This window comes from Mugil cephalus, chromosome 12 (assembly GCF_022458985.1).
Source record: "Mugil cephalus isolate CIBA_MC_2020 chromosome 12, CIBA_Mcephalus_1.1, whole genome shotgun sequence".
Classification (NCBI taxonomy): domain Eukaryota; kingdom Metazoa; phylum Chordata; class Actinopteri; order Mugiliformes; family Mugilidae; genus Mugil; species Mugil cephalus.
The window spans coordinates 5,592,065-5,736,243 of NC_061781.1; the positions used below are offsets into that span (position 1 = coordinate 5,592,065).

The window sequence follows — 144,179 nt, forward strand, 5'->3', positions numbered from 1 at the left end:
TACGCTGTCCTGAATTCCTCCAGTGTTCCCGATGGCCTGGTGCATGTTCCACATTTTCCCAGTGACATGTCACTTTCCACTGCCTATTTTGTAACAACACTATCTATTTAGTTAAGGGCCCCCCTCTTTTTTTTGCTGTTAACTTTCCTACAGTTTCATAAAATACACAGCACAGACAATTTATCAGCTGCTGTAGAGAAGTGCTTGAAAGGCCACATGGTGGATGGTCTTGTTTTTTTGAAGTCAGCTGTAAGATACAGATGTATTTGCCCTCTGGTGGCTATGAAATGCAAATGCATTAACCCTATGCTGATAGTTAAATGTCCTGTATTTTTTCTTTTCACTGAAAGGCTTCAGTTTGTTATTTTCTCCACCTACTAAATAAAGCCTCATTAAATATTCAACTGTAAAAATAAAACAAAACAAAACAAAAAAAAACAGGTTGCGGTTGAAACTGCAGCAGTATGCACAAACAACAGCCCTCATATTCCATCATTTCAACAAACATGCCTCTGCAAGTTGCATCGGATGAATGAGCCCGGTCTTCTGGGTTCCCACCTGGGGTTACTTCAGAACCTTCAGCGGGGGGGGTGTGGCATCGCTGTAACCGTTGGCTGTTGGCGCAGTCTCTGGGTACATGAGTCATTTTCCAAAAGAAGTGGATTAACAGGTTTGTTGAAGATGAAATGCAATCTTATCCATCGTAGGGTTGTTTTGAAGTCATTTTTACCTAGAACTGAATTATTTTGGTTGTCTATTCTGTGTCCAAAGGCAGCCAAAGCTATTCAACTGCATTGTAGATGTAGTGTTAGTCACCAGTCACTACTGCATTTCCTGGTTAGTATTTATTGCATCCATTGGCTAGCTTGAAAACTTGGTGAAATGGGTGCCACGCCCCTCTATGTTGATCCTCTCCGTGTGCCTGTCCAAGTGTGTGCTAGATGAGGATACAAGAATGCATATGAAGCACCCGGGGGCAGTCTCCACGGTGACTTTAATGATGGTTTGTCACACGGGCGGAGACATCAGGCTCTAATGTCAAGAGGAAACACTTGTGGAAAACTCACGTCGGCAATTTCTCTTACAATTCCTTTTCTGAAGCCCCTGTTTCATTGTACTCTGTGTTAGAGGTTGGTTAATTCACAGAAACATTCAGTCACATTTCAAGCTGAATGAATGGATTTGTTGTTGTTGTTTTTGGGAACTTTGGCATCTGATCAAGCACAAAACAAAACACTAAGCCCTGTTCAGACTGGGTGTTAACATGCATCCTGAGTGACGATCAGACCACAAGTATCCAGCTTTTACTACGTGTGTTCACACCTGGAGGTAAAAATGTGAATCCACGTTTTGAACTAACACTTGAGATCGCAGTTTGACGCTCTGTATGCAAATAAACACCGACGGCATGTGGAGTGCTATACAGCTGCTAAATCTAATGGATCATAACCACAGACAGCCCTGCTTGTTGTTTGCACTTCCTGACAAGGAGACCTGATACAAATTGTTGAACAATCGTGGTTATTTATTTATTTTTCTCCGGCCTGAAGCTCCAGACACTAGCACAAAACTCAGATAATAACTTTGAAAGCATCCATATAGCGAGTGGCTGCCTACTGCTCCACGTGTGCATTTGTGTGCACAACTAGACGAGTTTAATGTCACTTCAGTCTCTAGCAATAAATAAAGACATGAGTCATCACTCATTATTAATAAAATATGTATCTGGAGCTCCACACGGATACTTTGCATTAGGGCTAGGCGTATCTATCTAAATACCGACAGCATTGATACCAAGATCAGTATCGGCATCGGGTCGATACTAGTGTTTCTAAATCAACTGAGTGTAGTAAAAGGAGAATTGTTTAAATATTATACTGTTCATTTGTTTTATATTGTAATTAGTTAAGAAAAATAGATTTATTTGCCTAAATATTTGTCCTGTATTTTATCATAATCGTAATCAACTAACTAAAGGGAAAACTAGCCCTGCATTCGATTGGTATCGGATTGATACCAAAATTCCCAGTATCGCCCACCCCTACTTTGCATACATCAGCATGATCACATGACAGAAATACATATAGCCTAACCTGTTCAGCACCAACTTATAAATGTGTTAACGGCAGCGCTTTAGAAAAAACCTGGAGCAAAGTAAAAGAGGCTGAAAACAAACATTAAACATAAAAATTTCCATGTTCTACAAATTAAAAGCCAATTAATTACGGGTGTTTATTATTATCATTATTATTATTTTTTTGACAGCACAAGAGAGCGATAACAAACCAAACCCAGAACCTCCGAGGTAGTATTTCTGAACTAATCACCCACCTGCTTCCTCACGCCTCACAGTTTAATAGTGTCATCTGTTAATGTGATGTCTGCAAGAGACGCCACAGACAGGCTCCCTGATCAGTGTTTAAATGGGATCCCTGAGGTCTGTGATTACCAACAACAGCCCCACACAGGTGGTCGTATGTATGATGATACAATAGGTGCCCGGCGGCGTTTGATTTGTATAACCAGCTCAGACCGGATGTCTGGTCGCACAGTACGAAGGAAGGAAGCAGTGGCGCCATTTCGTTGGTGAATCAAAGGCCCCCACAGAGGAGAAAATGGCATGCTGAGACCAAAACAGATGGCGATGGATCTTTAAATGACCCTTTTTCACAGCCCAGCGTGCGTTAGACACACGCTCACTTAAAGGTGGCCTTGTACTTTATTGCAGTGTGTGCGCGCGGTTTCTGTGGTGTGTCATTTCTGTGACGCTATCAATTCTGGAGCTAATGGACCAATTTTCGAGGTGTTGAGCTTTGCCACACATGCGCTCAGAATGGGAGGAAATGCCTAGTGTGTGTGCGTGTGTGTGTGTGTGTGTGTACTTGTTTGTCGATTGGGAGTGTGTATGTTTTGATGTGTACCACACCATCAATTTTCCAACCAAAGGGCCATTTCTTCCCTGCGAAAAGAGTGGAGGTGCAGTTTGCTGATTGTAAAATCAATGCCGGGGCTCTCCTGGCCAGTCATTCAGCTTGATGGTTCCCAAAGTGAAGATTCCTGAAAGACAGCCACGTGCCTCCCAGCAAAATCGTTTCATTTTTTGCCACTATCCATCCCTTTTGCTGTTCTGCACGCCATCAGTAGTTTCCACAGGTGACTGATTAAGCGCTGGAAGTTTTTATTATGCGATGGAATGTACCTTAATTACACCTGAATGCCTTGGAAAACAAGGCCGCACATTCAAACATCGCCGGTGGAAAACAGCAAGGAGTTACATAATGTGACCTACCCACTTCTGAGATGTCAGATTCAGCTCAGAACCGATCAGCATAGTGGGACAGCTAACGGCCCATTGTCTAGTTGGCCAGACTCTCTCTAATATACGGCTCTGAGTTCAGTCCTCTTAGTCTTCAATGTGAAAATGAACGTTAATAAGGTTATTACCCATTCAAGACAACTGTAAGAGGGGTTCATTTTAATTTAAAGTATAGTTTTATAGTGGGGCGTGGCATCTGCATAGGGTATGATAGGTATAGATAGAGAACCTTTCATTTTTGCTGAACAAAGCCACAAGTGTAATATTTCTGTTTTATTTGTTTTGCTTTGTCTACTTTTAGGATGGAAGTTTGGATAAATAGGGCTGGGGTTAGGTTTAGGGTTAGGGTTAGGATTAGGTGAACTTTATAAGCGGCACTGTACTGTTTTGCCTTAGGCCTACAGAAACCAGGATCGCTAGCTGTCTACCAAGGTACCACGCCTCAGCTCCACTCACGTTCCACTTCTTGGCAAATGTTTGGAGTTAAGCAGTCAGGTTTGGCAAAGATGGCTACAGCCCCGCTGAGCTTTAAACCACTCTCCACGAATCCTGTGTGTGACGTCACAGAGGGTTTGTCTGCCTTCATAAACAGCTCAAGCTTGTTAATAGGTACTTTGATCTTAGGGATGCAGCAGAGCTATTCTTCTGTTACTGAATGTTTGTGACTTGGATCCAGCACCAGGTTCGTTACATAATCTCAGAGGTTTGCTGACAGTCAAAGGGGATGTGTGGGGACTGCTCAGCTAGCAAAATTTATACAGGTAGCCTGCCAAAAGGAATCGTTTCAAGTCACGCTTGGTTGACGGTGCAGTAAGATTCAGGACAGTGCTCACTCAAGCTTTGCCTGACTCTGTTTAAACATGATCCTCCCAGTAAATGTTACAGCCACCTATGGCAGACATAAGAACACCACACGCTTACTGAAATCTTTCATTTCTGCAAAAGAAGGCAGCACTTCCCGTTTTGTCAGCCTCATTGACAATACGTGGCATGTCTCACATACGTGGCATGTCTCAGCTTTACGTGACGTATCTGTACGTGACTGAACATAAAACACACAGTAAAAGTGTGAACTTGTCTTGGAACAAGTAAGAGCAAAACAAAGTTTAATCATTGGGAGGTGACCTTGTTGTTATCAGTGATTGGATTCACAGCATTCCGAGGTCTCGGATGGGAGCAGATACTCAGACATTCAGAGAAATTTCCTTCCTGCTCCTCCCTGGCCTTGAGCTCGCTGGATTTGAACTGAAACCAGCAGGAGAAGACAGGAAACTGATAGGATTACCCTGAGTGGGTCGGCTGGGTGCTGTGCAGACACACAAATACGTATACAAATATGGGTGTGCCCAGTGGTTAAGCTGCAGGGGGCTGGGGAACCTTCATATTTTTAATTTTGGGGGAGGAATGAAGGTTAAAGTATGCACCGCTGGACTAGACATTCTCCAGGGGAGATGTCAGTTCAAACAACCTCACAAGCTCTTCCTTGCTGGTGTAAGGAGGGCAGGTACAAGGCTGCTGTGTCAAGTGAGAATATGAAGGAAAAGAAAAATGTGTTGTGCATTTCTGATTCAGCATGCACTGAGTTGACTTACATCGCCATTTACATTTCATGTTTACATCCTCCACAGAAAGTTTTGAATTACGATTAATATGTCTATGGCATAGCTTTTTCTTTTTGTATTGTTCTATTTTTGTAGTTCTTGTACTTGCACATCATGCTGCTCACTTAATTTGCCCAAGTCACCAGCTGCCCACCAGGGCCAAACAAAGCTTTCTGAATCTGAATTAATATGAATGAACACTTTATATTCATTTTCCTCAAGGGAAATGAGGTACAGTAGTTACTGAATGTCCACTGTTTCCTAAAGTTTCTTAGTTCACCATTGTAAAGTCTCATTAGAGCGAATAAACATCGTGCCCTTCAGACACATACCTGTGCATTATACGTCGGTCCTTTAAAGAGGCTGGGAACATTTTTAAGTCTGCCAGATTGACCCATGCATGAACCTGAGCACAATTCCAGGAACATGAACTTTTCCTTTACTATGCAAGTCTTGTGTTATTTCCCATAGTAATGAATCTTTGACGTTGTGGCAGTGGGTGGCTGGGACCCACAAGGACCTCTTTTACATTTTTATGTAAATGTATTCTTATTTTACTACTGACAAATGCATCTGTAGTCAGTTGAACCTACAAGTACAACCAGCTACTATCCACCCATCTATTATCTAAAACCACTTATCCTGAGTGGGTCGTGGATACACTCTGGTCAGGTGTTTCACAGAGATAACACCCCTTTTAAAAATATCAGCATTGCAGTAATTGAAAGTAACAGTAATTTAATATATATATATATATATATATATTATCATATTAAAAATACTTTAAAGTGCCTTCAAATTATTCTCATACATTAGAATATTACTGGATTACTGGTGGTTGCATCCAGTACTTCTGTGGGGTGGAGGAGAGCGGCTTGTTATCCACTGGATAAATTGATCACACTGTCTGAAATCTTTAAAATATGTAGTATAGTAAAAATTATAATGTGAATATTTCTCAAATTGCACTAACTCACTCTATGTAGTGACTACCAAATAAACACTGATTCTAAAATGTATACTCTTCTTAGCTTACAATATTTATAAGAGAAAAAATGAGTTTAATCTCTTAAAGTGTCCACGAGTTACCTTCGTTTGTAGATCAGTGTGTGAAAAAGACGTTGTCGGCAGGATTCGAACCTGCGCGGGGAGACCCCAATGGATTTCTAGTCCATCGCCTTAACCACTCGGCCACGACAACTGAAAACCCATACCGGAAACATACCGGAAATACGTGTGTACAATACCTTAAAGCGAACACAGCACCCCCTCGTGGTGATCGACACCTGTTGCTGTGATCGACATATTGTAGCTCTGTGCTTGAACTTGAACTAGTGTGCTGCATACCTTTATCTGCAGAGTGTAAATCTAGTAAAAACCACGGTTGCATCAGGACAAAACAGAGTATCAAAACACCCCCTAGATTTGATTTTTATTTGACTGTAGTTTTGAGACACGATGAGTCATTTCATTCCACACAGACAATTCAGTCACTGGCCTGAATCTTGGATTAATCAGTAGCTCTAAACATGATTCTTTTCCATCATTCACTGTCACTCGTGTATGACTTTGCTCACGTCAAGCGTTTGGCCTTGTTTCACCTCCCAACTAAAGAGACATTTCTCAGAGACACTGCTGGACAGTCTCTTTGAATCTTTTTATTATTATTTTTAAATCCTAGTCTGTATGAGCGATGCACGTTGTGTCAGTCAGTGAACAGAATTTGATGTACTGATCCCTTGACAGCGCGGCCGCTCCAGCTTGGCATACAACTGATGCCGTGCCCTGCTCCCCTAGGGTACGGTGGAAGGAAACCTGACCTTTCATACGTGGCCAGTGACTCATATTTTCATGAGTTTGATGGCAACATCTCAAATACTTCCTCGCTCTGCACGTCAGACACGCTTGCGTTGTCTTTCTAAATTAATTATAAGGTATGAACTAAGATAAGAGAATCACTTCATTTATCCCACAGTGGGGAAGATGTGAAAAAGGGAACACTAATAAAAAATAGCTTGGACGCTGGGCGAACTCATCTGCCCACGACTTTTTCTTTGGCAGAAACTGGGGGACTGATTATGGTCCAGCAGAGATCTGCCAGGCTAGTCAAGTCATGTGGGCACCCTTAATGCAGTGACCTTTTCACAAGCACACTTTGTCCTCAAGGAAAAATCACTACTAATGGCCAGAAAACACACCACAAGTGTTGCCATTAGTAGGGAGAACCTTTTAAGTTATTTTGTCCTTATACCCATTATCTAACTTAACTAATAAATAGAGCAGAAGGCCAGGAAGTTTGCTAACAAAGATGCACAAATAAAGGCACTTCGTCCTCAGTTAAAAACGTATAAAGCACACACCTAAACATCACAGCTTTCCTCGAGGATGCAGACTGCGTCCTGCGTGCCGGCAGCTTCCACCCTCCTCACCTTATTAAAAACATCCTGTTTGGACAATTCCAACGTCTCCGACCAGGAGGAAGACTCAGTAAGGGGTGGTGACAGACTGAAGAAACACCTTCACAGAGAAACATTCTGGATCATCAGCCCTGGTCTGAACGATGAGGTTGACTTTTTGCCGTTTCTCTGATTCTTTGGTAGATATCAAAACATACTGTAACCTGTGTAATGAAAATCCTTGTGTTTTGTACAGCAGTCTACATTTACGTATATTAGGTTTAATAAAAAACATACATTTTTTCCTTTGTACAATCGCATTTGGCAAAACATTATCTATCTAAAATATATGACAGTCTATACATTATCATCAATATAACTAGACATGATCCATCGACGCGGGGGAACTTTAAAGCATCCACATTTAGTCCACTTTAGCGCCCTCTGTTGTTTAGATATTTGTGGTGGACCCACTGATTCATTTCCATATTTCCTGTGGCACAGTTGGTCTGGAACCACTCTGTTGGGAACCGACTACGCTCCGTCAAAGATGTGTTGGACCAATCGGATCGTCAAGGCGGCAGAAGCATGACAGTGATGCACCAGGTTTTTTTTCTTTGTTTTAGCTGAAACTCAACCCCTAACGAAATCCAAATACACTATAAAAAAAAACAACAACAACAAACATTTAAGTTGTGTGACACAGAACAATGTGACTGCGACATTACTGAGCGTTACCCGTCGTCGTGGCAGCACGATTAAAAGTCAGACGCAGCATGTTACACTTGGTGATATAAATTATTTATTTACATTTACAGAAAAATGACCCCATCAAGACAACGTAGTAATAACTATTGGAAATAGAACCCAAGATACAGTAGCTGACGTTATCGTCGTAACCGAACAGAGAGCTCTATAGTAACATTGTGCCCTCTGTCAAAAGGTCTCCTATAACACAAGGTGCAAGGCATCACGTGTAGCCCCAAAACCCCGCCCCACCCCCCTCCCAGACTGAACACACACCTCATTTAAAGCCCGTTACCCTGCTTTGCACTACCCCGATTTCGTACCCCTCATCTACAAACGACAGACACCGGCTAGCCCGCCTCTACCATGTAAGCGCACACATCTAATACACATTCACGCACGCACACATTCAGTGTCCTCAACGTCTCTCCCCCCCATCACCCCCCCTCCCCCCCTCCTCCCAAGACCTCATGGTTCAGTTTGTCAGAAAAAGGTGCGAGGAGACACGTCGGCAGCTGGAAGTCGTGTGGGGGGGGGGGCTGGTGGCTGTGGTGACCGACGACGACGACGTTACCCCGAGTCCCGCCACTGACTGGCGCGCCGGCTCTCGCCTCTGCCGTGCCACCGTCCTCCGCGGGCTTTCTTCAAGTTCGTACTGGGAGAGAGGGCGAGGAGTGAGGGGAAGCAGATGCTATTTTCTCAGGGTTGGCCTACTAAGGGGGAGGAGAACATCTAACGCCACAGCGCTCCGTAACGAGGACGAGGACGACGGGGAAGGGGACGGGGGGGGGGGGGGGGAGGGGGCTCCGTCCAGTGTGTCTGGGCTCAGATAAGTCGAGTGGAGGCGCGCATCGTGTTTTCCGTACTGAAGTGGACATTGTTCTGCTTCTGCCGGTTGATCCTGTTGGTCCGCGGGCACTTCCTGCACACGGAGACAAAGATGAGGGAGAGACACAAGGAGTCACTTGATGGTCTCGCTCACGTAATAACAGAGACCTTCAGATCCTTCAGATGTTTCTCCTGATTCCATGAAACGACCAAAGCAAACGAGGATATGATCACTCACAGTAAAAATGGCCGCTGGGTTGACACCAATCAGGCATAACATTGTGACCACCTCCCTAATGTTGCGTAAGGTCTCCTTTGTGCCTCTGAAACAGTCCATCAGAGAATGGACATGGGACTTCTGAGTGGTGGGAACAGTTTGAGATACTCGTGCTCGACTCGAGTATTCCCATTTATATTTTATACCCCATTTCAGAGGGAAATATCACACTCTCTGCTCCACTATATTTATCTGACAGCTTTGGTTAGTTTTAAGCTGGAGATTGCAACCGATGAATAATAAAACAAGCTTTGAAAATACACGTTGTTAAAGTTTAAACTAACGGTTTCTGGGTTTCTGGCAGTGATTTTTTTTTTTTTTTTCTTTTTTACCCCTTCTAAAATTTTCACATGGTTTCATTTCAGCTGAAGTTCAAATGACCCCGTATCTCTGCAAAAAGGAAAAAAAATATCAAAGATTAGAGTAAAAGTCGCAAAACTGAAAGCAGATTTCTTCTTTCTGCTCTCATTAATCATCTCGCAACGCGTCCGATTTATCTGCTGTCCCCGTGTATAAAGCGATGTTCAGTAGCTTAGATTTTCTCCCCTTGCAGCAGGCAAACCAGTAACATGCTGCGTGTACACTGACTCCTCAGCATTAATGATCTAAAGATGCCATATATCAGTATAAATCAGTCAGACGGAGCAAACCAGAACTTTACTTTCATACTTCAGTTCCATTTTAACTGCTGATGCTTATTTACTTATACTTAAGTGAGATTTTTCCTTATAATTAAGTATTTGTACATTGCTGTTTGCTTTCACTTAAGTACAAGACCTAAATACTTCTTCCACTGTTGTATGTTAGTCTAATTTGTGATCTTAAACCAATCACAATGTGAAAAGATGTTTTCATAACTTGTATTTTAATACAACGTCTCTTGTAGGAACCAGTGGGTTTGGATTAATACAGAGTATGTTTTCAGATACAAGACGTGCAGATCGATACCGAAACATCGATACTTCTGATACCACGTCTTTATGGTCAAAAATCGATACTTGAATTCAATACTTTCAGTACTTCGGTCATAACACAGTGGAAAGTAACCAAATTAACACAACAAACCTTGTAAAACACCTCAGGTTAAACCACAACACAAAGCACGAGACATTTATGATGAGGTGGATTTTCACATATTTTGTTTGACTGTGTCCTCTGTTTGTGTTAGCACAGCTGTATAGCAAATAACGTAATAATTGTATTCTTTATGAAGCTATGATTTGAAATACACTACTTTCTTTAGGTTTACCACACACATTAGTGTGTATTAACACAAAGTATCAGTATCGGATCGGTATCGCCGATACCAGCCTGAATTTTACTCAGTATCGGATCAGGAAACAAATCTGTGGTATCGAACAGTTTGTTCGACTCCTTGTAAACCGAATATTTTGTTAACGACGTACTACGACACAGGCCAGACATGTCAAATGGTCCGTTTCTTAGATGTGACAGGACGACACAGACTCAAAGCGTAATATAAGCACAAATCTCCAGCTGCCATTAGAAGATGTGTTACATCAGCATCAGTGTTCAATGGAGATCTGTGCACAAAGATGAGTCACTCACTCGTAGTTGAAACGATGCGTGTGTAGATTTATTCTAATGCAAGCGTCTTCAAATACAAGATCAGGGACGGGGACAACACAAAGCATCAAGGACATCAAAAACATCTCCACACTAAAGGAAGGGGGTTGTAGGTGGTGTTTATAAGTGAATGCCGAGTCTGAAAGAAAGCTTACAAAAGAGTGAGACGGAGACTGAAAAAATAAAAACAGGAATGTTTATTTTGCGATGTTAATGCTCATAATACTAATCAGGTAAACCTGCGTAATACGAAAGCAGTTAGTGAGATAATTTGGTGTAATATTACGGCGACGCAGCCCAACTTCACGTGTCCACAGGGAGTCTGGAACAGCTCTGTTGGGAACTGATTATGCTCTGGCAAATATCTCTCGGGTCACTCACCATGCAGACATATATATATATATTTTTTTCTTTGTTACCAGGCTCGTATTCTGATAAGAACTAGGTCAGGCTAAGAATGACAGCCCTTGTTAAAATAATAATACCAGCAGGTCATAATGGCGTATGTGGTGTGTGACTGCACGAACACTCATTCAACACACCTCTGAGCTGAGCCCCATGTCTTGTGCAACCAACATCTACAAAGTCGTGTAGACGTTGACCCCACCCCCCACCCCCCACCCCGTATTTTCAGTGTTAAATGGATATCGCTGAGCTGCAGGATACATTAGTGCTACTGTGGCTGTTATAAATTCACCATGCTTCTTTATCTTCTCTCCTTACCCTCTCACTCTGCCCCTTTATAACCGCTCGCTCTCTCATTTCGTCCCTCCTCCTCCTCCCCCTCCTCCCGTCCTTTGCTCCGAGGAGCAGTTTTGTCTCGGCCAAAACTCTTTTAAAATCTTTTATTAAATGTCATAAATTGCTTAGGTCAGCCAGAGGCAGACAAGCTGCAGGCTAGATATGTCTGTGTGTGTGTGTGTTCTGGGGTTTGTGTGTGGGTGGCGTTTTACCGTGAATGCGAAATGCCTGTTAAAACACAAGAGTGTTCGCTTGCCTACACAGATATCTCTGTCTATCTGCGCTCGTGCTGGCGAGCCGCGTGTTTCCAGACGCGCGTGTGCGTGCCCTCTGGGAAAGTGACAGCGCTTTCTCTCCGTGGTGGAAAGCTCGGTGACCTTTCAGCTGTTTCCTCAGGGCTCAGGAGACTGTGACTCCCAGATACACGCAACATGGAAAATACAGCCCCGGGATCATTAGTAGGCTGTGTGTGTGTGTGTGTGTGTGTGTGTGTGTGCGCGCGTGTGTGTGTTAGGGCATGACTCACCGCGTAATGCAGAGCACCACCACACAGATGATGACCACCTGGAGTGCTCCAATGATAGAGGCGATGAGGACATAGTGCAGTTTGCCAGAGCCAGGCACCACGTAGAGCACGTTGTACTCTTTGATGTCACACTGGGGACCCCTAAAACCCGAGTGACAACTGAGATCACACACACACAGAGGAGAAAGAGAGAGGGGGAGAGAGAGAGAGAGAGAGAGAGAAGGCGAGTCATTTCTTCGCACTGAGCGACAGGTTCATTAATTCTCGCGTTTCTAATTCAAACATCGGTACCTGTTTCATAAAGACATAGCGGCGGAGCGCTGCGTTCGCGTGACAGTGTGGTGACACCGCTTTCTCTTTGCTGTGACTGTTCGGATGAACGTGACCGATAGGGCTCGCGGCGGGAAAAGAGACGGAGGGAGAGCGCGTTTGCCCGAAGTGGTTAGAAACGCGCGGTTTTCCCTCCGTTCTGGGCCTCCGGCCACGCTAACGCTGCAATTATAGATGAGTGTTAAGTCTCTACAGTGGACCTGTGTGTGTGTGTTGCCGCCACGAACACACTGCAGGCCACCACTGTGATTGTTCCGCTTGACCCGCAAGGAAACAGGAGACAGTTAACAGTGATGGGGATAAGGAAATAAAGGCATGTAATGAGAGTTACTGAGGGGCCTATAATTAGAGCGCAGTGCAATCTTATCATGCATGATGCATCCATCTTGTGTTGCAGCGGTGCTATCAAAGGCTGAAATCCTACACCCAACTATAAATCAAACCGTATTGGCAGGGGGAGCTGGAGCTGTCCCATCATCAGTATGAATCCAGTATTTTTGGCGTCCAAACCCAGAGCTCTGGGATCAGTCAGAAATGTATTTAGAAGTAGCCTGTTAATGATGCATTCAGCTCTTTCGTGATATCCTCCTCTACCAAACATGGTATTAAATGAGCCGTTTCCAATATTAAGTATTTGTATCCGGCGTGTTCATATTTGGCCGGCTTAGAGCGGATGTACTCGGAGTAGGCACACACGCGCGCACACACACACACACACACACACATGCACGGACACAGAAAGAGAGACTAATGGAGATGATCTTTGTCCTCAGAGACGAGCTAAAATGGTCTCCCTTTTAATCTCCCTCTCTTCGCCTCTCTTTCTTTCCCTGCTTTTCTCCTCTCTGGGGAGGTTGTTACCCACCAACACCTGCACATCCTTGTTTGGTACAAACACGCACACACACACACGGCCTCCTTCACGTGCTCCATTCCTCCGACCTGACAGTGTGGGAGATGAACGCCTCAACCTTGCTCTGTTTGGGGGTTTGTGCTCTGTTTCCACACACACACACGACAAGAGACATACACCTCTCCCACTGAGACCACTGAGCTTCCCCCTGCTCATTAGTACGCCGCTAATGATTCCCACAGCCAGCAGGGGGCAGCAGAGACCCTCCGCACGCCCTCCCCGTCTGATAAGCGCTGCTCTGTATGCAAGGAGAACGCCTGACTGGGCGAGCTGGGACGATCGAGGTGAGAGAAAGGGGAGCGACAGAGGGAGGGAGAGACACCCAGACCCCCTGGCTGCTACACTATCAGGCTGTCAAAGACAGCAGACCTGAGCAGCACAAGTGCATATTCACTGTGTATGTGGGCGGTGGGTTTTAATATCATCCCTCACTGCGCCTTTATGCAAATGTGTGTCGGCGCTGCCTGTGTTCAAGTGTATTCTGTGTGCCTATGTGCGTACATATGGGCACTGTATGAGTTGCACCTGCTTGACTGCCCCTCAGTAAGTATAGCTTTGTGCATATATGTGTGGCATTGTAAGCTACCGGGCCACAGAGGGCTGTTTGTTACCAGGCCACACAGATAGAATAATAATTTCTTATCTGTTATTTTTTTTTCAACTGTATTAGTCTGCAGAATGTTTTATTTTGAAAAATGACCAGGTCGTCACTTCCGCCTGTGCCTCTTTACAGGGCTTGACCCTTCTGTGGTTTTCATTCCCATTAGATTAAGCTGTCAAGCTAACCTCAGCCCAAACGAACAGAAAACAAACATCCCCAGAGAGCCTCTTGGAAAACAGCAACAGAACCGATGATGAGACAGCAGAAGACTGCAGGAAACGCGATTAGGATTTGTTATGTGCACGATGACCGTGGAAAATGGTTTTGCTTCAAATGCACGGTACATGGTGCAACAAACGGTTGGAGACTGCTGCCTTATAGGATTATCATCTTCTAAAGCTGATACGGCGAATGTGTTAGCGGTTACATGGTGTACACAGCTCTAGCAGGTACAAAGCATCTTTCTTTGAAGTCTGTGAAGGTTCTCAGTCTGTGAAAGTTCTCAGTCATCTAGGTCAGGTGTGAAGACTTGTGGATATCTCAAGTGGGCCTTTGTCAAAGAAGGCTCCAAAGAAGAACATGGTCATCCCCTAAATAGCTGATGTATTGGTTCAGAAAGTCAGGAGAATTGTCAGGGAACACCGCATTCCAGTTTATTTCAAATATTTCATACACTTTGGCAAAAACTGGTCCACCCCAAAGAAAAAACACCCAGGCAGAAATGTTAGCTAGAGAACACAGATGGTTTGAGAGAGCATCGATGTCAGATTGGAAAAAACCTTCTCTAAACAGAGGAGGTGGCCTGAGGTATAATCTGAACACAAGTCAAGCAAGTTTCTGATGCCATTTACCCACCATGTTTCCTATTTAAATCCATTTAAACCAACTCCCCATCGGAACTGAAGAAGCTACTCGGCTGAGTGGTGAAACGTCTTCTCAAAAAACTCTACAAGTCCAGTTGCCTTTTCGGATATCTTTCTTTTAGCATTGGGTCCAGTACTTTGTGGAGTTTTTCATACCTGAAAACCAGGCTAATGAGAGCAGATGAGCCATTAGAACGAAGCAATTTGTAAAAAACCAAAACAATGAGCTGAAAGATGCTAAAATGCTAAAAACCACAGAGCTGAGAGAATCTCCAGCTCAACTGATGACCCTGTTCGGTTTCGACACTAACGTCCAACTCGCTGATATAAAAATGGCAATTACCGTAGGCAGGTGGGTTTTTCAAATCAGGCAGCACAAAGTGACTCGTCGGTATTTCGCACCGACGTCTCTGACACATGCCTGTTCCCTGCTGCTTTGGAGATTTTATCAACCAGAGAAAAACTAAATACTGGGAGCGAAGATGCACTTAAGTCAGCAACAGAAATAGACATTTGATGTAAACGTCGGGACAGGAAAGTCCGCAAATCAGTCTGCATTTATCTATAATTAAATATGAGTGATTCTTACAGTATCTGCTTTAAGTTTCTGCTTCACTTCATCAAAACCCTGCAGCCATTTGAAGGCAGCAGGACAGATAACTTGATAAATCTGTAGTCTCTGATTTGAGAGGAGGAACACCAGACTTGTCCAGCCATCACACCCGTTGGTCTGCAGCGATGCCTGTGTTACATCGCATGCAAATGACATCGAATCCGCACACATGGGACTGTTCAGAGACGATGGATTAACTGGAAGGTTATTGAAGAGAGGCTGGGTTACAACACAGCCGCCTTTCCCACTTTCCTTTGAGCAAGGGTGCTGTTATTTTCTTGAAACATATCATGAAGCAAATGCTGCTGTGTTCACTCATCATGATATAATACAGCAAACATAGTTACAGTACAATTAAAGTGGAAACATTCATTAATTCATTATCTTTAAGCACTTATCATCTAGAGCAGAGGTGTCAAACATACACCCCTGCTCAATAATTAACACACTTCATGAATGTGAACATTTCCAAAACGTACTCGTTCTTCTTTGCACTAAAACAAAGGGACAAATCTGGAGCTGTTGTTATTTATAGGTTATTATGCCATTATGTTACTGGTCCGGTGCTGGTACTGGTCAGATTGGGTTGAATGTAGCCCCTGAACTAAAATGAATTGGACACCCCCGCTGTAGATGGTTGTGTGGGAGCTGGAGGCAATTATAGCTATCAATGGGCAAGAGACGGGGTACGCTGGATCCTGGACAGTCCACCAGTGTAATACAGACATCTCACAGCTAAAAGGGTTTGACCTATAGAAAAATAGACAACGTGTCTCCACTTCTTCCCATTGGCAACATTGCCGCTAGAATTCCAGGGATACGGTGGCGCCTTCTTGCATTTGGAGTTTGCGTTATCGATGACCCGCCCATACCCCCTCTAGACTCGCAGTTGTTGATTAAAACTGCTCTACCTCTGCCAGTTACAAAGAAAATGGTAGGGGTTTATTTCGGTCCTTGTCTCATCCACTAACATGGAGGAGGTGAAACATGACCTATACCACTAGGGGGAGCTGCACACACCTTTGCTTCACTCATGGCATCCACTTTTTTGCTTTTTCAGTCTGTGATTCAAAGCTGCTGGCCAGCTGTGGCCCTGTCCCAGCATGGGTTTACTTCAGTCTGAATACATGCATGTTTGATGGTTCTAAAGTTTTTTTGTTTTTTTAAAAATATTTTTAGTTTCTGTCATTATTGTACTGTCTTACCAAAAATCCACGCCATCTGCAGATGAGAGCTGTCGTGCGTTCACAGCCGCTCTGCACCAGCCACTCAACAATAAAAGAAGTGTCTCGTTCTATTTGTTGAGCTGTTGTCAGGGCTCCCAGTGACTGGCACAGTTGTTTTGGAGGAATGAAACAATGGCTGAGGCTATTCATTCATCACTGCTCTGATGTGAATGTATATTACACCTCACACAAGCCCTCTTTCTATTTGAGGCGCTGCACATGCAGTACAAAAACTACAGCAGGACCTGTGACTGGAGATGCTCACACAGTCAGTGTGACATAGGCCTGGGATCATAATGCGTTGGGGGGATGCTCCAGCACATTAAGCACAGAGAAGTGGGATTAATTTGAGGCAGCACAGGATATTTTTCCATTACAAGAGGGATCCCCTCGCTTAGCACACTGACTTACGTTAACTCAAGATAAACAGGTCTGATGAACCCTCTATGGGGCAGGGAACCATATATGGTCCCCTCTGCACACATTTTAAACTGTATCCATGTCTCTCTCAGTGAGATTTAGACGTGTGTGGTTTTCATTCAGCCGATCAGAGAAGATCAAGGAAACATTTTGTGGTCTTCAAGGTCCACCTCTGCATGAACACTGAGCATATTAACTCCTTTATTAGGTACCAGGAAGAAGTGGCCTGACGTTGTATAATGTGATAATGTTGCCAAGTGCCTGAATCAGCACTTGTGTTTTAATGGTCTAAATACATGTTTACTTTTGTTTACAATTTAAGAGTATGGAAACACATATGGTAAATTGATTAATCTTGATTTTCTCTTAAAATATTAAACAAAATAATAAAAATAAATATTCTTATGCCCTATAATAGCACCCTGACGTTGAAATTCAGAATTTCCAATGAGTGCCCTATAAAGGGTTCAGAAATAAATGGGACCCAGCATTTTTCTAGGTAAATTTTACAGTTGATTAGAGCCTTACACATTTTCATTCAGTGTGAGATCAGAGAAAGAGAGAGAGAGAGAGAGAGAGAGAGAGAGAGACCTGCACATTCTGTGGTCTTGCTTTATTAGTTAAGGGTTGTTTACTTTAATTCTACAGTGTGTTACGCTGTAAAAACACTGTAACCTAATCTTTAAAACAATTAGTTTAGAATGTAGTTTCACTGCCTATAATAGCTAACATTAGCCATTAGTTATTGCTTATTGGTAGTTATTTAAAATCCATAAACCGCTTCAGATCCTGCATCCGCTGGAAAGGACGTGGCAGGTTTTTGCCAGTTGCTTTATTCACCATCAGTATCACAGATGTCCCAAACGGCTGAGACATCTGTGGATATATTTTATAGCTAAAATGTGATCTGACCACATGTTTATTGCTATACATTTCCAATGCATTAAATAATAATAATAATACCAGAAATGGTGAATTATCCAATAACACCGCCTGTATTCAGGAGGTGATGCAGACTAAGAGACAAGGAGAGAGATATGTGGTCCGTTTAGAAGTTAAAACTGAAATTGCCAAGGGTGTTGATGTATTCAGAAGTTAGAACGGATACCAGCATTTCTGACCTTTTACTAAAGTGACAAACTCTAACCACGGGGAATATTCTAGCTGTGTGGGAAACGTGGGACACCCGATGACTTCCTGATCTGCCGAGGTGGTATCAATGGGCTGTCAGAATGTTACAAGGAGCGACTGGGACTTGAAACGTCAGTCATGTGCCACCTCAGCTGCTGCATCGCTGACACAAAGAACAGGCCACATACAGTACGATGCAAAAGAGTTACTAGACTGCTGTTCCACAAAGCCCCTACAATGATGGAATGGTTTGGTGTTAGGTCAGTCCTCACGGCCTCTCCCTTTGCTTGGTGCTAGCCAAGCGAACGAGGCGCAACCCTGGGACAAAAAGTAGAGCACGTATGTGAATGTCACCCTGTGAGAGCTGGTAAAGCTCTACAGAGAAGCAGTGGAGGGTGTCAACCTCCTGGATCAACTCCTCAGTCTGTACAGGACTGTAATTTAGTCCAACAGGTGGGCACTGAGAATGACAAAGCTGCAGTATGCAGCTGGTTTGAGCGGGATGGATGTTGTAGGAGCTCCTCCATTTGGCCAGTGACTGGTGAGAGAGCAAAAAAAAAAAAAAAATGGCAGTAGCGAGACACGTTGGACCCAGCAAGTCTACCGAGCCAGTCTGTCCTCACACAGCTCATGGATGGAGGCTGCTATCTGAACTATGGGCTGACATGGTTGACCACATGCTGAACTATACTGTAGATTATACCAAACTGGCTGCAGATTATTGCAACATTCACTAGTGTACCACACCAAAAGAAAACTGACATTGTGGTGTAAGGAAAATCTTTAGCTTTAGTGTTTTTTTTATTTTTTACCCAGTAAAAAAAACTGAAATAAAATGGCTTGTTATGAATTAAGGAACACAATAGACTGTGTTGACTACCATGATAAAAACAGTGTTGGTTATTTAGCTTTTTTTTTTAACTTTACATAGTGTGTGAAAATAGGATCCTTGGACAACTATAATAATATCAGAGCACAATATCTGTGTCATTTTCTGATTGGACATTCCGTCCGAACTGTTACACTGCCAGTCCTCAGTCATGTGTGTGTACATGGTGTGTGTGTGTGTGTATTTGCGTGTTCACCTGCAGGAAGGCTGAGCCAGGATGCTTGGGAACTGACACTCTCCATGGACGCAGTAGTTTTTGTAGTTGTCTGGACACGGGATGTACAAGCCGCGGGCCAGTCCGTTCCTCGGATCCTCTGTTTCCCCTGCACATAAAACAAGTAGTAACTGCGCATATGCCTGTGGCCTCCTTTGCACGGTCATCGCTGCAGAACGAATGATAAAAAGTGAAAAGAACTGAGGAAAAACTGACAGGGAGAAAAGCCCGTCTAGGTCTCGAATCAGCCGCGAGTGGCAGCACAGGTTATTTGCTAATCCGCCACTATCACAGAAAGCACTCACCTGTGAGTTCGGTCCGTGCGAAGTGTCCATCTCCGCCTCTGTTCCCAGTGATGTCGCCTGGAAAGGCCAAAGACACATTAAAGCTCCCACGGCCTCAGCCTCCCTCCAATTCAGGTCACACGTCCGCACAGACGGCCGGCGCGGGTAACGAAGGGTCGGATGTGAATCATGACTTCAACAAAGGTTTCGTGCGGCGCGTGCACCTGCGTGTTTAATGCGTATAAACGTGAACCCGTCTCCCCTCATATATTATACCGCACGGGGAGCAGAACGGAGCACCACAGGCGGGCGGGAGAGATCAGAGGGAATAATGTGTTTGCGCTCACCTTATTGACGCCGCATCGAATTCCTCTTTTCACAATGGCTAGACAAAATCTCCTTCAAATCATTACCATTTTATTGCAATGGATTTTTCAGTGGATTTATCCCCCCTGACTGCGGAGGCATTTACTAGATTTATGATGCAAGAATTGTGTCAAGCAACGTGCCAGAATGCGCACCTTCCAGTTTATTATTAAATATTTTCCCTTTCTTTATTTAATGGCTTGCACAACACCTGAGGCACGATGGCAAAAGGGAACAAAGGACCTTTTCAGTGTGTGAAGCTCGTGCGCATGACAGCCACTTAAAACCGAATGAATTTTTTAAAACTGGCCAGAGGTGAGAGGCTCCAAACTTAATTGCATAAGCAAAAAAAAAAAAGTGGGACTATTTCATAATTGTGTAAAACAAATGGCAAAGAAAAAAAGTCTGAGGTGTCCCTCTGAGTCCTGATTTTAATAAGGTTTGCTTTTCCCACAAACCCCTCATTTCAGTGACATTCGTCTCTCCCCCCACTTTCCATGATTGAAACAGAGCGCACAGAAGAGTGATCAAATTGATCAAGGTGGTCTCACCCGCCGCCCGGAACACGGGGGAATACAGATTTCTTTTTGTTCCAGAGCTAGTTAGGCCTGATTGCTCTACTCCCCGCTGCTTCTTTAAAGACCCATTTGTCCCGTGCAGGTGCGGAGCCCGGCCAAAAGCTTTCAAATGTGGCATTACACAAGAAAGGCCGCGAACAATTGAGATCCGAACGTGTCCCTGGACTGAACGTCTGCTCCCCTCTCCACCAGATGAGCTTCGCTCAGGCCATAAAGCAGAGTGAATAAAAACGAGGAGAAATTAAATTGCACGTGGAACTAAATAAAATACAATAAAGTAAAATTAAAATGGAGAAATCTTCTGTGCTTTTTTTTTTTTCTCTCTCCTCCCACATGGATTAGCAATATGACTCAGTTTGGGGGATTTAAGTGCAGAGATTAATAAATCAACTTGGAAATATGGCGCCGCAATAAAAGACGCCGCACTAAAAAAGAGAGGGATTACCATTCAGTGAAATTATCAATACACACAGCAGTGACGGCCAGTTTTGAGGATTATCTGCGCGCGCTGGTCTAAAATGTGACTGAGCGCAAAACTTTCTGCAGCTACGTGACGTGGCTGTAAGAGCAGCTGGAGGGAGACGCAGAACCCTGGGATCACGCTGTCTGCGTTTAGCTCCACGAGACGCCTCATTTGCCTCCGTGTCTTCACCTCACAGCGAAGCGAGCACCTGCTCAGACAGACAGACGGATTGACGGCTTCCGCTGCGCCCGTGAAAGGTGTTGATGTGCCTTTTGGAGGCCAGCGCGTGCTCGCGTGCTCGCGTGCGTGCGTTTGCCGGAGAGTCTGACCTTGGCAGTGGCCCAGGTATTTGACCTCGATGCGCTCCTGCTTCTGACAGGACGCCTCCTTCACCTGGCACGGGTTGTCGTAGGAGCGGCCGTCCGAGGCGCACACCGGGTTGAAGCTTATGTGGGAGCAGTCGATGTTGCAGACACACCTGAAGCGGAGGAAAAAAGAAGAAAGTGCATCAGAGTGGATCGCGGAAGCGGAGATGGAAATGAGCACCAAAACTCATTCAGGGATTAAAATGCGACGCAGATTGAGAATGCTGGGCTATGCGCGGTAATCCTGTTCAAACTGGGGTTTGGCTCATTCAGTTTGACACAATTGCCAATGGATTTAACTCTGCGAAAGGAGACAGGCTGCACCAAGGGCTTGATTGACAAATGATGTGCTTTTACAATGGCAGGAAGCAATTAATAATGAAAGAACCACAGATAACAATGCATTTTTTGTGCTACAGGGGAAATAGCGCACGCACGCACACACGCACACACACACAATAAAAACGGCATTCAAGCTGTCAGATGTGAAATGTATTTTTGATAAGATTGAAAATAGCCTGAATGGAAAATAATAACTTTCAAGCTAATACCATTATAGCGAACACTGATATATGAGCTTATTTCTGGTATTACACCATGCATTTATAATGTCTAAAAAAAACACACCACATGGCTGAGAAATTATTATGCACAACTGAAGAAGCGGTCCCGTCTGCATCCACTGAGCCCGATAAGCTTCAAGTGTACACATTTCAGCAGATGCTTTCCTTAAGTGCGAGTTGTTACATTAGAAAAATAAGCGCCAGTCAAATTAAAATCCTGATGCCGCGTCTTGCTCGCCGCCTCCATGTGAGGGACTTTAAATTAGTCAGGTTCAGTCTCCTCTGTATAATGAATCTGCTTCTTTGTCTTTACTGCATTCATTTCTGAGCGATTCGGGGGCTTGATGGCTTGATGCTCTCAGTTCCTGCAAATTAACCGGGCAATTTGCTGTCGCGCCACAAATTTACGATGGAATTTCGGAGCGAGGCGTGCTGCGTTTGCGCGGCTGGGTGGGTTCCTGCACGCGCGACATCTGCATAAACGACAGTGCCGGTAAAAGACCACGCGCGCTCGTGTGCGCGTGAATATTTGTGTGTGTGTGTGTGTTTTGCCATACGTGTGGTTTGACCCCATGGCAGGCCTGATCAGCAGAAATTACACCCAGATTGCCTTCCCCAGACAGTTGCTGCTGAGTAGCAGCGAACGCAAGATTCTGTAATTATAAATCTGTCATTATTCTCCCGGTCTTTTCATTTTTCCCCTGGTGCCAGGCTCTCGGTAAAGCACGGGCATTCAGCTGTCTCACAGCTGCATTTGCATTCACGCCCACGTGGGCGCCCGCCAACGCACAAACGCGGGGCCCCACACACACACACACACACACACACACACACACACACCTCAACAATCAGCCACGATGATTCGTACTGCTGACATTGATGTTGATTGAAATGCCGCGCAGCAAAGCGTGGCGGGCCTCAGCTACTGTTGTAATGATGGATCAGCAAAGTAAAAATGATGTGAAGAAAGGCTTCGCTATGCATCAGAGCGGATGCGGCCGCGTAAAGGCTTGCGATGTGCAAACTCCCACGTGGCACTGAAGGCGAGCCGCCGGAGTCGCGAATGACCCGCCGCTGCAGAAGGTCACGCAGTGACACTTAGAATGTTATTTCACTCAAACAGGTAAACTTTGTTCTCCCCTTTCCAATTAGAGACGTAAAAAATAACACATTCCACAGTGATGCGTAACCGCAGACCCGACGCAGTCTTTTGACAGCAATTAATAAAGCTGTCAAAGAACTTTTTCATTTGCACTCTCAGTTTGGGCATGCCGTTCCTGCGTGTGTGTCAGTGGGCACCATCTAGCCCTCTCTAGCAAGTAGTTTTTTTAGTTTTTTCATATGCAAATTTTGCGCTATAAATAAACTGAAAGAAATGTCAGACTGCGCCATTTAAAATAATGCCCCTCATACTGAATTGACTGTCAAAAATACACCAACTTTTAGGACTTTCACAGTCAACAAAACTAGTTATCAGCATTCATATTTGAATATAGATGCTAACGCAGATAGACAGGCAGCCATTCACACTTACACCTACGGCCAATTTAGAATTACCAGTGACCAACTGATGATCGCCATTATGTCACATCCTGTTTCTATAGCGAAACTCATCCAGGAAATTGACACGTGCACATGTATCAACGTTATATTAACTACATAAAATGACTGAAACCATCCTTGAAAAAATATATTTTCAATACTGAAGCCAGACACCAGGGTGAGCTCTACTCGCTCTGGCTTCACTTTCGAGGAGCTGTTCTCCTGTCCATAATTATAGAGTCTATGATAAAATAAATAAATAAAATGTGAAAATTTATCTGCGGAGTCGGTTAAAATAGAAGCGCCTCGTTTTTAAATCGTGATCTATGCCAGTGACAGTATTGCAAGTGAAATCATTTCATTTGGTTTTAGTTGCGTTCTGTGACATTGTATGTCAAACACCATGGCATCTTAATATGATCCACTACGTTTTTTATGTAAATGGAAAAAGCCATATTAAGTAAGAGTGCAATGTTTTATTTAATTTCTTTTTTCATGTTCTTGCTTGTGCTTAAATTGAAGCTTCATCTGGCTAGACCCAAGCAGAGCTAACATCATCTTTATGTCACGTATGTGTTTATTTGTATTTTTTGTCTGGACCTGATATTCCATGTAATATTGTTAATATATGAGGATGCATTTCTCCATGGTTGAAGGATACCTGAAGGTTACTTATGAATCATTTGTTAATTAACCTGTTACACACAGCCCCCTGCTTGTCATTTCTGATATCTGTGTGGTGCTGATGGACAGCTCCTTGAAACCTGTAATACTGAAGGTGTTGTAACATGTTACAGATGCTGTGTTGGTGACTGTCGAGCTTCCAACAGGTTTCTCCTGTATTCAGTTCAGTCCTTCATGTTCAATCTTCAATAAAGAGAAGTGCTCTGAGTATGGTCTCCGTATTCATGAGGTTGGAGGTGGCCCTTGAAATTTATTTAGACGTAAGACTTGGAAAAGGTTGGTAATCACTGGTCTAAGCTATGTAGTGTAAAACATTTTTACCTGTGTGTCTGGTATCAAATCCTCAAAAAAGAATACACAAACCACGACTCTTAATGTCGAAAGAGTCATGGTGATGGCTTTTGAAAGCCCATCAGTATTATCAGCATAGCGTAGACACCACTTGAGGCAAGTGAGAAGTTTTTTTTTTTTTTTTTTGTAATTTGCGTTAACCTTTAAAGACTACACAACACACACACTTTAATTTTGCAAAAGCCACCCCGAAGACAAGATTAGGCGTACAATTTAAGTGTGTGCGTTATCATGAAAAGGATCTAAATGAGAACAGTTTTTAGCATGAAAGGAGAAGAACTGAGGAACCGCGAATCAAAGCAAACGCTTCGGAAACCAAGACCGCGCGCTCTAAAAGGAAAATAATATGAGCCTTAACATAACGTGTGTTCATGCATACGAGGTGCTGCCACTCTCCCACCGTAGGAGAGCTTCGAGAGTCTTGTCCATCCCGAGAGGCCATTCATTTTTAATGAGGCCTCTCACTTTCTCCACAATAGGCACTATAGCACCAGGCTGCAGTGCGTCAACACGTCCCGGTGCTGCCCGCAGACACTCGTGCGCAAACACCCGTGCTGCCCCATGATAATCCTTGTTCCCCGCCCTCTCTTCTCACACATGCACCAAGTCGTTCATTCACACGTTCTGCTGAGACGTACAGAGGGGCAGGGAAGTGCTAAACAAAATTTAGCGGCATGTGTGCGAGCGCGAACGTGCGCGCGCGAGAATACTTTCTTAGCAGGATGTGTCGTATTGATTAGTTCCCCGCGATTTCCCTCCCATCAAAACCTCCCCGGCTCAAGACTGTGTGCGAGCTCCCAACTGAAAAGGCCACTTTACACACGTTTCAACACTCACACGCTCGCACACGTCGCAGCCGAGGCCGACATATCCACTGACTGCCTCGCGTTGTGTACAAATCCTCAGCAGCAAACCTCATTGCGAGTGAACATAGCATTGATTTTCATAATCCTTAGCCTCAAATTTCACTGTAATCCTTTGAAAAACGGAGTGAGTGAGAGGGAAACAGACAAACAGGGGGTGGGGAGGGGGGGGAGTAGAGGCACGGTTGACGCGGAACACAAAACAGCAGGAAGAGACGGGAGAAATGCGAAATATAAACACACAAATACCGGTACACACCATTCAATGATACTGTGGGGCTTTGTGACGAAAAAAATAAAAATAAATGTTAGCATATAAGGCACAAGCAATTCAGAAAAAAGTCAGAAACCTTGCACACCAAGTCTGTCACGTTTTATTTTTCTATTCACTGTGAAAATGGGTTCGTCGAGCAGTGAGGATGATTGTGCGATTCACTTCTCGAAAAATGAATACGCTCGAACCTGAGACAACATGAACAGCGCGGAGAGTATTAGCTCCTGATGAAGGAGCTGTGGATTATTCTGGTTGGTTTCCAGGATGATAGTAGTTCAGATCATTAGGAACAATACCACCAATTTCAGTAATTCTGACCCTGGACAGTGACTGACTCCATGTGCAGTTTATCACAAGTCATTGTGGATGGCGTCTACAGCGACTAATGCAAACATAACTGGCACAATGTAACGTTGTGTTTATTCTTAAACGTGCCTCGGTTCCTAATGATTAATATTCTATGAAAACTACTTTAGACTTTTGTCTTACTGAGCAGGATAACACAGCCTGATGCTCCAGAGGACAAAGCATGGATATATACCAAACAGAAAAACTACAGATCAATAAATGCAAACATTGCCTTGTGACAGTGTATTTTTGTCAGAGCTCAGTACAGAGCAGAGCTGCTTTCTGACCTTTACATAATAGGACACAGGACCAAGTTCAAGAGGCCTTTGGGCGAGAGGCTGTTTGACCTTCTCGAAATGGGCGCAAAACAACCACGAGGAGAAAAAATACTACAAATGAAAAACACCCGGTTATATTTACCCATGGAACCAAATGAAATTAATCAGCTGGATAAACTCCAAGCGTGACTTAAAGGCGTAAAAGGCCATTACTACAACCACTACTACAAGCGTAGCTCAATACTACTCATCTGTGGTCCTGGTCTCATCAACCTTCCCAGCCTGCAGTGATCCACTCCTACCTGAATGAAAGAAAAATTCTCCAACCTCTCAATTCGATCACTATAGCAGCTAACTCATTAGTGATAGAACACGAACACCTTTATTTATATCCTCTACCAAACTGTCATGTTACATCATCAGCTGTATCTTATATATATTTTGTTTATCACGATAAGACTGTACATGTACGCTTTAGTCATTAGGGTTAGGGTTATTTTTCATTTCATTCCTCCTGCTGGGTTCTGCTCAAGGTTTCTTGCTCGCTCTGGAGGTTTCAGGCCGGCTTCAGTAAAGCGTCTCGAGACATACGCAACTGTGTTGTTATCGACGCTATATAAATCAAAATTAATTGAACTGAACTGAAAGACTCTTCTCAAAACTGCCACAAAGAAGAGCAGTCTCCCACTTCATCTTTTGCGAAACAGCCGTGAAGTGAAAAAGAAACACACTACAAACTGACTCAAAATGGCAGTGAGATGGCTACAAAGAGGGATGTGAACTGAAAAGATAAGATGTAAAACCACTCCACTGATGCAAAACAACGGCCAAAGCTGAAAAAAACCACAAAAAACAAAGTGATAGCAAACAAATAAAAAAACAAACACAAAGCTAACTATTCCCCTACTTTCCCCATGTGAAATAGCCACAAAAAAGACAAATCAGCTACAAAGAGACACAAAACAACCTCAAACACTCAACAGACACAACGACAACAACAGCTACAAAAGAAGTCGACACCATCATCGGCAGAGCAGCAGTAAAGAAGAGCAGATGTACAGGTTAATAATAATAATAATAATAGTGTGTTCTGTTCCCATGCTGAAGGAGTGTCGTGGCTTTGTCCAGCGGCTCATAAGCTGGTGTGGAAGGTTGTATGTTGTGTGTGTATATACAGTATGTGTGTGTATGCATGGACCCAGTTTAAGGACATAAAGGCCATCTCCGACCTTGGTTGTCGGCCTTTGCCTTTGCCATTTGTCTGGCTTTGCCTTTCACTCTTCACAGACTTGGCCTCAATAAGGACACCAGCGCTGGCTCTCACAGCTTTCTCTGGAGGTCTAACCCCAGCAAACACACAGCAAGTGTCTCAGCTCCTCCTCCCCCCTAATTCTATCAACACCGATGGTGCTGTTGATGGGTCTGAAAGCATGGACTTTTGTGGGTAATTACAGTTTTACACCACAAATGGATCTAAATGGGTTTTTTGTGACACCGCATTGATCCATCAGGACCAAATTGGTCTTTTCTGCTTGCTGCCAGCCTCCAGAGTACGGAGAGCTCCAGAAGAGTGGAGGAGGCACACCGGAGATATTCGCTATAGTAGGGTCAATAGCAGTACAGTTCAACCAAAACAGGTTTGCACAGCGTGTCAGCATACATTATTTTAATGGCACGGAGCTCCTCGTGTGAACCGAGAAGAAGAGGGAAGTGATTTATTCACGGTCAGCTGTAAATGATGACAAATAGAATCGATGGGACTTTGTCTGGGGACAAAATGAGCTGAAACAGCAACTTTCTCCTGACCACGGTGTTCTGGAAAAGACTGCAATATTATGAAAAGAACCCGGGATGCATCCTTTGTGTCGCTACATAATGACAAAATAAAATAAAAGAAGTTTGAAAAACAATTGCATCAAAATTTAAAGAGCGTACAGATGATTTTTTTATTTTTTTTTCAGTAAGGCAACATTGAATATTATTTTCCCTGTCAGCAGTTACAGGCTGTGTGTTTTTTGAAGAACTTTTATTTAGATTCCTTTAGTCTAACCTGATTCCAGACCCCATATCTCAGATGGAGTTCAGTGATTGACGTAGCTTTAGTTTGGTATGTGATAGCTCTCAGTGTCATTTGTAGTTACATCCACAGGTTGGAAAAAACAATCATAGCTTTTTAGGTGAAGTCATATAAATTGTTTAAAAAATGGCTGATGAGACCTCATATTTCCCATTAATGACCAAACCCAACAGATTGCAATTTAGTTAATTCAGAAATGTAACGACACGTTGCAGCAACGCAAACTGCAAGAGCTGTGATTGGTCCGCTCGGTAGTACCGTGGTTTCTGCTTTAGTATTTCCAACTGCTTCTCCAGCTCTGCAATTTTCAAACTGATTGATTGTTTTGGATCGATAATGATGGAAAACATAGAGGAAAGGTTAACTCAGGAGGTTCGGAGTACACTCATGTTTCTACTCACTCATGTACTAACACTCATGTATAACAAAGGAAACACTTCCAAGTTAACTGTAGAGTCCTAACACTCAATCTACATGTTACTGGGCCACAATAAGTGAAGATGAGGTACATCGTGAGGACCAGAACCGACGCTATAAAAAGTGAAGCAGCAGCTTAAGAGAGATTTCAGTACAGGCCTGCTTAGATAAGCTTTCCAAATTGGCACATATGTGGACCATCTGTACGAGCAGCTGCCCTCAGCGCCAAGGCGCTAGAGTTCTACGGGTCAACTTCAACTGGAAGAAGAAATTAAACATGGCAGTTTACTTCATACGATGTTAGTGAAGTGTAAAAACGATGTTCATGAGAAACAGCGACTTCTATGTCGGTTGACGCCTTCCATCGTGTTGACCTGCGCGAGTACACTCTGGTCTTCAGTCCACAACAACGGCCTCCATAATGATAATGAAATATGCAATCTAAAGCTCACTAATTTACACTTATTTTTTTTTGTACGCTTAATTTACGCTTATTTTGTTGTGTAAAAAAAATTGTTGGATTTCACCAAATGCTGAACTACCTGACAAACAGTCTCTGATCACTCCACAGCAGCTCGTATGTTGGTTGAAAATAACAGGCAGGGACACGTTAGCACAGCTACACGTCATGTAGTGGCTAACAATTTACAGAAGAGCAGCATATATTAATGCGCATTGTTTGTGTGGCAATAAGAATGATGTTTAATTACAAACACACCACTTTGCGGTCACCTGGTCTTTGATTACAGTCAGCCCTCCACTCATTGTTTGATTAACTGACAGTTTGTTTGATTAAAAGTCAGCTGCCGCCTGATTGGAATAACCTGTCATTTTAATCAAAGTGATCCTAATGCTTCGCCAGTTGTTGGCTGCTGTTTGATGAAAATTACCTGCTGTTGCTTCGCAATTACCTCTCTGATTATTCGCCAGAACATTCTTATCAAAACACCTTGGGGCTTGTGGAAGATTAAAGGGTGCTTGTGGGTTCCGTTTTACAAGAAGGGACACTGAAATATTCATGTCTGTGTTTATGTCAACGACTATTTAAACGGGATGCATTATTGACTCTGTCTGCCTCTCTCGTGCGTCGCCCCAGCTACGCACGGTGCGACCGCATTTATTTAAAGCTAAATATGCTTCAGGCTCAATTTTCTGACCTGTCTTGTGTACAAAACATTAACAGTAGTAGTTTGCGGTGACCTTATGAATTCTCCCTTTGGTATTCCGAAACGGCCAATAAATCCATTTCTGTGTTTTAGTGGAACGTAAAGGCGCATTTGTGAAAGTCAGTGGCACCGGGAGAAGAGGACTCCAGCTGTTTAGTATTTGCAACAAGGCTCAGAATGCATCATGAAGCCGTTCCTTGGCATTACGGTTATTGCACACCGGGGTACATTATCTTTCCATTACATCAAGCAGTTTGATAGAGTCATACTCTCAGGGCACTTCTAATTTCCAGCGGTGCGTCTGGGATCTCTTAGAAGCGCTGCCTTGCTTTTGCTGATGCCGGCCGTTGGTGTTCCTCACCGAGTAAGCAGCGCCGGTTCATTTACGCGTCGTTCATGCTGTTCAAAGCAAACACACCAATATTGGTGCTGGTTCACCAGTTGAGCCACCATCTAATTGGGTTCTGTGCACGCACATGTTTTTATGCACCCCCTCCCCCGAGGATGTTTTTACCGCTGCTTCCTTTGCTAATGCACGTGGGCGAGCCGAAAACCCATTACCAGCATCTGTCTCATCTGTAATAAATGGTTAAATCTATGACAAACGTTATTTCATCACTGAACTAGTTTTTCTTGTGTGAGTCAAAGTCATTTTTGGCCTGACATTGCAGAGTCCTGTAAGGATAGTAATTGGATTTCCAGAATGAGTGAAAATCTCCTTTCTCTCCTGGCCCTGCTCTAGTAATTGAGGTTAAATGAAATGGTCAGCCATGCACTAAACCTCAGTGGGTGTTCGGCAGTGGGTGGGCGCAGGATAAAGAAGAGCTGTAATTTGAATTCTTTGTGTTCAAACAAACTTACAAAATAACACATATGGGAGGATTTTTTTTTGCATGTTTTTTTTTTTTTTTTTAAATGTGTTAGAAGAAGGTGAGATTTGGTCGGACGAATAATGGCATGTCGGAGCATTCGGTGGGTGCGTTTAAAGTGCGGAGACTAACCAAACATCCTCTGCGTCCACGTCGCACTCTGCCCCGAACTGGCAGATGTCACAGGTGGACGTCTCCTTCTGCCCGGTCTCGGCCGAGCCCTCTCCACCTGAAAGTGACAGAAAGAGACAGAAGGAAAAACGCATGAGGCCCGTTTCACCCATGGCTGGTTTGTAAATGGTTGCGTAAAATCCAGCAGGTTCATAAGAAAAGCCCGCCTCCAGAACCCCGCGTCTCACGAAGCAATGTGACCGTGAGAACTCGGACAACTTAAGTGCATTTACATTCTGCCGTATCCCGCCATAATCCCACCCGAGCTATCTCCTGCATCCATCCACTCTCACCCCCTTTCTCCACCTCCTTCTACTCCCTCGCCCGACTCTCATCTATCACTCTCAAATCCCCGCTGATCTTTTCCGAGTCCCTCTTTTATTTCGCCGCGCTGATTTTCTCACACTGTGAGTGCGACGGCTCCTTGGCGGCGGTGTGGGCACCGGCGTCAGGCTTATTGCGGCTTAGGGACCCCACCGGTGCATATCACGCCTCATGAGCGGCCGAGGGGGAGAAGGAAGGGAGGGAAAAAAAAAAAAAGAAGAAAAAAGAAAAAGAAGAAGCAATCTGGCCAATCTCAAATTGCATTCTCCTGCCACAGAGGACTCCTCCAGGCTCTGCACGCTTTCTCTCTTCTTCTCCTTCCCCCCTCGGCCCGCCTCTCCATTAGACAAGCTCTATTTTTAAACTTACCAGGGCTCATGAGGACAACTTTAGAAAAGAAGACAAAGAGGTGGAACTTGGCATGATTTCCCCATGTCATATCTTTAATCTCCTCTCCACACACATGCATAGTCACCCACATTGCCTCCACCGCCCATCGCTCCCCTGTGTCGCGTCTTTCATTTCCCTCCTGAAACTTTTGTTATTTCTTGTGATCCCTTGCGACACGCTGGATTGAACTGGAGGGGGCTCTGCTAGAGAGGTTTAACCTGATTTTCCACACAAGGTCTTAAGTTGGATTTTACTCTCGTCGTAAGGTCAAAGTCAGTGGAGTTTACCGCTCTTTCCTCGCGACTGTTTCGGTTAGCACGAGGCGCGCCTCGTCCATAACTCTCGGCTCAGATCTTCTTTGCTGCTGGGTCAGATTATCTCAACAGATTCATTTGTCCCTTTTTGCTCGTGTCTGAAACTACAACGCAGCCCACAGGAGTTGAAAAGGTCCTTAGCAGAGAATGTTAAGATCCTCTCCTGAGTTTTTTTTTTTTTTTTTTTTCCCAGATAAGTCTGAGGCTGCAGGTGTTAGACGGCAGCCGTGATTTGGAGGCAGGCCGTCCTCTGAATGCTGAACATTTGCAAAGATGTACATTCTGTATTCACAGTTTTACCTTCAGGGCACAGGACCGGCAGGACTACGACGTGTGAAGCTGCTTTGGCGCGCGGCCAGGCGGTGGAGGGCGAATGCTAAATCACATCAGCGCGCGTTTAAAAAATCTTTACAGCAATATTCCTGAATAGATTAGAATCTAATCTATTTTAAAGGGTCGCTGGAGCCAAGTTCGGCCCCAAAATGGGTAAAAATGTAATGTCATTACTGAAAGTCATATGAGGAATTTAGTACACAAGTCTTTTTTTTTGTTCGTAACACAATGCATGACATAAGTTTTGTTATTCTCTAGTTAAACTCGACTTATAATGTCTAATTTCTATTATTAGACGTCTTACGTGAGACTTCTTATGGATGAAGTTTACCCAATATAAGAAAGAAACTAAACCAGCAAGGCTGCATTGTTAGGGACTCTCTTTCTTTACTTTTCATTTCATAATAATGAAAACTACTCTAAACACTATGAAGTCTGGAGAATTTAGCCCCCCACACCCACTGAGGCGATTCTAGAGTCTGTTGGGACCTACTGGAATCATCTAGCAGCTTTCAGTTTACTATTTAGTATCATTATGAATTGTAATTATCTGCTTCACTTATCACTACCTTTGCTTTCTTATCTCCTCTTCCTCGTTCGTTTTCACTCCTTTTTTCTGTCCCAAAGGATTATTTCATACTTGTCATACTTAAGTAATTTAAAGAGTGATGCGCATGGCACAGAACGGGAAAGAGTGTGCAGAGCTGCATCACCTGAGGGCACTGTTTGAAAACTTAGCGCATGCCACTGCTGTAGTTTGAAGTTTGTCGGCCCTCGGGGGCCCCTTGCTGGCCCAAAGAGGGAGAAAACAAGCTAAGTGATCTCACTGTCACTGGGGGCTGACTCACAGGTTGTCTTTGTGCTGTTCTATAGTTCTTTAAACTAAGATTTCTGGACTTGTTTTTTTGACTTCAGGCAGTAGGACAGCTTAAGTTGTAAGTTGAATAAACTAAAACAAATATTTGCAGCCATGTTGTACAAGAACTAATAATAAATATACAGAACAACCACATAGACATCAAGACTATAAGGCAATTCTGTCTCATAATCTAGATTCTTCAAAGTGGTCACTGTTTGATCCACGATGAGAACTTTTTGGAGGTCGTTCCCTGGATATTGTTCTCAGTTAACAGCCTTGTCAAACCAGATGGATAAATGCTCAGGCCCAGAAATAGAAGCACAGCAGATCAGCTGAAATCGGGATGAGTTTTGGGTTTGTCAGTCGTATCTTTGTGAGACGCGGGGAAGGTGAATTTGAATATCGGGATGTGGCGGCTTTACACTCCACAGAATTCCACCGTGCCACCCCACGCCACTAAGCTTAGTGGGGACAGACACACCGAACATAAACTCAGATGAGAAGCCTGGCATGAATCAGATTACAGCATGAACACCGATCAGTCGTAACATTATAACCACTGACAGGAGAAGTAAATATCATTGACCATCTTGTGACAATTCAATGTTCTGCAAACAAGGGAAACTTTTGAACCTGTCTTTCATGTGGATGTTACTTAGACATGTACCACCCACCTAGACCAGACGAGGCACCCCCACCCCATAACAAAGACACTGACACAGCCTGACACAGAAACCTGATTGGTGCATGGAGTTGTCGGATTGTGAATTGTTGTCATCAAAATAACAGGCTGATACTTAAAGCTGATTTTTCTTGCTACATCAATTCAAATGTGTCATTTAATAGTGTCGATGTCGTAGACTAGGAGGAATAATGAAACCTCTTGCCTCTTGTAGGAGTGTACACTGGCTGAAACAGAGCCCTGAAATAAGCCACTGAGGTGTTCAGCTGTAGTTGATACTGTTTTAGAGAGGTGTCGATTCAGCCTTGTGATCTCTCTGGATGCTGCTGTCTGTGCTCCTGTTCAGCCGTGCTGCCTCAGATAGAGGGAACTTTCTGTGATTTAGTCTATCATCAATATAAACAGGGCGGTTGCTTTCAACTATTACACTTTCTTACAACAAAACTTTTATCCTCTGTCATTCGTCAAGGTCCAAACGCTACTGCAGCTCAATGGTATGTTTCATGTGACCATCCTTTCCTTTTTAAATGCCTTCTAACCTCTATACCATCCAGCTTTGTAAGCAGGCTGCACATGTGTAAGGTTCACACTTTCCTCCTCCAGAGGAATTCATGCAACATACTAGCTGAACACACAGAGACTGTAAAAACCTGCAACGTTTCCCCTCAAAACTCATTAACGCGGGAAATTCTTGCAAATCCATGTCAAGTCTATCTCATAGTTCCACGGGCCGTCATCTGTGTTGTTGTCAAGTGTTCACCGGCGCATGACAGTTCAATTATGTGGACACGTCCCCGATCAGAGTTTAGAGTACTGTCTGAGCTTGGACTGCGGCGTATGAAATTAGCCACTCGTGACTTTTTGACCACTGACGTAAATGTCATTTTTTTTTTTTTCTTACTTCCACCTGTCGTGTGTGTGTTGCGGTGTGTGAAATCCTCCCTCACACACATGCACCACCACCAACTCTCAGTTCTCTCAGGCATCGGGGCCAGCCAGCTCCTCGGGCCTCTCAGCACTCTGTCAAATGATCGGCTCCGCATAAAGGCTTGTGGGCAGGCAAGCATGTAAGCTCTCCCACGACTCTACTCTCCCACAGTTGTACACAGGAAGGGGGAAAGGGAGACGGGGAGGGCCGTGCACGTTCCTCAATTTCTTTCCCATGTGCGCGTGCATGCCAAATGCCAGCATCGTCTCCGCACTGCAGCCAGTGCATCGCGCCCATTCACAGGTAAACTGTGTGCTAAACACGACAAAGCGGTGTGCCCCCCCCCCCCCCCCCCCCCCCTCAAATCCCTGATAGAGTCTCCCGTGGCACACTAACACACCATCTCCCCTGTTTCTATGTCTGCTAATCCCTGGAATCAGGAGACACGGCTGGGTAATGACTGAAATGATTAGCCCCTCTACTGCTCCCACAATCACCCCCCGCCAGCTCCTACATCACCCGGTATCGATCCGCGCCTGGACCAAAGCGGTCGACCGGTCTCCTTCACAAGCACGGCCCTGGCCTCACCTTTATCTCTGACAAATCCCGTCTTCCCTCTGTTTTTTTTGCTTCGCTCGGTAGCAGCGTAAGTTTGGGGAGTTTAGGGGAGTGAAGAAGAAGAAGAAGAAGAAAAGAGCGAGAGAGCATGTGAAATTCGGGATTAAGTTACTTGGCAGAAAAGAAGAGATTATAGTGGAATGGTGAGTTAAAGGGGAGATAAGCAGGATAAGAGCTCAAATGACGGAGGAGTGGAGAAGGGCTATGGACCTTCATCTGGGGTTAAAGACCACCTTTAATCCCCGCGCTGGTGTCTGCAGCCTGCTCACGCACTCGCACAAATTCACACAGAGCGCGACGGCATTCGAACCAGTGGCTCCGCCGTTCAGAGGGCTGAACGCGAGAGAGCTCGCCCGACTGCAGCAGCTGACTGAGGCGCTAACCGAGAGCAGGAGCTGGACGTTTGACTCGGCCAACTCGCGAGACGGAACCTGTGCGCGGCAAACAAACTGGAAAAACAGTTTTGTGAGGATTTTGCAAATAACTACAGGGAAGTGATTCAACGTTGTGCACCTCTAAGGTTTGGCAAAAATGCAACTTAATGGGCGTATGGTGATAGGAGATGTGTTATAAACAGATCTGATGGTGAACGCAATTAAGCAGATTTCCACTATTTGCTCATTCACCCCCAACAGCAAATGAATCGACGGTACAGATGCCAGATCCAGCTGTCAGCTAGCCACCAACTGAGCAGAGAGCTTGGTTGTGTGTGTGTGTGTTTCACTGACTGCACCGACACCGATTGATCTCCAATAACTTTTCCTTCAGTCCACTCTCATTTTTTATTTTTTTTTGCAGGCATCAGCGAAATTGGGGTCATAAAGCATGGGCAAAAACACGACACAAACACATTCGCAGTTCAATTCTATTCAAACCATTTCACCGCAAAATGGAAATATGTTTAAATCTGTTTGGGTTTGTCGTGCAAGAGTACCCCCTCCAGAATTAACTTTGCATGCTGCCTGAACACACTAGTCATTTTGTTTCTCATCAGTTCTCTGATGCGTGCGTAACGGGAGGAAGGCTGGAATGGAGCTACCCGATGGACAGCCTTTTAGGGCACGATAAGATAAGATGAGATAATCCTTTATTTATCCCGCAGTGGGGAAATTTGCAGCGTTGCAGTGGAGCACGGTTTAAAGGACGGCGCGCATAAGAGATGAAAAGGTAAACGTGAAATAAATCCACCCAGCGTGGGTGAAGGAGTCGGCCGCTGAAGGCGCTGCCCGTGAAGGGGGTGGGACTGGTTTTCCATCGGGGATGACAGGTTTGCCACCATCCTCCAATCGCCCACCACCTCCACAGGCTCGAGACGGCGGCCAGGAACGACAACGCTGCTTTGGAATGGAGAAAATTAAAAAAAGAAAAAGAAACGCGGACAAAGAACGGGCCTGAAAACTGTCAGTGCAAGAAGGGCACTGGTGAAGGGGCCGTAACGAGTCCTCTGAGTGATTGAGTGAGCTGCAAGGCTCCGAGGCTGGGGTGGGGGATGCTGATGGCGCCGCTGGGGAGGGAAAAAAAAAAAAAAAAAAAACTCCCTTGACATCTAGGCCAGTATTTGGCAGAGGGCTGAGCTGGAGAGGGTCCTTTCGTCTGAATATACTGATCTCAGCAGGCCGGATAACGGTGGTCACCGCGTGACTGTAATGGATTAGAACAACCACCTCAGTCTCAATCTGATTCAGACTCCATGCGACCTGACGAGGCTCGAGTCCTTTTCCAGAAAGGAATGGAGGACAAACTGCAGTGACCAGATGTGGCAAGCAGATAAAGAACTATTGATGCTGCCCAAAGGCGATAGCTGCTGTCAAACGTGCATGTACTAACTATTGACTCGAGTGGAGTGAATGAATCTATCTGGCTGTGGACACCAGTGAGTAACCGTGATGATGTTTGTCTTTTCTACGTGAGCGTACAATGCGTTGTACTGTTTGTGCGAGGACACAACCGCTTCCCTGTTCTTTACATAGATCCATCAGCGAAACAAAAAGCAGTTTAAGAAAGAATAGAGACACAGGATCATTCTTTTGAGAAACAAGAGACCATTTTCGTTTGGGCGAACACACACACACCGACACGCACGCACAAGGACACGCACCCAAACAAAGAAGGGAGATTTAGGGCACTCCGGTGCGCGGCTATCGTGCGGATGATGAATGGAGCCCACACACCCCTGGAAAACAGAGCAGGACCACTCCGACCTTGCTCGCAAACACACTGGGGAGAGGCGCGAAGGAGCGGAGAGGGATGAGACGGGGCGCGGGGCTGATATATCCTACATACGGCTGCGTGCGGTTTCGCTGAAACAGATACGGCGTCAAAAGCCCCACACGGTTCACCACCGCTACTGAATCACCTTTCAGAGGGTTTCCACTTGGGGTCCTCTTAAAGATTTATTCAAACTCCCCGGGGCGTTAGGCTAATTTGTCTGGCTAATATGGAAAAGTGTGCTGGTCTCGTGCTGCATTGCATAATTCAACGTGTGCACGCCGTACACTGATAAGGATGTTACACTCAATCAAAAGGAGTTAATTATTTGAAAAAAGGGCTAATTGATTGCAGATTAATGCATATAGAAAGTTTTTATATAGTACAACATGGCGGTGACTCATTACTCCCTCAGGATGAACATTATAATGTTCATACGGAGGCATGGTTGTGGTTATGTTGCTCCACATAAATATATTCGGCTTAGTCAGAGTCACAAAAGCCTCCGCAAAAAGCAAAACATTCAGTCTTTCCAATTAAAACAATCTCATTTCGCTTCCATTCAAGCCCTTCAATGCAAATGGAAATCTGTTCACATCTGTCTGTATTCGTGTTTTTTTTTTTTTTTTTGTGTAAGGCGAACCCCTCCAGAATTAACTCTGCACACGGGCATGTTTTCAGAAAGAAGGCTGAAATGGAGCCGCTCAACAGACAACCTTTTGCTGTGGAGCCCTGCTTCGGAATAAAATAACTACAAACATGCTGAAGAATCTCAGGTAACACACTACAAGAAAATAAAAATAAAAGAAACGCACGAATGAATTTGCCTGAAAATGTGGCGCTGAGAGAAAAGGCGCTAGTGAAGGGGCTGTAAGTTGAATCAGCACTCTGTCAGGCTGAACATTACAGCATTCATGAGGGTGCGGGGTTGTTACGTTAGGCTGCATTAGTTTTAGCTGTGTGTATCTGATAAACTACTCTCATATAAATATACTATGCTGGGTTGCGTCGAGTCTCGTAAACAGAACGGAAAATAAACGCACCAACGCCAGCAAAGCAAAAATTATTCCTATTGGCAGGTGTGATGAATCTTACCGACGGCTGCTTTCTTCCCGTAAACGGACATGTGATCCATGAAAGGTGATACAGGAAGCAATGAACATGAGCCAAGCAGCTGATAATGGCCTGGGATGATGATACAGAATCTATCCTACAGTCACACTGTATCAGCATCACGGCGTGGCCGTCGCACACAGTTTGAACTCCGACTCATCTAAGATATAATCTCTCAGTTGTGTGGGGAGCTCCATTAAAATAAGGCCGCGCTGACAATTAAACCATGAGAGCCATCAATCAAAATGACATTATCAACAGGCCGCTGCCCCGAGTGGCCGATCCGACAGGGTGAGCAGGGCCAGGGAACAGAAGACGGCCAAATAATCCATAAACATAATGGACATCAATATTGAAAAGATGACAGATGAGACTGCCGACAGAGGCCAGGATTCAATTTCTATTCTTTCTTTCTCTCTCTTCTTTTGCTGCAGGAGACCATATCGCTTTTCACAAAGTCATTTGTCAGCCATAAGACCAACGAGGAGAACCAAGCTCCTCCAACATGTAAGCCAAGGGCGGTTGTTCCAGTGACGCAAATGACAAAATCAGTCAGGCCCGGGACAATAACGTCTACGAATAAATAACGACGTTATCCAAATGCTTGGGGAACGCAAGTCGCACATGGCATGTAACATATTTACTTCTGATTCTATTTCTTGTAGATTTGTAAATATGCAAATCTTTTTTTCTCTTGCATTTCATTAATTTTATTATTTGATTGTATACATTATTTATTTATTTATTTACTTTTAAACTAACAAATTACCCATATTTTTTGTGTGTTTCCAAGAGTATTATTTTTTTTTCCTTTTTCTTTTTTTTTTTTATGTGCAACTGAGCAACTGTGACCAAGCAATTTCCCTTGTGGATCAATAAAGTTTATCTAAGTCTAAGTCTATCAAGTCATGTTTTCAGAGGTGGAAAATGAAGACATAAGAGTTTAAATTCTTTTACTCTCTAATGGAAATAAAAGGTATGCAATAAACTTCACTGAAGGTGTGGTCTGGCAACAATTAGCTTTCATATCATTTAAATAACATATTTACTTTCAGTCACCTATTAATCCATAGTACAAGCTTCTTCATACTTTAGCATCAAATAACTTACTAAAACAAAGCTGCCACCTGAACGTGCATCAACTTTATATTAACGACTTAAAGTGACTGACGTTATCCTATACTGCAGCCAGCCACCAGGGGGAGCTCTACTTGCTTTGGCTTTACTTTTGAGGAGCTGTTCCATGTCCATCTTTGTACAGACTATGGAACAAACTGACCTCTCATTCAGTAAAGACCGATCGTTAACATTCCTGTTTATCCTCAACAGGCAAAAAACACACGCAGCAACGAAGGCGCGACATGTGTTTTATCACAAAAAAAAAAAAAAAAAAAAACGCTGCTTTGTCTCAGAAAGACTCGGATAGGGTGGATTTCATGCTGGCTGGCTCCTGTGTCTTTACACGATCCAATTAGAAATGACAGCCATCATTTGTAACTGAAGAGATGATTGACACTCATGGACGTGATCCCAGACGTTTGTGAGGAGATGGAAAATGACTTGTGATATAACATTACTGTGAGGACTCGACGGGCTCGGCGAAGGACCAAAGCTCTAAGTGTTTGGCACTCAAGACCTGCTTCCGGAGTTCTGACTCTTTGCGTCTGCAAACCACTTCGTTTCTGATGCAATAAACCCAAATATTTCAGCAAACAGCCATCTGTCAATAAGCGACAAAGTGGTCAGCCAACAGCCTGGATCCTTTGGGGATGACTGATTGCGTTGTTTGTTGTTGTGGTTGTATTGATTGTCACTCAAAAAGTTTTTAATTCTCTCATCTTTTTACTCAAGCTGAGACTCGGTGTGAGGCCGGACTAATTTGAAAGTAATTCAGCGGAACTTTCACGGAGTAAATTCAGCAGAAAAATTGAACGTCTCCAAGGGACCGAATGAGCGCCTGACAGCAGCTAATGCGTTCTTTCGCACAGTAGCCCAACCAACTTTGAAGAAGTTGGTGAAAATGTAGTGATTTAATTTCAAAGGTATCAGCTGCCTAGGCAGGTAAACCACGCAGCCACGTTTGTTCCTTAGCGTTGAGAGGACGGGAGCAGGCAATTAAAACAACAGGGGATGTGCGAAGATAGATGACTACCGTGGCAAATGTTTGTCGCCTCAATAAATGCGGGTATAAATTCCCCCGTGGCGTGCGCCCAAATCAAGCCATGAGGTGCTATTCCAATTCAAACCTGACACGCAGTGACCTCTGCTTCAAATCCAACAAGAGCAGGGGGCAACTTCAGCCAGGTACAACTATCATCATCGGTGACTGTGCAGCTGTAACGTAATCCACAAACAAGGTCCCCAACTGGGTCAGAGCCTTTCTGAATGGATTAAAAGGAGGAATTATGGCTCTAAAACTTCATCTTTTCCCGCTTTGAGAGGATTAGACTTGGCATTCTGTTCTCCCCTCGCCCCGCGCTCCACTGACTGTCACTTGCAGTGTCTGCAGTCAACCGCATCTCAGTGCTTTCGGTTTGCTCCAAACAAAATAAATAGATAAATAAATAAATAAATAAAATAAAACTTCAGGAAAAGTGATCTACAAAGAGCGCCGGTTATTTCTTCTATAACCTGTGTTTATTTCTTTTTAGCATATGAAACAGATTTAATTTTAACTCCAAAATGTGGATATGAATATTTAAAAAAAAAAAGACACCTTTGATACTCTGGTTGTGGCTTTGCTGAAAAAAAATAATGCCGACACAAAACGCAGCAGACGTTTAGTTTTTAAAGAGAACAAAACGAAGGCAGATGTCCTGTGCTGACTGGACTACAGAAGGACACACACACACAGAAAAGGGCAGACTGAGGCGTACACCAGTAAACGTCCATCGACGGTCACTTGACTGAGCCATGCCACCCTCCTGATTTCTACCATATTCCGTTCATCAGTGCGACCTCTGGGTTTGCTTCTTCATATAGCCCCTGGATTAGTCACGAGGCTTTACATGTGGAGCATACCATAAAGATTAGAATTCATGAAGTAATGGAACTCGGGATAAAAAGCTTTTCACAGGGACAGTGGAATTGGCTTTTATGTCTTTTCCCTCTATATCTGCAATGGTTTCAACAGAGCTCTATTACTATTATTATTATTATTATTATTTTCATTTGTGCAGCCCCTTCCTGTGTCGTGTCCCAGGCGAGGTTCTCGTTTTAATCCGGAAATACACTGAATTAGCCTAAAGCAAGTCACATTGGACACAGGGAGGAGACAGTACAGGCTATTCCTCTCTAAAGAGGACACCAATCTATTTTAAGTCTGATTTTACTAATGCATCATGACAAAGCCACAGCTCTGGCCCACAGCACTCACTGTCTAATAAGCTGTAAAAAGATTTCATTTTCATTTTTTATTTTTTAAATCAACCACACTAAATCACTCTGGCCGTTCTTTCTGCTTAATTTCAAGTTCATCGCATTTCGTACAAATGTGGCGTCCAAACACCACCAAGACAAAAGTGAAAGTGATCTGCGTTATTAGGCCAACGTTTTATTGTTTTTTTTCTCTTTGTCTTTGCCTATCTTTCCTTTACTCCATTACTTTATCATTTGTCCTCGTAGACACGGCGCGCAAGGATTTTAAATTTCCTATCCATATCTCGCATCAGCATGTTCGTTTCAGAATTCAATTAAGTTCCCTCTCTGCTCGCACCAGCAGCTGGGCCTCTCTAACCTTGGCATATTTACTCTCCGAGCCCCGGCACAAAGTGGAGAATATACAGGAATGAGCTGGCAGCGAGGAACGAACGCCGTCCCTCTCGCTGTCTCTCTATCTTTTTCTAGCCGCTCTTGTGGAAAATTGCGATACACTGTTGTTTGCGGAGTGGTCCTTGTGTTCTTATGGAAAAAAATGTGGCGTCCACGGGCCACAATGAGCCCACTTGGACCTACGCTACAGTGTGGAACCTCAGAGACAATCTGTAGCACTGTGAATTCACAGGAGCAACTATTTTCCAACATAGAGGTAAAATGAATAAGTTACTGTAAAAGTGTTACAGGAACGCCTGCAGGGGCAAATTTAGCGACGACACTAAAATACATGTGAGCTCTCTTGGCTTGGCAGGAAAAAAATAGAAAATCTAACACGACAACTCAGGGAGATGTTGATCAAGCGCAGTCGGTGCACCGAGAGGTGGTCAGCTCAGGCGTGTTGTTAGGTAAAAACACCTGTGGCTTGCGTGCATTAATAACAGCAAATGGGATGACAGATGTTTTCTCGACACGTCAACTCACATGCAGGCAGCCTTCGCATGACAACCCATGACACTGGCGTGAGAATTCATACTCACGGAACGCTTCGTACGTCAGGTGTAACTCATTAGAGAGCGCCACTGCTAGGCAACCGCAGCTTCCTACAAGTCACCGAGGCTAACAGTTCACACAGGTAATGAGCGCATAACTCGATATACGAGAAACGCTTATAAAGAAAACATACGGCCCTCTGCGATGTCATCAGTTTCTCCGCACACATTCTAAAATAAGGAAAACAACTCCATATAACTCAATAACCATATCACATCCACCTCGCTCCTCTAACGCGTCAGTGAACCCTGCCCTCTATTCAGCCACGAGTGGCTGTTCAAATGCTGCTTTTAAAACAGAACTGGAGAACTCGTGGTTGTGACACGGGGAGGTAGCGCTCATAAAAAGGTTGGCGCTCAAACGGTAACATCAGCTCTAATGGTGTGTTCAAACAGAGCACCATTTGAAAGATCGGATAGATATGCATTAAAAAAATCCTCAGGGTTTTTTTTTATTTTAAATAATGGCACTTCCTACATTCTCTCGTTAGAATTCTCGTTGACGCGAGACAGGTTTTGTGAATTTCGCGAGATCGCACGACGAAATTATTCCACGTATGGGGCAGGCAGATCTAAAGCACGACAGGAGCTGAGAGAACACTGAGAGCACCGTCAGGCCCAAAAACTCTTCTATGGACCGACACCAGAGAAGAACTGTAAAATATTGTGGACCAATGACAACCATATTCATAAATGTTAAAGAAAGGCAACTGCACTTATCGTAAAATTCCCTGAAGATGTTTCACCACTCATCCAAGCAGCTTCTTCAATTCTAAAGGACAGTGGAGACATCTGTGGGTGTAGCCCACCAGAAACTTGCTTGATTCAGATGATTTACAGTTCTACTCCTCAAAAGTGAAGCCAAAGCCAGTAGAGCTCCCCCTGGTGACTGGCTGCAGAATAGGTCATAAGCTCCACCTCCTTCAAGTTAGTGGATGGGACTTGGGCTAAAATAAAACACTAAAATATGAGTCAAATAATTATTTTCAAGGACGGTTTCTGTCATTTTAGGTAATTATATAATAATATAATGTGTTAAAGTGTCAAATGTTTGGATATGTTTTGTTTTGGTTAGTTATTTGATGCTATAGAAACAGGATGTGACATAATGGTGACTACCAAAGAGTTTCTGTATCTCTGGGTACATAGCATCATTTTGGCCAATGCAAGGAAATGTGGAAACATTGTCCATAATTATATACAGTTTATGGTTCACACTGTGTTGTCACGTCAACATCTTTTGGAAGAATGCAAATACAATTTTGTTTTACTTATATTCAAATGACAGAGATTTTTGTCATCAGGTAGCGCTGCTGCTGTCATTTTCACAAGCTGGAGCCTCCGACTTCCTGGCTAAGTGACAGCGGAAAGGTAAATGTGACGCCCTTATCTGAAACTTGAGTCGGACCCATATCCGTGTCCTGGCACTCAGCTGGCAACACACCAGGCTGCTCTCCTTGCAAGACATGAGCCCACATGGCAAAGCAACAAGACACCAGCTGAATAACGACACATTGTGTAAGCTAATGCTGGTTTGATCACCATAGTAATTACATGCTGTGTCACTTGTACTTATTTCTGAAAGCTAGCCTTGGTGCAGCAACACAAGCGGCCATTTTCGGTTGTTGATTAGCTAACAGTAGCAACGGTACATGATAAACAGTCAGCTTTGTATATAGTGGCTTTTAACTATGATCTTGCGGCAGAGATGACTGCTTTTAGACGTCTTTCCGGCACTCAGTGCAGTTTTCTGGATGTTTTATGCCTTTCATGAAATACTTGCCATAGACTCCAAAAATAATTATATGACTCATGTTAAAAAAGCAGTAAAATGGCTCTGTAAACTGCCTACGTATATCCCTCAGGCGGGAAGAAAAGAATATGAGAGAAACCACACAAAATGACAGGGAGGGAAATGGAAATCAAATGTGTGCTTTTATTTTGTATGAATATCACAGCTGAAAACGAACAGGGCTGAGATGATAGTAATCATTATGATTGAATGAATCGTACCACAGTTATTATAACTGGGCTATAGTGTTAGAGTTAACATCGTGAGCTAAGCATTAATCCCACTGCAGGTTGAATAGAACTTGTGAATGTGAATGTCTGCATCTGTAAAGCAACACGTATAGGGGCATGGATAGAACTCAACCCCAAGACTCCTTGGAGGAAAATAAATAAATAAGAAAAACATTAGTATCCAGTCTGGAAATTAATTTAAATCATATACAGATAATTATTTAGTATAATCCAAATAAATTATACTATATATAAATTATATAAATTTATTCCGCTCTGGAGAGGACGAACTGAATGCAGCTCCATAAGCCACTTGATAAAACATTTACTTGTCCTCGTTGATTGTACAAAATAAATAAATTAACACATGTATAAGTAAATAAATCCACCTCGTCCGATATCCACTCAACAAATAGAAACAGACTCTGTAAAAAGCCCGTGTTTAATAGCTGCTATGTTAATGACATCTCTGACATTTTTACTGGCATCTACTCAGCTAATAACTCAAACATAAAAATAAAAAAAGCTCATGTAGGAAGCTGCCACTATAAGTTTTGCACACAATATTTCACTGTTTTTTTAAAGGCTCATTTGCATTAAATTACGAAAAACTGTAAAAAACCTCTATTCAGTCACTGGCATTATAATATTAATTTGATGTATGTCCCTGAGAAATTAAAACACATATTCAGCAGACCTTGACTGAGACGGAAAACATCTATAGTTTGACTTTGGAGCCCAGAGCTGCAACATTTTGGCTTGAGAACTTGGGAAATATTTGTATTGCATGATGGCTCTGACACACTGTCAGAAAGGTCCTTTGCTTGACAGGAACAAGCAGATAATCACATCTCCAGTGATGCTATTCTAAGCAAGTCATATGACAGTCATGTAGAAATGAAAGGCCCCTTCCAAAAAAAAAATAAAAAAAAAAATGCCCAAAACAAATGTGCCACTGTTGGGGCATTAAAAGTTGGATGGATGAGACTGTGAGGATAAGCATTCCTTTGGAGATGGAGGGAAATACTGATGCTGAATGTAGACTCGACTGAATAAAACAGAATTAAATCTATGTTTGTCGATGATATTAACCACAGAGGTGCGCTGCAATCAGAACCCTACGGGCGGCTGAGAGTAATTTCTGAAAAAAGACTGTAAAATTGTACTGAAATATCAGTCGCACTGAATGCTTGCTAGCTTTCAAATCTCCTCAGACTGCAGATGGTTGGGTTTTTAGGTTCGCTGTTCTCCGACAACATGTGCTTCATTGACCTGATCGGATGAAGTTAGTCAGCGATAGACAGTGATAGACTGATAGTCCCGAACCCATCACGTACCCGGCCCTTTATGAACAACTTCCCACGTCTTTCTGTGTAACTAACCATCTGGAGCTCACTGTCCGAAACACCAGTTATTTCCACCATGTTATCTCGTGCAGCCATTTTCGTTACATTTTGTAACATTTGTATATACTGGAGCTCACCTTAGCTTTACAGAATGTTTTAATATCTCGCAGCTAAATCTTTTGCTTTCTCTGCCTTCATTTTTACTGGTTTACTTAGTAACTGTTGTCCATGAGATATGTATAGTAAAGGCCATGCACACGACCTGTCCAGCAGCAGACAATTTTAGCCATTGCCAGGTAACCGAGTGGAGCAAGAGCCCAATATTTCACTCAGGAACACAGCTCCAAGTTGACGAGCAGTCGACCTTTTGTCAAATGGATATAACTACTGTACAACGTCAAATTAGAAAAAAGGCAGAAAAAACAGTTGATACATAAGTTTGCCATATTAGGATTAAAAAATACAAATATGGAGGACCGACACTGGCAAAATCAACCTATTGTAATAATTTGACATTATTATGAATTTTGATGAAGAATAAACTTTGGATGACATCCGCTTTACTTGGTTAACATTGGCATGCGTGCTATTATTACAGCATAAACCAAAATGCAAATACTGACAGGTAAATTATTTTTGGCAGCGGCGGCCATATGCACCCACACAAACACCTCCGAGCGCGCATGCCGCTGACATTCTCCATCTAGTGACCCATCCTGCCTCGGGCAAAGACAGACACTGGTGATTTTGGCATAGCGGCGTCCCTTCTGTCCCGTCACCTGCTTGCTCCATTATGCAGCAGTGACAGATAATCTCAGGAAATGTCAGCTTTCAGCCCGCAACTACTCTGTGGCGATCTTACCGATGTCAGCTGGCTGCCCGCTGAGCCCCGCCGCGCCACGTCTAATCTCGCCCCCGGCCTGTGGGGCCAATCTCGCGCCGCCGCCGAATGTTGGAGTGGAGCCTTGGACAGCCGGATGGCGGGTGAGTGGTGGCAGGGTTCGGTCTCAGGGGCGGGGGAGGAAGAGCTAATGGCTAATCTTGTGCGCACAAGACCACCACGGAGGCCTGGCCAGGGCTAAAGAGAGCGATACAGGGAATAGAGAACTGGGAACCAGATCAGGTGAGAGCTGGAGCTAAATGGAGGAAGAGCCGAGTCTGTCTGTCGCATCTTGAAAGTAGTCGTCTTAGCCATGATTCTTTCCTTAACAAACAGTATCCACTGGGTATCCAAGCTCAGATTTGCAATCAGTCTGACACTGGCAGTGTGAACCAGTGCCTTACTCAAACCTGGGACACACAATAGACCCACACAAAGAGCTAATCAGATCCACTATCAGAGAGAAACACCTTCAACGCCTTTCACTATGTTCACCACGGAAAAACTGCGGCAGAATTGATGGTATTTCTACGCTGCCTTCAGCCACAGAAAATAACAACACAGTGCAATCGACGTTGTACGCCACATTCAGACAAACATGTAATTGTTCCAAGTTCCTAAAGAATATTTTACCTTGACAAACACAGACTGAAATAAGCTATATTTGATTCATTATCTTCTGTTCTCTAGCTGTTCCTTCAACGAGTTCAGTTTAGTCCTTGACTGCACTTCATAGAACACTACATTGCTCTTTGACTGACTGAGTCGTCCATCAGCAAACTACACAAGAACAATGTGCTTTAATTATCCCACAGAAAAAACACAATAGTGCTAAAAGCAAACTGTGGGCTTTTATGAACCTTCCGTAGAGCTTGCGCTGATGTGTTTTATTGTAACAGGGGTTAATCACAGTGTGAGAGGTTGACGGAAGTAGTTCTAGGAGAGATGGAAATGTGCTAATTGTGGCTTTACGGAAAGAGTATTCAACACTTCCTCTCTGTGTGCCCTTCCCCTACTTTCTAACACCCTGAAGAGATTCAAAGATGAAGAAGCCAGTGCTAATGTGTCGCAGTGTGCAGCGTGAACCATTGTTTGCTAACCTGTCTGTTATGCGATGGCGATGGAAGCAAACCCTGAAATACGATTGCAAAAACAACAATGTGACATAAGATGTGCGAAGCTCACTGACAAGTGTGTGTGCGTGTGTGTGTGTGTATTATGAAAAGCTTCCTGTCCCCAATCTAACCTGACTAATTTGACTGCAGCTTTGCACTTTGCCTGGAGTGGTCACTACTGAAGCTTCGAGTAATGAACCGAAACAATTGGCTCAAGTGGTTCATTGCTTCACAAAAGCGTCATTTTCCCATCACAACTGTTTATGGACCAGTGGACCTGGAACTTCCTGTCCCATTATCCTACCGACTTGCTGCTTTTTCCCCTGATCCGCCTCCAACCTTCACTCATTCCTGTTAACAGCAACCAGTCGGACCGCCACCGTCAGGACGCCTGCTTTAAGCCTCGTTCGTTTGCCATTTGTTGGGAACAGCTGGCTTTGGTGTATCTTTGTCTTTGAGAAACTGGTTGTTAGTAGTGTTTTGGTTAGAGGCTTTGTCCACATTTTAAGCTGGTATTATCTATCATACACTAGGTTTGGGGTGAGGCCTTCTTCTCTTTCATGTTCGGTTCACTTTTGGGAGTTTGTTTGGTTGTTAAATCTGCTCACATAAAACAATGAATCAACCATTTTAAGGATATGTAGCCATCTGGTTCATTTACCCCTAGTGAGCTGGGCCACAAATAGGAACCTTGTCCATCAGTCATTAGGTGACAGTGACTTAATATACATTTATTTAAATGAAAATTGCTACTTCAATGTATGATTTACATTTTATTTTGCTGTAAATTCTCAAAATATTTATAGAAGAGACTCCAGATCCGTTGAAGTGCGATGAACACTGATCTTTACCTAAATAGATAGAATAGATACTGAAGATACAGCTTTTTTCCTTCCCTTTACAAATATACCACAATACATTCAGACTAAAAAGCAAATTTTTATCAGCTTGTCAAAGCCAACCTCATGACAGGATTGTGGTGTTTAGCCATGAAACACACTGAATGCTGGAGAACACTAAAGCCTGAAGGTCTCCTTTTCAAATGAAGAGCGCATTTTGTGTATACATTACACACACAACCTACAAGAAAAGATGCAACAACGCACTGATACCGAAGAGAGAATTCTACATATATGCCTTTTAGGACTTGACTCAAATAGTCACCACAATACTGTATGTACATGCAAATTACAGCTGAACACCCGTCCTTTCTGAAATGGGTTTTGGAAAAAATGTTAAGCCAATTTTACTCACAAAAAGTGCTTTTTCAAATGGCTTGTAAGTTGCATCTTTTCTTACAATGCACTGCAATATTTGTGAATAACATCTTTTCTTAGTTAGTCCCCACTTCATTATGCTTCACAAGCACTTTCGCACTGCTCCTGCAGAGGCAATTTCAGCGAGAGAATAAACAAGGCTACTGTCCTTCTGCCAATGCACCATTACAACCCTCCAAATCAGCTGTTTCTCTGATGTAAACAAGCCGCTAGTCACGCTCTGCTTTGCCAAAGCGCAACATATATAAGTTCTGCTCTCAAAACACAAAGCCTTTAGCAGGCGCTGAGCCCCCCCGCCCCGCCTTTCATTGCCACAAGGGATTCACCCGCTACCCATGAGACGAGCGCCCAAGTCCACAAATAAACAGCCTTCAGATGTTTACATATGGAGCACAACGCTGTTGAAAGCCCCCAGGGAGAGAGTGGAAAGCTCATTTGCACTGTCGATTAGAAGAATCAGAAATGGCTGCTTCGGTTTTACGATGAAGACGTAAATATAACGGGCTAGGAGGCAGAGGCAATGTCGAAGTGTGCTGTGTTAACTGAATGTTTATTTCATTCTGGAATGGCAACACTTTATATCCGATAAATGAAGCCAATATGTGTAAACCACACCCCTGGGAAACTCTGACAGTTCTGCTGGAAAATGACTATTTTCACATAAGTCCTGGCAGCAGACAAATCAACTCAAACTAATGAATTAGAAATAATATGCTAATAATATAAACAAATCCTTGTTTGAGCCCATGTGCAGTAATAACATCAACTAAAAGTCTCCAGTAACTTGTGATCAGTTGTCTTTTAGCCAGTTCATCAGTAGAGATGTTAGCGGGTTTCCTCACATGAACTGTTTGCTTCAGGTCCTTCCACCGCATTTCTATTCGATTAAAGTCAGGACTTTGGCTTGGACGTTCCAAACTATTAATTTTTGTTTTTCTTTAACCGTTCTTTTTTTGTTTAACCATGCCTCACAGCAAGAAGGAGTTAGCAATTTCTCCCTTTGTTCGCGTGGGTTCTGACTTCCTTCCACCGTCCAAAGACCTGTGTGTACCCCGCCTCTCGCCCAATGACAGCTAGGACAGGCTCCAGCGCCCCCGCCACCCTCCAGAGGACAGGCGGTTACAGAAAATGAATGAATTCTACTTTGGTCACATCTGTCCACAAACCCCTTTTTCCCAATAGTCTTCAGGCTTGTCCACATGATGTTGGTCAAACTGCAGAGGAGCAGAAATATTCATTTTTGTTTCCACTCAGATCACACGAACACCACGGCTGTTCATTATTCCCCTGATGGTAAATTCATGAACACTGACAATACCCAATGTGAGAGAGCAGCCATTAGTTGCTTAGAAGTTGTATGTGGCACTGTAGCTGCAATGCAGACATTACACATTATCTGTGAACATACAGCGAGTCCTTTTATAAAATGACCTGGTCTGGTTTACTGCTTAGCTGAGAATCAGCAGAGGAACTGCTGCAATTATCTTCAAGCAAATAAGAAAATCTTCTAGTCACTGATAGAATGGCCCTGGTTCTTTCCCTTTCCTTTCCTTTCCTGACCTGAAATCGTGGCCAGCTTAGCTCTGTGAGCTCAAATTGCTTCGCTGGCATCATCCAAGCACACGCAGCCTCTAATGAGCTGCGCTCGCTTGCTGGTGACAAAGGAAATGACAGCTGGCGTGACTACAGAAAATTGGGACTTGACCAAACTGTAACTTGTGGAAAATGTTCTTGGGGAACTCAAAAGAGGAACGCCTACTGGGCTGCTCCGGCCACCATCCAGAAAAGGAAAGGAAGAATAAATCTCACAAGCCTCATCACCATGATGACTGAAAAGCTTTGGAGTCAATGGCACTACAGTGGCAGCGGTGTTAAAAAAATAACAGTATTCTTTAAATCCGGACACAGAGGAAAGCAGAAAAGTGTTATTGTATGATTAAAAAGGTTTTTATCGGGCTTACATAAGAAGGCATGACCTAAAATTCGCCAGGGAAGGGCCAAAAGGGCGAGTGGATGTCTCCACTGCTGCCGCGTGAAGGATTACGAGCCTTCACTTATCTCAGACATACTATCTGTTTCTCAGTCTTTACAGCCATGACAGTTACACTGTAGGTCTGTGTGCACAACAGATGGTTATGGCACAATATAAAGGAATACGGCTGGGCTGATATATAGTATGCCGGGTTTCTGTGGAAGATGGAGATACAAACTGTCATTTGGTTTTATTATCCACTGTGTGTTTTGACATTATGAGATACGGCTGCTATATGTGCACCTTTACCATCTATTTTTCTCCAGTCAGACATGAATGTTCACAACGGCTGACTGCTGACTTACACGCAGGCTGAAAGAGGCGCTTCACAACAGCAGCCACTCTAAACCCTGCCCGCCTCAAACACACACACACACACACACACTGCTCACACTCTTTCCTAAAAGTGGCCGCCTGATTCCCCTGTTCCCTCTCCTAATCCCAGTCAAATCCTGCCATTACAGAAAAAAACTCCAATCCTCGGATTCTTCTAGCCCGATATCTGCCCACCCCTCCCTTTTTCCACAGGCCTCAACTTGGTTCAATCCTTCTCCCCTCCTGTGCCGCTCTCCATCCCAGCTCCGTTCCATTATTTTCAGGATGACAAAAAAATATATGGCAATAAAATCCCTGATGCCGGCGAGAGAGGGAGAGAGGTCCGGCCCAAAGGTGACCCCGCTATTCTCATCAGCCTCCGTCCCACTTTTCTCCCACCTCCGCTGATGGCTCTGACACACGGCGGCCGCCACTCGTCGTTTACATTCACTCCTCACACCAGATGCTGTCTGGATCTCACCGCCGACCCAATCCAATTCATCTCATTCAGAGCCCCTCCTCCCCCCACCTCCGCTGAACACACGGGCGAACACACGGGCGAACACACATCCGTGTGCACGATCACACGGGCAAAAGGAAATTTCAATAATAATTTCAGAGTGATATGATTGGATACGTTTCCATGGAGAGACGAACGGAGGAAAAGCAAACCAGCAGAGGTGAGAGATGGAAAAAGGAAAGCCAGGGGGTGAGAGCGCGAGCGTGTGTGGATGAAGGGATCTAACGATTTTGCCTCTATCTCATTTGCAGATCCTATCCCTCTCGGTCTAGATTACGTTGTTATCCCCATGCCAAAATAAAGGCTTATCGGCCAGCTTTTCTTATGTGCTCTGCCTCAACATGTGCTCCGTGAGACCTGGAGATAGCGTAGATGTGTTTTAATGCAGGCACTACCTTGAACTGCATTACAATAAACTCTTATATGAACATGAGAAATAACATACCTTAAAATTGATGTATCACACACACACCTGCAGGGAATCAAATGCCATTCTTTAACATATATTATTTAAGGCTAAGGAATCTTTTTCACAAGCTGGTCTACTGTTGACTGTACAAGCTTTCTTTTGAATCTGAACGATGCATTTTTAGCAACTGTGTCCACAGTGAATAAGAGATTATTCTGCTCATTTATACATTGCAAACATCAAACAGTCCTAAACTGTGCAAGAACAGAACGGCATTAAATGAGCAATTTTACGCTTTATGCAGTTTTGAGATCGTCTTGCCGTGTTTGGGGGTTGCCCCGTCCTCAACTGTTGTAGTCCAATAAACTGCGTACACACACACACACACACACACACACACACACACACACACACACACACACACACCTTTGCACCGGCTTTTCCGCTGATCCCATTTTTATTGAGGTCATGAGGGGGCTGAGTGTTGTCCAGCTGTCCATTAAGACAGGTCACCACTCAATCACACACATGACTCCAACCCAAAGCTCTCTTGTTCTGAGGTAACAGTGCTAACCACTCTCCTGTACAGTGAAGTGACCTGTAACTTAAATGTTAATTATGTCAGTGTTATTTCATAAATACGACATAATGTTTGGCTTTCGCTGGACTTTTTTATTCCAGTGAAATGGTGTGGAATCAAAGACTGTAAGAAGGTAAAGACGACTATCTTTTGTTTCATTTTTCAGTTTATACAGCAAAGATGTCCCAGCTTGCCAAGATCAAAGCATAGCACAGCTGCTGAACATTCATATGTCAATTTTTGCAAAGATTCCAAGCAAACAACCTAGTACCTTTCGATGAATACTTCACTATTAACCTGAAAACATTCAGGGCTTGTCATTTAAAATCATCATCTGAAACATTTAAGTTCTGGTTGATTTTTAGCAAAACTGTAGTCAATGGTGGCAGCAGCAAATGTGGCAATAATTGACCTTTTTCTATCATTCTGTGAGCAAATGTGATCTGAAATGTGATGTGATCTGAGTTGGTTACCTGGCTGTGCAAGCCTGTCGCCTGCAGCTCTTCATCTGACAGCTCACTGTGGCTGTTCCGTCTCGAATCATTACTCCCTGTGATCTTTCAAACTCATGAGGTGACAACAACGACCTTTTTCTTGTTTTGTAGTTATAATTTGATGAATAGCTTTAAGTACTATACTGTACATCATAATAAAAGTCAATCAGTGTTCAATAACGTGAAGCTGCAGAAGCTCAGTTTGCATCAGCAGCCATCGGCTCTTCATCATTCTCCAGTCATGTCCGGATATGTGTTTAGAGAGATTATAGTAGCAGCTGCATTTTTTATTTTTCAAGAATACTGCCATTTGTGGAGGCTGGGTCAGTCATTGTGTTACCTCATTTGGCAATAAATAGTGAGCTGGATTTATTTAAAGTCTTCAAGACTGTGCTTTTTAAGATTAAAGCCTTGGGAGACAAACTGGTGTGCTGCAGGAAGGCGCTAAGGTACACACCTATATAAAATTTCACCTTCAGTGCTTTACTTTCTGATTTGCTGCATAGGGGACATGCTGACTCACTGCCATCGGACTTTAATCACAAAATGTAGAATGTGTTATGAACAATATACTGAGCAGCAAATTTCACTGTAGACTTTTATGTCGGCTATTTTTCTTTGTGAGCATGTGTGACCCCTGGCATTATCGGAAACAAAAGCCACCGTGAATGCTAACCAGGAATTAGTCAGCACATACTGTGTGATCGAACAGCTGGGGGTCGGACTGTTGCTGTGTTGCCGTCACTTCAATGATGACTTGGTAGACACAAGTCAGACTTTTGTGTTTCGAGATTTACCAAACCTCAGCAACAAATGTTAAGGATCTGTGCGGAATGTCATCTTCAGTGAGGTTCTGACTTTTCCACAATGCGGGAAGACTATCTGCCCTTTGGCTTTCACCTGCCTATTAGGGTGGAACATATTGGCTAGATGGGTTCTGTGGGTCTATGTGTGTGAGATGTGCAGCATAGAATAACTGAATAGGACACACACGAACGCTGCGCACACACTCGGGTGGGCTGGCGGTGGCGAGCCTTATCGCTGGCCATAAAGTGGGAAGATTAGATTACTCACTTCCCTAAACCTCTAACTTGGTTACCATAGCAATAGCAGTGTGACTGGGGCAGCTGCTCTTCACTGTGGAGGCTGCTGGAGCAGGAATGGACTGAGCAATCACCAGGGGAACCACAGGTCAGCCATCTACTTTACCTCAGCAACTCATTCTATACTGTTATTCAATTCTATTCTACTGGCTACGGTCATGGGCGTCAACATCCACAATAGGGACAAACAGAGATCACTACATGATTATTAACCCCATTACTGGTCTGTGCTGTTGCCACTTTAAGAATCTTTGCATACATTTCAACTGGATATGTTTCTCCACAATATTTGGAAAGAATAATAGTGTGGTGAGCTACCTCATATAAACTATTTTGTGCATTGCTGCATATCGACTAAGGGAGATCAATTGATATTGAATTCATAATTGCACTACAGTGGAGCCTTGGCCTTAATTCAAATTAATGAAGTGTTTGCAGATCTATAGTGTTGGGGGTCTGATCATTAGATTAATTACCCCAATCAGGCTATTGCATTTCAATTAAGCCAAGTGCACTGTGTTTATCCTTTCATTAGTCACCACTCAGAAAAACTCAGACGGGAGACAGGGTGTGGTGCGTGGCCATATGCATAGAGAAACATAAACCTTATTTTGTTATCTACCTATAGATTCATGACACACCATTAATTAATATTGTTGATAGGAGTGAAGGACGAGCTTTTCAAAAGTCTCAAGAGCCTAAACCAAGCTTGGGGAATAATTACAGAGACACACAAAGGAAATCAGATTGGAGAAAAGACTGAGAGAGACGCTCAGAAGAATGCCCCATAAATACTGGTAATTAGACTGCAGACAGTCCTGATGCTCTCCTCCTGCTGCTCAGGACTCATAATGGAGTCATTTTTTACCATTCAAACGGAGAAATGGCTCTGATAAGTCACGGGACACTGTTTTGACCTTGACAAAGCACTTAATTTAGATAAGAGTTACCCTCCAAACGGCAGTGAAATTAGGTCACTTCTATGCCAGTAGCTCATGGAGCATGACAGAGTTTAAGTCATTGACTTTAACACTGGAGGCAGACTCCCACTGATTCCTAACCAGTGTTCTGGTTGGTTGTGTTGGGACTAATCTAGGTCTACTAGACGATGTTTTAAAATGCACATATTTAATATTGAATTGAAAAAGCCACAGAGAAGGCACAGTACATTCAGGTCTTTTAAAAAGACAGTGAATTATTAAAGTTACATGTTGGCAAACTCATCGTTTCTACATGCTGGATTCTCTCTATAAAGATGTTTTAGTTCTAAGTAATGATCGAATGAATGCATTGGCTTTTAGCCACGGATTATGGAGGGAATCCAAGAAACAAGCTGAAACAAGGGAAACTGGACTTGTAGAGTTTCTTAACGACGTTTCACCACTCGGCAAAATAGCTTCTACGGTTCTAAAAGACTGGAGGGAGTTTGGCTTTAAATATGAGTATCTGTGGGTGTCTTCTCACCTGACAATCACTCGACTAGGGTCTATTAATGCCAATTTGTTTACCTGTGACCTGGATGACGTCACAGACATATTACGGAGGGAAATTTCTGGTTAGTATTTTGGCTCACCAACCTAACACAGACTACAACACCTCAAGGAATGCATTTTTATTTTATTCATGTCATTATTTTTAAACAACCTACTTTGGTGATCGCCATTTATTTTTGTTGAGTGGTTGGATCTAATTATTCACACTCACCATAAGATGAATCTGCTTCAGTCATTACCTAAATGCTCCCACAAATGGCACCGACGGCAAATTTAATTCCTCTCTAACACACTTGAAGTTGTAATTAGTGCATGTGGGGAAACAACATGCTACCGGCAGACACACGTCAAACTCTCATCTGTGTTAGAGTAACAACATGTCTTAAAAATAAATGATACCACTATAGCTTTTAACACTGGTAACTTTTGGAGCTGCTTATAATGTCAGTGTGGCTACTGTCATTACTGTTCAATGTGTACTTCTTATGGTATCTCATTTGTTACTGAGCGTCACAAATTTCCATTGGCATCATGTAGCATTGTGACGTAGTTGCTAACACAGCCTTTTTAAAAAGGTTGTCTTCTTCGATGCCCCTTTCTGACAGTGAGAATGACAGTCTCACTGCTCCAAAGAATATTTTAGAATAGAAAGCCTCCACTAACAATCATCTCACAGCAGTCTGTGGTTATGAGGCAGCGATAGCCTCTCTGTCTTCCTTCCCAGTGGAAGCTGTCCATGGTTCTGACGTGTATTTTATGGCTGGCTGTTGCCCGCACAAGACTCAACGCAATCCATCCAAAAGTTGCTGAGATATTTGTGTCCGAAAAGGAAACGGTTAGCTGACAGACGCAGACCTTTTTTGACATTTCTTTTTTTTTTAATTTTATTTTACTGCGGTTCATTTATTTTTTTTTATAGATGTGATACTGCAGACTAACAAAATGTCTCTCTCGCCTTTTATCTCTCCCAGAGTTTTGCTTTCTAACAAATGACTACTCTCGTTTCAAAGAGCTCCAGCGTGGCCGAACGCTCCATCTCCTTTAAAAAATACACACGGGCAGGAATTGTTGAGACGTGTGGAAATCTTCTGGCTTTTGGCCGTCCTTTGTCCTTCCACAATCATGTGAGCGCAATTCAATTTCTCCACTGCACAATTTGATTTGGACAAACGTCTGATTCGGACTAAAGGGGCCATGTGACAAGACTCATGTCCAAAGGGCTTCTCCCTGCACAGCTGACTTGTGTTCTCACTTATCAGATTAAAAAAATAAAAAATATATATATATAAAAACAGAAAACACACTAGAGAACACGCTTTCTCGAACATGAATGCACCCATGCATTTGCTGCTAGCTTGCACTCGGTGCACACGCGCACACACATTCACACATGTGCAGCCACGGAAACTTCCGGGCTAAGCTTTTATGTGTGTAGATTTATCAGTGGCCATTAAAATATATTTGATTTCCACCAGGATGGTTCTGCTCTGCTGCCTTCCTCAATAGAAGTCCAACCTGCCTTTTACAACCACTTGCTTTAACCTTCTCCCCTGCTCATAAAACACCAGCAGCTTCTTCCACCTCAGCCGGATCCCCCCTCTTTTCCTTCCCTTCCCTCTCTTCTTTACTGTATCTCTCCATCTATTCTGACCTCTGCTATGATTCTATCTTTATAGGATGTGTTTGTGTTTCTCCTCCTCTTCGTCCTTGCCCTCGTCTTTTGCCTCCCCACCCTCTCTGCCCCTGAGCTATTTTTTTTTTCTTAATTGTCTCTTTTCCTCCTGAATGATCTATTTATCAGATTTATCTGGCACTTCCAGAATAAGGACAAGTCTCATGCTTCTACTTTAAACCCAGACGTCTCGGACGGAAAACGAAGAGCTTTCATGTGCACACTTAAAAGAAACCTTACACACAAGAAAAGACGGACACTAATGCGGAGACAAGAGGCCGCGGAAATTTTGTACGTTGCAATGACGACAGGCGATAAAACTTTTTGCAGCACAAATTGGGAAATTAATCTCAACTCTTGGGAGACTAATCCAGTGTATTGATATACGACTTTAAGGCAGACTTCCCCGAACGCTCACTGCAGGGAAACTCTTCCACAGCTTTGGTTCCTACTTCCTAATTCACCATGCTAACTGCAGGCTTGGAGCACAGGTGAATGCAGACTGAACGATGGGAAGAGTCTGCATGGGATTTTAAATGATTTCATGCTGCTAGTTGCTGGTTTTGTTGTGCTATTATATGCAATGATAATAAACTACCCGTCTATTTAAAGACCTAAGCCACCAGAGCCAAGACCCTACACAAGCTCCCAACTGTCAGCTGCAAAGCAATGGGTCATGAGCTCTGTATGAGGATCAGGGTAAAGTGGCTATTTTAATTTGCACAGTGACTCTAAATGTTTCACTTTTTCCACGATGCACCGCCGTCCATTTCTGCTTCCTCTGACTTTTTCTCCTCGATGATGCATACATTTTATAATCATTTTATGTAAAGCATGTTTCCCCCACTCTGTACTCAGGAAATATCTCTCCTTCTTTAATTTCTGCTCGTAGGGAGTGAATCGGACTTGCTAATGTTTGGCTTTTTCTTTCTGGAATAATGGATTTTTGCGTTTTCTAATTCTGTAATGAAGCATTAACTTCATGACCTGGTTGCAAACTCTACCGGTAGCTGGTTGGCTCATTATACATGAGGAAAGCTGTAAAATAGATGTCGTCAATACGCGCTTCATGAATGAGGGATAAGAAGTCGGCATCACCAGCACGTTAACCGTGTAGAAGACGTGGGAATCCGGAAAAAAATCATTACTTTGCTTGCGTTTTACATGCAGTATCGGACTGCGAATCCGATTTGATCGTGTTTAAAAACCTCACAAAAGAAAATGATTTCAGCTACAGGCTAACATCAGTCAACTATTACAACACGAGGCTCGACACGTCAAATCAAAAGTTTGTAATTTCTGAATCGGATGAGAACAGTATTTCTCTTTGGTGGGCTGCCAGCGTATAAAAGTGCTCTCTTTCTTGACCTTGTAAGCCGCGGAGAGCATTAATGGAAGGCAGCCACCTGCGGATGCTCTACAGTTGCAGAGAATTTATGCTGCTATTCGGCAGTGAAATGCTAAAAAACAGCCCCAGGAAGTGTGATCCCTGTCTAGTGTACGGCAGAGCAGAGAGCTGGACCCAGCACACGCGGAATTGCAAACAGAGCATGATGATGCTCATGTTTTTACCATCCATGTGTGAACGCACAACGCTGGCTCGCATTGCGCACGCTCTTATTTAAGCACAAGTTGTGAATTGTTCCGTAGACAGAATTTTACACTTCTTTTTGCTCCCATTTCCTCGCGCTTCTTCCCGCCGTCTGCCCGCCTCCTCTCCCTCCATCTCTGTATCACTCGCCTTGTTTCCTCTGTTGTGTTATCTACTTTGCGACTTTCCTCAGGCGATTTCTTTGTCTAACCCCCCACCCCACCCTGTCTTGCTCTCTCTCTATCCCCCTCTCTGAGGCTGACCTAGCATCAGTTTCATTTCCGCTCGTTCATCCGCCCGTCTGCCATTCTTTTTTTTTTTGGCGGGACTAATCTCTTATTCAATCTCTCTTGCTCATATATGCCCGGTGAAGCCCCATGAACGTGAGTTAATGAAGGAGCTGCATGGGTAAACACATGAGAGGATAGTGTAAATATATGCATGTGTGCAAACACGCGCTGACAGACGAGCGTCACTACTGTCTGGTGTGTGCTATCCGCGCTGATGTTAGTACTGAGGCTTGTTAGTCAATTAGGCAACAAATTAGAGGCTTAGCTGAGAGACACATTATTAATCCGCTGGAGGTTTTACATGATTAGTTGCTCACACAAAAGTTATTCATAAAAAGTCACTCACGGCCATAAGCTCCTCCATCTCAATACAATCAACCCTCACACACTCGCATCACTCCCTCCCACCTCCCAGCTTCTTCTAGCCCAACTGTTTATCAATTGCAGTCTTGTCCACGCAGCCGGCGCTGCCCCCTCCCTTCATTTAGCGGCATGAGAAGGAGATTCTGTGACTCTTGTCAAGTCCTAAATGACAAAGTTGAAGGGAACAAGGTCCCACTGACACATGCAGCCCCGTCACTGTGTTTGGAAGAAACTAGAATCTTTTCAGATACGGTGCACATGTGTCACTTTCCTTTTAGTCAAATGAATCCGATTAAATTTTGAATTCTGAAGAGACTGTGTTAATATTACTTTAGTGAAAAGCGCCACTACAAATTGTGCAACACAATGCTTGCATAATTTCTAAAGCCCATCTTTCTTTTTCTTTTCTTTTTTTTTTCCAACAATTTCTTGCCTTCTGGGTCTTATAATTGAAGACAACATTTTAATTATTATTTAGCCTTGGAAATAATTTGAGGCTGAAAAGCCTTGATTTCCTTTATGTGATGCTGCTGTCTCACAGTGTTAATTCACAACAGCAGCTGTGAGCAAAGATCACTTGGCCCTGCGTCGCAATAAAAGATGCTGGATTCTTTCCCTGTTCTAACTTGAAATTAAAGCTCCTTTGCTGTTTTACAGCTCGTGCAACTTTAAATGAAAGTCATTAAGACCGGTGCTGTCTGTTTCTTGTGTGTGTGAAGGTAAAGCAGTCGGGAGGAAGGTAATCAGACACCCTGTACTTTGCTGTGGTTCGTTGGGAGAGCAGTACCAGCGAAAAGGACATAAGCAGGTGCGACAAGTTGATCCGAAAGGCTGGACACGTTATTGGCAGAGAGTTGGAGACGTTTGTTTCGGTGAGGGACAGGAGGACGTTGAACAAACTCCATTAGGGACAATCCATCTCATCCACGACATTGGACTTTTTTTGATTTGTGTTATTTGTATTTACCTATACTCAAGAGTGTTTTTATGTTCAACTGATCTACTGTGACCAAGCAGTTTTCCTTGTGGATGAATGAACTCATCTGTGTAAACTATTCAACGTAGCATATGACGATCTTTTTAAAGATCACATGAAAGGTACATGTTCCTTTGCTCAGCAACTGCATATTTCCGCAGTTCTTTCTCAGTCAACGGAACTCACGTGGTCTTAGAGTTCACTGTGTCGCTTTATTACAGCAAGACAGCGGGTACAGGCAGACATATTAAAAAGCCACCCGTCTGTGTGGAGTCGGTACAGTGGAGGTGCAGGAGGAAGAGGTGAGTAATCTTACCATCGTCTCCTGATCCTGAGCCGGCATCTGCAAAGAAGAGCAAACACAATTATTAACCAGGGCCTCGCACAGACACAGGCGTTGGGTGAATATGCGAGTCTGCATTTATAAGTGTGTGTCAGGGCCTATTTAAATATCTGCTTTGTATAGTGTGCATGCACAAGGGAGACACACACCTCATAAGCTTGTGGGCATGTTTGAGATGAGATTTTGCTAAAGATGGTGCGGAAAGTGACACCAGTGAGAGTCAGATTTATACAAGGAAAAAAAGCAGGATATAAAAAAAAAAAAAAGAGGGGAGGAGGATAGTGAGGGGAAGGATGCACTGAGGCTTTGAGCATCGTGCATCTTCCCCATACCAGAATATTGACGATAACACTGTGGGTTTTTCAGTGGTCGGATTGTGGGAAGGCACTTCCAGTTGCAAATGTGTTTGCGTGCATGCAAATCTCTCTCCGCGGCGTTCCCACTGAATCTGAGCAGCTCACTGAACTGTTCTACAATGCAGCTGTGGAACAGACACTCAGGAGCACTTCTCCGTGTAACTTGAGCTGTGGCATAAAGTGATCCGCTAAAATGTACAGAACCAGGGTCTAGGCGCAAGCAGGCCCTCAGAGGACTATACGGGGATAATTGCCTAGCTCCATATGAATGCCCAGGTGAGGAGCAGTAGAGCAGGGGTAGTGCATCGTAGCCCCAGAACACAGAGTCTGACCAGCGAGTTGATACAGACATATGGTTTGGATCAATAAAATACATTTTTCACGGGTTAAAAACATCCCTGCACCGTGTGGATTCTTTAAGGTCGGTGCAGCAGATGGTCCGATGTGCCAGGGGAGAAAGGATCTAGTTACAGTTCATTTAAAATATTGGAAAATGTACAATGCATTTATTTATTGAGTTTGACTTGGCATTGTATTTATCTTTATTTTTTGATTTGTGGGGGTAAGCAGTGAGCAAATCTACCTATCTACCCGCCCCCCATGAGAAGACTGAAGTACATAAAAAAGTTGACTAAAAGCAATAAGTGCACTGCATGCATTTGTGTTTTGCATACAATAAAATAAGCCCAAAGCTCAATAACTAGGAATAGTGAAGAGATGGCGTTGGTGTCATAAGAATACTGTAGCATCATGAACTCAAAGCAGTGGTACAGTGCAGCTAACTCGACTGAAGAAGGATTGCGGTTAGTGATTTGTTCCTATGAAGACAGATAATACAGGCCGTGGGGGGGAAGTGATGACTGAAATAAGGACTGATGCCACATGCATTTCATGATGGAGGAAATGCAGCGGGGTCCAAAAGTCTGAGATCAGAAATCTGTCATGTTTCCATGTGAATTTGGAAATAATTAGAAGATTGAAATTTTGAGAAACACTGAAAAATATTTCAAAACAAAACACGTTATACCATGTATAATGAAGCAGAAAAGCGTGGGCCAGCTATTCAATTTAAGCAAATTATGGGCAATGGCCAAGTTAAGTAGTTAGATTTCCTCCAGTGGTATAAGACAATTCACTGAAGCCACTCAGGTGAATGTGACTGACATACAGCCACTGATTGTCTGTTATAAATAAAGATGTGGTTCAAGTATCCAGCAAAACATGTGTTTCAGATATCAGAATGTGTTTATAAAGCAAAGAGTTGACTTCTCAGATCAGGAGATCTTGGATTATCAAAAATACCAAAAGCCATCACACCATCAGAAGATCAACACATAAAGCTTTGTTTGCTGAGAGACAGACAAGAAACTTCATCACAGACACAGGATTTGCTAAATAAAGACCACAAGCCTCATAGCAGTGGAGGTCCTGTCAGAAGAAGGCTGCATGGTAGAGTCTCAGAGGACAAATCGATGTGTGATAATGAGTCCGAAAAAACCTCAAACCTGTGAAGAGTCAGGATAAATGTTGACTGTCAGGGACTTTCTTCCACACATCAGAAGCTCTAAAAAATTGCCAAATATCGCTGGAATAACAGGGTCATCCAGTCTGGACAAACTTAAAGGATCCAAGCTGCACAAGTGCTACTGTCATTAGCAAGTAAAAGAGGGTGGATGGAGATGAATAAGATATCGTTAAATTCATGTGCATTTATCAGACTATGAGATGTTGTCTTTAGAATGAAAGACGATGCTAAATCTGAAACCCAAGGACATAACAGGGGCAGTGTCTTCACCGGCAGTCTCGGGCGTTTGAACACCAGCCCATATACAGTACAAAACCTTTGTTAGATGTCAAGGGCGCACCGAATTCAGTAACACTGAATGTTATTTGTTTACAAGAAAACTCCGCAGGACTCCTTTGATGTTGGAAAACCTCAGTGAACGCCCTCTGCAAAAACTCCCCTCCTAAGCCCTTCTCCCTTTTAAATCTGCAGCATGCCAGTGACCTTGGATCATGTGGGACACCAAATGTGCAGTGTTTCATGAAACGTCTTAGCTTGAAGGATCAGGCTTGGAGTCAGAGAGGGTTCACAGGAGATCAATAAAAACCTTTAGTATCCGCACAAGATGCCGAATGTTTGAGGGGAGAAAGACTGGCATTAGAAAATTGCCCGAAATGGTAAGGGAGATAGGCACAAGCCTGCATTTTTCTTCCTGCCCTGCTAAATGAAGGGTCACAAAGAAGGGATACTACGCAATTTTATTTTGTGAGAGGTACTGGAGAGTGAATAAGAGAGCAGAGAGTCGAAAAGAGTGCATCAATAGATGACCAAGGCTATTTTTTAAGTTTAAAGCAATTGATTAGAAGTAGACAGAAGTAGGAAGAAAAAAGAACCTTTGAGAAGAACTGTTATTAACCTCACTGAGTTTACCCTCCACCTTCATGACACCGTTACACCTTCTGCTGTGAATAACGCCTGGAAGTTAGGGGGAAGCAGGAAATATGATGCTGCGTGGTAGGCAGTTTTGTGTGTAACCAACTGTGCACGGATCCCGGTTCAAATGATACATCTTCACTGCGAACACTTGTGATTAATTTTCCTGTGATAAACACAGCCTGTGATGCAGATCAGCAGGCTGGCAGCACCGCTCCGTTCTTTCAAAAGCTTCAAATCACTCAAATGTATTACAGCACATACGCAAAGGCAAACCCTGTTGACTTTTTTATCACCTTTGAACAAGCAATCTTCAGATTTGAAACAGTGCCCAGAAACCCTGCATTTATCACACCGTCAAATCCATACAATCTAAATTAGAACCTCCTTAAAGAGTAAAAAAAAGGAACCTATCTTATTTACACCTCTGATACATATATATATATATATATATATATATATATATATATATATATCGGATCTGGTGTTCTCTTTGCTATTGAAGTGTGTCATCATACTATGACCCAAAGAGCTCTCAAAGGCCCACAATAAAAATAGAGATTGTGGATGGCTATGAATCTGCCTCAGGGACAAGGCAGCTTGCAGTCATTGATTCAATTATGAATTCTGCATCATATCAAAGAGTGCTTGAAGATAATTTAAGGCCATCTGTCTGAAAGCTGAAGCTGAACTGGAAGTGAACCTTTCAACAAGATAATGATCCTAAGCGCACCAGCTAATCCCCCAGGGAACGGTTCTGAAAGAAGACATGGAGGGGCTACGTAGTGGTCTAGTCAAAGCATATGATTTGAATCCCATTGAAATGCTGGGGTAGGATACGGAACGAGCTGCAAGAAAACCATCGGACATCTGGCAACTGAAGGAACATTGCATGGAAGAGCGGCCAACAATTTCAGTGAGCTGATGTCAGAGACTGATAGAGGATGAAAGAATATGCCCACAAGAAGTTATTTCCGCTGAAGTGAGCAATTGTAGTGTTGTAGTGAGGCAAAGGGTGCACATCCTTTCTCTACAGAAAAATCCCTCACATCTATTTTATATATCTATGTTCAATAAAGAGTTGGAAATCTTGTCTCGTTCCAGTTAACCATCTTTATTTTACTTATTTTTTTCAGGTTTATGTGCAAAATACTTGTACATGTACAAGTACTTCACTCTCTGTAGTGAACCCATTCAAGTGAGCATTTTCAGAGTGGTGCACAGGAAGCAATGACCTCCTGGTCCAAAAGCTACTTCTCTAACCACTAGCCCGTCCGCAACTGCAATTGAAGACGACCAAATGTTGGTAAATGGATGTAGAGAAAGTTACCAAGTAGCTGCAAGTCTGAAATGAGTTTACGGCAAAGAACTTGATGGGAATATTTTCAACGCAGTGGGAAATGCCAGGTTTCTAATCTCATGACCACAGGGGTTGGTGAAAGTCACCACTCAGGCAGAGCTTTAACTGACCAAACAGCTTTCTACAGTAGCGAGGTGGAGGTGGAGGTGGAGGTGGAGAGTTTGGGTGAGGAGGCTGACTGACAGATGGGCATGTAGGCTGTCAAGTGTTGGCTAACAAGCTTGCAGTTTTCTTAACAGCCAATATGTTTCAATGTGTAACACTAAACACACCGTACCCATAACATTCATTCTCTGTAGTAATTATCCATCGCGGATTAAGTTAGACATATTGTAAGAGGTAACGCATTCACATTCAAACTGACAGACAAAAAAGAGAGATGTTCCAACTCTGATATAAAATAAAATGTTCACTCAGCGCGCTATCACTCACAGCAAAGAAAAGAAGGAGGAAATAGGTTTTCAAGATCTTACTCGGCCTAATTCTAGTAAAATGCAAAGAATATTGGCTCTCAAACACAATGTAAGAAAAGCGGTGATTATTCTGAGATTCTGCAGAATCATCTCATATTAACATTCTAGACAGAGATTGATCTGATCCGGCCTAAAATGACTTTGCTGCACTGTAACTCATCTGGACCTCTGACCTCCATGGAGGACAACAAGCTGAAAGATCTCCAGTGATGAGATCAATAATGAATTAGATTATCTTCGCTCAATGTCATTACTCTTAATGCAGAGAGACGTTCTAAATAATCAGAAATGACAAGTTTTTTTTCCTTTTTACACGTGGAACGAGTGTTGTTTGCTCCTGTGCTATATGTCACATCCTAGTTACTGCATTCTTACTGATCCTAATGATCTACTGTGAAACCCCGAGAGAGCTTCTTCAATCATCGGTGTTGTAACATATGGCTCCTGTCATCTGTCAGTGCTCAGGCAATGCAGTCACACAAAACGGTGATTAAACATGCCATCAACATTTTAACAGCGTCTCAGCTAAACCCCCCCTCTCACCTTCCCACTTAATGACTTCCTGAAAGTTATGCGGTTCACTCTGTGAAGCGAGTTGGAAAATGCCGTGTTAGCGCTTGCCTTAGCTTAACTCTCTCCTTTGGGGAAAATAGACTGCTGGGTTTGTTTCGCTTGGCTAAGCTAATGCTTAACCGCTCCTCACTGAGCTGGGCTAGCACTCGATGTGATAGGGAAGTGGTACCATCTTGTGCTAATCAGCTTTCACTGGCTTTGCACTGCTGAGAGCTCTTCCTTTTATCGACTTCCAAATCGGAAGCACCAGATAAGGTGGGTGGCAACATGAAGGTAATGAAGACTGGAGGAAACCTTGTGTTGCACTAAAATATTCAATAATAAGGAAACACACCTCAGTTTGTGAATAATGTCCACACTTTCCTAGGCCGGCCCTTAAATAAAACTATTCCTTTCCTCTCCTTTGGAATGAAACAAAATCAGACACAATGCTCTGAAAATATGTTCAACTATATGCCTCAGTGTCATCACGTAGTGTGAATCTGGCACCTCCACAGGCCTCCTGTTTACTGTTTGGAATGACAGCAGACTCCAACGTCTGGCCTCTTGGCCTCGGCAGCATCTAAGCGGTTTAATGAGGGAATCCGAAACGGTGAGGTGGCTGAGGAATGATTCTGGGCGTCTGCCGTGCACAATAAACACAGGAAGAGAGATGGATCAGCCACAAGTACTTCCCGATTATAATTTATTAGGGAGCGCGGACAGCTATAAGACTTGCTCTCCTCGTAAGCCCGTTTTGAATCCAGTTCAAAACTTTTTATAAATCGCTGGCAACCTCTAAGCGACTGCATGAAAATCCAGATTTTCACTTACATTCAGAAAAACAACATTACAACGACAACGTTTCGGTGAGCTCTTCGTCCCCAGTCTCGCCAGTGTCACTCCCAGGATGAGCAGACGGCTCCTTTCGGTTATAAAGCTCCGATATAAATGCACCACTAACTACAGCAGCTATAGATCCTGGTGTTGCTTTGAATTTGCTGGAGGCCAAAACAGAGCTGAAAGGAAAGTCTGAGGATTGGAGTTCTGTTCATGAGCACACCGTAGCCGCACAGTGGAAGCAAATTAATGCTCGTGCGCTCCTCTGCTTCTGTTGAATACTTGCAAACATGACACCAGTGTAAACTCCATCTGCTGATGAAGATCTTGTGACATGATTAAAAGTTACAAAAACCATCAAATGCACGAGGCGCCTGAGGCTACATCCTCAAAAACAACACTGCTCTGCTATTTCTTGGTTTTCTTTCACCATTTTCCCTCAGAGTTGTCTGTCTCACAATATCTCACACCTGAGCGAGGGAAACAAGTATTGGCACAGGCAAGCTGACATATATCCATTATACTGTGTACTGTCGCTGCTAATGGGATTTCGGAAGCTGGAAATGGAGAGGAGGGCAGGGGGAGACGGAGAGAGAGAAGCAGAAAAAGAGTGAGAAATAGAGATTTGTTGCGGCCAGAACAGTAAAATAGCTGTGGAGCTTGAATTCTTTACTATTAGCTGCTCATGTCGCTGGCGTTCACGGCATTTTAACATCCTCCCACCGCTGCACTCGTTCTAACTTAGCTTAGCGGAGAGTATCAGCTAAATGTCTAAGTGCTGAAGAGACCAGAGAGGAAACACTTCAGAAGTAGCTGCCTGCCGTACTTTTCCGCATGAAAGGCTTGTGTGCAACATTTTGTTATATAAGAAAGCTCCCACACAGCCAGGGGCGTCTCAGTGGAACCACGTTACCAAGGACACTGGCACAAAAGCTTAGAAGTGAAACCTCGTTTAAACAATAACGTTGAAATTTAACATTGTTATTATAGGTGCGAGTGGATAGATAGATAGATAGATGACTAATGCACAAGGGTAGACACAAACAGGTTATCTACCAACACAGCAATGGTGCTAATATTAACTGAGAAGTTCACTTCTAAACGACCAGGTAGGGAGGGAAAGCAGCAAAACTGAAATATTAATGGGAAATAAACCAGGCTGAAATAAACTGGAATTATGTTTTATTGTTTGTTTTTTTTATTATTTTTGGATCACTTTTGTTAGACTACTTTAAGTTGGATTAAAATTTGTTGAACTCTGCGTGGACTGCTTTTACTGCAGTGCTTTTTGTTCACACATCACATGAAGCCTCATTACTTCCATCCTGATGTAAGAACAATCCTAAGAGCTAGTCTAGGTTTGGATGCCCGCGGCTGAGCTGCCTTAAGCAAAATAACTGTGATAATCATTTCATGATTTTAAATTAGCTTTAAAATGAGTCTTGGTCTTTATTTACGAAGTCCAAGGTAAAGGTTCATTAATTGTGTTGCATTCTCTCCTAATGTCATTTTTATGATTTAAATTTTTACTCGTGATGACACCCACACAACAGGTGTCAGATCACAACCTCTCAGATCATTCACGCTGTCCGCGCAGAAGCACAGAGGTGGTCCTCGCTTCATTTCCCCAACTATTCAAACCGTGAATGTTGGGTTTTTGACACTCAAATCAAATTTCTTTCAAAGTATTTTTTTATTTACGTGTTTAAATCAGGAGGTCACAGAAACGTTTAAATACTGTGTGAGAATGCACCTTATTCTTTCTTTTCTTCTGTTGAACCGCTTGTTCATTCAAATAGTTTAGACAGGAATTACTTCAAGTCACAACATAGCACAAATGTAATGTCAAAATGTAGGAGGCAAAATAATTAATACGACTGCGTTAAGAAGTGTAATTTTGTAATGAATCAGACTGAATCACATTTCCAGAGATAGTAGTTAGTTTTCTTCCTCTCACCTTGTTCTTATTGATACCAGTATTAATAAAAATGTATCTCTGAATGCGACACAAACTCCTGAAGGGAGAACATACTGTAGACCCACCGTTCTGGTCTGTCAGAAGACCACACCACAACCACTTCCTTGTTTCAATTCTGAATTAAGTTTTGAAGAGTATACTTTTTTGTATGAAAGAAAAGGACCTTTATCCTCTCCCCCTTCTAAAAATACAGAAATTCATATCACACACACGGGCTTACACTCATCACATGCCTTGAAAGGAAGAAGGACGTCGCACACAAACAACAAACCAGCAATTTAGAGCGAAGCTGGAAATTTCATGTGACTGCGCACGGCCCCCCGCTCGCTGCCACACAGGCACCGCGACTGTTCCCGCTTTCCTCCTCAAACTTCTCATGTTCCCTCTGCTGAGCTGTGCCCATTCAAGGGGCCCGTTAATGGACTTCTGCAGGCTGCCTGTCAGTGGGGGTGACTGAGTCAGCGACTGCTCGACTTGAGCCAGCAATACTCTCTTGGCTTGAGACGTGATTCACGCATGCCTAAAAAACAGCCAGCCGCCACTTTGCCAGCGGAGTCCCTCATTCACGAGTAAGCACGTTCTTCAGACCGTGACTCAGTGAATGGTAGGTTCCTCTGTGGGCATTTTCCTCGAGTTTATATTCGTCCACTTACATCTGTCAATTTAGGATTAAACAAATCATGCCGGCAAAACCTAATTTATTGTCAGATTCTGTTTAATAATAATAAGTTACCTTTCCCTAAATGAATGGCACTATTTATAGGTTTTAATGGGATAATAAATGACGTACATTGGAAATATAATCATTTAATATTGATCTCGTAGAGCTTTAGGATCCCTGAAACTTGTGTAAGCAAGAATATTTAATTTTCGATCCTACTGTCGTCCATGAAGTGTGATGGAAATCAGTGCAGCAGCACCACTGGTCTGAGCAACGCAGCTAATGAAGTGCCTGACCTTTTCCAGCCGAAGACACCCACTCAGCAGCTTCAGCGCCAAATTATATCAGCAAACAGTTAATCCCAATTATGGTCGATAATTATACCAAACGCTGTTTTATGTCCTGCCAACGGAAAGATAAAAACAACTGGGGGATACCATTTATGAAAAGGCTGTTAAAGAGGAAATAATATTAAAAAAAAAAAAAAAAAAGCTAAGAAAGTTGTGCGAAAAGAACTGGTATGGCCCCTATAGTGGGGATTATCGTCTACAACAAGGCGTGCAAAATTCCTTTAGCTTCCAAAGACGGCAGGGCCTTGAAGTGAAGCCGAAGGGAGTGCTCCCTGCCGAGTGTTTTATTGAACCAGATGTGTCGAATGTTATCCCTCACTGACCACAATCAGCCAAGTCAATTGTTATTTCTAAAACCAACACATTAAATCCGGATTTATGCATTACAGTCGAGGAGTTCCAGAGTGTTGAGACGCACCTGTTCTAACAACGGGACAGATTCCAGTGGATGCGTCCTTGTTAAAAAAAAAAAAAAAAAGCTTCAGACAGATATGATGCAACCATGCTACCGCTGATGTAATGCTGTTTGCATTCTGCCCTTCTCTTGGATTGACAGGTGCGCTGTTTGCACCAAAAATGGCTTTTCGATATTAAATATTGAGTTTGCGAAAAAGGACACACCACTCAGAAGTGTCCGATCACATGAGCCGATGAATTGAATGCAAACAATACGGACACCAGAGACCAGTGGAGGTGGGAGTGTGTGGGCCGCATACAGCTGGATACCGTGTTTAACCTGAAGCAAGCGACTGGAGAGTAGCTCTGCCTCACGTGCTTGTCATAAGCCGCAGGACTTACATGCACGCTGCTTCAGCCGGAGCCCTCACGCAGGATATATTCACACGTTTCTTTTTTGTTTTGTTTTGTTTTTTTTAGGATCTATCTATTCTACTTCTGCTGTGTCACTTTTAGCTCTGGAGAATCAATGAAGGTGCATTGTACGATCTTATCTGAAATGAACCAAATACTATCTAAAAAACTGTCCACCATGTGCATGACTGCTAATTATTTAAAAATATAGAATTAATGTATGTGCTTCAGTAGCAATTCTTGTCTGGATGATTGAAGAGAGACGAGTACAGTGACAAAATATCCTACAACAAGTATGCAAGTACACCCCACACGTAGAAGAACGCTTCATCTACCTTGTATTTAGCATTAAATATACTGCAAATATCTAATAAACCACTCACTGCCAACTTATATTACACCGTTTAACACATTAACAACTTTTCACCAAGCAATAAACGCCCTCAGGCACAAATTTTACAGTTTCAAATTCAGCTTGTCATGCAAGCAACTCTGTTCATTGAGCTAAATACTACAATCAAAAATAAAATTAAAAAAAAAAAAATTAAAAGCTTTTTTAAAGTCCTCCTTTCCTTTTTTAATGCATCATTAATTCAATTACAACTCCTCAATATTAAAATTTAAAAAATGCTCGGCAACGTTATGTGAACACACACACACGCAAATAATTGAAAAACAAAGGAGAAATTTCCAGGTGCATGACAGCAAGACGTGCGCAACCATCAGATATGTGCCACGACATCCTCCGCAGTTTGTCTGGCGTTATCACTGCCGATTCAAATATTTTAACACAAAGAAAGTCTACGTGATGCCTAAAAAATAAAAGGAGAAATGACCATCAAAATGATGTGCGGTTCAGTCATTACATTTTCTGCTTTGTCAAGCATGCCTCGTGGCAAAACTGTTACAGTAACAACCTGTGACAATTTGGCCAGTGTTTCTATTCTATGGCTTCTGACATTTATCCAAACATTACATAACTAAAGGTCACAGCTGTCTGGATTCGCTTCGCCATCGGTTAAACGCGCCAAATTTCAATAAACTGTATAATTAACACTGTGCTTGCTTTACAGGCCTCTTGGCCATGCGCCGGCTTCATTTTCTTGCAAGGACACGGTGCGACTGTAATTAAATCTTCATCTTTTCGCTGTCATTGTTTTTGTACTTGTTACATGAAACTTGGGAAAATTACATCAGTCTGTCACTGCTAGATTTTTTTTTTCTTCGCCATAGTTTGTATAATGCCTTTGAAGTAAAGCACTGCCCAGAGATGATTAATTTCCGTCTCCTGCGAGCGTACTCATTCACCACGTGTGCAGACTGAACATTTTACTCTTTATGTGCATTGTTAAAATTGATTGGGCTTACATTTTTCGCGTCTAACTTTCATAATTTGCCATCACTTGCTTTGAGATTCGAGCTCAGACAGATGTGCAGCAGGGAGCAGGAGCGTTCTCTCTCTCTGACTGTGTGCATTCAGTGTGCAATGCAGATGTGTGTCGATGTCATGGCTCATCCGCGTCCTCGTCTGCGAGCCGGTGTTTATGCATGTGTCTGTGCAGGTGCCACGATGTAAATATACATACCGGCAGGACAGTCGCCTTCTGACATAATAAGCACTTCAGACTGCTGCTTGCAGGCATCCCTGCGCAGGAAACACTCGTTCTGGTAGTTCTTATTGTTGGAGCCGCACACTGGGGCATAGTCATTGTTGCACTGCGGGGAGGACAGGAGAAAACACAGGGAAGTCAGCACGGACAGGAGAACAGAAAGGCAAGGAGCCGCAGAGCCTGGGCCTTCAAACAAACCTCGTCAACATTCCGAATTCTGGACAGATGCCCACAGCCTTGAGTCCCAATAGTGTTCAAGCCCGACATTAACTAAAACACTGGACTTATCAACAAACGCCCACATTTCTTACATCACTCATTTCTGCCTGCAGTCATGTTGTCAAGTAAAAATGACCAACAAGGCCGCGTGTAGAAGGTTTCCAGCAGCACGGTCAGCAGTCACTCCAGAAGAAAGATCAGATTTGTAGAGATTGATAAAATAAAATGCCTGGAACAGTCCTTTCTTTAACAAAAAAAAAAAAAAAAAAACGTGTGCATCAGCTTGGAACATCCAAACTTGTCTTTAGTATCAGTGTTTAGAGAACAGTTCTTTTTATAGGGTTTCTTTTGTTGTAAGACACCAGTAAAATGCTAGGTATGTGGCAATTAAGCAGTAAGCTGAAATTTCCAGTTAGTCTTTACCAGAACTAAATAGACCGTAGCTGTTGTACATATCACAGACTAGATACCACCTCATGTAGCACAGCAACTCTTGTCAGAGAATAAATGCAGACACAATAGCTATTTATAAGTCACTGTGTGAATGAGGAATAAATTAATGGTTTCTGTAAGACAGAACAGAAAATATACCCATATTTAACACCATTACATGTTAAACACATCAGGCCTAAGCTTGTTATGTAGTCTGCAACACAGGAAGCAAGAAATTTGTTCTTGCTCTCAGGGCGGTGAGAGCAAGAAAGAAGTTCGTTTTGGCCAAGTAATTTCTACTTCACGAGAAACTCAAGTACAGGACGCCAGGGAAGTCCTCACAGGGCCTGCCTACTGTTTTTTTGGGGAGGATGTAGACCAGTCGTTTTGACAACCGTGTCAGTCGGATCACACTGTTCATTCATCATACACCCACACACAGTATGCCGATCTCTACACAGGCGAGATTAGCGGCCACACTGCGAATATTTGCATCTCAGAGTTCACAGAGCGGAGCATTTCCCCTTTCCGTATTGACATTTCCCTGCTAGCATTTCGCCTTTTCCACATTAACAACGCCCACTTGCAATCTTTGTCCATTCACGAAATAGTCACCAGACTCCATAGGAGAAAAAGGTTCTGCCTGGTTCATGTATCGAGAACAAGCTGCGAGAAGTAAATGACGTAATTTTATTCTCACAGCGCGAGGAGCGAGAACAAAGTCCTCAGGTATGTAACAGCCTTTAAGTACAGTATCAGGATAACACATCAGTGCTGTATGACCAGAAAAGGCACACAATTAGCCCTACTCAACTTTCTCGTACACGTCATGTCCTTGAACCATGAAGAACCGCTAGCTAGACAACAGCGAGCGCAATTAGCACGCGAGCTAATCAACGCACTTAGCTCAGGAGAGCGGCAGAAAATACACAGAAAGATGCAAAACACTTCATATACCGTAATGCGAACTTCCACTAATGCTATGACACACAATAAATCGATAAAAGTGCTCATTAACCTATTCCTCATGAACACATTCTCGGTAAACACAGAGCAACAACTAGGAAGACACAACGGTAGTGATGTACGGTCGATATCGAAATATCGATACATCTGATACCAGATCTATATACTCAAATCGATTCTCAAATCAAAATGTCGATACCTTTGATACTTCAGTCATTCAAGGTAATGTGTTATTAACGGGAACACAGGAAAGTAACTGTGAGTTGTGGCAACACAACAAACCTTGTGAAACAAAGAAGGGTGTCACAGTGTCACAATTAAGATTAATTAAGTTTTTATTTTAATGGTAGTTCTCAAAATTTAAACAAAATATATATATATATATATATATATATATATATATATATATATATATATATATATATTTATTTTTTATAATGTTTGAAACACCACTTTCACATACACATTAAGTTTATTTACTCAAAAGTATCGGATCGGTATGGTCGATAACAGCCTGCATTTTACTCAGTATCGGATTGGAAAGGAAATCGGTGGTATCGGACATAACTTCCCAACAGTGCTCCCTGAGCTGCCTAAATGGACGCCTGACTGAAAACAACAACAAACAACAAGTGACAGGCAATTCACAATCGATCCTGGCAAATAATGCCTTTCTAATCTCTCATTGTAGCAACATAGAAATAAAGATATAAAACCGTGCATATTGTTTTTAGTTTTTATTGTTGTATTTAAAAGATTGTCCCCTATTCACTGAAAACAGCAATGCAATGTTCTGCTGGGAAACTTTTGGACCTGGAATTCATTCGTGCAGATGTTACTTAGACATGTACCACCCACCTAGACCAGATCAGACACCCATAACATTGACACTCCTTGATGGCAGAAGCCTGACACAGCCACACACACAACAGTGGTTAAGGAACAACTCAAAAACCATGAAAACAGCATAAGGTGTTGACCTGGCCTCCAGAGTCACTAGATCCCAAAGTGATCAAGTATCTGTGAGATGATCCACAGAGGTCCCTCCCCTCAACCCATAGGACCCTCAGAAGGCCGATGTCCATTCTCTGATGAGTCCAAACGTTTTTGGAGGCACAACAGAGACCTACACAACATTAAGCAGGAGGTTTTAATGTTATGCCTGACCGGTGTATATAAGTAATGGGGACAAATTCAGCAAAAGGTGTGTGGGGGCGGTTTTGGAGTTGCTTTCTGTGAGAGAGGAGTCTCCCCCATTTCGAGGAACTTTGGACTTCACAACTTTGCACCTTTTACCCAGAAAAATCTATGATGTGCAACTCACAGATGAAATGGGAAACCACAAAAAACAGAAAATGAACTTCACACTGTCGGCCAAGTGGAAAATTTCAAGCCACAACAGTTCCTCGGATTAGGGCCCCGATATCAGCGTAGCGGACATATATCTGGATCTGGATCACGCTCACTCCTCTTCAATATTCGCCAGTGATTCGGTGGTATTGTGACCAGGATTTGTTTTCTCTACAGGACAATGAGCCAAAACACATATCCAGGCTGTGTGAGGGCCGCTTGACAGGAAAGCAGAGTGGTGGAGCGCTGCCATCGGATGACCTGGCCTCCACGATCACCCAACCTAAACCCAGCTGAGACCAGTTGAACCACACAGCGAAGGAAAAGCAGTCAACAAGTGCTCAGCATATGCGAGAACTCCTTCAAGACTGTTGGAAAAGAATTTTAGGTGATGACCTCACGGAGCTGTCTGAAGGAATGAAACGTGTGAAAAGCTGTGCAAAGCTGAAGGTGGCTACGTTGAGGAATCTGAACTATAAAGCACATGTTGATGTGTTAACTCTTTTTTTTTGGCGTAGGTGTCTTCAGTACTGTTCTTCATAACAGAAAGTAGGAACAGTAATGTAATCCTGTGCATGCTGCTATTAAAACATGCTGTCTGTCTGGCAAATCATATACTGTATATACTATATATTATATATGGAATAAATATATGGAGATTGACAAACTACACTTAAGGTGTACTACTGACTTGTTTATCACTGGCTTTCTGCACATTTCAAATTACACATTTAAGACCTTAAAACATGCACGCTGCTCATTTACTTGTGAATTTTTAATGTTCACGGCTGCAGGGCCTTTTAGCTTTAAGCAGATAATTGCAAAGCCTGAAAATAATTATTATTCTAATGTGTTTTTCTTCTGATTTTGATCATTTTAATGATTTAAATTAAAAAAACTGCTGTACTGCTGTTCACCTATTGTTGCTCCGCTGAAGCAGTAAGACGTTAAGTGACTTGCTCAAGGGCACCCGGCAAAAAAGCCGTTGAGGTACATGAGAGCGTTACTCATTCGTTTCCCCCACACGGTTTGTTGGCCACGGAGCAAGTTAAGATTTCTCATATGACTGATGGCACTGCAGGGCTGCGTTTTTCTTTTCTTTTCTTTTCTTTTTTTTGGGTTGTAGAGGAGGGATATTCATTTGATTTGATATTGATTTGCCGCTGCCACACTGCAGGAATCACAGACGTGATTATTCAATTGAGAAATATTACCCGTCATTCCGCTGGAAGAAGGCGCGGCTATCGGAGGGTCCTGGGAAATTGCGGCTGTGTAGTCACAGGCAGTTACGTGATTTAATGCAAAAGTGCTGAAAAACGCGGCGTCACAAGACATCACAGGGATGAGGGGCTCGCCCGGTAGCCCCGACAGGAGTGAGGCTAAGGAGCTCATGGCTCTTTGTGTACGCCTCTTTTCCCCTTTAAGTCTGTAATGGATTGACCTGGAATCTGTTCTCTCAGGCTTAATCATATGCCTGCTGTCCTCATGGAAAACTGCATGGCCAGACAGGCATTAGCACATGAAAGCCTGTGTGTTTACAGGCACATGACATGCTGACTTCTTATCATCGTTCGAGTAGGAGAAACATTCTAGGCCCTTTTTCTCCCTCCGCTCTTTTTAGAAGCACATTTAGTCAGTTTGTGTTATCAGAAAGGCCAACGACACATTGTCGCACTTTTAGCTGTTGTTGTAGCTTTTAACTTCAAGTTCCACTGATGCAGTCTGGCAGATGGTGATAACACAGCAAAAAGGGAGAGGTCAACGACGAGATGCCGCGGCCCGTTCCCCGGCAGCTTTTACCCCTACCAGTGTTTGTTACGTGCGGAACAACTGTAACTATCGGAGAATCATTAGGCCTTTAGGAGCGGAAAATTGCAATTAAAAAAGAAAAAAAAAATATTTTCCATATTCACATTTAGGCACGGTTTAGTTCCGTAAAGGATCTTTCCAAGAAAAAAGGCTGAGCTGTTGCTACATGAAGGGGAGTGCATTTTTAATTGTCCAGGAAGTTGAAATTCGTTTAGCTGAGCTTGTTTGGCTGAAGCCAGAGGGCGCCTTTCTTAAACACAAGAGGTTGATGTTTTAGTGTGATTTGATTATGGGCTGCATTTAAAGAGAAAATATCTCTGCACGCAATTGGATAGTCCTGCAACCAATCAGAGGCGTTTTGTCATAAAGAAAATCCAACTCCACTGGTGATCGCATGTTACTCTTCTGTCCGTCACCACACAAATCCAACCCAAACATTGTGCTTGGCCGGGCAGATGTTTGCAGCAACAGAGTGGATATAGGTTGAAAATACTTAACTCACATCTAAACCCAACTAGTTAACTTTGGGGAAACTGTCACCTCTGTGAAGCTTTAAGAGCGTGTGTTAAAAATCTTTTCAACAAGTAAACAACATTTAATGACAGCGAGCGTGGATGTTCACCTTGAGGCTGCATTAAACACACAGTACATGCAGAGGATTAACCAACTGGGACAAAAGAAAGAAAGAAATAAAGAAAGAAAGCAAGCCAAGGCTGTCCCCCTTTTTTTTGTTGTATTATGTTGTTTTGTTGCCTGGGCACAAAGAGATTCAGCAGTTCCGTCCGGTTGTTTGAGTATGAAACCCCCGAAAACACAAGTGAGCACGTAAACTGCATTTTGAATTTAGCTGGCTCAGTAAGGACGACATTTGATACGCGCGCACACACACACACACACACACACACACGAAAGGTCTGATAGCCACGAGGTAGTGCAAAAATAACCACTGCATCGATTCAGGAACCCAGGAGCATCATGGCGATCAAGCCTGAACACTGTTTTTAACAAGCAGAGGGGAAAAAGAGATTTCGGAACACACACACACACACAAAAGACAGCAAAAGGAGGAGGAGTAGAGGAGGGGAAGAGAAACTGCACACTGGCGTCTGATCAAAGGGACTGGAATGCAGGAAGGGATGAGGCTGGAGAGAGGCAAAAAACGCTGAGTGAAATTGGGCTAACGGGGAGAAGGGAAGCCGGTGGAAATGGACGAGCCCCGCGCGGGAGACTGAGGGGCAATGAAAGTAGAAGGGAAATACAGAAGTCAGATGCGGACGGACAGAAACAGAAAGAGGGAGGGAGAGACAGAGCCCTGGCTCAAAAAACTTGGCACAATAAAAAAGAACCAGAGCGCCTGAAGAAACCGAGGCGTACTGTGGGGAGGAGGGGGGGCGGTGGGGGGAGAACATCATGAAATAAAAACGAAAGAGAGAAAGAAGAAGAAACGAGGACACAGACAGAGAGGGAGAAGGAGAGAAAATCCCCTCAAAGGAGCACGGGAAAGAATGAAAAAAAAAAATGGCAACCCCACAAAGGCGCTTGGAATAGCTTACTGCAGGGCCTGTACTTTTTTTTCTTTTCTTTTTTTTTATCATTCCCCTCTGCCTCCCCCACTCCTCGCTCTCACACTCTCTTCCATCTGGCTTTGGGATGTCCTTAACCTGGGGATTCTCACTTCATGCCAGGCGTGATGCAACAGAAGGGAAAGCTGCCTGACGGAACCCTGCGGGTGTCTTTTAAGAGCGCCTTCTTTTCCGTAAAAACTCCCCCAATCCATCTCTTGATCTTCCCCTGTATTCGCCGCTCACCCCCGTGGAAACGAGAGCAGCGGTGAGAGGATGGAGGATTTGGAGCCTCCGCCCCTCAAAGAGGAGGTGAAACGTAAGGGGCTGCAGCTGCGTGCATATCACAGGCTCACACAGAAACGCTCACACGCGGACTTAGAGGAGTGTGTTGCGTGTCTTGCAGCCCCTTAGAGTGCGCCTGCCTGACGCAGCCCTTTTGTGTTTCAGGTGAGGCGGATGACAGACAGGGAGGCAGAAATAGATTGGCAAACATGAAATCAGACCATCAGAGAAGATGTGAAACGCTGATTTTCTTCATCTCGACTGAATCCTTCAACTGATTTCCAGCGCTTTCTCATTGCCGCGCGTCTGCCAGCTTCTTTTTCTTCGCCTGCCACGTCTACTTGACGTGACGGCGAGGAAGAGATTGAGCTGAGGTTACCAATTTCAAACTTTTTCCCTCACTCACATTTCTTCACATGACTGTAATAGAGACAAAGGCGTTCTTGTTGCAGCCCTTGACAGGGTGCCGCAGCTTTGAATTCCTTCAGCTCCTTGAATTCCTTGATAACTAGAGGCGTGTGATGCCGGCAGTCTGCAAATGCGAGCAGCTGTTGCACAACTGTAAGTCAGCTGAGTGTCAGCTAAATGGAAACGAGGAAGACGAGGGGTCGAGGCAAATCTGAGGTGTATGTTTGAGAGATGGGAAGATTGTGATGAATAAAATAAATAAATAAATAAGTACGTTAATGAGAAGTGGTGACCGAGACAGGAGGTGAGAAAAATTGATCCTCCACAGCTCTCTGCAGACAGACTAGTGGGGGCAAAGTGGCCGCGGCCATATGGCACAACCTTATGTGCCCGCTGGCTCGGGCTCTGCGGGTCGCAGACACTCCCCCGCAGCTCCGCTCTGAAAACACAACAGACAGTTGTGTTGCATCTTGACCAAGAATACAGCAGTAAGGAAGGCGGTTTTACGGTTTGCCGCGAGTGAGAGATGACTTTTCTGTGTGGATTAGTGACAGGACACACAAGAATAATGCATATTCATAAGAGTGATCCTAGACCATGCATTTCCAATTTTCGGATTTACATTTGCAGCTCGTTCCTGATGCGTTTCCTCGTGTATTTAAGCTGCTCCCTATTCTTCTTCAGTCTCATATTCCTTTCCAACCATCTAGTGATCACAAACCCAGCTGCAGAGGTGGTTTGTTGAAAGGAGGTAACGGTTTGCTATGAGTTCGAGAGAGATTTTTTTTTTATTATGTGTGAGTAGGATGGATTAGTGATAGGACACACAGGAATAATGCATATTCATACAAGTGATCCCAGCGCAGCGCGAGACCATCCATTTCCAATTTTCAGATTTACATTTGCAGCCCGTTTTTCTGAGGCATTTACTTGTGTATTCTTCCTTTACACTTCTTCAGTCTCATATCCCTTTCCGCTCACTCTCCTTTCCCTCAAAGGAATCTAGTTTCCACAAACCACCTGCAGGGGCTGCTGTGGCTCTGCCTACCTGAACCCTCTTCAACCGAGTTCCAAAAGCTAAGCTTTGGGAGTGCAGCCAGGACCTGTTGTCTCCCTACCCGCCTGAGATCCTGCACAGAGACACAGAGGCGAAGCAACCGATGCATCCACCACCATCAGAGCACTTTGTACACACAAAAAAAAAAAAAAAAAAAAAAAAAAAGAAGGCATCTGCTCCTTACCAGGTCACAACACACAACAACCCAGCAAAACAAGCAGAACCATCATCATTCATTCTATGCCCCATAACAGCTCCCAGTGTTCACTTCACCAAGCGTCCAACATAACTGCTTGTTGACAGGGCTGGAACAAAGACAGTTGGTGGGAGGAGGAGGAGGCAGAGGAGGAGGCAGAATGCAAAGGGAAAAAGCAGGTATGAGGGAAAGAATTGAGGAGGAAAGAAATAGAGGAGATGGAAATAAATGCAGCAAGGACAGAGGGTCATAAGGGCAAAAAAGAAAAGTATAAGATGAGAAAGGTCAAAAAGTGCTAGTGGTGGGAGCGGAGGGACGATAGAAGTGATGGAAATGTGGGAAGGAGGAGGACAATGTGCAGGAGTGGAGAGGGGACACGAGTGGCAGACAAACCACACAAGCGGGAGACAAAGTGAGAGATGCAAAGTGAAGGTGGGTGCAGGCATCAGTGCGTGACTATGTAGCAGAGGGAAGGAGCATGCCAATTTGACGGGTAGAGCCTCGCGAAACGCAGCAAAAAAAAAAAAAGAACAAACATGACAGGATATCAGCATCAATAAGCGAGAAAACAAATGACACATCCATCCACCCAGCGGAGCTCACCTCCGCTTCAAAACGCCGCGGCATCCATACGCAAAAACGATCACCATTTTCAAGGAACAATTAGTCACATATTGAAAATCGTGCTCACAGGAGCCACGCTGAGGTATGCGTGGACTGCAGCACGACGGGGGAGTCAGTCTGAAGTGAAGCATCGTGTGTGGGAAATCAGATGATTAGTGATACTGAAGTTAAAATGAGGAGGTTTCCTGAAATATTTTGACATTTGAAGCAATACACAGGTTTATATTTGAGAAACATTTAGATGTGACTGCGTGTAAGGAAGAACTGTCGGACAAATTTAACCATCGGTGCTTTGTAGGGAGAATTTCTGCATTGGAAAGCTGATCTACACTGTGCACATCTCTTAGACCATGCTGTCTGTGTATTTTGAGAATACATTTCAATCTGTGTGGCTAATAAAATTAACTTTTCTCTTAAAATCCCAAATAAACAAAAATATAAGAATCATCATTGTGCTAGAGTAAAGTTACATAGAGTAGCCAGACCTTAGACCGTATAAATATGAACGCCGTGTTCCCACTTTCTTGCACTGGCCAAACTGATGCTTTTTTCCCAGGGATACGGGCGGTGCCATCGTACAACTCTGGAGCCAGAGTCTGATCAGTATGGCCCGAGAGCGAAACCACAATATCAATGCTCCCACCACACTTCCTCCAGACTCACTCATGTTTTGTTTAATTAATACTATGCTCTGCTCTACCTCCACCAGTTACAAAGACATGTCCGAATATACACTGTACTATAGGGTCAAATAACTAAATAAAACGAAATTTATCCAAAAACCTGACACTTGAACACACATCAACATTATACTAACGATATTTTGGCCCAGTCCCTTCCACTAAGTACCATGGAGGGGGTGGAGCTTATGACCTATACTGCAGCCAGCCACCAGGGGGAGCACTACTTGCTTTGACTTCACTTTTGAGGAGCTGTTCCGCCGTCCATCTTCATATACAGTCTATGGTTCCAACATAGGATAGTCACTTAGACAAAGGAAGTGTGTTTATGGCCTGGGAAGGCATACTGGGACACATTCCTAAGAAGAAGTGTGTATTTGTAAAAAGTAAGTGCTTCTTTTATTATCAAGACGTTTTATTATATTGAAACAAAGGGAATGATTCAAGTCAGCACGATAGCATCAGCAAACCCGTTTATTTCCTATATGATCTGTATCATTTTCATTAGTTTTACTCCCCACAGCAGGAGGAACTGCAAATAAACAAATAAAATAAACAAATTAAAATATTTTAATATGAAATAATACAGAGTAAATGAGTCATTGACAGTCATTGATGTGTGTGAATGGATGACTGAGACTAGGGTTTTAAGTGAACTTTTCCATCGTACTGAGAGTTCTCACAAGCCGCCCGCACCCCCAGTCGTCGATTCATAATGACACTTCAACAACATTATCCGCAGGGCACTAAGTGTTGCTCTTTTTTTTTTTGTTCTCGCTAAAGTGTAACTTCAAGCAATAACTCCTGACTCAAAAGAAGCTCAGATAAATGGGGAAAAGAAGAAGAACAAGAACATGTTAGTGATGTTGGCCGGGCTTCAAATAGGAAAAAAGTAGGAAACAGAACACGGACCAGAACAGAGTTGTTGTAATACCTCAATTGGAGACACATTTTACCTACATTTTTACATCGCCTACTACTACTAGCCTACTATCTAAGTTTAGTAAGAATATTTTTAAAAATGCTCCCGTTGTCATTTGGTTCCAGAACCCCCTCTTCATTTGCTATGGAACTGCGACCACACCTAATAACTTCGGAAGAAACTGAGTAGATTTATTACTGACTTTATTATTCCACTGAGTATAACACTAAGGATAACTTTGACATTAATTGTTTGTCTACAATCTTTATTGTCACTGTGTACACGTGCACAACAAACGTACTAGCTGCAGGTATATTTGTTATATGTATGATCAACTTTATCACCCATTCACAAATCTAAATCAAATTGAGAATGAAACCAAACAATACATTAAAACCACTTCACACAAACACAAGTTCATGAAAAAAAATCACTTTATATTGCTGTATGTCAACAACAGTTTTACAGGGGACTTGGACATTGAATAATCATGTTCTAAATTTTGGAAATATATCTTCAAAATCCTTGCTGCAAACCCTCATAATGTTCAATTAACGGAGTCATGCTGTCGGCTTATCGTTGAGTCCCGTTTTGTAGCCTGTATTCGTTTACATTTTGACACAATGAAATGGCTCCCAGCATTCCTTCCATTTCTTTAAATGCTAAAGAAACGACGCAAACATGACAGTCATTCATTTATTTTCTGTAACCACTTGTCCTCTGGAGGGTAGCGGGGGCCTACCCCAGCAGTCTATCAGACAACCATTCACACTCACGCCTACGGCCAACTTAGAATCACCAATTAACCAGCGTGTCTTTGGACCTTGGGAGGTACCTGGAGAGAACCCACATCCATAGAGAGAACATGCAAACTCCACACAGAAAGGAACCAGTCGGACGATGGATTTGAACCTAGAACCCTCTTGCAAATCTATGGCTCTCTTCTATTCATTTACATAGAAACCTGGGCCAAATTCCAATCTGACCCCTTATGGACTCACTGACTTAAAGGCATTTTCAGGACGCCGGCGGAATACATAAAATCTTTAAAATATAAATAAATAAAAACATTTTAAAAAATAAATAAATATCACTTGCAGCACATTTCCTGCTAATGCCCACGTTTTTCTGCGGCCACTTCAGCACAGCTGCAACTTCACACTGACTATATTAATTATTTTTAAATTACCTCTTGTCCATCCTGTAAAGCAAGTGCTTGGATAAAGGCTGACTGATCAGGGAGTCTAGTCCTCACACGTCTTATGCACGCTGCAACTGGATTATAAATCAAAACTCCCAGAGTAGCCGGTGTCTACAGCATGTCTTTGTAAAGGTAACGTCACGTGAACGTGGGGTAGGTGGAGCCCTTTCAGACTCTCGCACTCAATCACTCAGTCACAGCTGATGTCACTTAAGTCAGTGAGGGTTCAGGAATTGAGTCTTTAAGGGGCGAATTGGAATTGGGCCCTGGTCTTGTTAACCTAAAATTATCGCTCGAGAGCAATGCCAAGATGGCTGCCGAGTGGCTTGCCTGTAAGGACTTTTAGGACGTACGCATAATTGCATTTATTGATCTAGCTGGAGTTTACTCCTACGATCCTTTTTTACTATCAATTATTAATGTCTTTCGAACAACCAAAACATGTGACAATGACCAGCAGAAATCTCTACTTTTTCCAGCTCAGTTTGATCACCACTCCTTTTTTGTTTCTTTTGACCGTGTTTCGCTGTGAAAATGAGACACTGTTTTGTTCAGTGAAACATTCGCAGCAGGAGCCAAGCCACAGTGACACAGTCTTGTTCTGAGTTTCATATTGATTGGTATATGCTGATACCAAGTAAGCTGATTATCTCAATAATACACAGTTAACATGAGGTGGGGTGACATTAAAATGAGTTGAATCATGCAGAGAACTAACCCAGCAATGACCTAATGACCGAGCTAGCAGGGGGCTGCACCGAGACTCTACTGTTGCAGGTAAGCAAAAGTAGACGTGTATGGCTAATTTTCAATGCACAAATACATGATTAGCAGCTAAGCTGCCTAAGAGGTTTCTCTTGTTGATGATTGCATAAAAATGTTAGTAGTCATTAATATGCATGGGAGAAATGTGAAGGAGCAACTGGAACCTGTGGGAAGATCTGGTATTCAGTGACAGGAGAAACCTCTATGATCCTCCATCTACCAGTTTTCACTGGCATCATTAGATTCAAGGCCTTTTAAACTTAATTATTGATTCTACAAGGATAATTAAACACCAGGAACATCAGTAAAGACCAAACATCACTGACTCTGAGCTGTCTATATGTTAACACTGCAGGGGAGGGTACCATGACAACCAGTAGAATCTCCACATTCAGTAACTGCCATTTATACTGTATACTAATATGTGGCACTCACTCTCTCTTCATTTGTGGCCAATTACAAGCTCTAGCAGGTGCTAAGCACTCAAGACGGCGGTCATATGCAGTGAACCAAAGGTCTGAGAAGATCCTGCCGTTTCTGTAAACTTCTAATGACAAAGGTTTTCCTGAGGAACTGTGATATCCAGAATGTCCAGAAAATCAAAATAAAATACAGTCCTGAACAAATGAAGGTCAATTTAAGTTAAGACTATGTCATAAGATTATCAGATAAGAGGGAACAGTGGATTCCCATTCTTGTCGAGACACTTGATGTTCAAACTGCCCCTGCCGGTTTGCCTCAAACTTAGAGAGCGGCTGCACTGGTATCATCTGAGACCACAGCACAAGCTAATGATATGACGAGCTCAGTTGGGCAAATTTAGAGTGCTGCTATGCTAGCACGGCGAGAGACTGCTGTGCATGCAGGAAATCTGGCAGATGCTATTCCCTGAGAAGGCCTTAACTAAAATGGACTTAAAGTGGCAGCCTTACTGTCAGCGACTCTAAGTCCCGGGACAGCCTGTGAGCTTACAGCCAGGCAGAATGCCTTCACTCCCGGTGCATAACTCCGAAGACTGATGCCCAACAGAGACCACTTTCTCGCATGTAGGAACTTTAGCTTGTTTTGTAAACAGGTACAGAACCCTTGCTGATGGAGCGTCCTCATCAAATGTGTTTCTTGTCACCAAAGAGAGCGGCAACTGCTCACACCATGGCTAAAAACAGTCACCTCGTTAGCAAAACCTCCTCAGTGCCGTGTTACTTCATACATGGTCACACTCACAGATAATGGGCACTCTCTTGGGCTTTGTCCAAAACCATGCAACTTCAAATAAGGTGTTTTTTGTGCATGAACAAACCAGCGTCTCATAAAGCAGCAAAAATCTTTCTCACAGTTGTAATCTACGTTCATGCATTCCTATTAATTTAATGCACATATCCAAGCCTTATTTGAAATACAATTGTACAATTGTATAGTAACTGTGTCGTTGTCCATGGCTGTCATTATTATTTTATTTCAAGTAAAGTTAACACCATGTAACAAGGACTATTACAGAGAACTATTTTCAGCAACAGGAAAAGAGAGCAGTCATGCTACGTCACTGAGTGCGTCTGGGATTACGAGGAGGAAGACAGAGGCAGTTGAGACAGTATCAGATTCAGAAAGCCAGTATTGATTAGGTTTTACTTTATTTATAGTTACTGCTACTCCCTTTAACTTGTTGGAGACGGCTCTTTGAATTACGAAAGCTCTGCTAGAAGAAGGGAGAGAGGGTAGGAATGAATGACAATCTGTAGCAGTGGCCGCCACTAGAACCACACAAAAGTTAGCCCCAGGGACACGGCCACAATCTCATGCAAACTGTGATGCATTGTACAGTATTAACAATAACATTATCATAATATCTCTGGTGCTTCTCCTTGGCCAACATTCAAACATTCAAGCACCAAGGCAACAACAAAAAGAAAGGAACAACCGTCTACACTGAACTTTAAGTATCATAACATCTCAAGAGAATGACTGGTGCATGTGGGCCTGTTCACTATCCTCCTAAATACAGAGTCAGTGGTTCAGAACTGCTGAAAAGGGATTTCATTCAGCTGAAGGACACTCATGGGAACTTTTCCGTGCAAGCATGCATCTCAGGCGCTACACCAACATAAAACGGGAGGTATGAAATGCTTCAGTGCACTGCTCTGCCTTCATCAGCATGTGAGGCATATAGAATGAATTTCAATGACAACTTTGACATTTTCTGCAGAGCAGAAAACTGCCTCAAGAGGACGGAGTCCACTGATCCTCGCTGGGAGTTAAGGTGCAATGCAACAATTAATTACGTGGCCTTCAGAAACTTCCTTTGAAATGTCTGAGTGTGTCTGAAGCTGTCTCAGGGGAGACACTGAGACGCGCAACAGAGAGGAAATCTGACGCTGTTTGCGCATCAGTGAAGTACACCTTAAAAAAACGACAAAGAACTAGACCCCTCCTTTTCTGTGTGTTGTGAGCTCTTACTGAGTCTCGAGATTATGGAGCAGCGCTGCACGTTCACAGTCTTTCAGTCTCCTCTGCAAACCTTCCTAAACCCATCCAAGTCTGAATTGTTATTTTGCTTCTCCATAAAACAAATAAGATCACAATCTAAAACCAGGATTAACCTCAGACCTCCAACCACTTGTACCTGTAAAGTCCCTCCTCACAATAACGTCATTTCTAATCATTTTATTAGAGATTTGTTCTACAGAGTAAGTCTGTATGTTTTGGGGGATCCTCCCATCAGTGACATACCGTATTTACACATAACACATATCCACGTTCAAGGGGAAAAAGACCTCATGCAGTCATACAGATATAAGCTATGACTATTGGCGGACGGGAAATAAGTGTGTTATGGAGAAGGTTGTGGTAGATGGATGGTCCAACAAAATGTTGACACCAGAGATCACTGCAATTTCCCATTTCCTACCGACACTCACGTTGGTTTCTTTTAACGATGACAAGGACGAGCGTCCTCCAACCTCAGGAAAGAGGTTATCACTGTGACCGCCATGACGAATGCTCTCCTTGCCCTTCTCCTAACAACACATCCATCCATTAGCTATACCCATGATCCAGCAGGGGTTCAAGGGGAGCTTCAGCCTATCTAACTTTGGCTCTGGACAGGAGGTCAGGGGCACCCTGAACAGGTTGCCAGTCCATCACCAGCCAAACACACTCACGTTCTCAACTGATGACGCAATTAAGTCCGACCAGATAACAAGGAAAGCAGAAAGAACATACAAAGTCCACAAAGGAAGGCCTGAGCTGAACAGCAAGTCCAAACCCACGGCCTTCAGGCTGCGAGGCGACAGTACTAACGGTGCACCACCATGCTTTCTTTCAATGTGGATTTGTAATGGTTTTGGAAGATGCTGAGAAACTGTATACCTTGGTGTTAGAGCTCAGCTCAGTAAATCACCCCTTTATGTGTCATTCAGGTGAGAAGTTAAACATCATGTACTTTGTTGTGTAATTCAGACAACTTTATCTTTTTTATTTATACAGTAGTTATGGGTCTATATGCCATCCAGAATGTCAAGTGTACGCCTTTCCTGTGGCGCTGACGATTAATAGAGATGCATTTCGGACACAATGGCTATTTTTAGAATAGTACATAAAGTAATTGCTTGCAGTAAAGAGGAAGATAAGGATAAACCTCCACAACCGCCACTCTCTGGCTTTTATTGTTTTGACCCTTTTTTTTTTGCACTTGTGGAGAAAGCTGTTATGCAGTACTTATGTTGCCTGCTTCATATTGTTATTTATTCATTTTGTTTTTTCGCTCAGGCATTTTCTTTCTGAAGTAATATATCTGCACTAAATATATGTGCGTGATGGGTTAAATTTATCGAGTGGTATGGAAACATTGCTAAAAAAAAAAGAAAAAAAAAGGTGCACAATATCTGGTTACTAATGTTTTTGTTTTTTTAATTCATAAATAATTTTCATAATGATTCATTTAGAACCACAAAACCTTGATAGTTGATACTTTGGGATTTAATGGCTGACCATACACACAATAAATGCTTTGGGTAGGCTGGAATCACTGAACACAGTACAGTACTTATCTTTCAAGGCTCAAGTGCATCAAACCGGCTATCTAGACAGTAACGCATTAGGACAGATGATGCAGAGACATCAGGAGAGAGACGAGCTTTGAACAAAACGCTACATTAAAGCTCAGAGCTGTTCCATTTGGTCCATCTGTTTTAAAAGGTGGCAAAGGACAACTGAACTGGTAACTGGGCGAGAAAAGCAGGAGGGAGTTTAAGTGTCCGTCAAAACAGAAGCCTAATTTACCATTCTCAGTTGGTTTTCACAAGATACTAGGACAGAAGACGGGGCCTGCACAGATAGTGGAGAGACACAGACACATGAAAACACAGAATCACAAACAGGATGACGAGTTGGCGACAAAATTGCTAAGCTACATTATGAAGGAGACAAAGAGAGACATGATTAGCGTACCCAGAGGTGTAACAATGTGTCTGTTTGCGCCGAAACATTTGGTACGTGACATTCTCAAGTGTCATCTGGAACTGAATGTCAGCACCCAACTCCCCCGGCTGGGTCAGAAATCTATTTATGCCAAGATGCTCACACTCGTGGAACAATGCTGGAGCGCTGTCTTCAGATGTTGCCATTTTAAGAAACTAAAGGAAATGGATAATCCGCTACAAATACAAGGAGGTTGCCTTCAACGTTTTTCAGCAAACTCAAGTAGAGTAACAAAATACCTCAAACTCTTAAAGGGGATGTTTCCCAGAAAGACTTAACAACTGACAGCGGTAACAGCCCGCACAAAACTCACAATGCATGGTCAATTTGAGCGTTTTCAGTTAAGCAAGCTGTCATGATTTTGAATATAATAATGTTTGCTACCAATTAAATCCAACTGTCTTATTTAATCCACCTTTAAAACGTATAAATGAACTTCCCCCACGTAGAAATGTGCCGGTTTCTCCGTTAATCCACCAATTTCTTGTAAAGCCAGAAACACTGCCTTTTCTGGCGTTTTTATTTTTTTTCGTTTTTGCAAGGCCACTGCTCTGGCTTCAGCTCTCAAATTATTTTACTCATTATTTCAGCTCACGGCCACGATTTAGAGCACCGTCGCCATTACCGCGGCAGAAAATTGCAGCGGGTAACTATATCCCCCTCGTCGTCTTCATCCGACTTTTAAACTGTATTTCTAGCGAAGCTCTTAAAAAATGATGAATACACTAAAACTGGATTTTGGTCCCAGTGCCTTCAGGATGGCAGAAGCCAAATCTCTCATTTAAAAGAGGGAGAAAATACTGTCATGGATTCAGCCTGCCATTTTTTTCTCCACAGGATTTAATCAAATCAATAACGTCCTGTTTGAAAATAATATACCTTTTTTATCGGTCAGGTCACTAATTACAGCTGACACACTGCCCTCAGCAAAATAATTAGTCGTCTGACATTTAACACAGGCTCAGAAAAAGTCGCTGGTAATTTGTTTGAGATCTCAGTGAATCGTCTGACACAAACGCTTGGGTGCCACGATGCTTTTTCTGGCACTAACTAAAAGAACAGCATTGGTTGAGGGAGACGCTTCAGTCATCATCTGAAAACATGATGTATAATTGTCAGCAGTTCAGAGAAACCCATTTATGTTTCCTTACTTATTAACCTTAAGAGGAATCTTCGAAAGAGACCCCACACAACCATAGTCCACCTCCACACGTATTCATTTAGATTCCTGGAGAACTGAAACTGAAATTTCTTACTATCCTGCAAAGGGCTATTGCACCTGTTTGGGTGAGAGAATTTCACCTTTTTCGTTCCCATTGCTTCATGTAGTTCCACCCGATCTCAGTATAAGTAGACCCCAGCATGCGTGGACTAAGGATGTTTAGGGGCTTGAGCTGTGACAGTTGTTTTCTTGAAGTGCAATAATCTCTCTTGACGAGCAAATACGACCGCTTATGTTACCGTTTTGCTTACAGGCATTTCTCAGGACGAACACACTCAGCACACCAGCAGCATCGCGTGGAATAAACTGATATAATTTTCCCGGCTTTGACTCAAAATTAATTTAGCAAACACTGTCTGTCAAAACCCATGACTCAACCGCTGGCAAAGCTCAACACCGCACAGCACATTTTTGCTAATGTTTACACTTTATTTGGAAAACTGTAAAACAAATGTTCAGGGAGATCGTAAAAATTATTTTAGACCGCAGTCTGACCCCGTTTTAGTCCGCTCTGCCACGTCTCAAACGCTACAGGCCACGTGGGGCCAAGTCCTTCAGATTTTTGGGTTTCGACAAGTCATGAATCGCTCTTCACCAAAGTCATTTTTCATATAAAACATTCCACGATTCCAGCTGCAGAAATGTTTTTGCTGCTTTTTTCTTTTCGTAGCGTACTCTTTAATCAATTATTCCATTCACTGTTGGACTGCTGGTCACAAACACAAGCATTGTGAAGGCGTCACTTTGGTCTCTGGGTGACTGTGACAGCATTATTTTTACAAACTAACCATCAATCTGTTAATGGAGAAAATAATATGATTATCCCGAATTCTTAGGGCTGCGTATCGCTAATGATTTCCTGATTCGAGTCCCAGTGCAATTAACTTCATTACAAATTCATTAAGATCCATTGCATTTTTTAAACGTGTTGATTTCTTATGAAAGAGATATATGGCTTTGCTTTTTTTTTTTCAGGCCTAAATGCACTCTCAGGGTTTGTAGTCTCTGTTGTGTTTTGGATCTCCCTCGCGTCCTGTTGCACGACCTCAGGAGACTTGTCATGCAAAGACAACTTCGCAAGACCACAGTGAGATTTGTAATCAGAGGACGCAGGGAATGACATAAAAAACAAATAAACGATCCAAGTATTTTATAAATGAATATCAGATCCTTCAAATGAAGACTGATTTGAACTGCTACAGTACGCTGTTGCACATGTCTGTAATAAAAACAAATGAATATTTGAACCTGTGTATTATTTGAATAAGCTAATACCGAATGCAAAAAATAGTAAGACTGTATATTTAAAAATAGCATACATATATACAACCTTGACCTGAAAAACAAGCCCTCAGATGAAACTACTCTTAATTACTATTGTTCGTATTACTTTTCAGCTTGTAATGATCAGTAACTCTCTTTTCTTGCATAGCTACAGTAAGGTTAGCATGTATCAGTGTAACAGTGGGCTACTGGATGCGACGAACATCTTGTGCTCAAACTTAAAACACGCCGACCGGATTACACGCGGGGCAATCCAATGGAAAACCATTCATGTTTAATGAAGGGAGTAGCGTCACCATTATGTTGCCTTGCAATTTTTCTGCTGCAGCGTAAGCAGACTGCAGCGCACGGCCATCTACTGTAATCTGTCATCTTGTTTCAAAGGGAAATCAAAGTCAGCGAGGGAGGCCGCAATCCTCTGTTTAAATGGCTCTGTACATCCGTGCTGAGAATTCATCGCTGGAAAGTGGAATAGCGCATATCAAGAGTTTTGAGGTCAAAAGGCTCCAGTCTAAGTGGAACTGCTCAGGGCAAGTCCAAATCCATCATTTTTTGCCATCCATCGGACCAGCGATTTTCACGCTAGGACAGTCCGCTGCTTCACTACGCTAGTGAAAGCGAATGCGTTCCGCCATTCTACGCTTCGTGAAGCTTATAGTGTTTGCAGCCTTTGTTTAGAAAAACAGAGAGAGCTGTTGATTCTACTGTGTTTTCATTTCGGAGGCCGCGGTTTGTAGTATCGAGCTGCACAAACATGTTTGTATTATTTTGATGGCCTCATTTTAGTCCGTGGTCTAGGGGCTGAATAACAGATTCAACCCAGTTCAACAGCACCACAAAGTAAATCCTCTGAAATGATCACACAGATGAACTGACACCCCTCTGAAGGTGTTTTAACATGAACTGAAGTGTACACGGATCAGGCATAACATTATGACCACCTTCCTAATATTGTGTAGGTCTCCTTTGTGCCCCAAAAACCATTGTGACTCATCAGAATCATCCCACAGATACTTGATGGGTTTGGGACCTAGTAAATTTGGAAGCCAGATCAACACCTTGTGCTGTTTTTTTGTTTTTGTGTGTCTGTTTCTGTGCCTGGTCTGGTGTCTAGGTGGGTGGTCTAAGTGACATCCACATGAATGAATGCCAGGTTCAGACGTTTCCCAGCAGAACACCAAATTGTCCCAAGATGGTCAATGTCTTTCACCACTCCTGTCATAATGTTATGCCTGATCGGCGTATATAATATTTCATTTTGATGTGCTGTGGTTATTTTAATTATGTTCTGGGAAAGCACCAATTGGAAGTTTATATTTTCATCACTGTAATGGCCTGCACAGTTTATAGAAATGTAAATCAATGTGTTATCTAACAACTGCATTTCAGTAATCACCTCCACATTGTGCAAACTATAAGAGTGTGCTGATCACTGACAGTACCAGACTGCTGGCCAGTCTAACTGTGCAGACAGAAACATGCGCACACACTCTGATGCGGGCACACAGAAAGACAGACACATACAATCACAGACACATCCTTCATCCACAGAGACCTGACTGATAGCCTGATCCATTTCCTGCATCCATTAGAGGCGGCCCTAGATTATGCAATTCATCCCAAGGCTATCATCTACCTCTATCAATAATAAACATCTCCGCAAAACTAGGGCTAGCCTCAGAGGATGGAAACGGCACCGCCCAGCACGTTCTACTTCTGATGAAACCCTCTCCCTGCACGCAATGAGCTGTGCGCGAATTTTCTTTACTCTTCCCTTCTCACGCTCATCAAAGCTTTACCAGTTCTGACAGAGATGTCTCGGCGCCCATGGTGGTGGCGGAGAGCACCTGTGGCTCGTGACAAGAGGCACACGCTTTCGTCCAAGATTCCTTCGCGTCTCCAACGTGGCCTCTTTCTTTCCACCGGCAGGCCCTGTTGTTAAGTGATTGATGTCTGGGATGTGGCCTGGTGGTGGGCTGGGGGAGGAGGGGAGCATTGAAATGGAGGTAGATTAACCAGCAGATACCTGATAGCTGAAACAAGGGCATCTGGACTTTCTTGATGACAGTTCACCATTCACCCAAGTCACTTCTTTAGCTCCAACACTGGTGGGACGTTGGGGTTTCAATAGGAGCATCTGTCCAAATGAAACTCGCATGGTCTGTTAGTAACCAGATACATACGTGTAAATGGAAGAATATGTTTCGATCCTGTTTTCCTTCCCCAATGAATGATACCCATTGTTGGCCGGAGACTTGTGTCCTGAGGTGTTGGTGAAACTTCTTCGGGACGGATGTTCAGACTTGTGTTGAAAAAATGGATGGCAGATTGTATGCTGTCCACCTCCCCTGCTCGGAGAGGGGTTTTCCAGTTTCTCACACATAAATTCCTTTTACTCCTCTTTCAAAACATCTGTCTTCTCTTCTCCGCTGTCCTCCCAGGAGTACCCTTTTGTCCTTCAGGTGTAGGTGGAACGCTAAATCCCGGCCTGAAGAGCTGTCTCTCCCGTGTTGAGCCATGCAGCGGTTATTAACAGACCCTAGTCATGTGAGTTTCTGATGGTTTACACCCACAGATGTTCCTAATAAAACTCCAACTCAACATCAGCTTTAGAAATAGGATTAGTTGACAATCATCTTAAAGAAACTCTACAAGTTGACCTTGTTTCAGCTTGTTTTTTGGACATCCCATGAACTGGACGACAGGGAACCTTCACAGGGTTATAGACTTCTATGTTTCTGATGTTTTATCAGTCCTAGCAACTGCAAAGAACCCCAATTTATTATATGCACACATTTATATGATAAAGATATGTTGAAAGGGTAGTCCTGTGATAGACTGTCCAGGGTGTCACTCGCCCGGTGACAGAATGGAACAGGGAGGAACAGGTTTGCTTAAACGCATATTTATGTATTTCTACAAAGCATTTGTGTAATAACGCAAATTAATAGCAGAAGAAAGTCTGACTAATTAATTAATTAATCTAATTATTTACTGATTCGAATAATGCTAAGCACCTCAAGTGGATTTATTTTAAAAAAATACTAATTTATGCTACAAAACTGATTTTTTTTTTAAGCTTGGGTCAAGGAAATGCTTCAATCACATAAACTTAAATGGTCAGTCTATTATTTGGGCAGAAGTTTATAAAGGTAATTGCTAAAGATTTCTTTACTTTCATCTTCTTTTCAGCGCATTTTCCCTTGAAAAATGAGACTATGTGATATGAAATTGGATATAAATAGTCAACACTTCAGGTGTGTTTTTGCACATTTCAAGCTTTTTTTACATTTTGCAGCGTTACATGACGTGCAAGATGGTTTACATTAGTCCCCCAAGGTGAGTCAGCACACAGATAATAAGCCACAATCAATCAAATGGGTGTTGATAGCATGCGGTCTGACACCGTTGGATGACACCAGGCTGTACAGTGACAATCGAAACTGTAATGATGGCTCTACAAGGAAGACAAAGTCTGGGGTGGTTGGTGTGTCCGTTTAATGGTCACCGACAGAGCTGGAGTCAGTTTCCCTTCAGTTGAAGTTATATCACACTTGTTTTCCCAGGGAGAATGCACTCCACTGCAGTCAGTGACAAACCGGGGAGGGGGAAGAATTGTAGACAAATGCAATGTTGCGCAGGCACAGGAAAGTTTTATTTTGCTGCAGATAAACTTCAGCAAACCCATGGCACACTACCCTAGACACTTAGAAGCAGTCGATGTCAGAGAAGGTGAATGGAACAACCAACAAACCAACAATAAATCCCAGAGGAGTGCCGTCAGAGTGACAAATCTGTTCTGTGCTTGACGCTGTGTTGTATTCCACAGACCTCCTGGACAGGGGAGTGTCAAGCGCTGTCTGGGTAAGTGACAAACTCTTTTCCCATGATGCCTCGCCTTGTTTATGCACACTGGTCAAGTCCTCAGAATGGTGGGAAAGACAAAGAGAGAGAAACAGAGGACAGGAACGAGGGGACGTGAGCTATATGAACAAGTGAGAGGGGGGAGACGGGCGGAGAGTAATGGAAGAGGCTGGAGTTACTGTGACAACGGGAAGATGGAGAGAGATTGAGGGAGACTGGGAGGTGGCTGGCTCGTGCTTCTGCTCTTTAACCGCTTGGCAGTCTTCTCTTGATTAGGGCCTAGCCCGCCGGTCCCCATGGAGTCTCCTCAGCCTCAGAGTCACTAGAGACAGGCTCCTCTGTAATAGTGTCTGACAGGCCAGCCAGAGCCACAGAGGAGCTGACACAGATGCTCCGTTTTTCAACAGACGCCCGACACTATTCCTTCCCAAGTCCACGGTTTTCCTCCTCTGCCTTCACAACCTAACTAGCGACCCCAAGTCCAAGTGTGATATACCCGGACCTTCAGCACAGAAGTTGCAGCAGAAATGGATTGCACAAGGAATAGAGAAAATATTTGCCCATTTTGTTGCATCATTGCAAACTCAGATCAGAGCAGTCATTCTCTATAGCTCCAAAGCTTCGTGCGCATTTGCATAGCCTGTACATGCTTACACATGCTTTTTAGGGCTTATCTGGAAAAAAAGAAATAAAATCTGTCAGTAAATAGTACATAACAGCACAAGCTCCAGCAATATAATTGAGCCGGCCGCGTGCACAGCCCTCATTTTCTTCCTTACCACATTTAGCTGCATGCTCTCCCGTGTTCAGACACACAAATGTGGCTCAGAAGCTTGTCTTGCTGATTTTAATTGGTATATTAATCATGCAAAAACAAGAGGTGGCTGTGCTCCACACAAAGCCTCTGACAGGAGACATGAAAGAACCTGAAAAATTAATTGACCCAAATAAAAAAGATAAATAATTCGTCTTAGAGGTGGTGCTTGACTCTGCCGGCCGTTTCTGCTTTACGTCCGCGGGGTGATGAAATTATGTGGAGGAGGATGGAATTTCCCCTATGCTTCCTGAAGCCTGCTCCTTGAATCAAACCATTCAGAAAATCCTGTAAGATCTTCAAATAACTAAAGTATTTTCAAGCATTTAGAAGCACAGGATGCTTCCAAAATTCCACTCTGCTGTTTGCAGCAAATACCTCAGATGGATATCGCAAAACCTCAGCGGAAAAAGATGAATCTGTCATGCATGGTAAAAAGCCACTTGAGGCAAATAGTTCAAAGTGTATTTTCATGATTTGAATGGACCAGACCTGTTACACTTCAAGGGCTCACAACTCCTACAAGGAGAGAGAAACTACAAGAAAACCCCACATAGTAAGTGACTGGAATAACAGATGAAAGGATGAGTGTAATGACGGTTGGAGGTGTGGAGAGTGTGTGAGATGAAAGGATTTGAAGGAAGAGGAATATCAGGACATACAAAATGGCAGTGAGCCCATATTGAGAACAATAAATGTCCTCAGCTGGAGCCTTGAACTGCTTTTATATACCATCCAACACCATCAAATATTCAGCAGAAGAAAAAAATATACATATCTTCGGTCATATTTATTTGTTTCATGATAACCATGGAACAATGTGAGGGTCGCAATTTCTTTGGTTGATTAGACATTTTTTATATTATTTTTTATTTCCCCCCACAAATTTTTTTTTTTTTTAAATACACATTAAAATTAATCCAACATATTTTAGTAAAGGGATTAGGAATAGCTTAATATTGAATGCAAAATTATAAATAGCACTAGGCTTTAACATAGAACACTACACATATAGTAGGTAGGGGGCCCTACTTAATCTCTCCATCAGTTTGGGGGTCCTTGATCTGAAAAACGTTGAAGACCCTTGTGCTAGATAACACTGAGTTACCATATTTTTATTTGATTAAATTATTAATATACTGCTTAACAACATCTCGAAGCAATATCTAAAGGGGACTTCAAGCTTTTGAGTGCCTTCTTAAAACTAACTAACTGTCTAACTTTGCAACCTCTGATCTAATGCGCTCATCCACCTGGCCCACCAGAAACCTTTAGCGGAGAAGTTAAAATTTATTAAAATTATGCAACGAATATGCACACTTATGCATATTTTGACCACAGTTTTGCATGACATGAGTGAATTGTTCATTGTTATATTTTGTTAACCTTAGCCCAGCTGCTGAAAGCATCTGCTCAGCTGGAGCAGGTGTGAACAAATACAGTCACCCTAACATTAATAGTCAAGAAAATCCTTTAATATTTACTGGCACTGCCAAAAGCCCTTATAATTCAAGCAGGCGAGTGCAGCTTGCACGGTTCATCAAAGCTCAGTTGTTGTGTAATTAGCAGCCTGTGTTGCCCTAGCGGCCGCTCGCTGCTTCTTTGCAACACGCTAGTTTAACATTAGTATTAGCCTCAGATGCTTTCTAAAAATGGACCGGCCGTAGGTAATTAACATGGAGAATTTTTACATGGGTTCATCAATAGGAATGCCACATTTAGCAAAACCCGACAGGCACTGATCGTTTCTTTATTACTCAAAGGGAGGAGTGATTGTTGTGCGCAGGTTGTGCAGCTGTTACAGGTGGTCCGCGAACACACCTGTAATTCCCTCTTAAAAGCTCCACATATTTGCGTGTGATGGATTTTCTAGCAGCACCACTAAACGTGAAGCTTGGCTCATTCTCAGGGGAACGGTCTACGCCGAGCCGAAGGTGAAGGGCTCAATCGGCTGTGTTGAGTTTCACGCCGTACTTCATACGAGTGGAACTCAGCATCTAATGTGGAGCTGAGGTTAATAAATGTGGAAAGCAGTGGTAGACGGGCTGTAGGAGGCGAAACGAGGGAGAATTTTCTCTCACTGTCCAGCCACTGAGACACGCGAACAAGGAAATGCGCAGTGTGTAGTCACATTTCTGGGGAGGTGCGTGTCAGTTCACGCCGTAGGAACAACACATAATAAGATGGAATGATCAAAGTTAATCAACTGCTTAACAAATTATCACCGCTGTAATAGGAATGGATCAAATGCATGCAGTGTATTAAAATTCTGGTGATTGATGTACAGTATGTTACTCAGTTTTAATGCAGACGTATGTACTGTATGTGCACCTACTAGAAGAGTTTGCAATTTAGTTATTTGTTCAACAACTAAAATGTGAGTATTACTAAAGCAATGACATACACATACAGGCCACAAAGCACCATGATTTTTTATTATTTACATTTGCCTCAACAAAAACAACTCTAGCCACAAACAATTAATTTTAAGGTTAAGGCTTTCAATTCTTTATTTTTTTTTTATTTTCAAAGAGCAGGTCACATCTGATCACATTTGGTCTTCAGCTGTGACTTAACAATTTGAGAGCTCATTACCAGCTGCTATCAGTTTCCCCTACCTAAACTAATTATGCATAGTCTGAGGATCAGGCTGCATTCAGCTTCATAGAAAGTCTGATAAGTAGCACGGAGACCAGGTTGGCATTTAACGTTCTGTCACCTTAGTCATTATCGCCGTCTTTGTCGAGGTCCCTGCTGTTACAAGGCCCGAGTGCGATCATTTATAGCGGCCTGCATCTGGAAAACTCAGCCCCACTCCGTTCACATGGCCCCAGATAAAAGCGTGATAAATGAATGCAAATATATGGAATGGGGTCTGAATCCGAGGCCTGTGTCAGTACCACCTGGGCCTGTGTGAATATGTGTGTGTCTCCGTATAATCAGAGGCATTTCACGATTTTACATTCCACGTGAGCTCCAACGTGAAAACATGAGAGGAAAGGGAGGGCGGGTCGGTTTCCACAGTCTGAGGAGCACAGTGGTATTTGTTGGTGCGTGTTTGTGTGTGTGTGTGTGTTTGAAAGGCTTGCGTCAAAAACATTTTCACAGGTTCTTGTTCGGTGCAATATGAAGGACGCGCTGCCCTTCCACACCCTCCCATCAGCATCGTATGAACCCACATTAACTCTCATCCCTCTTTGAAGTGCTGCGAGCTTCGGCAGTCCAGCCATCACAACCCAAACATTAGACGGTTTCCGGGAGTGAAAAGTGGGAGAGCAGTTTGAGGTCAGGCATTACAGCGAATAGTGGCCACATCCAGCAAGCAGCAGGGAGCATATTGAAGAGCAAATGTGCTGTCAACATTATGCAAAAATTTTTTTATGTAGAGTCAATAAATGTGCTTTGCGGGGTAAATGTACAGTATGATGTTCAATGTGTCTGCGGAGGTCAGACCATATTGTCTGCGTGCCGATGAACAGCTACAGCGTTGTTTCTGCCAGTAAGCATTATGTTTATAATCTGGCATTGAGTATAGCTCTATATGGAGTTTAGTGTTTTAATTCCAATTTATTACATAATCTTTCACTTCTTGTGTCTCAGTGTGGCTTCTTTTTGTAATTAAAAGACATCTCCTTCCTGCACTGCAATTACGATCCATTAAAAGGACAGTTAACATCCCCTTGATTGCATAGGCCGGTGTAGCCAGACTCAGTTCTCATCAGAATATGAGGTGACACACCATTTGGATTTCATTATGGAGTGCGTTTTGAAACAAAGAAAAAAATACTTGTACACCAGAGTGGATAATTCTATGACCAGCGAGAGCCACTTCGTTGTAAACAAATAAAACTCCACAGTGCGGTAGATCTTTGCCGGAGCATTTATCAGTCCCTGATGGACACAAAAAAAGTTCACCACATAAGAGATTTAGTCGATGATCAAATATTCAAATTCCATAGGATTAAGAGCGTAAACGATAAAATGTAATTGTTCGTTACATGTTGTTTTTGAGATTTAGCTGGAGTAGTTATATCCGCTCCATCGCCCATATTGAGAGGGCAGGGTTTGTTGGTCGTGTTTGAGTTAACAAAACAGTGCCATCATACTTTGGATGTAGACGGACTCCAGTGTGCAGCTGCCCATCTTTTGAGCCCAATTAAACAGGACTCTCATCTCGCATTTCTGCTTAATGCGTCAGTATGAACATTTGGACAGCCGGCGCTGCATCGACGTTGAGGTCGAGTGATAGCAGACGAGTTAAACTTCAGCAGTCGTTTTATTATTTTTTTTTCTCTTCATCTTTTTTTGTGACTGCAACGTTCGTTTATTTAGGAGCACACAAACATCGACTGTACGGTGACTATTCAAAGCGGCATTAAGGGAATTGTTTAGAGCCGCTGCATTTGCGAAAGAGCCAGAAGGGAGAGTCATAAAATTGTCTGTTATGCTGATTTGATTGCCTTTTTATTTAAATGTAACCAAGCACCCCTGCACTCTCACATTATGGTGGGTATTTTGTGTAACACATTCTGAATGTGGGTGCAGTCCAAACGCTTTGTGCCTGTTGTTTAAGATCGATTTAGAGAATGAGAGAACTTAAAGGAGCAGTTGGGCACACATGCAGTATTTCTGGTCAGTTAATCACCAATCCAACTAAGCATCAGCCACAAATGTAAGATGCTATGCATGTATAGTCTTCTACATAATTAGGATTATTAGGTTAAAACAACGACTTTCAATTTCACATGACCCATTACTGAATACAGTGTTCTGAACTGAACTATCCCAAGAAAATCCTTGCTAAGCCACGCCACAGTAGCCTGTAGCCTGTCTAGAAACAGGGATGAGGGATCAAGAAACATCACATCATCTGACCGAAAACCATTCAGCCTCAGACTTTTCTTGCACACGTGCACCAAATCTGACCTACCTGGAACACTGGAAGCTCTTTTTGACTCTTGGCTCAGAGTCAGAAGCATCGAGCCGTTAGTAATCCTGACATAAATGACCCATCACATTACTTACATCCGCTGTGTTAACATCTGTCTCCCATTCATTTGCAAAATTTTCCGCAGGAGTTGCCTCAAACCTTGGATGCTTTTACAGATACTCCATTCACAGTCTGGTGCCGCAGTGTAACTTGTAAACAGACTTTCTGCATCTACTCAAGAGTGCTTTCCAGCTCTCTGCCCTATGAGACTTGAATGCCTTTCCAAAATAATTCCTCTACAGATTCCTTTCTGTCAACTCAATCTTCAAAAGAAGAGCCAGCACACATTATAGCCCTGACCTTATCGATTTTCTAAATGCATTTCCCTAAAAAATGTTTCACATTAATTCCTTTCTACCACTGGCAAATATATAATCTCCATGCAAGATTAAATTAAGTTACTAACATGAGTAAACAAAAGTTCAATAAATAATTAGAACGTGTTGTTATTAGAATATAATGTATTGTAATGAGTTTTGTGTGAGTTTTTAAATTATCTTTGCCAATTTGTGCATTTTTAAATGAGAACCAATCCTCTGCAAGTCGATGATATATGAACACATATTTAATCAATCACAGTGTAAAGGACTGATTCATTATGTAATTATTGCCGTTCGCAACCTACACCATTCATGACAATTATGCTCCTGACAGATAAAACATCACCCTCTTCCACCCCAAACCCTCCATCTCCTCTCGACTTACTGAATTAAATACTTGACCTGTTGCACTACTTTGCATTATTCCACTGCCAGCGTTATATACTGCAGCCAACGCCACCAGATGTAGATTAAATGCATCTCATGAAAGTCGGACAATATGAAACAACTGCTTTTTGAAGGCAGGATAAGATTACCCATTTCCAAAGGCGTCTTGGTCTTTTACTGAAAAAAACACAGACTAAACACTCAAAGATTAATAAAAATTACATTTCAATCCTCAGTAATAGATTATGTTCTTGCCACTCCTCCTGCCACTATTTAAACACCAAACTACAGAAATCATGCCTCCTGAACCAAACTATGTGCATAAGACAGTGGATAAGCGAAGGTGATGTATTATTCATGAGTAGTTGACACATCCATTGACACCCAGCTTTAACAATGTATAACCACTATGGAGCAATGAAATGCGTCATTTGTCATTTGGTGGTCGGTTTTAGCGGTGTGGTGTTTCAAAGTGCCATAAGCACACATAATTTTAAACTGGAAGACCACTTTGGGAACCAGCACTGTGACCTGACATTAACAAAAAAAAAAAAAAGCTTTTCCCGGCAGCCATTCTGAGATGAATGACGCGGAAATGTTGTGCGATTGGTCAGTGTATCACATTAGCGACTCGTTTGCAGGTACAGGAGCGCCTGCTTCTTTGTAGCAGTTCAACGCCGGCTACTGAGAGAAAGTCTTGCTTCCTTCAAGAGTCAGTGTGAGGCGAATCTAATGCATCTTGGCAATGAATAGTGTCCATTGATTCCACCACATCAAACTCACTTCCTCTTCACAGAGCCCCTTGCATGTCTCTTCCTCGGGTGTTTTTGTGTGAGAATGCGTGCGCACATCCATGGATTCTGCTAGAACAAAGGAAATCCATCAGAGATGAGAATCCATGCTACTTCTATGTCTCCTCCGACGGTCCTGAGCGGACTGCCAGCAAGAGAAAAATCTTGGACCTTTTTATTTGACACTGATTGGGAGTGACTGATTATTTCAGGGCATGGCAACAGTTGCTATGCTGGGAAGGTCATGTTTACGTTGACTGATGAAATGGAGACAGTGACATCGGGAACCTTCCGCACAGACAAACAGATGACGCATAGCCAAGTTGACGGCCGACTCGTAGCATTAAGCCAGAAATTGCGGTGTGACCTGCTCTTTTCTGAGCTCAAAGAGAGCGCCTCAGTGCTCAGCGACAGCCATATCAGTGTGAGATCTCCTCAAGAGGAATGGAGCCGTAATGTCATTTATCTGCAGGCCTCTGTTAACGTTTGCTCCCAGGGAAGTACAAAATTGAGATAAAAGCTGAAGACCAATCGAGTGTCAGCATACCTAGTGCCTGCTTACGCTGATGACGTCCTGATAAGAGCGACAGATGAGAACAAGAGCCACGTCTTCAGATCTCACTGGCCTCATTTATCTCGGGCTCTGCGTGGCATAATCATCGGCAAAGCTTGCAAACGTTGTTCCAAAATCAATACTCGGCTGACTGGCTTGCTCCTTTTTTATTATAGGTCTGGTCGTAAAGTTAAGTATGAGTCATTATCAAGAACAGCCTAATTTCCCAGATTTATGCCATTAACGAGGGCCTTTCAGTCTTTGGCCTCATCAGTGGCAGTCTTGTTTATGAATGTGGAGCAGGCAGTGATCCAGGGTAGTGACACAGGTTTACATAAGGAGCTATAAACCAGGTTCAAGCTATGCAGCCACCTCCTCTTGGGACTAATAATGTCTAATCCTGACGATGGATTTCGATCCAGATGATTATATAACCCTTTTAAAACATAGGTCTTCAACAGGCGGTTCGCGACCCCTACAGGGTTGGAGGAGGTACTGGTTTGGTTTGGTTGATTAGACATTTTGATTAGACATTTTTATACATATTTCAATTTCCCCCCACAAATTTGAATTTCTTTAAATACACATTAACACAACAACAATCCAATATGTTTTAGTAAAGGGATAAATGATACGGGAGCTGTCTCAACAGAGATCCCTGCTTTAAAATATTCCTTCACGCACAAAAATAAAATTTCCTGTCACTCATTCATTCATTTTCTGTAACCGCTTGTCCTCTGGAGGGTTGTGGGTTGGGGTAGGGGTGAGGGGGGGAAAGGGGCCTATTCCAGGTGTAATTGGGCAAGAGGTGGGGTACACCCTGGAGAGGTTGCTAGTCTACCGCAGGGCTAACTCAGAGAGACAGACAACCATTCACACTCACAGAATCACCAATTAACCTAACAAGCATGTCTTTGGACAGTGGGAGGAAGCCGCAGCACCTGGAGCAGAAAGGCCCCAGTCGGACGATCTGCCATCATTTTTCTTTGATTCAAGACGTCGGAATCGTGTCACAGTTTTCAGTAAACACGGCAGCATACGTGCTTTCAGAATATATTTCTAAGCCTTCAAATAAAGTGCACTCTCTTCTAAACATCCATGACTGCTATTTCTATACCATGCAACACTATGTGGCCATGCTGTACACAAAATACACTACTTAGGGTCCAAATGTTATTTGGACATCTGTGAAAAGTGATGCATTACATTATGGGATTTTTAGTCACATTTTGCTCCGCTGTGAAATTTGTCTGGGTGCTAAATGGTGTAAAAAATGTACACATTGAGTATTTAGACACTCGTAATGCAAGACCAAGTTCAGACAATCACTAAGAAATGGAAACTAGACCATAGGACTTCAACAGGTGGTCCGCAATACCCTAGGGGGTCTGTAGAGGCACTGCAGGTGGGTCACAAAATCTTTGGTTGATTAGATATTATTATGTATTTTTTTTTAATTTTCCCACACAAATTAAAATTTCTTTAAATACACATCAACATGACTCCAATATATTTTACTAAAGGGATAAATGGCGTCAGAAGATCTTATTCAGCAATACAAGAGCTGCTTCAATGGCGGCGTTTCACACAGAGCGCCACACTAGATCTGTCAATCTAAGCCTCCTGTACACAGTAGGCCCCTCCCCTATCGCTGCTGAGCCAATCACGAGGCTGCATATTACACGCTGACTGTCAGGTTCCATGAACCTCTTCAGTCCCCAGGTGAAATCCCAGAAGCACACTGTAATATTAGTAGAAGAGAAGCTAACAGTGCTGCTCACGTCCATCAGTCTTCTACCGAGGCCAAAATGGATCACTTTGTAGGTTGGTAGGGGGTCCCTACTTAATCTCTCCATCAGTTTTGGGGTCCTTGGCATGAAAAATGTTGAAGACCCCTGAACTAGACCCACGCTACCACCCAGGAATTCTTTGTGGTGGAACGTTAGTCTGGAATCACTCCAAAGTGATGATACTCTGGCAAACATCTGTGGGGCCAATTCCATCCATTGGAAGGGAATTATACAGGGACATAGAAATACACGTCACCTGAGCGTTGTTGGGTTGAATTTGTTTTTAATTCTGATCATGTTGGTAAGCAAAAAGTCGACATTAAAATACATTTAAAAGAAACATCACAGGTCTTACCTTGAAATCGCAAATGCATGTCACCATGTTCCCAATTCTTAGGCACTCCCCGTCAAACTTGCATGTGTTGGTGTCACACAAGAAGAGGTCTGTGTCCCGGTCATCGAAACCTGGAGGACCAAGGCCAACAAAAAGACATCAGTGACTAAGTGTTTTTCTGTTCAGCCCCTGAGCTGCTCCAACCTGAGCCCCCACTCAGGGCTGTTCATAATGAGCATCCACCATTAGTCATGGCTCCCACAGTACAATGACCTCCGTGATCACACTGTGCGCAATTTAAAAAGACAATGCCAGTGCAACCTTTGTCCTTAGCTGCCAGATTGATAAAATACAGTTAAAAACATTAGTCTCTAGACTGCACTGGAGGGACGGACAAAAGATCGCCTCTTTCATTTGGTGTTTTGATGACAGCGATGATTGCGAACTGGTGGGAGGCACCGTCTAACATGTGGGTCCTAAACCTCCCATATGTTTAATAGAAGTGACATCTGGAAACAGCATACGATTCACATAATAGCGTGTCCTGTATGGAAGCATCTATATTCATTATGTTTCTGAAATTTTTTGCTGTGCTTCCCCTTGAATATTTGTTTATGTATAACGAGGCTGACTCCCGGGGCGTTGTCCTGGTGAGGCGAACCTGGGATATGATCCGATACAGGCTGCGTTAGGGATCTCAAATGACTCCAACAAAGCATCCTGAATCAAATCAGAGTCACATGGGCTTGGGACTGTAGACTGAGCTCACGGCTATTAGTCTACCTGAACTGATTGCTCACAAAAGCAACCCCATGTACATAAAGGCTTTTTGTAAAGCACATAGGTCTACATTTGACGATATTGCAGCTGACATAGAGCTAGAAATTTCATTATTGAAACAACAAGCATGGTGACTTAGACTGGAGAGTTTTTTTTTACCCAAAAATATAATATTCCAAAGTCAAACAAGAGAAAAAGTGATGTTTATTTCCCCTCAAAATTTGCTGCAGATATTAATTCAAATTACACTTTTATAAACGTATCATACTGACATTTGCATAGTCATCCTATCCGTCCGTCATCCTTACTGATGAAGAACAAATCAGCTGCAGCTGCATTTATAGCTTTTGCAGAATTCTTTATGAGCATTTAATGAAAAAGAATGTGAAACTGAGGTGACGAAAGGATCGGATAACACCCTATTTTTTTTATAGGTTCCCATAGCTGATTTTACATTAAGTGTGTATATTTAGACTGATATTGAAAATCCCGCATTAAAAAAGAATCTGCTGCATACAGCCTTATGAAACACTAAAACCTGACACTTAGCATATCACACATACGGCACTATCTATATATATTTAATCCATCCATATGTCTGGCATATAAGATAAAATTGCTGTGCATTACAAGTGACAGACTGTTTAGTTTTACTAAAACTGTTCATATTTAACCCTTTTGCTGTTGGTAGAGACCAAAAACAGAGCAAAAAATAGCGAATGTTGGAGTAATAGGCGGTTTAGACAGCGACAGCGTAGTGTGTATGCAGACCTTATCGCCACAGCTGACGTGCACCTACAAAGAAATGTAACTGCGCACCATGCTGACACCACAAGAGCTGTGATTGGTCCGCTTGCTAGTAGCATGTTCTGTTACTGCCGGCTGCTTCTCCAACTCTGCAATTTTCAAATTGATTGTTTTGGATCAATAAAGAGGTAGCACTTCGAGGAAAGGTTACCTGAGGAGTCTGAAGATACAAACATTTGGTTATGGCGTCTATGTCTTGCAGTACTTTAAATTAGCCTTAAGATTCATCAAATGTGCAAACACTACTGAATGTAAATGAGTGAAGAAATACAAGGTTAAATACAAGGCGATGACAACCTGTCCCTTTAAGAGCTGAAAAAAAAGGTGCACTTTGTGGCTTCTTTGCAGCTTTAAGACTTTGGTCGTTTAGTTAGAGCATTTATAAAATGTTTAATGAAGCATTAAATAAGACAATACAGTAAGTCAAGCAGAGCAGAAGTCCAGAGGGCATAGTAAAATTGGAATTTGAACATCAAAGATGCTCGTCTTTGATGCTCAGATGTGAACAGTGTGGGTTTTGTTCCTTTATTTGTCTCAGTTCATCCGTTGCAGCCTTAAGGAAAATTGTAGTAGAAAACTATGAATGTACTTTTATTATTTATTTATTATTGTTTATTATTTTATGTTCGTTATTCAAATTAGGTAACTATGAACTGAACTCACTGACAGTTGTCACAACAGTTACGTCCACGGTGGGCATGTGCATTTTTCATATAAAGACTTTAAATTGAAGCACAGGAGCCTCATAAAAGCAAAATACTTTAACTGCAGATTATTCAAATCAACTTCATTAATTCATGCACTCATTCTCCTGAAAAATCGGAGCGCTTAACTGATCTTAAAGAGATCTTCTCCTCAGCAGGATGTTGCACTCTTATTGCCACGAAATGTGTTCGCCATGGTTGTACTCATCCGTCAAACGGTTGCAAAGAACATCAAGCAACCAATCTACTTCAGTCCCATGAAATGTGCTGTTTGAATGATGACTGCTTCCAATGCTTTTATATTTTTTGAGCTCCGTGATCCCGCATGGAAAGCTTTTGCAACAGTCACAAGTTTTATTACAAAAAAAATAAAAAAATTCTCCCTTTCATCACCTTTGCCATCAAAATTACACGGCAGGTACTTTCCAATGCTATTCTCTATTCATAAGATTCCTTCTCATAATGGACACTTAGACACAGCACCTTCCGCAGCCAAATTTTAAAAACCATTGTCCCTTACTTCCAATAGCTTTACTTCTTAAGAACATTACATCAGACAATAACACCCCATGGAAGAGAAGCCCATGGCTGTTATTTTCCAGGGTCGTGGATGGCCATTTAATGTATGCTTTCTGTACACAATCATCAAATCAGGAAGACTGACATGAGAGATCCCAACGCTCAACGTAACACGTTACACGGATGGAACAAAGCCCTTAGTCCATAGAAAAACCTTAAAAGGCAGAAAAAAAAATGGCACGCCAGCAAATGGCATACTGGTGATAATCGGTGGAGAGCTGAATTGTTGTAATGACAATTTTACTAAGAGCTATGTGAGTACAAGCGACTGGAAACAGCTCTTTCAAGCCAGCTGGTAGAATTTTTAGAACTTTATTGAAAAATTCCCAGGCTACTAAGTTCATAGTTTGATATTCTAGCATGTTTTTAAGGTAGTCCGTGTAGTGGACTACTGAAATAAATAAATGAATAAATGCATATATATTTAAATATAGTATATAAGTATATTTCCACTCTCATCCATCAAATTTTACTGTGTTCTCTGTTTTGTATTTGTCTTGTTCGGTGTAAACGCTTGTCCTTCTATGTTTATGTAAAGCATCTTTGGGTACTTGAAAAGCGCTATAAAAAATTATGCATTATTACTATTATTATTAAATAAATAACTTGAGAAGTAACTGTTTCTAGTGATGTGTCATTCGCACACGAGTCGGCTCTAAGGGCAAACGAAAAGAGCTGATTCCTGTGTGGGAGAGCCGAGGCTTCAGTGGCTCCTGCAAAACCCTGAAGGCAGGGACGGGACTTTGCTATGTAGGAGCCAGCAATGCAGTCAATCAGAGGAGAGGACAGACTAGGATCATACCATTGCGTTAAAAAGAGGGGCTTTAATTAAATATTTTTTGGAACAAAAAAAAAGAAAAACTACGGACACACAAACACTGATAATTGCTAAATCATGATAAAATAGAAGGTTGAAAGAGTGAAACTAAACAAAGAGTTGTTTGGGAGCCGTAAGAGTCAGCACTCCTAAGAGGTCGAAAGAGTCGAATCTTTGAAAAGAGTCGGACTTCCCATCACTAACTGTCCAAATGAAAGGAAAAGGAAAAAGTGACTCACAGATGTGCATATTCAGGAGCTAGGAAGAAACAAACAATAGGTTTGCAGGGATTCATTACGGCTTGCGACATTCTTAACATCTCATGAACAACAGTGCAATCAGACGAACGTGCTTTGTCTCCACTGGAATCTCAAAGAAGATTCTCACTTGTGAACTGTTGCAAGGATGCAAGCGAGATATCGGCTTTTGTTATGGATGTAAAACCCCTAAAATTCCAAATGAAACAAGATTGAAGCATAACAGAATAAGTGTCCCACGATAATCACTTTTCAGACGCATCATGGCCATCAAGTTTAGACATTAAAGAAAGCACAAATCTCAATTAGTCTTCTGACAGCAATTGCCTACAAGTAATTAGTTTAAAGCACCGGCGCTACCACAGAAACAAACCAAAAAAAAAAAAGACAGGAAAGAATAATTGATATCAGATACAAAATAGTGCCTCAATCATTCAAATAAAAGTAGCTTCATTTTCCTAAATTTTCTGAGCCTCCTCTATAAAGTACTCAACTGTTCCCCTCACAACGATCACACAACTTTCCTCAGTGTTCAAAATGTTAATGGTTCAAATGGATCGAGCGGCGGCGTGAAGAGTGCGCGCTTTGTGAAGCAATGTGAGAATGTATTCACTGTGTTACAGCTGCTCCTTTTCTAAAGATTCTGCACGGGACAAAATGCTTTTACAGTAATGTGGTTTAGCCATTATGTCAAAAAAAAAAGAAAAACACACACACACAGCCCAGTGCTGCTCCTAGGGACTAGACTAACAGCACACCAAGTCAGGTCCAATCACAAACAGAAAATCCAATGCCAGGTTTGACCCTGTGAAGTTTAGACGTGTCCATATCCACAGTTCAAAATCTTGAAATAATGAGCCATAAAGGTGTGAGAGGACAGAGAATGTTTACCAGAAAAATAATGGCCATCAGTGAGACACTTGGGGAGAACCAGCAGAGCCACGAGGGCGTCTTGTAACCAGTATTTTCTGTCAATAATCTGTTAGCTAAGCCGAGGAACACGTGTAGTTTAAGGTTTCTAATACATTAGTTACTTTACAGGCTTTGATGTTTTACTTGACAAAGCTGCAGAGTTGGCTATCACGTATCAGACAGCGATACTACTACTACTACTCTTACAAAGAGAGTAATAATGCGAAAGGATCAGCTTGCTAGCTACAGTAGGTTGTCTCTTGGTCAGACAAAGAAAGGAAGAAAGATGAATGAGATTTTTTTTTTTCTTGCAGCAGTGGGGTATGAAAGCTAGCACTGTTTCTCTTCCTCTGAAGACAACTGTGTCATGACCAGCTGGAATCCGTGCAGCTTGAACTCGCGCTAACATTTTGCAGTGGCGATATATAAATATACACCAATCAGACACGATGTTCTGACCACTGGCAGGAAAAGCGAATAACACTGACAAGCTTGTGACGATTCAGTGTTCTACTGGGAAACTTCTGGACCCGGCATCCGTGTGGATGTTACTCGTACCACCCACCTAGACCAGACCAGGCACCTGTACCCCACAGCAATTGGGCAGAGGCAATCTCCTTGATGGCAGCAGCCATCCCCAGCAGGATGCAGCCTGACACACGCACAAACACTTTAGGGACAACTAAAAAAAAAAAAACACCACAATGTGGTGTAAGGTCCAAATTCACCTGTTACCATAGAGTGCACTTGAATACAAAAACAAATGTTAAAGAAAAAAGTCTTGTAAAAAAGGGTGGATTAAATGCAATAAGTCTCCCATTAAACCTACAAAGGCCCTTTCATACCTTTTTACATTACAAAATTACAAAACCTAATTATAAAGGCAATGATAACAGATCCCGAATAGCACTGTGTTAGAGGAATGAGGCGACATACACTGTTGCCCTTTGAGTGGGAACTGTTTTTTTTTCACCTCTTCTCATGAAACGAAAGAAATCTCCAACGTTAAATACGGAATTCCTCGTGATCCGAAACGCCACTGTTTACTGTCCAACCTTCCAGCCTCGGTCACGTGGCTGTTTGTTTCATCATTGTCCCCGTCACGTGCCGTCTGCCACCAAATGTTAATGGGCGTTGGATGATACAGGCTCGGCTCGCGCTGTGTCAGAGGCCAGGGAAAACGTATACTTCCTGCCCCTGCCTTTGCCGTCGCAGGAGGAGATTACAGTGAGCTGAATAATTAACGAAAACAAGCTGGCAAGCATCAAATATTGAAAGGTAATGTTTATATGCTAACGATTAAGATGGCAAGTGAAGCACTTACTTGTCTAAAAGAGAGAGCTTGTCAGCCAAATGCATCTCCTCCTTGCTACCTGGAATTTCGCTACACTAAGAAGAACAAGGAGTCCCCTCCCTCCCCACCCTGGTTTTAAGCATTGTGCTGATCAATAATTAAGTAGACTAAATTAATCATGAAGCCTGAACAACCACAGTGGTGAGACATCCTCTCTTGACCTCATGCTGGGGGCCCGTTTTATGTACACTTTGCAACAGGTTTCTAATGTTCACACTGTGCACTCTTAACATTAAAATCACCCAACTTATAACGACAACAGGCTGCTTTAATTACAGTTTGTTTGTCTGTTTTTCTCACACGGGAGAATAACACCTTTTTTAGTCAAACAACTTTATAAAACTCCCTTAATGCAATCTAATGCCAATTAGTAACTTCAGATCCCTTTTCTGATTAGCCCGAGCCAGCGCCGCCTTGTCCTATAATTCATTTTCCATTACTGTTTACTGTCAGAGGTGCGGGCCTGCATGCAGGAAAAGTGCTTTTGACCGCTGCGTTGACAAATCTTGGAAGCAGATGGCCAAATCTCTCCTGACTACTGGTAATTCACTCCACTTGATGGGATTTACTGCAGGATTTGCATATTCTAACCTTATCCCCCGTCACTCCAACTATCACGGCATCACATGAAACTTTCTGAGCTAACAATAGGACGGGTGTTCACTGAAGAATGGTTCTGGGACTTGTTCGCAGACGTCTCCACGTGGGAGAAGGTGTTTATCGTCGGGGTGTTAAACCGTGGCAAGACACTCACGCAGTACCTTCGTCACAATCCTGCAACACATGATGAAGATGAATCAGGCTGACTGGCCATCAGCAAGAGATGAATGGCCTCTTCATCTACTTGTTTTTATTATAAATGTCTAAAAGACGCTATCCGAGTGCTATCAAAATTCTGCAAATGGTTACAATATCACAGGATTTGTCCATTTATTTAACCTCCTGAGGCGTGAGCTTTAGCTTGGTATGCATTTGTTATTCCTCCAAGGTATTTAGGATCAGTACGACCTAAGAAGTATAAAAACAGAGCATCATCTTTGAACTAGAAGCAGTTTTTGGAATATGTCCTCATATGTGGACACAGGGATTATTTCACTGTATGTTATAATAAAGTCACCAATATGTAACAAAATATAAAACTGAACATGGCTTTGCAAAGACAGTATTGCAAATAATGAATTCCCAATGTCCTCAAATTAGTATTTGCTAATTCGCGAAGTTATAGCTTCTTATTATTGATAGAATAGAATTTGCTATGTGCATCATATTAAACTGGAAAAGTTGATAAGCACAAAAAAACAAGTTTCAACTGTAAAATTTGATGAGGTTTTGTACACTTTTGCACTTTGGTGACGTGATCGGCTGCAGAATGAACCCACTGAAACGCCCGCTATGATGTTTTTACACCAACCAGTATCTGGTTATGAGGACAAAAGTCTAAATGAAGCAGAAGCAGCTGCCACAAACCTAAAACTTACCTAAAACGTCACGTCCTCATATGAGGACGTGGGGGTCTCAGGAACTTAAGTAATCCTAGCAAAAAAGATTTGATAGATGGTAATAAAAAAAAGCTTCAGAATAAAAAAAAAGCTTCAAAATAGCTTCAGCTGCAGTAGTGCATGTTTTACACAAACTATATGTCAGATTACTATGAGGACGGTGAAAAGTGTCTCGTGATCCTGAGCATTTTAGCATCTTTCAGCTTAGTGTTTCGGTTGAATAGTTTATATATTCTATATTGCTCAACCACTAGGCAGTGGTTTACAGCAGTATATATCTGATAAGCCATGACAGGCATATCTAGTAACTGATGGATAACGATAGTGAAGCATTTGGCTCATAAAAGGCTAAATATTTGCTTCAGGGCCAAAACAGACCTAAAGGAAAGCAGATACTGGACACACAGTTGTTCCAGTGAGGAATCAGACTCCCTCAGGTTTTGCACACTGTTGAAGTTTTATGTTTAAATCAATAACATTTCCATGTTTTGCTATTTTTTGTAAAGTTTGTGAAACTTTATTCAGAATGCAAATTTTTCATTTCTAAATGTAGAAGTAACAGCTGCACAGATGGGATTTTCAATATCGCTTTTACACAGATTTTGGAGAATTTTGGAAAATATCGAGCATGCAGAAGAACGCAGAGCTTTGCGTTTTCTGTCAACAGTAGCATGCTAGCTAAGGTGTAGATTTGTAGATTTATTCACCTTTGCATGTTAATTATTAACTTTCTCATTCAATCATCTATGTTAGTCATAAGTTGTTCGGTATTATCTTCATTGAAAATTCATTACAGATGCAAAACAATTACAAATCAACATTTCATTTCCTATAAATGTACTCCTACAGTGGCAGGTGTGAAAAATGTTTCACAGTTCAGTCTTTATTTTTAAGTCTCAGCACATACGTGTCGATTGCAGCTTCCCACCCCCACCCCCTACAAAATAACTCATATGTCATATGTGATATATGGTGGAGGTGTTCTTTGCTGTTGTTTGACATGTATGTATAGACTGTTCCCACAAAACTCGTCCAACTTCGCACGTAACCCAGCGACACACAGCTGAACAAAGACTCGCTTTAAAGATCTTTCTGTGATCCTCGGTTCCCTCTGCCACAGTCAAGTCTTCACTGCCAATTCTTCAAGCTAACCAAACAGGATGACAATCTTTGGTGGAAGCAAACGGTGGTCTTTATTTAACTTCTCTTTGTGAACCATGGGACTGGTATCTAATTTTCTTGACACGACTGGTAATAATTATGTGTACCTTAGCACTGAAAGCACACTGAACTCGTCAACAAGCTGTCTTTCAAACGGAGGCCTCCCAGAACTCAAAGCTGTCACACACCAGCAGTGCTGCTAACGTGTAGGACGTTCAGCAAGTGGAGCATAAATGAGCACCGTGTGTTAATTTTTAATGTGAGTTTATTACTATTATTTGATGCCACTTGTTGTGCTCTTTTAATTCTAACTGATCCAGGGTGCATAGGCCGTCTGTGTGCATTATTCTCAGCGTATGCACTTAAGTATCTTGAAGGCGTGCTGGGTAAAAGCCTTCACCAAAACGCGCACACGAGCGTGTCAGGAAATGAGGAGAAGTGTGTGCTTGGACAGGATGTATATCATTATCGCAAATCATCGCACCGTACTGTAGTGGATGAATGTTTTGTGCTTCTGGCATCATGTGGCATGGAGATACGCGAGGTTGAATAAAGGCTAAATAATATGAGCTCAGCCATTAATGCTATTGGAATTTTCTGCAGATTTCTGTAGAAGGCTACTGTTTCTTCAAAAAGAAAAAGCTAACTACCCAACAGATCCCCATAGAGGAGCAATGTGCCGGAAAGACTCTTACAATAAAATTTAAATGACACAATGCTTAAAATGATGATAACAATCTCACAAAGGTGACAATAATAAAATACATTTCTGATATTTTTAATTAAAAATCAAATTTATCTAAAAAAATAAAGAAAATATATTAAAATGAAATTCTGCCAAATGTAAATGTATGATGAGATCTATGATAACTACACTTTTTTTTTTTTTTTTTTGGATATCCTCTCAGCTACCTCTGTGCCTGCGTGGTATTTATAATAAGCCTCATCATGAGGATACTTCCCTCTTTCTTTACATCCACACATCGTTCAGGCATAGTGATGCTCCTTGTTCAGGCTGCAAACGGCAGTCATGACTCCGTATTGATGTCTGGCTGCTGTGAGCTATAATATCAATACTCCCACTGCCCGTGAGTGTGTGTGGAATCGGCTTGGAGCTATTTTAAGGGATCAGACTTGGACAGGCGACAGGGGAAATATATGGCGGCACAGTCGGCTGATTTACAAAGGGAGGCGAGGCGCAGCTCTGCAGCCCGGTTCCCTCCTTTCGGGCACCGAGGAGAGAAAACAAGTCCACAGCTCAATGCTCTACATAACAAAAGAATAATCCTTAACAGCCTTTTTATTTAAAGTAGCACTTGGTGATACAGTTTGCGTACCAGATGCGCAAATGAAGAAGCACATTTCTGCTATAATTTTGTTACTAAAATGTGTTGAATCAGAAAGATTAAAGTTGTTACTAAACCTGAGCTGTATAAAATCTGCTGATTAGATATCCACTAAGCTGAGCTGAACCGTTCACTTCCAAGTAAACACGGAGACAGCACGGAGCATTTCGACTTAATGCGAGTGTCCGCTGCCTCCCAACTGACACTGTTGATGTTATTGTGGCGCACGTCGCGTAATTCTGGTGCCGTTTCCACTTTGTGTCGGATCGAAGCCATCGAGCCCTCGCCTGCCAGGTGACATGATCTGCGAGCCATGCGCTCCGAGACCAGCTCAGCGACAGGGCTGAATATACATCAAGCAAACCCCCTACCAAAAAAAAAAAAAAAAAAAACTCTGCATCCTCTCATCACGGGGCTTTGCAGTCTTCTGTAGACTACGGGCAGTCTGAGTGCTCCAACAGCACCAGCAACAAACCCAGGCATGGCTACAGGGGCGAGCTCACACACAGCCGCGGCAAGAAGAATGAGCTTTTCTAAACTTTCATTCGGTCGTGCTGCTTCTAGTCCTGGTGCTGTGCTCGTCTAACGCGGGCTTAACTTGGGCAAGGAATGCGCAATTATATAAGCCAAGACATATCTAATGAGAGAGGGAGAGAGAGAGAGAGAGAGAGCCCGGAGCGAGGCTGCAACTCTGCCTTAGAGGAATGACTCTCACCAGAGCAGTTCCAGCCGGTCGGCGTCTGGCAGTCGCTGAGGGAGGAAGGGAAGGCGCGCAGCTGCTCCACAGGTAAAGTGGCGAGAAACGAGACGAGGGTGATCCTGAGCCAGCCTCCCGCTGTCCCGCTCCACTGGCGCAGCCGTCGGGGCTCCTCGAGCGGTGCCTGCGCCGCCGCGGACGGACCCATCTCTCACTGGCCCCGGCCGCACTGGCGAGGTGGGAAAGAGACGCAGATGCGCACCGACAACTCCAATCCCGACAGGTTCAGCGGGGTGCCTAGAGACCGACAGCAGACCATTTTCCGAGCGAGACCGTGCGCCCCATGTAGCAGTGCCCCGTGTGGACTAACCAAATGGGTTCCGCCCGATCCAAGGCAGTGCCGCTACAATAAAATGGGAATTCGGAGGGGGGGTGAAACTGCCGGGAGGGAGGTTGGTGAGCGATGGAGGAGGTTGTGTGGGATGGAGTCGGGTGAAAAAAGTTAGCGAGGCAAGCGAGAAGACTTGCGAGCAGGAGAGGATGCTCAAGGATGAGGAGAAGGGAGAAAAGATGGGAAAGAAATAAAAAAAAGGGGGGGTGATACAAAGGGAGGCAATAATATTGGTAAAACTGAGAGGATGCAGCCAGAGTATCCCACAGGCAAGATTTAGAGAGGAAGGCAGTTGTGTAATAAATCCACGGGTGAAACGAGCAGCGGTCCTCCCGTTTACTTTGTATGTGCGGTGCGTTCAGAGTCGCAGCGAGTTGGTGTTTCTCTCCCTCTCTCTCTTTCTCTCTCTTTCTTTCTCTCTCACCGTCACCAGCAGCTGGTTATGATCACGTGGAGTATGATGTGAAGAGGAAGGGGGCGCCCCTCAGTAGCAATCAGAATGTCTTACTGATGGAGGAGGCACAAGCGAAGGCACAGAGAAGAGGAGTAACAAGGGCATTTACAAAAATAAAATAAAATTTAAAAAAAAAAAAAAAATGGAGGAAGATGGAAAAGAAAAAGAGCTCCCTAGGCTCAGTCCCACCAGCTGGTGGTGGCTACACCACAGATAGGCAGCATAAGGGAAGATACACTCCCTTTATAATTGGCCAGGAGCATTTAAAAGTCTGCAGGAATCGATTCGTCCAGCCTGGCCTGGGATAATTGCTCTGCTTTGAAACAGCATAGCCACTATTCCTGGGTCTCTGCCTCCCGGCAACCCAAGACCTCCATATTATTCACATATTTTTGAATGTAACCGGCTGCTGTGTCACGCGGGGCAGGATGTGGCTCGTAATTGACATGCTTTCAGCTGCAGAAGCCCTGGATCGCGTACAGTGTTTGCGGCAGCTAAAGAGGTTAAGTTCAGCGGCAGGTTGCGAACACTCATCCCCTTTGAACCAAGGAAAGTGGCAGCCATGGGCACAGAAAAGCCCCCACTGAGGAAACAAAGGGGTTGCTGTCGAGGCCTGTTACGGCTGTGAAGGCACTTGACCCCATGATATCGCGGAAGCAAAGCCGCAGCTGCACGTAAACAAATAAACCCTTTAACACGCCTTTAATGATCGTGATATGGTTTTCTCCTCAGCTAATGGGGTTCACGACATGCATCTGCAGCATTGGAATACATACACCTAGAGGTCTGGGTCATCAAAACCGATAAAAATATAGATTAGCCTAGCTCACAGATACACTTGTATATTTGTGCAAGGCTTTCGTCAGTAGCTACAGGCTCAGAATTGCCTCAAGAAATAATTTGATGAAGCCTCGACGCTAGCCTGAACTTCTCACACCCACAACATTTTTGTGGGAAAAAGCTGGTCTGGTGTTGCCACTGTTGGGAACTGATTATGCCCTGGGTGTGGCCTGACAGGCACGCCAACTTCCCCGCCTTCAAATTTATCATGGGAGAAAGTTGGTCTGGAACAGCTCCAGTTGGGAAATGGTTGTGCTCTAATCCAATCAAATCGCCAAGTCAGACGGTGTGGGCGTGGCTTCATGCGGTGTTGGCCAGAAGAGTAACACCAACATAGTGATATGCGTCATCCGAGCACAGTGAAATTTGTTTACAACTAAATGGCTGCCATCGGAGAAGCGAGATGCTTAGAGTCTGCGCTGTAAAAGATGTTGACATCTAAGATATCTGTTAAGTGTCAGATTTCAGATTTGATAAACTCTGAATCATCATGATTGGCATCCACCCAGCTGACAGGCAAATTTCAGATACCTAAGAGCAGTGAAGTCAGTTAGAGCCGGAGTCTTCCACGTTTTTATAAATATACAGTATTATCATAATTTTTCATTCAGTATTAATATATTTTTTATTTCAAACATGCATCAGTAGGGTGGCCGTGCAACTGCCGTAAATATAAACATACATGTGTAAGTGTATGTATATATATATAATATAGTGCCTCTGGATTTCACCTGGGGACTGAATAGGCTCTCGGCCAACTGCAGGGAACCTGACAGTCAGCGTGTAATATGCAGCCTCGTGATTGGCTCAGCAGAGGGAGTGGAGAGACTGATGAGCGCAGTATAGGTTTAGGTCCCGCTGTATTCTAAAAGCGCCTTAATTTTGCCATTACGAAGCCATACTCTAGTCTGCCCGTGATTGTGTTGCCATGCACAGCAGCATCCCAGGCTATGAAGCTTTTCGAGGTGTGGATCATGTTCAGGGTCTGGCTTTTATGTAGAACGCAGTTAAATGTGTTTACATGATTAATTCTTGTGACATGGTTACTGAGTATCGCGTGCTGTTGGCACAGGTGCCTGTGATATTTAATGAATAGATGTGCAATGAATCACAGCTGAGGCTACATGGAGCTAACATTAGCTTAGCAACTTGAACTTGAACTACTTACCTTGAACTGTTGTGTCTGCCTGTAGGGGCTCAGGGAATCTCACATAAACTCTGACAACAACCGCTTAATTGACACTCGGGCACTCCTAATTAATCAGGCTTGAATAGATCAACATTGTTACCATCCAGACTGATAGGTATACAAGATTCTTTCATTATCAATAGGCAAAACTTATTTACTGCTGTCCCTATGTCCCTTAGGTGGATCCATACGCAGGTGCATATGTGTAACAGGATCCCAGTTTCTTAATAATACAAATAATAATTAGGTTTATCTAGGCTTCTGAACTCAGGATATGTTCATGTATGTATACACAACAATGTAACATCAACCCCCCCCCAACAAAATCCATGTAAATGCATGTTCTGTCTAGAGACTTATTGTGGCTTGTGCTGGGTTTATTATCTTACATTGCTGTGCAGCCGTTAAATCAATTGTACATGAGTTTAGTTTTGGGGTAAATCTAGATTTGACCTTGGTCGTCCAACAAAGAAAATCTGTAGTCCATTTGCCCGGAGTCTTTCTTGAAACCAGACCTCATCGTCTTCACCGTCAGATGGTGCTAAATGAAGACGGCAAAGCTGTTAATAAAGGTCATAAGTATGAAACTGCGGTCATGACGGTTTTTTTTTTTTAAGAGTCTGTGAGTAAGATTCGGGACCCTTAATTGCTCCAGATGCGCCTGCTTGTGACAGAATATGCAATTTGCTTTACAAAAAGGCAGCTAAAATTTTAATGAAATGTTCATTAAAATGTAAAGATGCATCATCTTTGTAAAACAGCAGCAGCAGTAGCTGAATTAATAAGTGTGGTGTGAGCCAATGACAAGGAAGTGGGAAAAAGAAAGCTAACTAGTGGAGTGGTGGCACGGCAACCCAAGGCTGCCTTTGTACTGTGCTAATTTGGTTTTCAAAGCAAGCCTTCTGTCTTTGCTTCCAGCAGCCTTTATTTGTCCACTGAAGCATTTGGCCATACTGTACAGTTACGGCTTTCCAAGCAACCGTTTGTATAATCTGCTCTGTGAAATATGATCACAATAGTTGAAATAGGAGTAAAATAGGACAGTTTTAGTGTAATGGAGTGCATGAAGTCACTTTAATCTTATTTTCTGGAAGCAGTGGAGAGTCCTTTATAAGGAGTGTGTGTGGGTTTTATTTCTGTGTCTTCCGTCACAGAGCTGTGAGGAAGCTTTAGACCTTGGTTACATCAGTGACATCTGTAACACAGTTGCCAAGCTCACTGTTAGTCATTTTGCCTCTTGACACAGAAAATAAATAATAATAATTAAATCTTTTTGAGCAATCACCAATCCAGACAGACTGGCTCTTTGGACCATTTTCCCTAGTGGACAGCTTCAACCATTTTTTGGCGGGTTCAAGTGAGGGCTTCAACACAGAAGACTAGCAAGGTTATGTGGGTGTGGAGAAACGCTTTCATAACAATATCACAATGGAAGTTTAGCTTACGGTCATAAGTTAGAGTCTTTTTACGAGATAACTCTTAGTTTTTATTGTGACTAAATCCTTCAGTGATCTTGTTACAGAGTCTCAAAGTTGAAGGTTATAGTGGATGGATTAGTTGACAAGTCACGGTTTAACATTTCAAACATCTAAAATAATTTGTATGATTTCTTTTAACCATGACCATTACTTAAGCTTCTCTGCATGTTTGTTAGGACATACTTTCCAGGCCTCACATAGGCCCATGGTTGGGCCCAGATAATTATTATGGTAACAAGAGATCCAGTGTTAAAGTCGCAGACTCATTGAGGGTGCCCTGACTAACAATAATAAGAAATAAAATAAAGAATCTCTGAGTGCAAAAAGAAAAAAAAATATGGATCATTATGTCAGTAGATTTATAATAGCCAATGAGAGAAAAAAAAAAAGAAAAACCTAAAAGCTGAACTACTGTTGAAAGATATCACAATCACACTTTCTCTGAAGAACAGACACCATATGTTAACCTTGATCTGACATGATAATACAGAATATAGAAATATAAGAATATTTCCCCAACCCCCCCTAAACCTAACCAAACCAAAACTGTAGAAATATTTCCTATCACCAGTCTCCAGCCACTGATCATATCAAAGGCCAGGGCCTAAGACAGTATAAAGATGGATATAGCAGAACTGCCCCTTTAAAGTGAAGCCAAAGCAAGTAGAGCTCCCCCTGGTGAATGGTCGTAGTTTAGGTCATGAGCTCCGCCTCCTCCATGTATTGGATGGGACTTGGGCCAAACTAAAACACTAAAATACACATCAAATTTTATTTTTTTTTTCAAGGATGGCTTCAGTCATTTTAGGTAGTTAATATAATGTTGGTGCACGGTGAAGTGTCCGTTTTTTGGTATATGTTAAGTCAAAGGTATGTTTCATTTCTTGATCACCAATAAATCTAGTGGTTCTAAGTTCTAATCCAAGTTGTTTTGCGTGGTCTGTCACCACCGGTTTGGCATTCATAAAAGGGAAGGGTGACTTTAGTTAGGATCGGGTCCACTTTTTGAGTTTTCTTTTTTTTTTCGCTGGCAGAGGATATAAACAAAGCAGCAAAGCAGTTTAGTGTTTAGATATTCAGCTAGACAGTATGGATGACTCAAAAAAAAAAAAACCAAAAGGAATCTTTGAAGAGTCTCCAGTGTGACTCAAAGGATTTGGACCGCTGTGACAGCATCTCGCCCTGCTGGATTCTACCACAGACATCACTGCGGTGATTCCACCCACAAACGCCCACTATAGCCTCAGAGAACGAGTCACAAGTTTTAAATCTTAACGAAGAAAGGATTGTCACGAGTGATCATTCAAGGTGCCCTGTCAATAGTTTTAAAGTCTTATCATGAAGTGCTGTCTGGGGAAGTATTCAGAATTTTAATAAGAAATTTATTATTGAATTATTTGTGCTTCCAAACAGACAACTACCTCACAAGGAGTTTGACAGACATAACATTTTATTCTATAAAAAATAGTGGTTAAAATGTCAAACACAGCAAAAAAAAATACTTTAAAAGGAAAAAGCCCAACAACTGGCAAAACCAACAGAATACATTAAATCTACAGATCACAAAAACAAAACAGCTACGTCAAACATGAGCGCCTCCGAAACATGACTGTGCTAAAGTGTTCATTTTACCCTGCCTTACATAATGCAGCAAAGGGAAGCCGAAACTGGCCAGAGCAACACCCAGTGAAGCTTCACAAATGAGTAAGAAGCAGAGTTTCGAGGGTGTATGGACCAGTGGAACGGATGAAATAATAAAAATGTGAATTCAGAAACTGTGGCACCACAAAAACACAGCCGTTGTCACTCTGTCCAAGCATTAACGTAGTCCACCAAAGACGATAACATCAAGCTCGGATCTAATGCTTATTTGGGAACATTGCTATAATGAGTCATCTAAAACATAAAATGACTCCGTAAGGTTTTTAAGAGGGCATGGTGTACTCTGAAGAAGTGTGTCCACAAGCTAGCTAAAGCGATGATGGATGGTGTTAATAACAACACTGACGGCAGCAACAGCTTAGCCCCTGGCCTGACTGAGTGGTTTTTGCCCCATCAGCATTTGGGTTGACTATCTCTGAGTGTGCTCTTTTGGCCAGTTGATAGGTGACCAACAACTGATTTGTAACACACACTGTATCCTCATGGCTGAAGTTCTACGAAACCATCAATCTCCCTTAGGTACCTTTGCATACAGTTGTCTGGTTGGTTCTGATGTTGCAGCAAAGCGCGGATTATGCCACAAAAATTGTTAGTCCAGGGCACTGTGCAAACAGCATATCTGAAATCAGCATTTTTGCCAAAAAAACAAACAAACAAATAAATAATAGTGTAGTGTGTAGTGAGTAAAATTGCAGGGAAAGCTTCACCTTGGTGGTTGGCAACATGAACTGGAGCCCTGCAATCACGTTCTTTCACACACGATGCCACATAAATCAGTGCTTTCTACTTGATATTTTTGGTTTAGTGTGCAGTGTATTCTACGCACACGCAGAGATCACACAAATGCAAGATTACACTCACTTTTGTTAGTTTCTTTATTTTTTCACAACTACTTATAGGTTAAAATATATATATATATAAAAATCTACATCCATTATGCAAATATGTTGTGTTTGATGTGTGGTCTTTTCACAATCGTCTAGGACTTTCTTTTTGACTGCAAACTAAGTTACACTTTAGTATTCTGGGAAAAGTTTAGGAAATTTTTCCTGGTCTGCGCTGGAGGATCCTGCAGAACACTAATAGCCACTTTCAATCACAAAAACTTTGTCCAAACGTTAAGCTTCGTGGTTTCGCAAGGGTGTAAAATGAACAACTGTCTTTGGTTTTGGATAGCTTCACCCCAAGGAAATAGAGTTATCACACACAACTCTATCAACACAAGTAGATGTGTATCCGGCGCTGCACAGAGCAGACCGTGAAATTTCCTTTTGATTTATCCTAAAGTTGAGGGGAGGCTGCAGAGAGTCCAGGCTTTAACTCAGCTGCAACTGAATTTGCAGAGCAACTAAACAGCAATTTCCACAGCATGTCCCCCTCTCTCTCGGGCTCATTTATCTGTGCATTAGCCTGACTGAATACCTGGTCTGGTATCAGTGACGCCCATGCATGCTTGTTGAGGGGGAGGTCGACCTAAACGCAGCCTAGCCTCAGGCCCAGGGCTAATTACATTTCTGACTTTCTGAAATGTACACCATCTCCTGCGAGAGCATTCTGGAATAACACTCAAGCCAGTATTGGATATCTGATGATTGATTTTTACCTCATAATTACTTTGATGTATTAATAAATCATCCATTTCTTTTGTAAATCCAGGGCCTGACAATGTCATGGGAATCATTTGCTGGTTTATGTTACCCATGCCAAAAGTTGAAAGGTTACAGAACGTATGGCAGCGTATGGTATATGACTGTGTCAGAAGATGTGACGTGATTGCTAAGACGCATTATCCCAACATGATACTGGACTCTTTCATTTCAGTGTTTTCCTCTATGTGTGTGTGTGTGTGTGTGGTTATAATTAGCCAAGTGCTTCTCATTTCATCTTTTTTATTTTTTCAGAATACACTGATTAGAGTCATGACTCTTTGTGCGTTTCCCGGCTTGTGTAACTGGCGTTCTTTGAAATTATGATTATGCCTTGAGTTCTTGAGGAGAAATTAGCCTGCATGTGCAGACCTTCTGCTTCAAGCATCATCGTCATCACCATTATCATCATCGTCCTTACCTTAACCGTCATTTATCATCATCATCACGTTCATTGCAATTCGCTCCTCTTCCTGCTCCTCCGCACTGGCGACAAACCTGCGAAACATCGGCGGTTATGTACTGCGAATGTGTGTGAGGGTGTGCTGTGTTGTGTAAGTGCACATTGAGTGTATGGAATGTAAAGTGCGGATATTTGAAGGAGGAAAAAGAGAAGAGTTACAAAAGTATGCATGACAGAGAGAAAAAAAGGAGTATGAACAGAACATTGCTAATTTGTCAATAAGAGTTTTTTTTTTTTTTTTTAATACTGGATATTTTGTGACGGTACTCCTCTTGGTACTCCAGCTGGGAGTGTTATAGTTGTACGTTTGTCAAAATGACAATAAAGCTTGATTTGATTTGATTTGATTTGATTTAATTTGATTTGATTTGAGGGGGGCAGCACAGCAGCTCGCACCATTCTGGGTGGAGTTTGCATGTTCTCCCTGTGTCCGCTTGGGTTCTCACCAGGTACTCCAGCTTCCTCCCACCTCCAAAGACATGCTCATTAGGCTGATTGGTGACTCTAAATTGACCCTAGGTGTGCGTGTGAGTGTGAATGGTTGTTTGTCTCTGTGTTAGCCCTGTGATAAGCTGGCGACCTGTCTGGGATGTACACTGCCTCTCCCCCGGTGCCAGCTGGGATATGCTCCAGCGACCCCCCGCCACCCTAGTGAAGGATTAAGCGGTACGGAAGATGAGATGAGATGATTTGAGGGAGCCTGTTTATTAGGGAGCTGCCTATCTGGGTGCCATGTGCTGTAGGGAAGTACGGGAATGTAGATGTATGTATGTAGAATTCAATTCAATTCAACTCAGTTTTATTTATATAGCGCCAATAACAATACAAATTGTCTCAAGATTTTGTCATTGACATATTTATGAAATCTTTCTAGCTTCAATATGGAATGGTGAGATTTTAAAGCAAATTTAGAACTGTGTTTCCATTTTGTAGTAATGCATTGTATTGACACATTTCTATCATTTCAACAAACCCATTTTAGCCAACTAGCTAGGGTAAATAACAGAAGCGCTTTGCAGCACCACAAACAGCGCCCTCCAAAACAAACGAACAGTCAAGCAAACACCGTTCTCACACAGTTTCATTATAAACTGAACATTAGAACAGTGATAAAGAGAGAGCCGGTGTGGGGCTGTTGTAACAGAACAGATTTGTTTTCACTAGTGTACCTAACGAACTGGTAAGCGAGTGTATGTGTGTTTAAGTGCAAAAGTGGCTCCCCTATGCTTCCAAGAACATATTACTGCGGCTAACGTGCTCACTAGATTTGTCTTCATACTACAATGGAAATACTGCTCGGGTAAAGGAGGGGATTCGGGTGTATGGTGGGTGTTTGAAGCCTCTGACTCTGGCATACAGGTTTGTTGAGGATGCCATAAAATATTTGGTAAAGTTTGCAGTCTTGGTTAGCCACAGCATGATTAAGTGTTGTTAGCATAGGGCACGGCTGGCAATTACACTGATGAACGACTTTTCTTTATTGTGAATTATACATGAATGAATCAAACTAGATTGAACATGAAATGTGGGTGGCATTACTTCTCTTTTTAAAGCCTGTTTGCTGTCTGTTGTATAATTTGCATACATAATTTGTGTGAGACGGACTTGGTTAGGGTCCTCAATGCAGAATGTGTGAGCAGGGAAATGTGTGTCCGTAAAAAAAAAAAAAAAAAGAAAGAAAAAAAAAGGCACATTTGTGCGATTGAATTAATAATTTGACCCCCAAGTGGTTTAAACTAAATTCCTCAATTAAATACAAGTGACACCTCTATTAAGCGCCTGGTACTTACAGGTCTTATAAAAACTCAAGTGAATTTTTCCGTCCATGTTACTGTCTTGTCTCATTGCACAATTGAAAAAAAAAACAAAAAAACTATGCGATACTAAACACTTGTAATGATGCGCAAACAAGTTGCTATCACCTCAGTCATCTTCGCCCCCCCCCCCCGGCTTGGAGGTGTTTGCACATCTAGTCTGTATGCATTCATAAAGAAAAACTGCCGTTCAGTAATTACGAACACAAGTTTGATCTGATTTGTTGTTTTGTTCGTTGGGAGGATTTGGGAAAAAAGTGAGTCATCAAGCAACGGGGAGGGTTTGAAAAAGTCAACCCTGATCTTTTCCAAGTTTATTTCAGGATTAATTCAACAGGCTGTAGCCATACTGGAACCACACATTAAAAAGAAGGTTGACTCTGAACAACAACCGCCACAATGTCTGGTAGGGATGAAAACATTTTTAAAAAATTCTGAAAATCATACTGGCTTTTGTAATGTACAAATATTTGGAGTTGGGTTTATGTGCATAAACATCACTGACACAGCTAAAGATAGATTTTTAAACCAATTCGGGGCAATGCGTATGGACTTGGCTTGCAAACTCCTTTATAAAATAGATTGATTCTGGTTAGCGCCAAACTACAGAGGAGCTAGGCGGTGTAAATAATGGCGCCATTCTAAAAGGCCACATATTTCCCTTAGGAGTTGGTAGAGAACAAAAACAGAGAGTAAACACAACTCCAATTGAAGAATAAAGTTGGTCTGCAGTAGCTGCTTGCGCTCAGGTTTTTGTCGACTGAAAATGTGAGAATGTGTGAATGATGTGTTTGCAGTTTGTTCCTGTCCCCATCTTATTAAAGGTTTAAATTTGGTTGAGATTTTTGAAAATGTTTTGCTAACATTTTGATGAAGACGTAGTGTTTTTTCACAGAGATGTAAGGAGTCTGAGTAACCTGGTGGTATTATTAACTAATTCTGAATGACACAAGCTAGCTAAAAAGTGCTACGTCAGAGAAAAATATAAAATGCTCACTAGGAGTTCAGTGCTAGAAAATACCATTTTATGGTTTTTGACCTATGGTGTTCATGCAGAAAAGATCTTTAACATGCCAAAGATGCTTTATTTTTCACAAATACGCCACAGAAATATGAACAGAAAGAATGCTTCAATCCCTGACACAAAATCATTTAGTCTGTGAAATACCCATCATAAATATCCCAGAATATTTTCAGTAATATAGGTGTTTGAAGGGATGAATGAGGACATAGATTTTTTTTCCTTTTTGCTGCTCACAGGAACTAATAGAGTCAGCCTGAGGGTATTAGCCTGCGGTACAAGAGAAACTCACCTACAGCACAGTTGTTACCCAGGCAAGCTGAATAACTGTAGAGCTTGACTGAGTACTTACACCTGAAGTATCACACTGAAAGATCATCACATACATTTTCAGTATGGGTGGAATAAGTGGTTGTGGAACACTTCTCCTGGCAGTATTAGTTTCGATCTCTAGAGATGATACTTTTTCATCTGAGAATAAAAGTGACAATTTCCACTTCCCTGTGGGTAGTTGACAAGTGACGTGCCCCGTTGGTGGTTTGATGACTTTCTGTACCCAAATCCTGTCACCTTTCTGAAGTGAATCCAAGGGTGCTCAATACATCGATTGTAGCAGACCAATATATATCTATAACCATCCAACTTAATGTTGGTAAACATTCATTTGTAATATTCTTTGTTATAGTGGTTCTTAATGGTGCTATAGCTCATTCACATCTCCTGGTATTTGTATGACTATAATGTACAGTAGCTTGTGTGTCCTTTGACCATAAGGACAACGAAATTATACCTATCATCATGTTATGATATTATTATAATTATGCATATGCTCAGCACCTGGGCCACACATGTGCATACACTGTGCTGTAATTATATAGGGACAGATGTGCACATATGCACTTGTGTGTGGCGCAGTGCATCAGCAACTTCAGGACAAAGTATGCCAAGTTACACCTGCCTGAAAGCAAACTGGCCATGTTTCTGTCTGAGCAGTGATTTTAATGAGCGGGTGCTGGGGAGCAGGACAAAAGGCATTAAACAGCTCGTGCCCTGATTGCGGGTAGCCTCTAGGTATGACGCTAAGGGAGGGATAAACTTGCACTATCCACCCTCCTCACCGTGTCACCTTCTGCTTGATTACACACATTCCTTTGGAATAACAACCACAAAAATGTGAGAAAGTTAAGTAAGGATTACTCAGTTCTACAGTTATTATAGAAATAGTTAAAAAGAAAAGAAGAATTACATTATTTACTATCGAAGTCCAGTGTAGTGTCAGTTGTGCACATTTTATTTTTTTTTAATAAAATATTTCTAATATGACTACAATACCACATTTTCCTTCAGTGCATCGGTTGCTCTCTGTGCAGACGATATGTTTTTATCCTGCAGCTTTCACGTTATCACTGCATATCTTTTTTGTTGTTGTTGTTAAATAAATGTAAATAAATGAATTAAATCCCATTAGAGCATTTGAGAAGATCATCTGATCGATGGGCACTCCAGTTACTAAACCCACATAAATCCACTAAATATCAGTAGGCTGCTGCAGTAAAGGTTGCAGAGGTCCAGCCCTCAAGGACATCTGGACAATCTTAAGTTAGAGAAAGCATAAGAGACAAGAAGTAGAACCGATAGTGAGTTCATGGTCTGTTCCAGTATTTATTAACTTAAGTTAAATGTTTTATTTTTATGTACTTTGGATAAATGATGACAGTATAGTATTTCATCAGAATGTTGCTGCTTGGGAGCTTATTATGACAAAAATACAATACTTAAAAATATGACAAATCCTACCTATGGCAGACTTTTACAAGTCTTTTTGCTTCTATATGGCAAAAAAAACCTGATTGAAGGGACAGCATCGGGCCTTCTCTGTCACTTGGTCCTCACAACTACATATCTTTCTTGCGTTGTGCCCCAGGGATCTGTCCTGGGTCCTTTCCTTTCTGCGTGTGTTATATATGTGAAAAAAAATTTAAAGGTATGTTATATCATGTGCTGATGATATAACATATATATAAATGCGTTTAAAGTCTGATGAGACTGACAATCTGCATATTTTACATGAATGTCTGTTAGCAAGGTGGATAGCTAACAACCTCTAAAGGTATATGCAGATAAGACCAATGTCCCTATTATTACTATATTATTACTATATACTATAGTAAGTCATTTTTTAACACTCAAGAATGCTGACCAGGACTACCAAGATTGCCCACACCACAACCATATAATCATCTGTAAACTGGATTCAAATTAAGGTTAGGATTAATTTTAAGTTACTTGTTCTCACGCAGAGCCTTACATGATCAGACACTTATATATTAGAGATTCTGGGGATCATGTGAAATTGAGTCTGAATTCATGTATAACACTGTTACCAGTTAACTTGTAAAGTAAGGTCAATAATGTTTCATTAAACTACTTTTTTTCTTCTTCTTCTTATTCTTCTTCTTTTTTTGGTTGAAAGAATCAGTGTTGTATTTATAATAATGGAATTAATGCCAGTAGTTGAGAACCATAGTTTTTGCACCAAATGCTACACACACAGTAAATCCAGAAGGAACACAAACTTGTAAGGCTTTTGATTAGTATGTGCACAAGGTAAGATGTTTTCCCCCATAGTGACCCTTGGCTCGGTTTCTGCAAGAATGATCTGACACCAATGATCTCTGTTGACAGTATAATGCTATCTGTGTCAGGGCTGAAGAGATAAGGTCATACAAGTGTGGGTCGATCAATTGTTTTAGAAGTGACAAACGAAATTCTGGTTTGTGACAATAAGTATGCTGAAAACAAGCTTCGAACATTTAGCTGGAAGCACTGTAGCTGCTTTGAAAGCACCATTGTGCTGGTTGTCCTAATACTGACTTCTAAGATTTGGCACTTTTAATTTGCTTATCTGTTAAGACAACCTTGTCAGTGCTCGACACAGACATGAAACCAAATCCTGAAAGGTCAGTGAGGACAGGAGTGAACAAAAATCAATACTTGTGGCTGTGATCACAGAGGACATTTTGAGTTACAAGGGTTTTGTCACTTGGAAAATAACTTTATCGGTCTTTGTGCCACATTGTGGGTACAAGATAAGGGTTATAAAGAAATGCTGGAGCGTGGAGAAACGTGTGTCCACTCTAATCTGTAAAATATAAATAAAAAGGCTGGATTTTAGAAATAGAAATAGTTTGCAGTAGTATCTTCATTGCAGCACATTCTCTAATAAGGTTTGTAGGGCAGACACATTTTGAGTGACAGCAGGCAGTTATGAGAAATTAGTGCAATAGCCAATGGCAAAGGAAAGAACTATATTGAGAGGATGTTATCTGGGCTACGTTACAGACAGAAGTTGAGAAAACCTGTTGTCAAACTTGAATCTTCACTTTCTGGGCCAACCTGGTTGATTTGTTTTTGGCACACGTCACGAGCATGGCAGGAAGAAGAGTCACGACTTGCCTGTAGGCTTAAAGAGGATGCTGGGTAGGTATTTGTTGCTTTCTTTGAGCTTGGGCATCTCTAATGTACAGCGTGGCCTCTCTTGTTACACACACTAACTTATTTGTTAAAAGTTCCACATTTTGAACTCATGGTCTTAAAAAAAAAAACATCTAGTGTGTTGCAGTTTCAAAATAACCAGTCTGTCAGACCTACTGTAACTTAACAGTGCAGTTGCACATGAAATAATAGAAAAGCTGTTCACAAAAGTAAACAAGTGCTACTGAGCATAATGAAAAGCAAATCTAGTCAAATGTGCCTGGTGGAGTACACTGTGGACAGACAACCATTCACACTCATGGCCAATTTAGAATCAATTAACCTAACAAGCATGTCGTTGGATGGTGGGAGGAAGCTGGAGTACCCAGAGAACATGCAAACTCCCCACAGAAAGGCCCCAGTCAGTCAATAGATTGAAACTCACTTGACATGTAGGCCTTACTTCAATCAGTTCCCTCAGGGGACCAGATGCCTGCGCAACACTGCAGAATACTTTCTCGAGACACCACATTGTGCAATCGTCTAGAAACACTATAAAGTGATAAGTCATCACACTGACTGAGGCCCATGACTAAAATGTAGAAAGGTGCACAATAGGAAAGCATGTAAAGCTGCTCTTTGCCCAGTTAAATGATGAAAGTACTATCAGTCATTTAGGGTATATATCTTCAAGAGGGGGTCCGCAACCCCTAGGAGGTCTGCAGGGGGGGGGGTCGCAAAATCTTTGGTTGATTAGACATTTTTATGTATTTTTTAATTTTCCCCCGCAAATTTAAATTTCTTTAAATACACATTGATGTGAATCCTACATATTTTAGTGAAGGGATAAATGGAGGCAGAAGATGTTATCTTTCAGTCAGCGCTTCATTCATTCAGCGACACAGGAGAACCGTTTCACACAGGGCACACACTAGACTTGTCAATCCAAGCCTCCTGTGCACAGTACACCCCGCCCCTATCGCTGGTGAGCCAATCACCAGGCCACATATTACTTGCTGTCTGTCAGGTTCCCTGAATCTATCTATCTATCTATCTATCTATCTATCTATCTATCTATCTATCTATCTATCTATCTATCTATCTATCTATCTATCTATCTATCTATCTATCTATCTATCTATCTATCTATCTATCTGCCACTCTACTGCTGCACATGTTTGAAATAAAAAATAAAAAATGAATATTTGAACCTGTGTATTACTTGAACAGCTTAATGTTGAATGTGAAACTGAATGTGTGTAATGTATAATGTGTACAACTGAAATTTGACACCTGGAATTTGCATAAAACCATAAATGTTGGCAAGAATAGCTGCATATATTCCATTTATGCTTCAGTACAAGTAAATATGAACACACAGGCTTTATAGCTAATGAGAAATTGCAATCATAGCTTTTGGAGGAACTTCTTACAATGAAGAATCGAGGAAGAATTAAGCTCATCTACTGGGTCCTGAAGCAGAGGACTGAATCGTGGCTATTATTACTTTATAATGATGCAATTCAGACTTATAAGTAAAGGCTTTACAATCTTTCTCCAATCCTCATGGCCATTTAATCTCTTCAGGTATTGCTCTCTTTCAAGCTAGCTTGCCTTTAGTGTTCTGCAACAGGTCAGTTGAAGAAATTCAATTGTGGCCCCAGAGGGCAGAGAGGCTACATCATACTCCACAGACCCTTAAAGTAATTAACGTTGCAGTTGGCCCAGGAACTGAAATCCTTCTTAAATCTCCTCATCTGCGAGGGAGGGATCCTGCAGACCTTAGGGCCTAGTGCAGCGAGGAAAGCAGTCACAGACTGCCATGTCATTTGCTTGAGCAGCCCACTCGGCTAATTGGTTAGGCAGAGTTCATTTGGCTTCCTCTCTGATTTGGCTAGCCACTGGGGATAGGAGGGGAGAGTAATTAGAAACTTGAATTAAATGTAGTTTGCACAAATGGCTCTGAGGACACTGATTGCACACAGTGTGATCGCAGGTTAGCTTAATAGGTGGCAAAGTTATCCTTGGGCCAAACTGGTCATAAGTTGCAGAACAAAATATAGAATAAAAGTTTTGTTGAGTGTTACATGGTAGAGTTTGCAGATTTGGGGAATCAGAAAACTGTCAGTCTAAAAGATCTTTAACCGGAAAAATATTATGCTCAAACTAAGTGACAAAGTCTGCACTGTAATAGTCTTGTTTAGACGTGAATGGTAATACCACACTCAACGCTTGTGTAAAATGTCAAGTTTCAACTGGCAACATCCTACTAACACACAGTGTCTTGTTTAGTACAAAAGAGTCAAACGTTAGGTTTACTGCCAGAGTAAATGGGATGCCCACTATTGTGTGGTCACAGGTGGGGCATTATTTTTTTATTTTCCACACTTTTTATGTTACAAGTGTGTGAAACACAGAACTATTCTAAATGAAAATAATTCATGTGCAAACAAAACGTGATGGGTTGTGAGGACGTGGATTGAGGTTTAAAGTGAAAAGCCATTATACTCACTGAGTTAAGCCACAGCTACGGCAGCAACGCTAACAGGCTTGCGTTCGCTACATCATTAGTTGGTTTTGGTTTGCATGCTTTAGTCAGGTTTGGGTTATCTCTAGTATTACATTTCTACTTTCCTCGTACAGTTTTATTCTTACGTCCTTATGGAAGATGCACTTTATTTGAGTTAAGTTCGTTACTCTATTTCAGTAAATAGTTCATGGTGACACAACTACACACAGACCCACATACAGTCATTGCGTTTACATGCACAGTTTAATTTGACTTTCTGAATGCGGCCCTTGTCCCAGTTTACATGCAGCAGAGAAAATCGAATAACTGACAGAAACATGTCCTCCTCCTCCACACTAGGTGGCGATATGTGTATTTTCAGCGGGAAAATACCATGTTAATGTAACCGATACTCAGTTACCCACTGAATGTGTGTAATGTATAATGTGTACAACTGAAATTTGACAACTGGAATTTGCATAAAACCATAAATGTTGGCAAGAATAGCTGCATATATTCCATTTATGCTTCAGTACAGGTAAATATGAACACACAGGCTTTACAACTAATGAGAAATTGCAATCATAGCTTTTGGAGGAACTTCTTACAATGAAGAATCGAGGAAGAATTAAGCTCATCTACTGGGTCCTGAAGCAGAGGACTGAATCGTGGCTATTATTACTTTATAATGATGCAATTCAGACTTATAAGTAAAGGCTTTACAATCTTTCTCCAATCCTCATGGCCATTTAATCTCTTCAGGTATTGCTCTCTTTCAAGCTAGCTTGCCTTTAGTGTTCTGCAACAGGTTGTGAGGACGTGGATTGAGGTTTAAAGTGAAAAACCATTATACTCACTGAGTTAAGCTACAGCTACAGCAGCAACGCTAACAGGCTAGCATTCGCTACATCATTAGTTGGTTTTAGTTTGCATGCTTTAGTCAGGTTTGGGTTATCTCTAGTATTACATTTCTACTTTCCTCGTACAGTTTTATTCTTACGTCCTTATGGAAGATGCACTTTATTTGAGTTAAGTTCGTTACTCTATTTCAGTAAATAGTTCATGGTGACACAACTACATACAGACCCACATACAGTCATTGCGTTTACATGCACAGTTTAATTTGACTTTCTGAATGCGGCCCTTGTCCCAGTTTACATGCAGCAGAGAAAATCGAATAACTGACAGAAACATGTCCTCCTCCTCCACACTAGGTGGCGACATGTGTATTTTCAGCGGGAAAATACCATGTTAATGTAACCGATACTCAGTTACCCAATGAGTGTCGGTTACGTCACTGTAACTGGCTGGTTCAAATAAACCCCTCGACTCTGCTGTTATGATGGTCGGGAGGCTTGTTGGTCTTTGTTCCCACAGTTAATAATGGCCCCCTTTCCGGCTGACCCATTACATCACATAATAAACAAGAGTCGTTCAAACAACAACATGATCAATAATAGTACAGCTTTCGCAATCTCGTACGTAATGTGCGCGCTACTTTTGCTACAGATGAGATATGCACAATCTGTCAGACAGTTCTTCTACAGGCTCTGTTTACCTTCTTCTTCTGGATGTTTTTGTTCCGGGGTCATACGTCAGTGCAGTGGTATGTTGGAGAAAACCGAATTCCAATCGTATTATCTTGGTGTCTTAATCGGATAAGGACAACTCTGATTTTAGTTGGAGTAATGTGTTTACATGCATGAGTTGTCCAGTTAGAGTCTAATTAAGGCAGTAATTTTTTTTTCAAGAGCATGTAAATGCACTGACTCATTCCGTTTATTTGAGCAAGTTGTGTTAATTGTTTTCTCCAGCTCCTATTAAGATTAACCAGCAATAAGAAATGATTTCTAAACTGCACGATAAAAAGGTGAAGCTAAAAGTACATGTATTGTGAACTTAATATGAATTTATAGTTCATTTGGAGTTGTGCATTTACATAAAAATGTAAATGTGTTCGTGCCAAATGCACATTTGTCATAAAGCATAGTATTGCAAATAAATAATAAGTCACTGGGAGGAAGTGTTTAATAAAGATTGTATTCAGAGAACAGTAACCAGCATGACGTCTCCGCCTCTCTTCTTTTCCTTACTGTGTTACAGAACCAGAGACGGGGTTCAATCTTATTATAAACTGCTTACACGGTCTCAGCTTTGGGACCTGTAACATAAACAATTCCTGAGAAGGACTGCTGATATACAGTGTAAACACAGCAGGCAAACCAACACAATCTTCCGTTCAGTCACATTACGTACAAGATTAAAAAATCTGCACTATTATCCATCTTGTTGTTGTTTGAAATGCTGGTCTGCTGCATGAACGGCTCCAGTTGTTTATTATAATGGGTCAACCGGAAAGGCGGCTGTATTAACCCTCTGAAAAGATACATATCAACATATATTGTGGAGGAGGAGGACATTTTCTCATTAATTTCGAGCATAGCTCGATTAAACTGTACATTTCAATACGCTGAGTGATCTTTCAGAAGCTCAACTACGTGGACACACACTGTCAAGTCAAAACTTTAACAGCTCACAACTCATTTGTCTCAAGGCTCGTCAACGCTGTGAGATCTGTCCATCATCAGAAAGCCTTGTTGATGTTGTCACAGCAGCTCCTAGACCTTTCCTGATCTTAACCCTTCTCTTGGTGATTTACTTACATGTGACAGTGTACTTGGAGAAGTTTGCAGCTTCGCTGGGATGAGGGCCAGCACCTCCATGAGCGAGGCCATGGTCCTTTGCAGGAAAATGATGGATTGTTCCCTCTGGGTTCGTGGTGAATTCCTGCCCCAAAGGAAGGAGTTCAAGTACTGTATCTCAGTACTTGATCAAGACTGACGGTCCAATAGCGTAAAACGAGATGGATAGACAGGTTGGTGTCCAACTGTTGTTTTGAAGAGGGTGCTTTTTATCAAAGCTTTTGATTTGCTGGTTTATCTACGTTGTAGCCCTCACCTGTGGGCATCAGCTTTGGGTAGTGACCAAATAGTAAGGTGTCGTGGATACAAACGACTGAAATGAAGTTCCTCTGACCAGCTCAGACCCAGAAATCTTTAAAGGGATTATAAATCTCTTCTTGCCTGGGAAGAACTGTAAGGTCTGGATCTAGAACTCCCTGCTCAGCCTGTTGCCACTGCGACCTGATCTTGGATAAGCAAAAAAGAAGCGATGGATGGGTGAAGTTCTACTATTTAAGCTGTTTCCGAGCCTTCCTTTCCTTCTTAGAGTTCAGCATGTTAGGATTTACCTTTCCTCCTCTTTCTCTAACTTCCCTATTGCTCACGCTACCCTCTCAACCCTTGTTCAGGGCATGAATGCCCCCTGTTGCTGAATGGCCGGAACAGTGTTGTGTGGATCAATCTGATCCACTTAGTACCCCACCCATTTACAATGCCAGGGCTGTGTACAAACAACCGCTTAATTTTTTCAATGCACACAATGAACACAGAGCTAGTGGACCATGAGGAGATACTCGCTGAATTAGACACGGAGTGTATTGGATTAGAATTGCTTACTCTGGCTTTAAGACTTCCCGAAGTCGTGTCGCCAACCAAGACTCCAGGAATTCAATCCAGCCAATAAAAAGTCCAGAGCGAACCCTGCACTTTATTATATCATTTGTTATTTTACTGTGAATTTAGCAGGAGTTTCTGAGCCGTTTCTGTCTGTTTCCAGTCTTTATGCAAAGCTAACCATTCCCTGGCTGTAGCTTCATATTTAATCACAAATGTGGCATTGTGCTGCTCATCTGTCACTGACGAAGCTAATCAACACGTCTCCCAAAATGTCAAACCCATTGAACCAAATGAACAGTGAGTGGGGTGAGTCCTCTGAATCTTTCTGTATGTAGTATAGGCACAGGGCCTTTGGAGTAAATTATCTTGAGAAGCCTGAATGAGACACCTCTCGGGAGATGATTAAATGTGTGGCTATGTATTCAATGCAGCACAGTTCATATTAGTAAAGGGTACTAGTTACGTGACAGACGGAGAAGCTGACTGTATCCAAAGGCATGAGCCTTGTTTTTCAATATATATATATTTGGTGCATAAAAGATTATATGAATGTTGCACCAAATCACAGCTTTCTTTCAGTCAGCCAAATTGAAACGGAGCTTGATGGCCATATTTCTTCACCAACAAGCTCTAGCAGTAAATATTTACAACACTGTGTAGAAAGAGTCCTCCCCTCCCTTTGTACAAGCTACAGCCACGTCCAAAGGTCATAATTATTTCTACTAAATGTTAGAATGATACTCCCTTTAACCAAGCTGCACTTTCATTGGTTTCTGAAAAGGCTCTTCATCCCCCCTCATCTAAACAATGGCCTGTAGCGATAGGTGCTCATATTCCATTTTCCTTTCTTTCGTTTTTTTCAGGATCTAAGCCACTACATGCAGTATATTTGAACCAAACCACACGCTGTCACTGGCTCCTAAAATAAAGATGCAAATCAGTGGGCAGAAATTTGACACCAGATCTCGGAGGAAGCTGAACACTTTGAGGCTGGCTCTGTGGGAGTGTGGAGCTGGGTACGCCCCTGCAGCCCTTCCACAGTAATCTGACATATGCAGCGCTTTGCACTTTTACAAGCTTTGAGGCAGTGATCAAAAGGATGAGTTCGAACAGAGCTAGGAAACAAAAACAGAAACAAAGGAACAAATGATTTTGTTCCGATCCCAGCCTGATGTTTACCTCTAGCTCATCACGGCCTCTCCGCCTACTGACTTCGCACAGCTATCTCCCCATTTCAGTCCCCCCATCAGACTTCTGTCCTTTTTTGTTTGACAAAACAAACTATTATCACCGAAACCTGCAGCACCTGAAGTCGATACAATAGCAGGACTCATATTATTGGCCAATTTCAGCTTATTACACTCATCCTGGCATATGAGAACTTGTAAGTAGCAAAACTATTGCAGCAAGTGTGTAGGGACAGTATTTACATTAGAAAGACTGTCCAAGAGAAGGTCATCTTGGTCGTAGTACTCCAATAAATAGGCACCAATCTGTGAAACAGGATGGAAATGCTTTTACTAATGTGAAAATATCATAAAATAGAGTAAATAGAGGGTAATGTTTTACACTGACCAGAGACGTTTAACATATGAATGTGCTTACTGCAGAATGTACAAAGAGCAGAAGATTTGGGTATTTCTTAGTGTTGGAAGTTGTAAGATCCTTTACTCGAGGAAAAGTGAAATAAATATTAATAATTCAATATAAAATAATTAATTATAACTAAAACATCTGTAATAATAAAAAGTATGTAAATATTATTGTCAAATTAAATGTGAAATGTCCAAATTAAATGTAATAAAAATACTTGATACCTGATGTCAATCTAATGAATGCAGTGGTTTCAGAAGTTAAATATAGATATTTCACATAGGCATTTTGTAAATTTTGTGGGTGCAGCCCATAAAATTTATACAAAACCTTGCACTTGGGTAAGTGTTCTGCAACTGGCATTCATGGTGAAGATTAAAGCGTCAATCATAGCGTACTAACACTGCAGCTGGCTGATTGCATTACGTTATTAAAACTTTCAACTCTTTTCAACTCTCCGACAGTATCTCATTCACTTGCTCTTTCAGATTTCTGCTCGTGTGCTCTTTGTGCTGCAGTTACGTTTGCAGAACAGACCGTTTCATTTCACACTCAGGACTGATGTGCTGTCATTGTAAAGCAGCTCTCTGTACCCAGTTGGCGTGGAGAGTAACAGCCAGTGCAACGGATGATTCCTAAACAGCTCATGCTCTCTGTACAGGGCGGCCCAACAAACTGATTTGAAGGAACATTCTGTACTCCCTCCAGGACTTATTCATCCTATTGAAATATTCAATTCTCTGCCCTCTATGGTTCAATATGCTCTCACGTCTGCAGAGACATTCTGCCGTTTACTGTTGCTTCAGACCGGTCTGAAAGTGCGTCTTGTGATATTTTCCCCTGAATGCTGTATTGATAAGGACTTGTTCTCAGAGTGTTTTACTGCCCAAGACAGTGGGACCATCTTGGTGTCAGAAAAGTGACATGTTTGATCACTGTGTCAGTACCTCATGGCCTCGAGGCGGGTCTATCACAAGTGGTTACCACCTTTTGTGATGGGTAATATCTGTGGCCCTAGGAGGCAAAAATAGCTAGCTAGGATACAATAGGCATGGTGAAGAGGGTGGTGAAGAGTGTTGGGTCTGATTGGCAAAGCAGTTGAGTACCTGGAGAAAGAATGGGTTTTAGGATGGCCCAGAGGCTAGAGAGGAAAATGAGACCTCTCATATAGATTTCTGGGCACTGCAGAAACAAGAAGCATTTGTCAGCAGAGCGGTCTAATGCCATACAGGACTGCTGCGAGGAAAGCTTTGGGAAAACATAAATGCACTGGAGTTAACAAGCACGTAACACACCCCTATACAAACCACTTGGGAAGTATATGGTTCAGTGAGCTATACTGGCACAGCTAAACTCTCTGTAATCTAGAGCGAGCAGAGATACATCAACCTGGTACAGATAACTTTGACAAGCTGAATATAATTACAATGCATAGCCACTTTGTCATAAACAGGCCCAAAACGAAAACGGTATTCATTTCTGTTTGAATGCCTGGCAGCTCATTGTCCCCTCACAACTACAGCTGTAATGATTCTGCTGCACATCACAATTTACATTCAGTGCTGGTGATGATGGCGGGGCACAGCACATAATTGCTGCTGATATGTCTATTTAAAAAGGAAAAAAGACTTGACTATTCAAAGTACATTTTAGACCTCTGCTATGGGTGTAATGCATTAGCAAAAAAAAAAAGCCCATACACAGACTTCGTGGACAGGGGTACTGATTAAAATAGTAATAGATTACAATAATAAAATACCTTAAAAAGGCGTCTACCATGAAGTGAATGAGACAGTCCTGAATGGCACTTAATCTTTCCATGAACCTTAAGTGCTTGTTCTTCTTCCCTACCTATCTTATGTGTTTGCCCTGTGCAGCTGTTTCACGGAGCGAGAATTTTAAAAGCCTCGGATCTCACAAACAAAAGGGTGAACATGCTCATGGGTTTTGTAGAAATCAACAAATCCACTCATCCTCTACCAATATTACTGTCTGCCATTTGTGTTTACGTTCCATTTACTCCAAAGGCTTTCACCTTAGATGAAAAAAAAAAGGTATTTTATTTTGGCTAGTAAGCTGTTCTGAAACGTACTGTATATTCAGAAATTGTGTGTAAGTGACCTATTTTGCTCAGTCTGCACAGATCTCAGACAAACACAATTTCATCCTGACTGCTTTACTGGATGTATATCAAAATGACAACAAAGCTTGATTTGATGTGATTTGATATGAATGTTTTTCTTCCACTACCTATATCATTGCAGAGCATACCAACAGAAAACTGCCATTGTGCAGTTGAGTGAACTAAGTAGGGTTTCACAAGTGCGGCTGGTTCCCAACTGATCCCAATTTGATTCATTTCAGTTTTGAAAAAAATGGATTGTGTGGTATTTCCACAATATTTTACCTCTTGCTGTCACGTCTTGCATATGGCTTTTCTTTTGTCCAGCTCTTCGCTGTCGTCATACGTTTTAAATCAAAATGCAGGCCTGAACACTTTACCATTCAGGCCTGATAGTGCTCTCAGAGTTTTAGCTAGTAGCATTGTAGCATTTCTAGCTAGGGGATGCAGGAAAATGGAATGTATGGATGAATACACATCGTTTATAACATAAACAGGATTTAAGGAATCAGTAAGGGATCTTTCAAATCAAGATCAATATGAGTCAGGAAATCTTTTAAGACTAGTTCTATAATTAGACAGGCTGCCTGCCTATTGAACCCAGACTTTTCCGCTCCTTTTCTGCTTTTGGGAACACGTAACTGTGATAGCGAAGTGTTCTGCTGGGTTAATGAAGACGCTATGAGCGTCTTTAAGCTAAGATGGAGTTTGGCCATAAAAGGCTTTGTATAAAAGAGAAAGATATTAAATTCTGTTCTGGACTTTACAGGGAGCCAGTGATGAGAAGCTAATATGGGCAAAATATGATCTCTCCATTTCTTTTTTGCATTTTAGATCTGATGGAGGCTTTTTATAGAATTCTGAGGAATCGTTGTTGTTCAGCCAAGAAGTATGCTGAAACATAGACACTAACATTGACTTCTAGCTGCAAACTTCTGCTGCCAGACATCTCAAAAACATTACTTTTACATCACATGGTTACTTTCTCAGACCATAATCAGAGAGACGTCTTCTGCAGGTAATAAATTCTCAGTAGTGCTGCTGGGGTTGTCTATTGCATGGCATCATATGAGCCAGATCACACCCACACATACATTTTCTTTCTTTTCCTCTATCCCTCCACCAAACTTGTGTCCGTGCCTCTGTCCGCAAAATCCTGAGGTGTAACATATCTCCGATGCACAGACCCGCTTGTAATTAAACACCTCAATGAGCAGATTACGAGTTTCCCCATTTGGAAATTTCATTACCATTCCCATAATTGGATTCCAAATTTAATTAGTGTTCCTGGGCTAAACAGCATGTGATTCGAGGGTGAGAGCAGTCAGAGGTCTTGAACGCTGATTTAACCCTCCTTACCCACCTTGGCGTGCAAACACACTGGCCACTATTTAAAAAAATAATTAAATGAAAAAGATTGGTCCTAGCTTGCATTGCATTTCTGATACCACCTATATCAGTGTTGGGTGTAAGAATAAAATATGCCTTTAAAATCACCAAAAAAAAACAAAAAAACAAAACTCAATTTAATTCAGAGAAAGAGGTGTTATATCAAAAAAGGCATATGACTTTGAAAATTTGGAAAACGTTTATCCGCGTGAGACTGAAGAGGTCCTCAAACATACTCATACTGACATACCCAGAGCTATAAGGTGGCCTGAAAATAGCTCAAACCTCCTACTTAGGATCTACTTGTGTAAAATAATTAGCTTAGATGGACTAAAACCCAGTAATTTCTTTTCATGTAATATTCTCGGTAAAAGATGTTCAGCATCAGACTGAGAGAGAAATCTAATAAGTCCAGGGGACTTCCCCTTTTCCAGTGCGTCTAAACATGATTAGCTCAAACGACCTGAATGTAAGCACTTGTAAACACATAAAAATACATTCTGTTGTCAGTTTATTAGGTACAGCTACTCAAAATGAACAAATTCTAATATAACAGCCCTGCACCAAATTCCCCTTAATGACTGCTCTGATGTTCGGTTCATGTTTAAACAGGGCGGTTATTCAACTGGATCATCATTTTGGAGGATGTTGTTTGTGGCGCCGTTAAGCTGAAGAGTTTAATTCAATGTAAAGCCTAGCTCACTGACTAAAGTGGTGGTAAAATACTGTAGTTCTAAAAACTGTAGCCTCCAAAATGAAAACACAGTCGAACGAACAGCTCCCTCTGTCACTGAAAACAAATGCTAAATACTAAAACCATCATGAAGCGGAGACTTATTTATGTCTTTAAAATAAAAATTATTCAAAGTCAAATGGAAATGAGGACCTTTAAAGCTACCTGAAACTGATAACCTGCCATAGTGTATGCTGGAACACTAAATGAAGCTATTATAACTTGCTCTTCCATCTTCAGGCATCTACAGGAATCAGGACGACAAGAAGGCAAATTTTCCTGAGATGAGCCCACCCTAAATGCCACTTCCTGGGTCCCTATGATTCTGAAGACCAACATCCATCTTCACATTCCACCTGTCTCATCCCTTCTGTTCAACCCTTCAATCTATCCCCTCTGACCCTTCTCAT

At 42.4% G+C, this 144,179-nt stretch overlaps 1 protein-coding gene and 1 non-coding gene across 2 annotated transcripts; both read right to left on the reverse strand.

Moving 5' to 3' along the window:
• Window positions 1–6,036: 6,036 nt before the first annotated feature.
• On the reverse strand, window positions 6,037–6,118 carry trnas-aga. The gene has a single exon. It is a non-coding gene; the product is annotated as a tRNA-Ser (tRNA).
• A 1,974-nt stretch (window positions 6,119–8,092) lies between these two features.
• Window positions 8,093–118,285, reverse strand: tmeff2a (transmembrane protein with EGF-like and two follistatin-like domains 2a). The gene is made up of 10 exons (XM_047601102.1): window positions 117,492–118,285; window positions 106,582–106,691; window positions 73,236–73,365; window positions 61,806–61,832; window positions 30,840–30,936; window positions 21,240–21,388; window positions 19,525–19,581; window positions 19,202–19,328; window positions 12,020–12,178; window positions 8,093–8,982 (listed from the first exon to the last, which is right to left on the reverse strand). The coding sequence occupies exons 1-10, from the start codon at window positions 117,679–117,681 to the stop codon at window positions 8,886–8,888; spliced, it is 1,143 nt and encodes a 380-aa protein (XP_047457058.1). The 5' UTR covers window positions 117,682–118,285; the 3' UTR covers window positions 8,093–8,885.
• Between the last annotated feature and the right edge of the window lie 25,894 nt (window positions 118,286–144,179).

Excerpts from the sequence above, each read along its gene's own strand:
- tmeff2a (XM_047601102.1), bottom strand. The coding sequence starts at position 117,681 with ATGGGTCCGTCCGCGGCGGCGCAGGCACCGCTCGAGGAGCCCCGACGG. Across the intron at positions 73,366-106,581 it reads CATGCATTTGCGATTTCAAG|TGCAACAATGACTATGCCCC; the intron begins GTAAGACCTGTG and ends TCCTCCCCGCAG. Across the intron at positions 12,179-19,201 it reads CTGGCTCAGCCTTCCTGCAG|TTGTCACTCGGGTTTTAGGG; the intron begins GTGAACACGCAA and ends GTGTGATCTCAG.